The sequence below is a fragment of the Fundulus heteroclitus genome, chromosome 1, assembly GCF_011125445.2.
Source record: "Fundulus heteroclitus isolate FHET01 chromosome 1, MU-UCD_Fhet_4.1, whole genome shotgun sequence".
NCBI lineage: Eukaryota > Metazoa > Chordata > Actinopteri > Cyprinodontiformes > Fundulidae > Fundulus > Fundulus heteroclitus.
In genome coordinates, this window is record NC_046361.1 from 7,666,791 (window position 1) to 7,780,542 (window position 113,752).

Below are 113,752 nucleotides of genomic sequence, written 5' to 3' on the forward strand. Positions count from 1 at the left end.
TGCCATTTTTTTTAACAGAAAAATAGATCTTTGAGTTTCTGGCCGGCCTGTCATCACTTACTGTATGGTCAGTCTCTAATAATAATAATAATATAGGCTGTGAGTTTGTCCCACAGCCTTATTATCAAAGGCCTTGTCGAGACACTAAGCATCTGGGACCCCACAATTATTGCAATGACCCCAAGTTGCTGTCTAGGATTCCTGTTGGCAGAGCTGCTGCGTGGATTCCCATCTCCAGACTAGCTATGTTGATTCCCATCTCCCAAGCTCCTGTGTAGGTTTACATCTTCAGAGCTGCTGCATAGGCTGCTACGTAGATTCCTGAATGCTGGTCACCCCAGACGACAAGCTGCTCCGTCATAGATGGTCTCCAAAAATCCTGCTCCACCGATGATGGCCTCCAGAGCGCTTGGAGTGGGATTCAAGCATGAGGAAACCTGAGACACAAGAGACAGGTAATTAGTGCAGATTACACAAGAGCTGTACGGAGACAGTGGCCAACTGAGGTGTACCACTCAAGGTTAACACTCTGGCATCCTCCAGCTGTCAGCTCACTGCCTAAATACTCCCGCACAGCACTGCTGAACGAGCCACAGGTGTGTGTGCCACACCCACTTGCCAACTACAGTCACCTGTGGAGAAAGGAGAGAGGGAAAAAAAGGCGGGCTGGCAGAATGCTGCTCAGCGCTGTCCGCTGAGTCCTGACAAAAGGGGCAAGAGTTCAATTAAAAGCTCTCTTAGAAAGGTGGGTTTTAAGGCCACGTTTAAAAGCATCCACAGTATTTGGGGTCCTTAGGTGGTCAGGGAGAGCATTTCACAGCCTGGGATCAGCTGAGCAGAAAGCACAATCTCCCATTGTACAGAGCTTTGTCATTGGTCATTGGTTTCAGCAGATATGTTGAGGTAGATCGGAGGGTGCGTGTTAAGGTCTGTGGGGTGAGAAGTTTCTTGAGGAATGGTGGGGCATCACCATGGATGATAGTGTACTCAATCCTGAGTGGGACAGGAAGCCAGTGAAATGATTTATTTGAGTATGGGGGTGATATGGTCATGTTTGCGCACCCTCATCAGGGTCCGAGCAGCGCTGTCTTGTATGTACTGCAGCTTCTGAAGGCTTTGCTCAGGGATCCTGATGAGGAGCGCATTGCAGTAGTCCAGCATGGAGGAAACAAAAGCGTGGACAAGCTTTTCCGCATCTGGAGGAGTGAGTGTGGGACGAAGTTTGGCAATGTTTCTGAGGTGGAAGAAGAAGGTCTTGCAGAGGTGTTTGATGTGAGCCTCAAAGGTCAGATGAGAGTCCATTTTAACACCCAGGTTAGTGGTGGATGTTGAGAGTGGAAGACTTTGTCTGGAGAAGGTGATGCTGGTGATGCAGCAGCTGTGCATGACCCTCTTTAATCCACAGTACTGGAACATGATTGCCTGAGCCATTTATGGTTCGGAAGTGGTTGAAGTGGGAGCAGTACAAGATTAATTCTCGTGTGTTTGTGAACGCACAAATAATGGGATAATCCATCTTGCAGGCAAGGTTACAAGCTATGCATAGCTCCTGGATTATGTCTGCCTATCACTGAACATCCATGCATGGCCCATGACTGTCCCCTGGACCCTGATCAAGCCTCAGCCATCCTGCCTAACACCTCTACAATGAGTAAACCAGCTTTCATCACTGACAGGTCTCTAGCTTGCTCCAGAGAGGTTCCTTGCCTGCATCGAAGTTACTTATATTTTAAACGTAACTCTGCTTGTGCTTGACTTAATTTTGGGTCCTCAGTCTGATTTCTGACAACACGACCTCGGTGTGACCATTGTCTTTGTAAGTACATCCTTTTTCATTTTACATTCTGCTACATGTGAATGATTATCTCTGTAGGTCAGGAAATTATCCTGAAACATTAAAAGATCTAATAATAACACCTTTTACTGCTACTGAAAAATGCTTTGGATCTACTTAATTTAATAGTGGACATTGGTTGCACACCAACCTTTTGCTTTCACAGCAGTCTATAATGTTGTGTTAATTCAAGATGATTTGGTCACTTCGACACAACTCAATCAAAAACTATTTGATCAATTAAAACTGAGGGGCAAGGTTTTAAGTAAATCACACTGATTTGGATTCTGCCACCTGTAAATTACTAAACCTGTTTCATCATATTCATTGTGATTAGTTCTTAAACACCTTTTTGATGTTTGACACAATGATGTTTTTTTTTTTTTTTTTGTTAGTCTTAATTGTATCTATACAATATTATTACGTTCTCTTTAAGACATGAAACAATAGTGTTGAAGTAACTAAATATGCTTAAATAGAACCAGCAGATGCCAGATTTCTTTTTTTTAGTGATGGACTGAAAATTTCTAACATGTTTTTTACATTGTTTAACTGCACAATAATTCTATTAAATGAATTGTTATGACATACCTGGATGAAACATACACATTCATGAGGTGAATATGCAAATGAAGCATAGGAAGCCCCCAACTGAGATTTGAACCCATGTCATTTGTGTTTGTCAAGATTCCTATCCCTTCCATCTGGACTCACTTCAGTAAAAATGACTAAAATTTGGAAAAATAATTGAACATATGCAGTGTAAATATTAACACACACTTCCCACTTCCATTTGACTGGACATGCAAATAAGCAATAAAAATCTTGTTAGAGGCACAAGCAACGTGTTTTTTTCTCCTTCCAATTCCTCGTGCCATCCCCCTGACACAGTGGTGCCATGGGCAACGAGCCATAACCCCCCCCCCCCCCCCCCATAAAAAAGCCAGCTTTGTTTTCTGCCCACTCTTTAATATTATTGTTAGACATTAGCCACTTTAACCCATTTATGCGTGGAATCCCTAACCCACCATGCAGGGTAATTTCTATAAAATAGTATAATTAATGTCCCTATAAATCATAATGCTGTTTTACTATCATGTCTCACCTACATTTTAGATGTCTTCTCCCCTCTGGGAATTTTGCAGTTTCCTCACTCCATTGAAACCTCTAAAAATTGTAATGAAACTGTATAAATGTAAACTCCTTGTACATAGCAGCTCACCATAATGTTAAACATTTGTACATAAACAGCCTAAATCACTCATTACCGAGTGGATAGTTTGGTTTGTGTTTGTCGTGTATGTGACCATAATTATTTTACACAATCCTGTTTCTCATGGTCAAGACTTATATTAGTTATGAATCATCTTTACTGTCTATTCAAAGTTGTGCTTTAGTGGACAGTAGTTTTTACAAATGGAAAGATGTAGAGGACACTAATAGCAATAACGCACGGTGCTTTCATGTAAGGTAGCCCATAAGGTCACTGTTATCCAGCAGTTATCTGTTCTCAAGCACAATCAAAAATCTCAGTTGCACTGAATGTACTGCTGCTGCAGCTGACCTTCAAAACAATCTCCCAGATTTGGCCTTTTCCAAACCTAATCAAATCCACATCCACCAGTAGCTTCATTTTGCATTCACTTTCTTTTCATTTATATAAAGGCCAATGATGCAAATACATTTCATTTATTGTGGAATGTAAAACCTATTCATTGGGCTGGGAATGTTAAGTACAAACAGATTTCTCCATCTCGCTCACTCTCATGAGCCTTTGCTCACAGTGCAAGTCTGTCTGTGGGAGTTTTCCTCAGTGCAGTCTGTGGGTTTTATCAGAGGTGTCCCACCTGGAGGGGGTCTGGGAGTAAAAACAGCTTCAGACAGATTTAGAGGTCTTCCTGCTCCACAGGAATGAATGAACAGGGTTTGTGTTGCGCAGTGTTTGGTCAGACGGCCTTTTTTTGGAGCAAATTTCACATAAGAGGCTATCGGGTTAAGTGGATGCATTTTTCAAAAGGACCAAAAGCACAAAAACTTGCAAAACAATTAAATGTTAACATTCAAAAAAACCATGACAAACAACTGCAAAATATATTTTTCCAAAATAATGCATGCTAATTAGTTGGTTTACCATTTCAAAATATTCAAATTTCCCAACTTTAGGACATGTCCTGTAAAATACAGGCAGCATATTTTAGTCACATTAGTCTATACTGTCTGGGATTTATGGTCTGCTTTCTTTTCACAAACATAATTCTTTCCAGAAGGTACATGGTATTTTGAAGATTTTAGATGTAGGTTTCCTAAAACTTAAAGCTAAAAAAAGTGCATTTCATATTCCATAACTTAAGGATACTTTCTGGAATTTAAAACATGCGTTTAGTAACTGGGTACATTCTGGAACTTAGAGGCTATCTTCACTTACTTTGTCCTTCCTGGACCAGTCCCCAGAAACACCCAGTAAGTTCCAGCATGTAATTTGTATTGTCTCAAGTAGAGTAAGATTTAAGTTCAAATGCGGTAAGTACCTGATTACAAATGACCTTATAATACAGCCCAGTTCAAGAAAGAACACCTTGAATCATAACAAATAACCTGTATGTCCTATACATTTGATTGTATATGACAGAAACTACTATTTTCTAGCTAATCTTGTCATCCAGTTCCTGAAAGTAACCTTCAAGTTTTGTAAATACACAAGGGACTTGTAAAAAGTAGCCTGTTACTTCCAGAAAGTATCCGGTTACAAGCCACATTATAATTCAGTACGGTCTCCAAATTATTTCCAGTGATTTGCAGAAAGTAACCTGTAAGTTTGCAAATCACTCAATAATACAGCTTGGTTCTTGGTTTTCTGGATTCAGAAAATAACCTGTAGCTGATGGAAAGTAGCCTGTGAGTTCCAGAAAGGACCAGGTTACAAGTCAACTCCTAATACAGCCTTGCCTATGAAAGAACATTATAAGTTTTAGAAATTGTTCTGTAACTTTGAGGAAAATAATCTGTGTATTATTTCAAAAGCAACATGGAAGTTTTAGAAATGTAAAGTATAAGTGCCAGTAAGAACAAGACTCAATAATAAGGCCATGTCCATAAGAGTACCCTGCATGTTCCTCAAAGCGACTTGTAACTACCAGAAGATGACCTTTAAGTTTCAGAATGTAAGTCATAAGTGTAGCCTTAGGTCTAGAACGCACCATGCTACAAGTCAGCTCACAAATCCTACCAGAGTGATCACCAAAAGCATGCTGTATATTCCAGAAAGTAAGTTCCAAGATAGCGTCCGGTAGCTTTGAATGAAGCTAATCAGTATTAATGGAACGGATAGCTTGAAGTCAGTTTTTTTCCTTGTACAAGTTCTCTTTTTGATAGATTTTGTTTTCTGTTAAAAATGTGCTGAATGTTGGGGCCAATTCGGGAATGACAGATGCACATGTATAAAAATTTATTGATGTATAAGAATATAAAGCATGAAAACACTTTAAAAATGAGCTGCTGGCGATTACGGCATTGCTTTTCTGTTGAACACACCACAAAGCCATGTGTTCACCATCTGTCTCTGTTGAGAACTTTGTGTCGTTTTAAAACATAGTTGTTTCCAAGAATAGGTCTGTTCCCGGTCCTGGTATGTGACACAAATTAAATTTAGTTGGGCTAAAAAAGACTCAGACCTAACTTAAAATGGGTAGCACGCAGTGGCAGGCAATCAGTTCTATAAGCTTTTCTTTCATGGTTAAAATTCAGTGTTTATTTGTGGAATGAACAACACCCAGCGATTGCATGATGTTACATGCTCACTGTGTTTCGAGCCTGACATATGACTTAGATTACAACAACAGTTTGCCTAATTTGGAGTAATTACAGATGGTTGCAATTTTCTTCCATTAAGTGCAACACTTACGGGACCCAATAAAAATACTTGTTCTGGTACACTTTGAAAACCCCTGCTTCACTCTGGCATCGGGCAGTGCCTGTCTGTCACTATTAAATAAGCTGTGTTAATTAGATAAGCTGCGTCAATCTACAGAAATCAAGTGGTTTGATAACATTATCGATGGAGGTGGGACTACGCCTTAGGCTCTTCAAGGTTCCCTGGAGACCTAGGGTTCTTGGGCAGGTTCCTGTGTTGCCCCCATTAGTAGTTTCCTTTTGGGGAAGATTTAGGGGAGGAAATAACAACTAATATCTCTAACCTGATCGTTTGTACTTCTGAACACAGAAGGTGTATTACTGCAGAAGTGCACTGCTGCACAACAAAGTGAAGCCTGCAGGATCAGGTAAAAATTATACCCATTACACCCAGACCACATCTAAAAGACGCAAAGTCAAAGTCATGGACGAGCATGGAGCGGGCCAGTCCAATAACAATTTTATAGGCCGATTCAGAGAAGGGGGTTGCCAGGGGTTTCCAGCTGCAGTCAGAGATGTGTTGGGCAGAAATGCTTTGCAGGTGGGAAATAATAGGTGGAAATAGGTTGAAATTCTGTGAAGTGTTTCAACTCTGAGTCCTGGATAAAGGGGCAGTGGAAAGCTGCACTGATCATTGTTTTCCTCTGTGGTACCTGGAAATAAAGCAGTTACAAGACTATCATCATATATGCATTAAGGCATATGGTCCTAACCTAGATCAGATTTTTAACAACCTTGAAAAAGTACATCAACTGAATAGGAAAATAAATGTATTTTCAGCATTCAACCTGCTAAACGGATCAGAATTTATCAAGGGAAACATTTGCTATTCCATGTGGCATGTTCTTGGTGTATTTCTACTTGGAAAAAAAGTTAACTATGCAAAAAAAGATGATACAGCTTTATACCAGCTTTAAGATATAACACTAAATATGTAAGCAATATGGTTATGATGTCATGTATTACTGTGGTTTAGGACCCAGAATGCATCAGGAGTGTGTCATACTCTAAGGTTTAGGTGCAGGTCTGGTTTCTTCCTCTCTCTCCCCAGCGGAGCGTGACGGGCTGGTGCACCACGTCATCGCTAACTGCTCTCTTCATAAGGAGCTGGAACCAGGAGGAGGGTTGTTAGCAGTTTGTTAGCGCTTCTGCGGGGTACAGACTGACTCACTTCCTTGCCTTGTCTCCTCGTGAACCTGAACCTAACTCCTAGTCTTTGTTTCTTCCTTCCTAGAACCCTGGACCCAAGTCGGAGACACACCTCGCCAAACCTACATAACTCTGGATCCTCGTCTGAGACGCTCCTAGCCAACCCATCAAGAATCTGTGAAAGCCTCGGATTGTTTCTCTGTTTAGCCCTCCTGCCTGAGCTCACCTGCCTGTCCACCCTCCAACGTCACCATCTGGAGAGAACCAACCTGACCTGTACCTTCAGCCTAGACCTCTGGACACCACCCTCCCACACTGCAAAAACATAACTTAAAATAAGTAAAATGTTCTTAAAATATGTGTATTTGTCCTTGATTTGAGCAGGTAAATAAGATGGTTTGCCAATGGAACAAGATTTTTGACCTTAAAATAGGAACAACTCATCTCCATCATCTTATTTCAAGTGCAGAATGTCTACATATCTTATATTAGGGGTCAAAATACTCATTCCATTGGCAAATAATCTTATTTACCTGCTCAAATCAAGGACAAATACACTAACTTTAAGAACATTTTACTTATTTTTAGATCTGTTTTTGCAGTGCAAGACCAAACCAAGCCTCCCTCTCAGTGAGTTCCAACGCTCCTCACAGTTCTCATCAGCACCTTCCTGTTATTCACCAGTCCCCTCATCAAATCCCAACCAGCCAGCACTGTTCCAGTTCAGACCGCAGCCTGTCAATAAACTCTTTAACTAACTGCCTGTCTCCGTAGTTGCTCTCATTCAGATTCTCTCTTCTTAAAATATGACAGAGTGACGCAGAGCCATTATGAATAAGCTTCTTTAAATGAATAAATGAAACTCACAGAAAACGGGATACAGTGATGGGTGACAAACAGAAGAATCCAGCAAAGAACCAAGGACCAGCGGGAGCTTTAAAGGTTGTAGCTACAACTTTTTCATCAAAACGACAAGTTTTTCAAAAATAATACAGCCACAGAATGTCTAAAGTGGTGCAGAATAAAAGTATTAATTTTACTGGAAAAAATATTCAGTATATATATATTATAAATATTGTTTATATATTTATAAAATTTGCCGGGTCCAAAATATTTAAATATTTACTTTTGGTTATGATGTATACGTTGACACGAAAGGACACAGCACCAATAGGAATAGTTGTTGTCAGATCGTAGTGGTTCCATGATGGTACTGAGAAAGGAAGTTGGACAGGTACGTTTTTAATGTTTGCTGATGCTAACTGTAACGTGCATACAGCGTAACGCAGTATTGGCTGTACAACTATGAGTTATTGTATGCACACAAAGTTCTAGATTCTAAGGATGAGTTAGGATGGAACATCTCATCAGTAAATTTAACTAAAGCTGATATTTATTTAACAAGAATTTTAATTAACACTTTTTAAAGTTCCCTTTTTACCTTTGGTTTACCCTTCAGTAGCTTAGTCCTTTTGGATCCCCCCACTTGGCTTATCTGGTGTTGATGAAGTCCTGGTCCACCAAGAAGTCTTCTATTCAGAGGTAGTTCTTCCAGAAAGTCCTTCCAAATCCAAGGTCAACTTAAAACCAACAACCTTAGGCAGCATCTGTAGCTGGTTGGGAGGACAAGTTATTAGCAAAATCTTCCCTGATCAAAACACTTCCTGTACAGGACCTCATTGGTTAGAACTAACTGGTTCATTGCTCTTATCAGTAGCTGTACATCATGATTTTCCCATCGTCTCTGTCTACATGAAAGTCTCTTGCCCACTCTAACAGTGTCAGTTACTCTGCTTATGATTGGATCTTGTCTTTGTTCTTGTGCTCAATCTTAAAGAGACATTTTTGGCAACGTATAGGACCCAAGCTTTGTTACATGATCCGGTTGGCAAACTACATAAGGTAAAGCAGATGCTTCAATGGCTAAGCATTCGACTGGCACCAAAGGGTGTAAATGTCCCGACTCTGCATTAGGCCTTGAGGGTCAACAAATGCCTTTGACACACCACTTTTACAGCTTCAGATGGGACATCTGAAGCTGACAATTCTTTGTCACTGTGCAAAAACTGAGCACTAAACATTTTGATCCTGTCATCCTCAACTTGAGAACTGGTATCAAGTGTGTCATTATCCTGGGGGTGTTGGCGCCTTTAAAGTCCATCAGCGTCTTGGTCGTTTTTGCCAGCTCTGAGGAAAATGGATGGATGGATGTAATGAATGTTAAAATCAAAACTACAACCAGCGGTGCCCTGCTGCATCAACATTAACATATACGTCAGTGGGTTATTATCTGTCACCACTGTAAATGTTGGCCCATATAGATAGTCAGAAAACATTTCCGTTGTTGCCCATTTGAGGGACGAGAAGTCTAGTTTATGAGCAGGATATTTCCGCTCGCAGTGTAAGATTCATCTGCTTGCATTGGCTATGACTCTTACATGGCCTTCCTGTTCCTGATATAGTGGCACACCGAGTCCTTGCAGGCTGGCATCTGTGTGAACTACACAGGGTTTTTTTCTGATCTGCAAATCCAAGAATAGGAGCTGTTGTCAGTTTCTGAATAAGGGTTTTAAAGGCATCCTCACATGTTGTTGTCCATTTTTCATTGAAAGATTTTTTTAAAGTCTGCACTAGTGTAGGATATTGTAGGGTAGGAGCCTGTTTGATCACAGTTCCTTCTGACTGAAGCTCAACTAAAGCTTTAACCCCAGAACTCTGCCCTGTTTGTCTTACCCTCAACACTTGGTTTGCAGGCACAAAGTCTGAACTAAACATAGCTATTTGTTGGTCTGTGTCAGATGTTGCTATGCCTTCAACATACACACTCTTCATCATGTCAGTTCTGTAGTCTCTTTCAAGATCCATATTTGGGTACAATTTGCAGTCTTGTTTGAAAAATAATGACACTTGCTATTTGAGAAAAAAAACAACAACAATAAAACTGACCAATAACTAGCAGAAAGAATCATAGCGTTTTTCTACTCATCCTGGGCTGGCTTGCCACAAATTTTATGATCAAGGGGAAAAGCCTGGGAAATTATTAGCCTAGTGCCTCCGACAATTACAAAATGAGAAAAATATCACCTAAGTTGAAAATGGTGAGGGACAGACAGACTATTGTTGACCCTTTAGAAATCAATAAAACTTTTCAGGCCATTTTTGAAAACTTGTACAGTATAACACAAGGGGAACAAGAGCAAAACATTTTCTCAGATACCCTCCAAATGACAAAAATTTCAGAAGTACTGAGTGCAGATCTTGGCGCAGCTATAACTTAGGAGGAAATATTTATAGCAATAGATCATTTGAAAACATGTAAAGCCCCAGGCCCAGACGGGCTGCCGACAGAATTTTATAAAAAATGTAAAGACAAACTGCTTCTCCTTCTTTTTGACATGTACTCGGACTCACTTAAAAGAAGAATCCTTTTTAGGTGAGTCCTCTTAATCCTGCTTCATTAAGAGGAGCCCTAATAACTTGATTTCCCAAATCTGGTAAACCTTGTAATAAATGTGAAGATCTAAGACCAACAAGCCTCCTTAATGTGAATTTAAAGATACTTTGCAAAATCTTGGCTCCAAGACTGGATAGTACCCGACATAATTGCTTGTGACCAGAATGGATTTAATCATAGGTAGACAGAGATTTCATACTGTGAAACGAGTGATGGATATTCTTTACAATTTGGAATGAAAACGAGACACTGCTTTGATATCACTGGATGCCAAAAAGGCTTTTGATAGAGTTGAGTGGCCCTGCTTATTTGAGATAATAAAGAGATTTAGCTGTGGGAATAATTTCTGCCAGTGGGTTAAACCTTTCTATAATGAACCGTATGCTGAAATAATAACAAATAGGGTTATATATAAACCATTTAAAATTAATTTGGGTTGCAATCAAGGGTGTCCCTTGTCTCCCTTACTATTTATTGTAGCAGTTGAACCATTTGCCCTTACAGTGTGATCTCCTAAAAATATAATTGGTCTGACAATAGGCCAACAGGAACACAAAATTGTTTTATTTGCTGATTATGTCATTTTCTTCTTGGGAAAATAGGAAAACTCTATCCCAGCCTTGTCAGACCTAATAAACACATTTTGGAACATAATAGGATATAAAGTAAATAAAAACAAATCCTCAGTAATGTAATGCCAAAACTACTGTATTTGTTTCAGAACATCCCATTCCTCTGCTCCTGCCAATTTATTTTCATTCCTAAAGAACATTTTCATATGCTTTTTGTGGAATAATAGAAGGCTAAGGCTGCCTTTAACACACTTGTATCTACCATATGATACAGGAGGTCTTAGATGCCCCAGTCCACTCTGGTACTATTGGGCAGCATAATTGAGGACTATGATGTATTTCTGGAGGGAGATCAAACAAGCTTTAGAGACTATTCTACGTATAAAATGAGCTCTTGATCCTAAACTGTTCATTCTAGGGCTATAGCCTAATCAACATCATATATCCAGGAAAATAATCACAGTCATGGATTCATGCTTACTTTGGAGGAGCACTACTGAACCAAAGTTGATGATTTGGATTAAAGAAATGTCCTTAGCTTTACCTACACTGCAAAAACAGAACTTAAAATAAGTAAAATGTTCTTAAAATTACTGTATTTGTCCTTGATTTGAGCAGGTAAATAAGATTATTTGCCAATGGAATAAGATTTTTGCACTTAAAATAGGAACAACTCATCTCCATCACCTTATTTCAAGTGCAGGATGTCTAATTATCTTATTTTGGGGGTCAAAATACTCATTCCATTGGCAAATAATCTTTTCTACCTGCTCAAATCAAGGACAAATACACTAACTTTAAGAACATTTTATTTATTTTTAGACCCGTTTTTGCAGTGTATGGAAAAGATTACTTACATTATAAAGGGTAAACTATCACTATTTTGAGGCATTTGGGGTCCTTTCATGGATTATATAGAGTGTAGATCTCGGAAATGGGGCTGGTTGGGCAGATGAAGCATTGTTACCAGCGACCCTCTACAGTATCTTAAAATTATTCTGTGTTTTCCTTTGGTTGATTGACTTCCTTACTTCCTTATTCTGTGAGAATTGAATATTCAAATCAGTACTTTTCTTGTGAACCATGCACAGCAGTGAAATTATTTGGGCTTGGCCTTGCAAAAACAGAAAATCCATGTTGATTTTTTTTTCCGGGGGGGGGGGGTGGCTTTGTTTCCTTTTTCTTTCTTCCCTTATATACTCTGTACTTTCAAACAAGTACTGTTACAGGACTTCTTCCAAATATATGATTTGTAGGAAAAGACATATTGATTGGCGGACAGTAACTATTGTCATTGACATGTCCATTGGCATCGAGAGCACTGTTATTTTTTAGAAGCATTTTTTATTCTATTTTTTGAAAATCCAATAAAGATAATGTTGGAAAAAGTAGGCTAAACAAAACAGCACCGCAATTGTTAGAGAAACTATGTTGGTGGTGTCTGTGGCTTAAATAACAGGTAAGCTGACTGAAGATGAGGATGTCAGTAAAGCTTTGGCTTGCTTTCCATTGCTGCTGTCTTCTTCTTAGAAGTCAGTCAGGGTTACCCTCAGCAGGGTCCTGTAGGTGTGAAGCAGGGACCCTCGAGGACCTGATCAGACATGACAGAGGAGCAGTGAAGGAGCCACGCATGCCAACTAGAGTAGAAGGAAAAGACAATAGGGACAAAAGGCAGTCACAGCCCAGGGGCAAACACAAGAATGTGTCATTGTTTATATGTCTGCTTTACTAAAGATTACTGATGGCATAAAACAAAGCAAGAAGGGACAAAACCGTGCAACTCACTGGCTGCACGTAGCAACGGGAACACATCTGGAAGACATAATTAGTAAGAGAGAAAGGGTTCAAAATAAGATCAAGAGAGATTATATGTCCAAGGTGTGAGGACAGCAGGTGTCAAAGGGTGCTAATCTGAAGCTGAGTGGACTACTTATATGATCCCCCAGTTACCTGGCTGGTTGAAGTCAGGTTGCTGGGTCCATTGAGAGCATGTGATGTGATAAACATGGACAGAGACCAGCATATAGCAAAAAGACTTTAGTTACAAACAGCTGAAAACAAGAAGTGTTGTCCAGATGAACAACAATAAGTTACATACAATACATTTATTTATTTTGGCTTCGTTTAACTAACAATTACAATGCCTTCAGGTTAGCTGCTATTATAGTTTCATCTTTGTTCCTTGTGGCAGAAAATACAGTTTTATTCTGATTTTTTTTATTTGTTTTAGTCTGCCCGTACAATCATGCTTAAACAATATATAATTTTAAAACTGTTTATTATTTGGTGATTAGCTTTTGCCCTCATCTTTTATTTTGAATTCAGATTCTGCTTTTTGTTTTCGCTCCAGTTAACTTCATGTAATGTTAAAATGTGTTTGCTGACATGAAACAAATTAGGTAAAAAAAAGAGAATTCTTTAAGGGGGCATTTAGTTTGTCATGGTACTGAGAAATGTTACTCTCCCATGCACTATTCAGTTTGCCATCCACAAATGTGGGCAAAACCATCCTTCAAACACCCTTGGTTGGAGTGGAAGTCCAGTCTGAACCCTCCTTTACCTCATCATTAATGGAATTACGTGGGCCCTGTGTTCCCAACTGTGAGAGGAGGAAAAAGAAATGTTAAGGTTATGATATTTTATTAAAGCAGGTTTTATTTTATGTAATCCTGTTGTTGCCTATCTTTTCATAGTAAGTTTTAAAAAAAAAAATCCTAACTATCGCTGATAAAGATAAGTTGACAACTGATGAAGAGGAGAAAAATATTATTCAGAGCTGTCCATGTGTGACTCATTGGACACTATGCCTGCATTTCCTCTTTCCTGCAGCGCCTGCACTACCAGCAGCACTAATGTCTCACAGCTACCATCAGACATTCCCAGTCTTTATACATGTAATCTTCCCAGGAATGAGGCTTTGTGCGTGTAAAAAGTCTGCATTAAAAACATCAGGGGATATCATAAAGCACACCTGGGTGCTGAGATGGGGGGGGTGAGGAGAGAATCTCTCCGGGCTGTAATGTAACTTCAGATGAGGGCCGTATTTTTTGATGCATCGAGTACATCTCGCTCATCGTTCTCTATATGCAGGGTCAGCTTCCAACGTGCTCTGCTCAGCTCTGCCTCTTTCTTTCATTTCTAAGTGACTTATTTAAAAACCACGGAAACTTGAGAGGTCCAGGTGCTCCTGAGGTCAGTTCAAATGCCATCCCAACGGGCGACTGGCAGAAAAACAGACTTTGCAATCCCACGATTTTAACACTACTGACTACTCAGTCACTCAACGATTTCTATTTAAATTTGATTTTAATTATACCATTTCAAGCACGGTTTCAATAAAGCTGGAGACTGAAAACACTTTAAAGGCCAACTAAACAATTCAAAGCTTTCAGTGTGTTCAGGGTCCAGTTTCACCACCAAAATAAACTCTTCGGCCCATAACAAACATTATAAGGTGTGAACTCTGGACCTGTCCCCCATAATTCTCATTCCTGTGAAACCAAACCCAACAAACCCCATTTAGAACAGCTCCAACCTGGCAGGACTAGGATCAAACCTTGTGACCAACTTAACTTATGCAGGAACATCTTGACAATGCAACTTTGTTCTAATTGTTTAAGTCTTTCGATTTCCCTGGGTCAGCAAGCCTAAAGATATCACTAAAGGTGGTATGTATAAAAAAAAGGGGAGAGAGGCTAAACTAAAAGGAGCTCTGTGGTCCTCTAAGCTTTCAGAAATAGGTTAAGATAGATTATCGTATTTGTTAAATTCTCAAGTGTTAAACCAATTCAGCTGCAAAAACAACGACTGATTGGATATCATTCAGTAAAGGATGATTTTTGGTACAGAAACTAGCATTTCGATGAAGTGTCAAGACTACACTTCTGCAGATCAAAAAGCAAAAATGGCAGGTCACTTTTAGGTCTAAGCTAGAGAGGATTTAGCTTACACTTTGACATATATATTTCTTCACTGTTCTCTATATGTTCCCCTTGATCCATTTTCTTTACCTGCTCAGTTCTGCAAGGTCAGACGGTGCATGTCTCTGAAGGCCAATCGGCGGCAAGTGGGGTAAAGGCTAAACAGGTCGTCCGTCAATCACAGGGCAACTTAAGAGACACATGGGACAACTGTGAATGCACACACTCACAATGAATGACAATTTAGACCAGGGGTCACCGACATGGCGCCCAGGGTCACCAGGTAGCCCCCACGGACTATATGTGGAGGCCACAAGGCTGTTCTAAAAAATAGCACAACCCTCCAGTGAGTTGCATTTAAAATGCTATTTTATTCAGCTGCTCCTTCCTTTTTAATCATACTTGTATTTACATAGATTTAAAAATGACAAAAGCATTTAAAACACATTCATATTACGTAAAGTTAAGGTGAGGTCGGACTCTTGTAGTTCAAAGGTCCGTACTGTTAGCCCTTAATATGACATGGTATCAATGAAGTAGCTCTCAGTTTCAAAAAGGTTGGTGATACCCGATTTAGAGTAACCAGTTTAGAAAATGCGCATTTTTGGTATGAGGGAGGAAACCAGAGTACCAGGAGAAAGCACAGTCATCCACAGGGTATGGGACTGCACAATAGGGCCAATGGTTCATATGATATGTAACACACACACAAACACACTACTACTACTACTACTACTACTACTACTACTACTAGTAGTAGTAGTACTACTACTACTGCTACTACAACATCCCCTAACCCAACAACAACAACAACTACTATTCCATCATAGAACCTATTGACACAGTGTGGGAGAACACATAACGGCCAATGAAACATTAGACTTGGGATCTCAAACTCAACTTACCAGGGGGCCGCTGGAGATAGAGTCTGGCTGAGGTTGGGCTGCATCAAGTATTCCAAAAAAGTATAACTGATCCAGTGTTCTCAATCTTTTCTAATAACAATTCAGAACATGCTGAACATGAACGGTTGTTTAGAACATGGGCTTCTCTTACTCCCTCTTACTCCTTGCTGCCAGAGACTTGGCAGTGCTTCCCCTTACACAGCTGAGCCACATTTGGTCTGAAGGAGGAAGAAGCTGAGATCCTCAGTATGGCTTGAAGATGCTAATCTGTGAGTTTGGACCCAAACTTAAAGTTCATTGTGGAAAGGAGCTTTTCACACAGATAGGAGCTGCAAAAAATGCATATAATCTGCTTGACTTTGTTGGAAAGCTTCGGAAAGGTGTGTGTGTGTGTGTGGGGGGGGGGGGGGCATCTTCCACATCGAAGGAGAAGGGGTCAGGAATCATGGAAAAAGTGGCTCTGACTGTCTTGAAGTCTTCAAACCTGGAATCAAATTCTTCCTGTAGCTTCACAATGGTATCGGAATACTTTTCACCACTAAATGGTGTGCCCGAATCCATAAGTGGCTTGCATGCTGGGAAATGGCAGAGGTTTGTCTGGGGAAGCTGGGCTTTCCATAACACAAGTTTTGTGGTGAATGCTCTGACATTATCATATGCAACACTGACAAGCTCGCGCTGGTCTTGTGAGTTCTTGTTCAGTACATCTAACTCCCGTGTGATATTAACAAGAAATGCTAAGTTCATTAGCCATTTGGGATCACTTATGTAATACAGTACCGGTCATCACATCTTTCTCCAAGAAGGCTTTCACTTCTGCTCTCAACTCAGAAAACTTCTTCAATACGTTCCTCTGCTAGCTTACCTCAGTGAAGTACAGCACATCCTCATTTGGTGACTCCAAAAAAAAAAAAAAAATTTGGTGACTCCAAAAAAAAAAAAAAAAAGGCGGGAAACTGCCGGTGCTTTAAACACCTGGATCTGATATGGTTGATGCATTTCCCAACATCAGACATCACACTGTAAAACGTCAGGCATTTGCTGCAAAGGATGATAGATAATGCAGAGCAGAGTAATGGCCTCTTCCACACCGGTTTTCTTTGAACAAGTGCCACCAGTCCATTTCTCCTCACTGTCACTGATGGTGCTCCGTCGGTTGTTATTCCAGCAAAACCCTTCCATTGTAAGCCGGCATCCACAATGGTAATCACACAGTTGATGGAATATTTCCTGACTGAATCATTGTGAGCAACTCCTCCATGACTTCAAAATTGTTATCAACAGTGAGTATGAATGAAAATGTTTAGCTTCCTCACACAGTTGATCGTAGATGTTACCTCACATGGTAAATAGTAAATGGCTTGTACTTGTATAGCGCTTTAAATAGTCCGACAACCCCAAAGCACTTTACACTACAAGCAGTCATTCACCCATTCAAACACACGTTCCCACCTTGATGGTGGTGAGCTATGGCAAGGCAAGGCAAGGCAAGGCAAGGCAAGGCAAGGCAAGGCAAATTTATTTGTATAGCACAATTCAGTACAGAGACAATGCAAAGTGCTTTACATGATTAAAAGATAGGAAAAATACGAAAGAATAAGAGCAAGTAGGAGTAAAATGTAGAAACAAAAATAGAACATGAAAAACAGTTGGACTAAAAAAGTTGAACTAGTGATGTTTCAGTAGAACTGTTTAACTAGAACAGTCGAAGGCAATCCTAAACAAATGTGTTTTTAGTCTTGATTTAAAGGAACTCAGGCTTTCAGCACTTTTACAGTTTCAGGTAAGTGGAGCATGGGAACTAAATTCTGCTTCTCCATGTTTGGTTCTGGTTCTAGGTATGCAGAGCAGGCTGAGGCCAGAAGACCTTAGTGGTCTGGATGGTCGATACATTGATAACAAGTCTGTGATGTATTTAGGTGCTAAGCCATTCAGAGATTTATAAACTAACAGAAGGATTTTAAAGTCTATTCTCTGAGATCCAGGGAGCCAGTGTAAGGACTGGTCTATGGTCTCCTCCTGTTTCTTCCTCTACCTCCTGCTCGTCCTCCACAGATTCTCCCTCTCCCCCTCACTCTTCTTCCTCTGACTTCTTCCATTTAGGTTGGAAGCAGGTGAACTCAAAGGAATTGTAAGGAAGAGACAGTATAATATACTTCAGTGTCTAACGTTGACAAGTGTGTTTAGTGTTTTGCAAACCCCTGTGTGTATTGTTCTGCAGAAAGTGTGAGGCTGACGTTTATAGTGGTGAGAATCAGGTCCAACGTTTTGTTCCTTGTGTGTAAGGTGTTGATAATTAGTTAATTATTTTGTTTTTAGTGTTTATACTGTTGGTTTGGCAACCCGCTCCTCTCGCTCATCTCCCTGGTATTTTTCATACTCCTCAGCATGTTTATTTGAGTAATGACGTCCAACGTTGTATTCCTTGTGCACTGCAACTTTATCTGTGCAGATTAGACATGTCGTGATGACCCTCTGCTCAACAAATAAATTTGTCCTCTCCCACTTCTCCTGAAATGGTCTGTGCTCATCACCAACCTTTCTCTTCACAGCAGGTTTCAAGACACGACTGTGGCTGGGTGACAAAAAAAAAATGTAGGCTATTTGTGCTGGGTGACAGGATGTATTTTACCTCCACTTGGTGACAGTCCCGAAACACATGTCAAGTGACCAAGGTCGCACGAGCCTGTAGTTCATGTAGTTGTCACGAGCCTGTACTATGGAAGTGTCGAGTATGGAGAGAAAATTCAGATAGAAGAAAGAGAGAAGGAAAGAGAGTGAATACCCTAAATTTCATTATTGTCAGCCTGAAGTTCAGGGGGTGCCTTGATACATACATAAGAGCTGCTCCTGTTGATAGCTTGAGAGGATAGTAAAGCACAGGAGCAGGGGGGTCCATATTTATCCAGATAAGATTATATTTGAAATTTGAGCTGAACAGTAAGTGTAAAAATATAAAAGAATACAATTTGTAAAATGTGATCTGCAAAGAAAGAAAAATTAAATTTGACAAAATCAAATCTAAAAACAAAAGAGTTAACTGCAAAGATGTTGGTTTAACTTTTACATTCACACTGTAAATTACTACCAAAACCTTTTGTTTGAGTAATTTTTCAAAAGTCCATTTTTTTTAAACTTCCAATAGAATTGTAACAAATTTCTCTCTGCACTAACCACAAGCTATGATATCAGATGTGGGGCCACAAAATACGTTCCGCAGGCCGCGACTTTGAGACCCCTGCATTTGACCGATGTTTATGACCAGTGGCTGGAAGAGCAGCCTTTCAAAAACATATGCCATGTTTGGTTGGATAAGACGCTCATTATAGACTACTGTTTAAGGTTTAAAATAAATGTAACATAATGTAACCACGTACTTTGTGAAATCATCGGCATTTAATGCAACAGTTGTTATTCAACTAATATGAACTTAGAAAACAGCAACACAAAAATGCTTTCTCACTCTGATGAGCAATTTAACTGCTTTAAATCGTGTTGTTATTGAAAAGTGCTTTATAAATAAACATGCCTTTTTTGCCTTGCCCTGCCTTACCTAATAACTAAACTTATTTGTTCTTTGATTAATACAGTAAAATTAAAGTTTATTTGAACTGTTGTCAGTGCAGAATGTCTTCTTTTGAAAACGTATGATAATCTCCTTAGTGCTTTCTTAGCTGCACAGCATTAACGTGCTGTATATGACTCCTTCACAATCTCCATTGGTCTTTCTGCTCCTCTTGATTACAAGTCAAACTGTAGCTTTCATAAAACCGGAGCTACCTTGATATTGACAACTAATGACTACTCCTTGATCATGCACTGTTTTCCTTTGCAAAAAAGTCGGAAAAACTCTTGCTGTCAGATCTGGCAGGTGAGGCTCCGCAGATGCAGCTCATTAGGGACCAATCAGGAGGAACGTAAAAGAGAAACAGACACCACAAGACAGATGCCAGATTGTTTGCCCATTGTGGTAATCCAAACTACCTTCTTTGTTTTCCCCTTACTCTTAAATTCTGTTCTATTTAATCAGTTTTGTCCTCCTAAATGAGTTTATGCTCTTTTCAAGTTTCCGTGCTCCAGTGCTCTGCTTCTACACTCCTTTGACTTATGGAGAAATCCTTTCAAGATCCCATCCCTTGATCCTCTCACTGTTCCTCTGACTGCCCTTTTGCCACCCATCACCACAATAAGGATTCATCTTAATCTTTCCTTTTGTCTCACAATCATCTTTCTAAAGTCAAGATAATAACCTCTTAATGCTCTTCTTCAGTGTTCCTACTGATTACACAACAAGCCAACATTTAGCCAGACAATTACCCTGCTGAATATCTGGGAACCCTCAGATTGGTGATCCGTCTCCATGTGGTCTTACCTGTACTGTCAGCATCATGGAAATGCAGGAGCATTATTATCAATTATTTGAGGAAGTCTTCACAGAGGTTTCAAAACCACTAACACATATATCTTATAGCAACGTTTATTCAGTTCAGTTCATTTACCAGTAAAATGACAATAGCTAGGGTAATACAAAAGGTAAAGAAAGCGGAAATGAAGACCAATGTACCAAGTACAGACCTGCTTCTCTGCTGCCACAAATTTTAGAGATGGTAGATAATAATAAGTTAGAATATGTTTTTAGATAAACATAATTTAAGCAGCAAAAGCCACAGTCTTTGATCAAAACAGTCAACAAGACTGGCCATACTAGTAGCTACTGAGGGAATGCCAACTACACTTGATAATAAAAAAAAATGTTTGACATGTGAAGGCTTTTGATACAATGATACACGATTCTCTGATTAAAAAACTTGAACTGTATGATGTTAGGGGGGGTTGTTCTACACTGGGTTGTTGTGCCATTACTCATGTTTTTAAGTTATTTAATGTTTATTATAACTCTCAGTCCGTTTGGTATTGTCTGGTGAATATTGGCTCAATCAGCTGATATTATGACAATAGTTGACAGAGTGATACGAGCGCTGGCACACTTGTTGACCACTGCTGGGATGTCCTGTCAATTCTTCGATTCTGGGAGTACCTTTAGCGGTAAAAACCAAAAGTCAAAAATGACTAAATGCAGGAGAGTAACAATAAAGTAACAATATTATTTCAGTTTTGAAAACGTTATTTAAATAAGACAGAAAATGCAAATAACCATATGCCCAACAAAGTGGACATCATTCAGTGATAACAGTGGCATGATAAGTTAAGTGGGGCACAACATTTCAACACTTATAGAAAGTAGTTGCTAATCAATAATGTGAACATTTCCAAAGTAATGACCTATTTAAAGAGTTTCAGTCAGGCTTCAGAGCTCATCATAGCACTGAAACAGCTCAGGTGAAGGTCACTAATGATATTCTCATGGCCTCAGAGAATGGACTTGTGTCTGTACTTGTCCTGTTAGATTTCAGTGCTGCATTCAATACAGTTGATCACAATATTCTCCTAGAAAGACTTGAACATACTGTAAATATTAAGGGGAAAGCATTGGGCTGGTTTAAGTCTTATCTGTCGGACAGATTCCATTTTGTTCATGTTAATAATAATTCTTCTTCAAACTCTAGGGTCACTTGTGGAGTACCACAGGGTTCAGTCCTTGGACCAATTCTCTTTACTATATATATGCTTCCGATTGGCAAAATTATCAGACAGCATGGGATTAATTGATCACTGTTATGCTGATGACACTCAGCTATATTTATCCATAAATCCTGATAAATCCAATCAATTACTTCAACTACAGGCGTGTGTTGATGACATCAAAACCTGGATGACTTTATATTTCCTGCTTTTAAATTCTGACAAGACAGAAGTTGTCATCTTTGGACCACAGTCCTCAAAAAATAAACTTCTTAATGAATCACATAATCTGGATGGTATTAAACTGGCCTCTGGTAATATAGTAAAGAATCATAGCTTTTTTCTTTTCTTACTTTATTTTTACCAAGACGTGTCATTTAAATCCCATATTAAAAAGGTTTCCAGGCTTTCCTTTTTTCACCTCCAGAATGTTGACAAAATTAGAAATATTCTGTCCAGGAGTGATGCTGAAAAACTAGTCCATGCATTTGTTACTTCAAGGCTAGACTATTGTAATTCTTTAGTATCAGGAAGTCCACAAAATTCTGTTCAAAGCCTTCAGCTGATCCAAAATGCTTCAGCAAGAGTTCTGATGAAAATCAACAAGAGGGATCATATTCCTCCAATTTTAGCTTCCCTTCATTGGTTTCCTGTTAAATCAAGAATACAATTCAAAATTCTCCTTCTCACATATAAAGCCCTTTATAATCAAGCTCCATCATATATCAGAGCTCTGATTACCCGATTGTTTGTTGTTATTTCAACTTTGAACTTTTTGACCTCTGACAATTTTTCCTTCATAGTAGGTACCTGGTCTGGCTGTGACACCATCCAGGGCAGGCAGATAATCTGCTATTACCATATAACATAGAAAGGATTCCTGGATCAATGTAAGCTTCTGCGCTTTTTGTATCTCTGCTCTGTCTTCTCAGTCGAGGTCAAAGGTCATTCCCACTGAGCCTGGTTCTGCTGGAGGTTTTCCTCCATGTTAAAGGGGAGTTTTCCTCTCCACTGTCGCTTCAGGCTTGCTCAGTATGAGGGATTGCTGCAAAGCCATCAACAATGCAGAAGACTGTCTACTGTGGCTCTACGTTCTTTCAGGAGGAGTGAATGCTGCTTGTCAAGACTTGATGCAATCTATTGTTTTTCCTTAGATAGGAAACTTTTTGACCAGTCTGTATGATTTGATTGAATTTGATTTGGTAAAGCGCCTTAAGATATCATGTGTTGTGAATTGGTGCTGTAAAAATAAAATTGAATTGAATTAAACATCATGACTTGTTGGGGTTTATATTACTCTGATGCCATTCTCCTTCACCTCACCTTTTATACAGTCTGCATGCTACAGAATTTTCTGCTTAAGCAGGGGAAGGTGGTGAGGAATATGTTCAGGAGCTGGAAGCTCAGGTTCTCCGTGCCTAATGGTTTCTATGAAAAATTATACTCAATAGTACCCATATTTTAATTTTTCACATCGCACATTGAAGAAAGTGTGATGTATAGAATATATTTGATATATAGCACCCTTTTTATGTGGGGAAACAAAACTATCCCACAGGCAGGTCCAGCTGGGATTCAAACCCAGGATCACTAAATAATCTCATATTACTCATTACATAAAGGCCTAGCTCACTTACAACAATAAAGCTAACGCAACTTATAGCTATTCTTTTGGAAGCTTGGCTCTGTATAGGTGGTGATATTCAAACTAGGCAGCCTTATTCCTACATTCAATGGTGGATTTATATTTATACTGCAAAAAATCTAATAGAATTTTGAAAGTGGAATGAAAAGGACAGTTAGTAGCCTATTATTTGTCAAATGTGCACAGTGATGACTCACTTAATACATTTAACGAGCCTTTTAAGAGTTTGGTCTTCATCTTCCATTTCTCCTTTGAGTACAGCTGTAGAGGCAGGTGGAGTTAAATTGACCCATTATCCTAACAATCCCGTCCAGAGACTTGCCGTTCCTTATTAAATGTTCCGTCTTTAAATTTCTTGTTCAAGTAAACACATTTTGTCAGAAGAATCATGTCATGCTTCACTTGTTGTTTCTTAAACCTAAGGAATAAAGATTGAAATGCAGACATGCTACATTTTGCAACTACAAGGCTTGAGGAGGCTGTCAACACGGGTTGTGTTTTTGAAAAACGTTGCCGATTCTTGCAGGGGAGCGTTGTGAGGGCAGGTACCAAAACTGGACAAAATAAATCCATTTTAAAACTCATAGACAATATGAGACAAATATACAGTTTGTCTGTGTGTTAAATGCCAGACAAATGATAAAAATAATTTTCTAGATATTTATTAAACTTTCATCAAACCCAGTAATGTACATACATTTCCTTACGTTTTGGAAGAATTGCCTTTCTAAATGGTAGGACTTGGGTCACACATTTACAAACCCTCCAAACGCTTCACACAATAATTTTCTGGAATCCTGGCCCGTTCTTCCTGACAGAACTGATGTAAATGTCAGGGTTTGAAGCTTTCTTGCTCACACACACTTTCACAGCTATGCCCATAACTTTTCTAAGATAATAAGGTCAGGGGTTAGTGGTGGTCTTTTTAAAACACTGTTGTCCTCAAGCAAGCTGCTCTGTAACAAAACTGGCAACATATTTAGGGTAACTTACCATTTTCAAGGTCTGGTTGAAAACAAGTTTTAACTTCCTGGCTGGTGTCTTGGGATGTTGCTTCGGAATCACCACAGAAAAGCTTTCCATGGATTTTGTGTAGCGCACCTGTCCTCTGTGCAACCAAACAGCTGGGATGGTGTTCTCTGCTTTTCCAGCTTCCCGTTTTTTTTTTCATTCCAATGTAACAATAGTCAAACAGCTAAATTGAGTTACATGACACCACAGGACATGTTTTAAAAATAAAGGCCTGTGGCATTTGAATCCATTTACAGACTGTAATCTTGCTTTGTATGTTGCTTCTGGGTTAACGACCTCTTCGCCACTTGAGTAGCTCTTCAGCCCAGGTATGTACAGCACTTGTTTCCCTGTGTATAACGGTGCTCCCTTACCAGCTTCTGCCAGCATCTCCACAAGGTCTTTCTCCGTTGTTCAACCCAAAACATCGCCGGAGACACAGAACCCATCTCCTTCCTGAACAGAATGGTAGCTGGATGTTCCCATAATGTTTACTGTTGTGCGTAATCATTGGAACAGAAACAGGTGGACGCCGTCAGGCATGTGGAAATTGTGCCCAAGGGTGAAGTAGACTTGTGGAGATACACAGTTCTCTTGCTGATATCTTATTTGATTTCTCCAGATTGTTTTCATAAAGTGACATGAGTAAGCAGTGTGTTTGAGGCGTGCCTCTATTTAACTCAAATGTTGTGAAGCTGACAAAGCCATGACATCATAAAATGTGCTTTCCCAGTTTGTTTTATTAGCATGATAGGTTTAAGGTACATAAACGGCTGAATTTAACAAATGTACTTCAAACAATCTCTATCTCTATGTATTTATTTATTTTAGCAAGACAGTAATATTGGTAATCCTAGAGGACTTTGAAAAAGCAAAAGTTATGTTTACGTTTGCAGCAATGTCAGAAAGTGAGGAAAAAAGCTAATGTGTGTGTGTGTGTGTGTGTGTGTGTGTGTGTGTGTGTGTGTGTGTGTGTGTGTGTGTGTGTGTGTGTGTGTGTGTGTGTGTGTGTGTGTGTGTGTGTGTGTGTGTTTACACAGTAAATCCAATGACATATAATTGGCTATGTTTTTGTTTTGAAAAATGATATAGTTTTTCCATTGGCAGGAAGAATGAAATAGAAAAGTCAACCAATCCCAATATCTCTGAGCGTAAAAGACCTATTTCTAGTAAAGCACGATTTGGGTAACATGCAGTAATTACAATCATCTTCTCAAAGTCCAGCACCTTATTGATTTTCCTCTTAGCTTTGTAAATATGAGTACATGCATATCCCCATATACCCTGTCCGTCTTCCTAATTATCTGTGTATGTGTTGCACCGTCGGGTCAGGTGGGAGTTGTCTCCTCACGTGTTGGGGATTGTGATGACACGGATGAGTGTGGGCGCTTTAAGCTGTTAGCACAGGCTAAGCTGTGGGACATTAGGTTAATGTATCCTTGCAACGCCTCTGAGTTAAACAATGGCTGAATGGAGCTGCAGAGGACAGGCTCACAACCAGAGGAGCCGTGATTATCCACTGGAGCATTAAGAATCACACTTTTTGGAATGTACCACAGAAAAGAGAGTCGATATTTAGCTTTACTTTATTAGATACTGTATGTGTTGCAATATTTGCGAGGGTAGTGACATTCAGGTAGTGTACAAGGAAGTACTTGTTAACTTAGAGTGTACTTTTTAAGGTTGATGCCTCAGGAAATAATAATAAAAAATCATCTAGTCTCGATCAGGTTCTAAAATTAAATCTAAAGTTTAAAAAACACTTAATAATAGCTTTCACACTGTCATTATTTATTATACAATGACTAAGCCAAATGACATATCTATGTTTGCAAAAAAAACAAAAAAAACAAACAAAAAACTGTATTTCACAGGATTTAAGAGGAAAATAATTGCAGGGAGGTGCTATTTACTAAAGCACTCAATTAAAACATCAACAAAAGTGTTCACCTCTATAAAAAGAAAAAACTGTTGGCTGTTTGCTCCTCTTGAACACAATGCCTAGCAGGAAAGACAACAGCAATAACCTTAGAGAAGTTGTTATTGCTGCTCATCAGTCTGGGGAGAATTGTAAGATAGTTTGCAAATGATTTGAAGTCCATAATTCTACTGTGAGAAAGGTCAATTAAGAGTGAGATGCATGAGACCAGAGCCTTACCGCTCAGGAGTGGACGTCCCACTAAATTCATCGGAAGGTCAGATTGCAATTAAAAACACTGAACAAGAATGGTACAATTGACAGAATAAAGCCCTGCCACTCTAAAAAGAATGTTGCAGCATAACTTGGGTTTGCAAAGTCACATCTAAATAAATTAAAAGTCTTCTGGAACACTGTCCTTGGGACAGTTGAGGTCAAAGCAGAGATGTCTAGATACACGAACCACGAACACCTAGTAGCAACTGTCAAGGTTCCTCTGGGGGAAAGGAAGTGTCACTCCCTGTTCTGGCTTGTCATGATTAATTTTCCAGAGTCACTTCTGGCAAAGACAGACCTTCACAATGCACCGTACCTGTGTGCATGAACCCAGTTAGGTCCATAATTCTACTGAACAGGTTATTCACAAAGGGAAAATATTCCTTTCAAGGAGTTTGTCCAAACACATACTCCCCAAAGTCGTACTATATCTCAGACTCTACATGGTTGCACGACTTTGCTTTGCAAAGTTGGAAACACAGCAAATTGAACCACACAGTTCCAGCCAATAGCCAAAAGTGGCAGTGGAGGACTGGAGAGTTGGGTTCAATTTACAGCAGGATGGCCTGAGCGCCCTGCAGTTATTGAGTCGACCATACACATCTCTACATATCACAGCATTCCAGAATCAAATATGTAATGCAATCTGTCCAACATGCAAAACTTACCTGAGATTGGGTCATTGACAGATCAAAGGCTCCAGACACAGCAGCAAATCTTCAACAGAATGGCAGCATGCAGTGGACCAGGCAAAGTCCCGAGCTCATCTTGCTTGAAATGCATTGGTGCCACCTTAAGTCAATGAACTGAAGGAATATTATGATTCATTTATCTGTATAAAAATGTATCTGTATAAAAAAAGATGATTGCTAAGAGTTATTGCTGCTAAAGGAACCTCTACAAGACAGAGCACCCTCTGTCTTTAAACACTTGTTTTTATTAGCATTTAATAAAGCTTATCCATTTTGGACCTATGTTTGTTTAATGAATAATGACTATGTGGAGTCTGTTAGAATAAAACTATTTTAGAACCTGACAGGAAACAGATTACTGTCATCACTTCCTAGGCCATAAAACGTTCATTTTCATCTTTCTGTAGCTTTCCTACATGCTGTGCACGTTGCTCAGATAGACAGATGTAACATGTTCATTAGCACAAAAAGTCTTATTTACAGCTCACTAGATACTGGAACAGCCTTAATTTAACTACATTAGATTCAGAGTCATGCTTTGAGGGCCAGTAGTTGGATCTGTCATTTAATTTAAAGCACACTAAAACACAGCCTCTGCTGCCCCCATGAGGCACACAGTGTAACTACATATAAACAAGCAGCGTCACGCCCACTACAAAATGGTGACAAGCGACACGTTAAAATTGGCATTTATCTGCAATACACTGCTGAAGGTATCTCTTAAGTAACCTATGGGAACTTATTTTCTCTTTCTGTTAACCTACATCTCGTTTTCGTTGTTCAGCTGAAACCGTGGGACAGCGGTGCCCTACCGTTGAAATAAGCCTCGTAAACACTTCTTCTATTCATATTTTTAATTAACTGGGGCTTGAATGTTGCTGGAGTCTATACTCTAGGCGCATTTAGTCTCTGAATCATGAGTACACGAAGCAGATGCAGGAGGAGTTTCATTCTCGGTACCGAGAAGTCTTAGCGAAACCTGCTACGGCAGCGGAACTGCTTTAAGAACGCGGCGTGATGTGACGTCTGCTGTCAAGGTTACAACCGTGTAGCGTAAAGCTGTTATAAACGAGCGTATCGCATCTATATTTCAAGCTATATCACACAAAGTTATATCACACAACCACACACCAACAGTGTGACATCACTGTATATAAGTTTAAAACTCGGTCACGTTCGTATCATCCGGTCCCATGGTGTAATGGTTAGCACTCTGGACTTTGAATCCAGCGATCCGAGTTCAAATCTCGGTGGGACCTCGTCCTTTTTTGCATTGCCTCGAAATTCCATTTTTATGTTTAAAGTGACTCAATTTAGCTTGAATATTTTCTATCATTGTTTTTGGGCATTCAAAAACAAACATTCCCTTTTTTACCGCAAGATTAACACAGACAAAATAAATAGCCGTACTATTGTCATTTAATGCTCATCATTCAAATAGAATAAGGAAGGATGATCAAACTTTAGACAAATGCTAATGGAGGATAAAATGTCGAGAACTTGATTATGCAAATTAATAAGTTAGAGCCAATTAGTGATAGATGCGTTTGTTGGCACCCTTGATAGAAATTTGTGATATGCTTTATAAAAAACTCGCCTTTTTCATTAGCATAATATTCAAATAATTTTTTTTGAAGAAAAAAAACAGCCTCTAATATATGAGTAAATTCAATCTGTGGTGAAATAAACTCCACATTGACAAATGTTTGCTTTTAACTTTTAAATATACTAACAACTGAACAATGGCTCAGTTGTTAGTATATTCAGCCCTGGAGCATACTCTATACATTTTTAACTTCTCAGTACGGGGGCCCTATCTCTTCTAACTGGGAATATTGAGGACCCATATTTATCTCGTCACCATGCTCATTGACCGAGTTAGTTAGGGATGGAAATAATACACCCCAAAAGGGTCTTTGATGCTGTCCTATATCTCATCCAAAAGCCCTGCTAACATTTTGGCACATGTATCATTAAATATTTATATCATAATATATTATAATATTATATAATACCAAGACATTCTAAATAAAATGTAGTTGGCCTTTTCCAGAACGCTGAAAATGGGTAATCACGGGGCCTTTCAACATTATAGTGATCAAACACATTCTGCAAGTTGTACTACCAGTGATTTATTGTAAAAAAAAAAAAAATATATATATATATATATATATATATATATATATATATATATATATATATATATATATATATATAATTTTTGATTTAGGATTTTATTCCCCCCGCTGAATACATTTTCTCAAATTAAAGATTGGACATTTCTAAAACTTTCAGAGTCCTATTTCTGCTACTGCCATAAAAAGACATTTATTTCTACTTGTTTCACATCTTCGCCAGGGGTAACAACAAATGTTTCCATTTCTGCAGAAAGTAAATGCGATAGCAATGACTTGTTTTCTGTTATCAATAACCAAGATGTTGATGCGCCTATCACCTGGTGATTGCCGGGATAGAAATGTGCAAATCTTTTTCCAATGCTACGGGAGAAAATGACATGGAGATTAGAGCATTAAAAGCCAGCACCAGATCACCTGAATAAGTTATTATTATTATTTTTTTTCCCTGGCTTGTAACGTCACTGCTGGCTCCATCTAACAGACAGAGATGGTACGAACAGATCATAACAGAAGCATGAACACAAAATCCTTCAGCCCTATGTATCAAGAACTTTATTTCCACACAGTAATGACATTTTTAAAGTATAAACAGCAGCAATATGGCACTGATATTTCTTTGGCTGTTTGGTTATTTTCTTGGAATGTTTCTCATATTTGTTTCTCTGCTATACAGCTCTGACCAGAGGTGACCTGATACACTGTGACACACAGCCCTGTCATTCCCAGCTGCCGTGGTATCCCATAGCTGTCTTTCATTTGCCACACAGCTGTATCTACCCTGGAAAGTTTGTATTTGATGCTATTTTGTTATGTGTGTGTCTTGCAACATTAGTAAAGTTCCTTCAGTTTTACAACAAAGTCTGAAAATGGGCTGGTACTGCAGCCTGCCAACGTATTTACAGCAACGGCACATGGGAAAATACACAGCCACAGGTGACACAAACATTTTTTGGAGGGGATTTGTACAAATACATTTTTCAGAAAAGATAAAAACTACTAGAAATGATAAAATAGTAACAACATTCAAAGGCCTCCGAAACAGTATAACGAAAACTAACGATAATTCCTATGAACGAACCTTGCAGCGCTGATAAGTGAAATAAAAAAACAATGAAACCTTTTCACACCGTTGTTCTGCAGAAGTTATATTTGAACAAAAAAAACCCGAACATTTGTAAAGCACGTCATAACTGTTTACTTTTAAGGGAAGTGTCTCTGCAGAATAAAGATCTTCCTAAAATTAAGGTTTAGGACAGTTTAACAATGAAAATGTGCTTTGGTTTTGCAGTCAAAGCTACAACTTTCAGATAAATATCTAATGTAGAAAGAAGCAGATTTGAGAACAGCTGCATTAAACCTTTTGACCAGAAGTCCAGGGAGCGGTACCTTTACGATGACATCAGTGACCAGAATCAGACAATTTCCAGCTTGCTAGACGCTGACAGATCAGATTTGTTTTCTTTTTAATCTGGGGACACACCGTACTCGGCCCAACACTCTGCGATGTGGACTTGAGGTTCGCTATTTTCAGTATTAGTGGGGTGCTTAAAATGGAGTCAAAGGAAAACAAAGATGCAAGGCGATAAGACAGAAACTGAGGTAGGTCCAACAGTTCATTCAGGCTGAGAGAGAGAGAGAGAGAGAGGAAGGACTCCTTAGAATATACACATGGAGCCTATGGTTTTTAGCAGTGCTAGCCACACTAATTGCCAAAATAAAAACCAGTGAAGTAATAGTTAATCTCCTATTTACAGTTCTCTCATACAGCAGTGTGATGGTGCCTCTGCTCCTAATAGAACTAATTGATGACGGCTTCTGGCAGCAAGGTCAGGCCGTTCTTCAGTCTTAATATATTACAGGTTGTAAATGAAAAATGGGCGTGGGCGGGTCAAAATGTTCCGAAAACAAACTAGGAACCAGCCATCAATCTGCACATGTGGGGTTTCTTTGACAGACCTTCGTTTTATCAGCGTGTCTTCTGAACTACATCTGGCTTCCTTCTCAGGGTCAGCGTACGGTGAGCCCCTTTGGTCACCCAGGGAAATATTCTAGAGCAGTTTCCCCCAAAGCGCTCGCAGGCATTACAACCATTGTAGGAAGATTTTGTGTTGCAATGGTTAGTTGTGTCAAGCGGAACATGCTTTGGAGTGAAATGACTTTTATAGTGCATTGCAAAAGTATTCCTACCTCTTCGACTTTTTCATAGTATTTTTCATGATACAACAGCAAAGCTTTATGGAGTCTAGATACAATTACACATTGCTTTGTGTTACACGTTACATTGTTTTGGGTGTAACGTACGGAAATGGGACAAAGTTCAGCAGTCGGAAGACAACTGCCGGGCTCTGTAAAAGCTCCATAAGGCCACAAATGTTTTGTACATTAAAAGTACAGCAAATACAATATAAAAGAAACTCCTGGTAAAAAGAAAAGGAAAAAGAAACACGCGAGCCTATTTAATTGGACAAAAAAAAAAGAAAGAAAAAAAGCACAGTGCTAAAATGGCCCAATATGTACATACCGAGCAAACACTTTCCATTTACTTTGTAAGTGAATTTTAAGTTTTTTTTTTCCTTTTTTTCGCAGATGTTAAGTGCTGTAGTTGGTGTGCGCGCTCGACGCCACCACCAGGATCTCTGCTGCCGATCCACTCAGAGCTCAGCGCTCTCGGTTTGTGCGTCCTCATCCGGTGGTGTCCTGCCCGTTGGCCTTGCTCTGCACCGCAGTCATGAGGTGACAGTTTTCTGGTAGTGGTGGAGACGACGCGGCGGCGGGCCCCTCCACGCCGCCGGTGGAGCGGCTGGTTTCCACCATGGTGGAGTTGCTGTGGCAGCTGAGGTGGTGGCTGACGAAAGGTGTTTCTCCCCAGCCGGTTTTCCCCCAGGCGATCTTCCACTGAGCCCACTTCCTGCGCAGTGCTGTTTGGGCCTGCACACCGACAACACAACGCCATTAGCGGTGCACCGAGTCTTGTCACAGTCCCCCAGGCCTAAATAACCTCTGACCCCTAAGTAACTAACCATCTACAACATTAATGAACTAGTGTTTGTATAAACCTTTATGACATTTTTTTTCCACCTCTACCCACCATTTAGTTTCAACCTTCCAAAAGGTGCTAATGATATGTGTACAAAGTGAAAAAACAGCAACATTGCTGTGAAAAAGTATTTTGTTGTTTAAAAACTTCGGCTCCGTCTTTCTTTTGTCACAGTAAAGAGCCTCACATCACCGAAACAAGTTTTAATACCTGAGAAAGATAAGCTTAAAAAAGGAAAATGGGGTTTTCAAATTATGATTTCATTTATCAAGTGAAAAAAGTAAGCAAAAAAAAAAAAAAAACCCGGCTCTGTCTGAAAAAGTAGTCTCCCACCTTTGTATTAAAGGATGGAATGAATAAACTGAGGTTAAACCGATTGTTTTTAGTTGTATTTCAATAGTGACGGTCTTAAATGACCTTAACAGAAACAGTTGGACAACGCGAAGAAGCAAAACCTCATCACCCAGTCACAAAAGAAACCTGACTCGCCCCAGTTAAGGTCAGTTGGGTTTCATATTTACATTTTGACTACTTCTTTACAATTATGTTTTCTAGGCCACGTTTTCTTTAGTTATTTCCCCGATGCTTATTGTAAGGTGTTGAATTTTTGGATTTATGTTTCTGTTTTCTTACCATTTATGTTTCGTAATTGCTCCCAGTTTAGCTTATACGTTTGTGCATTATGTTCTTAGTTTATTCTATGTACATTTTGTAATATTTTATGTTAGATTCCTTGCCTGTGTTCCCCTTCAGTTCCTGTTCATTGCCCTCTAAAACCATTACTTGAAAACTGGATTTTGCAGTAAGCCAGGTAACCTTTATCTGGTAGTACTAAACTGTGTAATGTGACGATTTTGATGATATGAGACATTTTGGAGGGACAAATAAATGTAAAAACAGAATAAATGTGTAAAGGAGGAAATACCTTTTCATATCACTGTATCAACGGCTGATAAGTTATTGTTCTTAACTTCTTATTGGTGCATCAGTTTAAAAAGAGTTAGCTATCCCTTTATGACATATTGTAGCCTACAGTATAGAAGACATTATAGTTAAAGCGCACCTTGCCTTTAGTTCTTGTGTGTTTTGGTTGCCGTCCAGAAAACTCTGAGAGGCAATAGGTTGGTTCAAAACCCCTCTTTGGCAAGTCCTGTGGGCCTGTAATTTACCTAAGTGATATATGACTACCTTTTCTTTTTTTTTCTTCTTTTTTTTTTTTTTTGCTCCAGACATTCGTTTATTTGGTTCAGACACCTAGTAGAGAAAAAACACTGGAGAGAGATCTTACTGACTATATTTCCTAATTTTATCTTGGTAAATAATATTCTTAGATGAGGACCTTTAAGCTCTCAAAAAAAAAGTGTTGCTCTTTACTTCACAGGAGCCGTCCGTCATTGTTGTCGCATGAATTGGGGGAAAACTCCAAACTGAGGGTAGTACCGACCCTGTTCCTCAGTTCTGCTCAAGACTTGTCTCATAGCCACTTGGCAAGAGGCGTTTTGAACATAGAGACATCGTTTTTGGTGGGTAAGAAGTTTGCTGTTCTAATTTTAATAATCTTATCCTGGACAACGGGATTTTCGGGGGAAAGCAAGAGGGCTATCTCCATTTTAATGAGACCCTGTAAGCAGCTCTGTTCTACATATCTCTACTAGAAATATCTTGAAGACGAGCTTTCACATACCTTCATTGTAGCAGGATTATTTTATTAAACACCTGTCTACTTTGAAAAACTTTGGAAGTGCTGACCAGAATCCTTTGTTGTAAATACTTGTGCTTTTCTGTTTGTCTGACAAGGATATGCAGAAATAAAAACTCTAACAAGCTGAAACTACAATGGTCCATTCCAGTAAGATGGTAAAACTTATTGCCACTACTAAAACGCATTATTATTTAAGTGTGTTTGTAATATTGAAAACATGTAGCCATACAGAAATATACATTAAAAATACAAGTAAATTAAATAAGGATAAACATAGGTCATTTATTCATTAATGCTCTAATTATTATTTTTTTTTTGTATTTAATTTATTTTTCAGCAAATCAGATAGGGTTAAAATACTGGAGTTCCACATACCTCTGCATTGCAGAAACAGAGAATAACTGCCACAAGGAGCCCCTACAAAATAAGAGACAGTTTATGGTATAATACAAGAGATGCAAATGCATATGCATATGATTATCAGGTAAATGCAAAGTAATAATAATAATAATAATAATAATAATAATAATAATAATAATAATAATAATAATAATAATAATAAAATTAAGCAATTCCTTTATTAAAGTGGACATCACAAGATTTGGAAAATATGAACTCTAGTAGACAAGAAAACAAGAAAACCATGTTATGGATTGGGATACTGCCAAATCATCCGCACTGAAAAACACAGACACCAGCGTTGCATTATGGGTGTGGTGGAGCTCAGGGAACGAGCCCACACAACCATGAACCAGGATGAGGGGGCTTTCATAACTTTCCTGCACCTGTGTCCAAGGGCCCGTTTTATTTGACGGAGAATTAAAGCCGTATTTTCACACTTCACTCGTTCAACACAAGGGGGCGCACGTTGATTACGTGTCTAGGTGCAACCAGAAAGGTATTGAAAGGACGTGGCACCAAATCATGATGAAGTTTGAAAATACAATTTAATCATGTAAGGTTAAGTTCTAAGTTATTCTTATGTTTAGCCGTACTTGACTGTAGCATTAATTAGCCATAAGCAATATTTGCAATTAATGATGAGATGGTGTGAGTTTTTGTTAAATCGTTTTATTTATTTTTTTTGCCAGAATTTGGTTTCACTCACCCTTCTAAAAACTAATTGGCACGGATTTTATTGTAGTATAATTTGTGCCAACCTCGCTTTATATTAAGCGGCAAATCGTTGTGTTAGAAAACAAAGTCGCGGGCTGAGAATATTGAGATAAATCATTGACAGCGGCGGAAAACGGTAAAACTTGAAAATATATTCGTACAGTAATGATAAGACATTTAATCATGGTCTGATCCGCCTCTCCCGACAGAGATTTCTGTGGAGTATTTTGCACTCCAGCTTACATACTCCTCAAGAGATCTCAGCAAAAAAAGGAAGAAAAACTCAGTTAGCCCTAACAAATCAGATCGGTAGCAGGGTTGTTTCACGGAGTGATTCCTTGTCATAATTTGACTCAGGGTTAAGGCTTTCTGAAACAGAAAAGCCAGACCATTCAAGAATTTACCCCCAGAAATTACTCTGAATATCCACTGACCCAACTTTCTGAAAAGAGGTCCTGGTGTGGGAATGTAAGACAGACATGCTTCAGCAACAAGCCGCCAGCAGAGGGCGATGTTGGCATGTCAACATAACCATATGGACTGGCGCTGCCTACTGGAGCTTGGCGTTTCAGCGCGGCCGCCATTTTGGATGGGTCTCCAATGCAACCCCAGTACATTTATTTGTACTGAGGAAGCTGTTTGCCCAACCAAAATAAATAATAACTCTCTGGATTTTTACCCAAATTTCACAGAGTTTGGTTTGTTACAAACGGCAGAGATGTGGTTATGATACAAGATGTTTAAACAACGTATTTCATAAATGTATGTTCTTTAACAAACAGATATTAGGAATATTAATATATAAATATGTGATTTCATACCAAAATACTTATGAGAACAGAAATAAAGGACATAATATGAAAGAAAAAGATGGTGATGTGGCAAAAGCAATGGGAGGAAGACACTAAAGGTTTTAAATATCCAATGGAAAATAAGCATGTGTGTATGTCAGGGAGAAAATCATGGGCAATTTACATCAGGGTGAGCTTAAAAAAGCTCTATGCCAACTTACTACTAACCCTAGTAAAAGTAACTATGGCTTGTTTAAACATAATGCTTGTTTTTGGTTTCGCTCCTCCGTCATCCGATAGTGCTAAGAGCATTAGTACGGCATCAAAAGGGAACATCAATATCTATTTTGTGTAATTTAAGATTAAGTCATCTAGTTAACGGCCACGGATGTGCCATGGCACATCATTTACGGTCGATCGTCCGCTTACAGCACCTTCTAGCTTCCTAAGTTACCAATTTGAGTCGTAATTATTTCAAGGAGAAATAATTGCATTACTAAAATCAAGTGTCCTAAATGTTATTGATTTTTATTCAGCATATCATTCTTTAAAATTTAATTTTCATCAAACACTGTTTTATATTGCTCAGAGTTGCATTGTGAATGGGTTAAATGCCAAATGTTGCTCTAAATTACTTAGGGTAATTTTAACCTCATTCCATATTCTTTAGGATGAACTCTGTTTCTCTAACTTAGTCTGCAGTGAACCCGAGCTTCACAGAATCATTGTTATGATGGTTTTCCACTATTATTATTTGTCCTTTTGTGCCTACATAGTTCCTTAGTTTCTTTAATCTTTATTTTGCTTAGTAGTTTAGTTAAGTGTCAATAGCCTAGTAGAGGGGATTTGTTGATTCGGTTGGGTTAGGGTTAAGGATTTAATGTCAAATATCAGCTGATTGAGCTAATATTCACCAGACAATACCTATTAGACTGAGAGTTATTAAATTCACATTAAATAACTTAAAAACATGCGTGATGGCACAGCATTGTGCAGACCTATTTTAAAAACCATGGACAATTCTCCTAGCACTTCCCAATTATGCTTTACTTTGCTTTGATCAGTCACATAAAATCCCTCGCAATTACAACATGACAAAATATGAACAAGTTAATGAGAACTTGAGTTTTTTTTGCAAGGCACTGCAGCTATCGAAAGCAGTTTAAAATCAAATGTATGTACCTGGAAGTGGGTAAATACAGCTACCATGTAATAGACGGCATGGGGGAAATATCCGTCTGGAATGTAGGGGAAAAAGATGTACTGGACTCCCAGCAGAGGGACCAGGATAAGGGTGGCTCTCACTGCCTTCATGTAGGTTGTAGACTCAGCGCAGTGTGTTTCCTTCAGCTTGGTGATTAGGACCCGGATGACGTTCAGGAGAAAGAAAAGGTTTACCTGAGTGGGTGGACAGAAAGTTAAAGAGAATAATATGAAAGAAGCAACCATAAGAAAGTGGAAATGCAATAATTCGTGGCTGAAATAAAAAACTGCTTGTAGCTCTGTTTTCAGAAATAGCACTGGTGGTTTTGTTGACTCAGCACTGGATTGACAAATTCTCATACAAAGTGTTTTTAACTTCATCGACAGTGAACTTTCCCAGAGCTTAGTACATGACCCTGGGCTTATAAAATTATTACGGTATGTTAATGGAGTTCTCCTCCTTAATGCTGGGTGCTCTTTCCACCAGGGGCTTGACCATTGGCCATTGGGATGGCTGGGTTACAGGCTTGACCTGTACTGGGGGGGTAACGGTGTGGCTGGGTTAGGGGATTTGGTGCCCTACATCTCTCTTTGTGGCTCTTTGACCTGGGGCTGCTGCTCCTGGGCTTTGCTGCTGACCTACCTCTGTGTCAGGCTATTCTGCGGGGGTGCTCGGCCAACCAGTGGCCTTCAGGAGCTCAAGTCACCTGACCTTTGCCTGAGCACGTGATTGGTCAACATGTCAACAGCACGTTGTTGTCGAGCCATATTGACAGTTTTTCTGATGCAGGTGTTTCCACCACAGCTCTTAAACTTTGTTGCAATGAATTCTTTAAGTTGAAGAGAAAAAAAAAAAAGACCATCACATGGCATCTACTGAAACGGCCAGTTTAATTTCCAAAAATTTTGAAACAAAAAGTCCAAAGGAAAAACAAACTTTAATAGCTACTCACAACGAGTGCAACATGGATGGGCCCGTGAATGATGTAGAGAAGGTTGGAATGTGAACTCATCCAACACCTAAAGAAAATAGATAGATTTTAGACAAATATTTCAGGCTTTGACATGTTTAGTGAAGGGGGTCCCAATCGATGTCAGCTCAGCTGATGCTTGTAGGACCCAATTAAGGTACTGCTTACAGTTTGGGACAGCTCTTACATGTGTGCGTCTCACTTTTATACTTCTCATTTCTTGGTTATTTAAACACACAGGCAGTGTTTTTCAGTTCGGCCTGGTTCAGTTCAGGTTTAACCTAACCTAAACAATGAATCACGCAGTATTTACTTTGCCTCAAAACAGAGAACGATAAAAACTCTTTCAGATTTAGTTTGAGGATGAACTTTGTTGTATCCGTCGAGTTAATTTTTAGAAAGGACATAGTTAATGCCAGATCATTCCTTTGTATGACAAGTATTCTTTACATTTGTTCAGGTAGTTTGAAACCCTAATTTGAAAATAAGTCCACCATAATTTTATGTATTTGTAATACTACCTTAAAACTATAGTTATAAAAACAGCAGTTGTTTTCTACTTAACTAATGTTATTAAAATGGACACTTTCGTTTGACTAAATGTAAGTATTTGAACAATAAAAAGGACATTTCATACAGAGAAAACCAATGCAACTACAAGCATTCCAACGTGCCATATTTTCTGTCTAAATAACCTAAAAATCAAAATTAGAACTATGTCTGTGAAAACTATAAGTGGAATTTAGTTTTAAGAAAACAAGCGAGTTCGCTAGCCTCGTGAGACCATCCTGATCTCGCGAGCTTTCAAGGTTTCACTCGCAGATCAGTCTGGCTACTCTCCGTTAAAGAAAATTTGGAGCAGTTCACCAAACGAACGTCCAATCAGCGTTGGCTTTGAGGCGGGTTGAGATGTGACGCAACGAGAAGCGCGACAGTTCAGTCTAAAGAACATGGCGGCTTCAGCCGATGAAACTAGCGTTAGCGTGGCTATCGAGCAAGTTTTATCGGAATTACAGAGTATTTCTTTGCTGAGCTAACGAGCCTTTACCTGCAGCAGCAAGAGTAGCTTGGCTTGTGGTTGTGTTTTCGTCGTCGCTCGTAACAGAGTGACGACGAATCTGATTGGTTTATTTGGCCCGTCTATCACCAACATAGGCCAATCAGCTAACCAGTATTTTTGCCCCTTCCCAAAATTACTTCAACGGAAGGTTTCAGATGGATATGCGGAGCAAATCTATCTGGCGGAGTCAGGTAACGAGTTCGCCTAGGACTGTCTAAAAACAACAAGGGGGATAAATCATGGATAGTCTTAACTGAATTAACACCTCTTTTTACAAAATTCCCATGAAGCAGACACAAGGCCAAAGTGCATATGTAAACCTTACATGTCGTTATAGTAGAATCCACGAGCAGCAGCATATGTAAGGGCAGGAACGATGGGGAACACTATGAAAACAGACAAAACACAAATTTAAGGATTGTATCATCCCTGTAAGATAGCCTGTTAGCTTTGTGTACAACAAAAAGAGAAAAGAGGGAAAGAGGACACTGTGTAAAACATTGAGCCTTTCAGGAACAGGTTGCATTACACTCACCTGATAGATCTGTATAGTAGTTTTTCATCTTTTATTTTCTTAACCACGCAAACGAGAAACAGAATTGTTCATGCTGAGCTATACCGGCCTTCCACTCAACTAAAACAGCGAAATGAAGATGATTTCAACACGCATTTCCAGACTGATTAAAAAGGGAAAACGTTTGGCTCTAAAGCTAGGAAACTGGTCATACTTTGTTAGCTACAAAGACATTACAGCCTTTGATAGATTTTACAAGTTTCAATGAACTAAAGGCGGATAAATGTGGGTCCATGGAAAGCTTGGATGAGCGCCTCCTCTGAAAAGCCCACTTACAAACGGAGAGGCCCACTTAACCGTCATGGCTACATCTTTGTGCTGAATTATGTTCAAAATGTATGCTTTCAGTGCACCAAGGGTAGTCCAGATCTTCATAGGATCAGGTAATTTCAATGTAGCGCTTCCCCACAACACCAGGTTTGAGAGGTATAAAACATTTACATGTTCTATGTTACTTGTTATGCATACGAGATCCTAAAAAGGGTTATACCAACTTCATACCTGCTGCTACTTTATCATCTAACCGCCATCAATCAGGCAGGCCAAACAATTCAACCCCCTTACATATGGGGCACAATTTGCAAATGTAAATGTTTAATTGATTTAACTTTTAGGTTCTCTCTCTAAAGGTTCTTCATATCATCCTGCAGTGTCGGAGGGTGAATGCTAACTTTTTGCCTAATTTTCAGCTTAGCTAAATTATATAGTCAAGCCCTTACAAGCTAAAAAATTAACATCTGATTTGTAGCTTTTGAACAGTTTAAATACAATTTAGCTTGTTAAACCGGGGAGTAGAAAGCTCTGAGTCAGATGCAAACTTCAAGGCTTGCTTTTTCCATCAGAAACAGTTGTGAGCTGATGTTTAAAAAAACAAATAAGAGTATTTAGACGTGTTTTCCTTTGTGACACGCAAGTAGAACAGCTGCCTGTGTGGAAACAGGGTCCAGGGCAGTTCCCAGAACAGGCGTAGCATTCTTTTCTAGTTTGCTTATCTTTTTTAGTCACTGGCTCTGATTCTGGAGTTGATAGCAGAAGAGACTGCATGTTCCACGGAGTAATAAAAGATCAAGAGGCTTCACTGGTGCAGCTCCAGCCCAGTCTGCTGTACAGGTGAACACCAAAGTTTTTATACTCCACCATCACCCAAACTTCTTCTTCTTCCATGATGGAAATAATGTTTGGCACATTCCTGTTTCTCCTGAAATAGTTTCTGAGCTTGCCTTATATCCCTGTAGGGACCTCAGGAAAACTTCTACTTAAACATTTGGATGAGCGACGTAACGCGTGGCCATACGAAATGTGTGTACAGTCCTGCACATGGAGGACTTTGCACTGCCGAAGAGGTTTTCACTTGTTTCCATTGTATTGTATTTCAACGGGGGCAGCGATTGAAATACACTGAGCTTATAATTATGTCGGCCACACCCCCACTGAGCCATATGGCTGCATTTAAAGCTAGCGGTTTAAAGTTATGCAGGTTGCATAACTTTGAGTAACTTGATGTAATCCCTGGTGCTTTGATAACAGAGTGAGGTGTTTAATTATAGGGATTGTGTTAGTTTGACTAATTCCAATGACTGACCGGCTAAAACATGGTTGGGGCTCCACCCCACCCTCTTAGCCAATCAACCCCTCCCTTCTCATTTTGAAGAAACACTTGCTCATTCAAGAAAATGTGGTGAAATGCCTCACTCTGTCAATAAAGAGATTATATTAATTAACCCGTTGCTTCTTTCTAATTTAGCTCAGTGTTACTGTGGGAGATAATACCTAAATGCAGTCATTCTGATCCAACATAAGGCAGGCCATGACATCCCTACTTTAAGCACAGTGTGAACGAAAGACAACTGGGTCAACATTCAACACAGCAAAAGGGGAACTAACAGGAAGTAGAATGTTCTCGAACATGCCCTTGATTTGAGCAGGAAAATAAGATGAGCTGCCAATGAAGATTGTTGCCCTTAAACAGGAACAACTCATCTCCATCTTATACATCTCCATCTTATATATATATATGCATCTACACAGCAATGATGAAACCAATTTTTATTTATACTTTTCATTTCTAAAATAGCGCAAAATAAATATAACAATATTGATATTATTGATGTTACAACAACAAGTAACCAAAAAATGTCATGATTAATTGCATGTTTGTTAAAGAGTCTGGTGACAGAGGGGAAAAGGACGTCCGGAAACGCTCACACTGTGTTCCAGGCTTCTAGCAGTGTTGCCACATCCGCTTACTATCAGCAACTTTGGCCTTGTTCATTTATACTGTTTATAAGGTAGAGCTAACGGAGCTGGTTGCTTGTTTCTCTCGTAAGAACTGGCAACACTGGCTTCCAACCCACACTCACGCAGTTTTTTTTCTTTTCTAAAATGCATCTGCCTGGGCACCGATGGATAGAATCAGTGCCCTTTTAAAAATAAATTATAAAACTCTGGATAGTATATATTTTTTTCAAATGCTTTCACATCTGTGTAAAAGTTAAAATTGAAGTAATTTATCCTGAACTAAAACAGCTAACCCCTCAAACATGCCACCCTGCACACGTTCGTCATACGCCGTGTGTGTGTGCAGCAACTTTCGTCTGAAGATGTGTGACTCAGACTGAGTGACAGCTGTTGGTGCTAGGTGCTAACGGCTAGTTTTAGCTTGCTCAAATTTCCTTATTTATCTTTGGTTTAATGGCAGTGAAGCTAATATTTTGCGCATGCAGGCTATGAGTTTGTGAAGCTAACTGTGCCCACCACAGCAAATGGATGCATTGTTACACGCCTCGCTGTGCTGAAGAGCGTTAATTTCCTTCTACTCTTTCTCCTCACATCAAATCGCTTGAAAGAAAGGGTTTTTCTTTGGCCACCCTGATGCATTTTGTTTTAAACTACAGCCTGAAAAACAGAGTACTGTTTTTGGTCTCCCAGCAACCAGCATAGCCAAGTCTGATATGCAAATGACAAATAGGACTGCAAATATGAAATGTATACTAAATTGTCGGTGGCATCTTGCATTCTAATGATGCAAAAAAAATGTATCTGAAGCAGCCATATATAATCAGAACTTCCAGACCTACCCCATCCGAGGATGTAGTACCAAAAGAGCTGCTGTTCCCCAACAAAGACAGCCACTATGATGAGCGTATGCAGATAGATGCCCTCACACAACATCCAGAAGTAGATGGAAGTAGATGTATATTGAACTAACGTAGCCAGAATCTTGCAGATGACCTGGAGATATCAAATATAAATGTTTTTCATCAGTAGAAGACACAAACTCCTAAAATAAAATCTAGCTTACATAATGCAACTTTGACTTTTTCAAACAAGTCAAATTCTTAGCTGTAATGAAATAGAATTTGTCTGCTTACAGGGTTGATGGCACTTATGGTCTCGGTACCCTTCATACTCATTGAAAGCCACCCCATGATAAAAACAGAGTTCAAGATGAAGGAGGTGAACATGTTTTTGTGGAGCGAGATCCTCTGACAGCTGAGACTACTGAAAGGGAGAGCAAAAGAATGCAGTCAAATTAGTTATATTTACAAAAACATAACTGTTACACGCATGAGATATATCAAGTTCAGTTGTGTTGCTTTGTTTGAAAATTGACTGAATTTATTTATTTTATGTGCATTTATTGACTATATTCAAAGCCATTTCAACAAAAATATCCAACATATGCAAGTTAATTTGAACAGACAAAGGAAAGCTTTCTTGAGACTCACTTTAAATAGGAGAAGATGACCAAACTGACGATTAAGGAGACGATCGATATACCATGACCGGCCATAGCCACGTAATAGAGGCTGAGTGCAAGCTGCAGGACAAAAAGGTTTGGTTACTGTTATAATAAATAGCTGCACAACATAAGAGCTAAACTAGCAACTAGCAAAGAAAAGCAGGAGGGTAGTGTGTGCAGAGTGGGGAGGGTGAGTGGGTGGGGGGGTTGTTTGCATAGTACATAGTAATATGTAAAAAGGACAGCACAGTATATAAACCCGGGAAGAAAAGTATAAAGAAAAGTATAAAGTAAAAAATAAGTATAAAGCATCTCTTTGGTAGCCATAGATGTGAGGAATATATCATTTTACTCTCATTTATAAAAACTTCTTATGTCAGAGCAACACACAATATCACACAAATCACAAAATATGTGTTAATTACATAATTGGGGGCCATTATGCTTTTAGCACTAACTTTGTATTTTATGGCACCTTTTTCAGAAATAGATTTAGCATCTGCTGGGATCTGATCCTCCACTAGTTCTGAGCGGTTCTCAAGAGCAGCCAGCTGGCTGGTTATAGCTCAGCTTTTGCAAGCACAAGTCAAATAAACAAGACTGTCGTTGGCACCCAGGTCCTTTAGTTCCTTTAGTTCAGCTGCTCAGGTACGAGCAAATTTAGAGTATTAACGATTAAAGCTGCGCATTGAAACTGTGTCGAGTACCTTGAGGTTGTCTTTATTGTGGGCTGTACACAGTGTGTAGTTACTCCAGACTCTTTTACTCTCCGGATGATGGAACCACTGGCCATCGGGATTACAAACTTTGGTGACTGTTTCTGTTGGAAGAAATAATAGGAAATCCCATGCAGTATGGTGTCCATATAGTATATACAAAATCAAGATAAAATACATGGAAATAAGCCTATGCGCATGCGTGTAAAGCTTGTGGCGCCCTTACCACTAGGGTCAAAGTCGTTAAAATATGAAGGACACATCTGCATGGCAGTCCCAGGCGGTGAGTCGCCCCAACACATCCATCCGTCCCATGTACGGTTACAGTAAGGGTCTGCAGAAAACATGGCATTGACAACTGAAGCTGTGCTTGTGTCTGTGCAACAGCAGTAAGAAGCAATAACAGCCAGAATACGCATGCGTACACTAGTATGCATGCGTGCCTGGTGTCAAGGCATGCACAGGCGGAAAGAAAAGAAAAGGGTCGCTGTAATATCTGAGAACATACTCTTTTGAGAGCCAGCGCAATACCAACAAGTCGCTCACTGAAATCATTGGTTTATTTTGTTGGTTTTAAAACAACAAAGTACAGTTGATAGCACGGCTTTATCATAGGTGTAAGGTCTGTGGTTCATTCGGGGGTTCTGTTAAGAGTTTCTGTGTTCTCACCATTCAGAATATGCTAAACGTAATAGGATGTGCAGCTTCCTGTCAAAGTTCAAAAAAATGTCTTAGGTGAGATTTTAAGTTGACCTGGACTCTATGTAAGTGTGTATAGCTATTTTTCCTCTTTGTTAGCCCTCAGATTGGCTTGGAAGGACATAGGCAAGGCAAGGCAAATTTATTTATATAGCACAATTCAGTACAAGACAATACAAAGTGCTTTACATGATTAAGATATACCAAAATAATAAAATGTAGATAGAAAATAGAATAAAAGCAAGTAGGGATAGAATGTAGTAACAAAAAAGAACATTAAAAACAGTAAAACTGTTTAACTAGAACAGTCAAAGGCAATTTTAAACAGATGTGTTTTTAATCTTGATTTAAAAGAACTCAGGCTTTCCACACTTTTACAGTTTTCTGGAAGTTTGTTCCAGATAAGTGGAGCATAGGAACTAAATGCTGCTTCTCCTTGTTTAGTTCTGGATCTGGGTATGCAGAGAAGGCTGGAGCCAGAAGACCTTAGTGGTCTGGATGGTTGATACACTGATAACAAGTCTGTGATGTATTTAGGTGCTAAGCCATTTAAGGATTTATAGATTAACAGAAGTATTTTAAAGTCTATTCTCTGAGATACAGGGAGCCAGTGTAAGGACTTTAGAACTGGGGTGATGTGCTCTACTTTCTTAGTCTTAGTGAGGACTCGGGCAGCAGCGTTCTGGATCAGCTGCACCTGTCTGACCCACTTTTTAGGAAGTCCTGTGAAAACACCGTTGCAGTAATCAATTCTACTAAATATAAACGCATCGATTAGTTTTTACAGATCCTGCTGAGACATCAGTCCTTTAATCCTAGAAATGTTCTTCAGGTGATAGAAAGCTGACCTTGTAATTGTCTTTAGATGCTTTTGAAGGTTCAGGTCTGAGTCCATCACTACTCCCAGATTTCGGGCCTGATTGGTGGTTTTTAGCTGAAGCGACTGAAGCGACTGAAGCGACTGAAGCGACTGAAGCGACTGAAGCGACTGAAGCGACTGAAGCTGTGTGCTAACTTTTGATCTTTCCTCTATTGGTCCAAATATTATTACTTCAGTTTTGTTTTTATTCAATTGGAGAAAATTTTGGCACATCCATGCATTGATTTCTTCTAGGCATTTACTTAGTTCCTGAATTGGTTCATACTGAGATCAAAGATGAGCAAATTTTCCCTAAATAGAGAAAATATGGAAGGCAACAGTGGCTTGCAAATAAAAAAGGGTTTTGGTTAAATTAACAAACGGCTATGCCAGAAAGGCAGTCATTATTAATAAAATTGAACAGGAAAAGAAATATAAATAAACTCCTTAACAATGGTCTGTAACATTTAAATAATATGCGTCTCACCAAAACCTTGCCCACACAAAGCTCGTCAACAATGGACGGAAACTTTTCAGTCACACAGATGCCCGTTTGGAAAAGCTGCACAACATAACATTTCAAAGGCAATGAATGGAAGTAATGGGCGCAGGGAAAAAAGACAAAAGGCAAGTTTCCTTTCCTTCAGGGCAGACTTCCCTGCAGCCACTGTTTCCTTGTCTCTTCAGTTTAACTTTACACTGTAAAAAGTTAGCAGGATGACAAGTAATGTATGCATATCTGCATCTAACTCTCTAGTACACATAAATATATGTATGTGTAGATGCAGCGATGGCTGAATGATGGTTCTGATGGTGACCATTGTTGTCTCACAGGCAGAAGGTTATCCAATGTTTGATTCCTGGTCTGTGGTGTTTACTGACTTCATGGAGCTTAACCACACCCCTCCCTGCTACCATTGTCTGTACCTTTTGGCTGCAATTTTTTGGTTAGTACTGGTTGTGTTACACATGTGACAACAGTCCCATGCATACTCTGCATGTCTGGACTAAGAAGTTGGGTTGAAAGGCAGAAACATTTTCTTCCAAATAAAATATCCAAGCCTGGCTAAAATCTTTCAAAATCTTATAGAATAATATCCTAAACTCTGATGAAACCATACTCAGATCTTTAGTCCCCATTTGTGGCACCAAAACAACTCCAAACATCACCAAAAGAACAGCATGCCTACAGTAGGATATGGTAGTTGATTCATGGTTTGGAGTTACTTCTCCTCACATGTAAACTAAATTATTTGTAAAGGTGGATTAAATCATGCTTGCTCAGCATGAGGGATTGCTGCAAAGCCATCAACAAGGCAGACGACTGTCCACTGTGGCTCTACGCTCTTTCAGGAGTCAATGCTGCTTGTCAAGACTTGATGCAATCTACTGGGTTTCCTTAGATAGAAAACATTTTGACCAATCTGTATAATCTGATTGAATTTGACTTCGGAAAGTGCCTTGAGATGACATGTTTCATGAATTGGCACTAAATGAATACAATTGAGTTGAATTAAAGCTGCCAAATGTAAAAAGACAAACCAAAAGCTGCTACCAGAAACGCAACAGAGGGCTGCTGTTGTTGCTTGTCCCTGCTGTCAACTACAGCACAAGGCAAATTATAATGAGGTTCCACAAAAGACGAAGCCCAGCTGACAACCAAAACCCCATCAGATTTTCCCAAACCTGACGGCACACAATGGAAGTCACAGCACGGCAAATTTACCACAGCTGGAATCAGACATGGCCCTTGTTCAGATTCACATTAAATTCAATTTAAAAATACTTTATTAATCCCGAAGGGAAATTAAATATTGTTGTAACTCATTTTATACAGGTTTCTTAAAAGAGTTGGATAATCTCAAGAAGCCTCTGACTGAAGGTACTCTACTGTTGTATTGCTGACTGATGAAGAGGATAGTCAGGGTTGTCATGTTATGAAGAATCCTTCTTTGCAAAGTCATCTCCTGGGGTTCTAGGTGAGTCTCCAGAACATACCTTCAATATTAGCTAGTTGAGCTTCTTTAAATCACTGCTACTACCCAAACATATGATGGCAGAAGAGACTGCACTCTCTACAACAGACCTTTAGAACTATCTTACAGGTCGACCACAGTATTTCAAGGTGGGATGCTGTGTCTCTGACATGTAATCAGTGATACTGGAGCACCCCAGGGTCCTGTATTGGTGCCATTCCTTATCACCCTCTACACATCTGGCTTCCACTTCAACTCCGGTTCCTGTCACCTTCAGAGGTTTTCTGATGACTCCTCCATAGTTGGATGTATCGCAGAGGACAATGAGGAGTACAGAAGTCTTATTGAAGACTTTGTGGAATGGTGCTGTAGAAACTCAAAATCTGAAGCTCAACACCAGTATGACCAAGGGGCTTGTATTGGACTTTCAGAAGAACAGAAGACCCCGTGTTCCTGTTTTCATTCAGGGTGAGGAAATGGAGAGGATGGACAGCCACAAGTACTTTGGGCGGCACATTATCAACCAGTCGGATTGGTTGCAAAACACTGACACCCTCTACAGGAGAGTACAAAGCTGGCTGTTATTTCTGAGAAGGTTGCTGTATTTCACTGTGTGTAAGAAACCGCTGAAGATTTTCTACCAGTCTGTGGCAACCAGTCTCCTCTTTTTTGCTGTGGTGAGCCAGGGAAGTGCGATCAAGACTTGAAAGCAAGACAGTAAAAAATATGGTAAGGAAACCCAGCTCTTTGTTGGGTCTGCAACTCAACAGTGAGTGTGAGTGTGTGAGAAGAGGATAGAGGACAAAATAGAAGCGATCCTGATTAAAACCACCCTCACTCTCTTTCTGAGGAACTGTGGCAGCACTTTCATCCAGCGGCTCATACCACCAAACAACTGGAATGAGCGCTTCAGATGCTCATTTTTACCTTTTGCTATTAGACTCTACAACAACAGGCAATCATATTTATGGAATATTTTATATATATATATGTGTATATATATATATATATATATGTATATATATATATATATATATATATATATATATATATATATATATATATATATATATATATGTGTGTGTATATATATATATATATATATATATATATATATATATATATATATATATATATATATATATATATATATAATGCAATACTACAACTGCTATTGTTAATATTGCTACTAATATTATTACTACTATTATTACTACTATTGTTACTGCTATTATAAATACAACTGTTATTCTTTTTCTCGTTAGCGCTGTTTTGTGTGTTGAGCTATTTAATTACTACAGTTTTCTGAAATGTACAATCATCTCATTTGTTTCAATCACATTCATGATGATTGCTTGTTACGATTGTTTCCACACCGTACCACAAACCACCGTCTGTAGCAGGAAGTCAGCCAATTTTAATGATCTATACAAGTTTCTACAAGAAGAGGGATCAGATATCCTGCCAGAAGCTTGTAGCTTTCAAGTGGTTTAACAGCAACATGCTACGAGATATTGAATCTAACAATTAAGTGGCAATTTATGTAGTACACTGTGTTCTAGAGACTGCATATCGTAAGCCCTGTCACTGGAGTGCCGGTGGCTTAGTATGTAGAGCAGAATCTCCATTTGTGCCCATGCTGTTTGTCTTCACTATAGCTCTCCTGGCTTCGACGGCCGACCATTTGCTGCTTGTCCCTGCTTCCTGTTAACTTACTGCACAAGAAAGGCCACTACTATAGTAGAAAAACATTGATGTGACGTCATGGCGATAATGAATGGATGCCAACCTCTGACTGGAATCATACATCTGACAGGTAGTTGCATCCATGCCATGTTATTCTACTGCCTCACTCTGTATGAGGCCAATGGCATGAGATCACTGGGTTTATTATTTCTAGTGCGGGAAGTGAACGTCAGACTATTTGTCATGATTATTTGTTTTTATTACTGTTCTGTTTTCATTTTGAGTCTGTCTGCTTTATTCAGTCGGTTTCACTTTCTGCTCCCTGTACACGTCAATACGGTTTCCTTATTGCTTGCTTTGCCTTTAGGTAATCATTACTCCCTCAGTTTAGAATTTCTTCAGATTTCCAAATGACAAGAAGATCCTGGTTCTAGTTTAACATTAAACACCCACAGATATGACATGCTGTGGATTATCTGATAGATTTTGCAACAGTTCCTCTTGTCTTTCTGTCATCTTAGATCATCAAAATAACGAAGATGGAATCTGAGTGAAATTTAAAAGCAAAAATCATATAATCCATCTGTTTGTGGAGCCTTGCTTGAGTTTGGGTTCTTTACCTACCAACCTACATCCCTCCCTTGGACTGTGAGGGGAATTTAATTTAAACAAACACAACATTTTCCATAATTTAAACATCAAACTGAGATTTTTCTAAACCTAATGATCAGGAAAAACAATTTTCTTCCAAGGCCTTTGTCCTACAGGAAAGTGTCATAAGATCACACAACATAAATTCCTTTTGGGAGCTCACAGCAAATGACGTGAAACTAAAAACAGATGGTGTTTTTTTATACCTTAAATTTTCATATGTTCAACTTCTATATCTCTCTTACCACATCCAATCATATATTTCACATTTGCATATACTTTGTCATCCACACAATCTTTATACTATATGTTATGTCCCCACAATAAAAGGGATGTTCATGGACTTTACAGTGGGAATATGTTAAAAGGTTATAAGCCGCCGTATAACTCTCTTGGTGTCTTTATTTCGTACCAAACCAGATTAGCTGATCTCGGGGACATCATGAAGGTTTAGATAACTAGTTCATTGATTTTATACAACCGTACTTTTCTATAAAGGTGTTACTTTGGCTCAAACAGATCTACATGTTCTGATCCCAGACGTGTTTCACACAGGAAGACAACTAGTGGTGGTGCACCACCTGCTACATCCACTTCCTGTGAAAATAATCACCAGTCTATTAAAACCCAATTGTTTTAAAACGGCCGAGGTCCGCATTGGTCTTGACTCGTCTTAGACTAGCAATTAGCTTCAGTCTTTGAGTCCCAGTTAACCAGATTTGAACTTAAATCAGAAAAACCTAAGTTCCAGGATTTTTGCAGACATCTGCTCCCTCTGGCAAAAAAAAAAAGTTTAAATGATACCAGCATTATGCCACTGTGACCGCACAGGTCTTTTGTTTAGAGGCATAACGTCTTCTGAGTTAATAAAGCTAGAAATATTAAAGTTAGCCTGTCTTCTCTCACTAATGCGTCGATTACGGTGGAGACCCAACAAAGTAGCAGGTGAAACAGAGCATACAGCACCTCACATCCACGTGCATGCCTACAGGATTCGGTCCGAATCCGTCTCTCGTGAACTGACTAATGGAGCTTATAGAGGCAACTGCGGCAAATAGAGGATTGCTCATTTTACATGTCAGGCAATTGTAAGGGCAAATATGGGAAAGAAAATCAAAAATATGTTATTTCAAAATTTGCACTATGCACCTTTTAATAAAGGAAAGACATTAGTTGAGAACCCTTTAGCAGTACCTAGCTATCAGTTTCAATACAAAAAGTCTATATAATGTTTTGTATTAAGTGCATCTTTAAATGTAGACACCTAGAACTACACCTCAATTAATGTAGTTAATATTTTTCCTTTGTTTTTCTCTCTTATCAAGCTGGACATCAACGGGGCAACAAGTAGATTGTTCTGTCAGGTATTATTCATAAATTTCCCTTCCACAAAAGAAAATAATAATTGTGCCTAGTTTGTGTCGGTTTAATCCGTTCCTCACCTTCATCTGTTCTGATTGGCTCATGAATAATCTTCAGGTAGCACTCAAACTGGGCGGCCAAGATCTGAACTCTCGAATTTCTATACAGGGAATCCATGTCACCGTGGGTTCCATTTTTCCGCAAGTCCTCGTCTAGCATTTCAGCTGTATCCAGTGAGTCAACATCCACAGGGAAGGAAACCTGGGTGGTGTAGTAAAAACATAAAACACACCCGTTAAGCCCTATGTCCCGGCATAAAGCGTTAAATTAAGCTGCACTCACCTCTGCGCCCAGCGCCAAGGCAGCCACGAGTGAGAGTGTGAGGCTCATCCACATTTTCTCTACAGGGAGAAACAAACAGACACAGCACTAAATATTAAGAATGAAGTCATCAAATTGAGCAGTGTTTTTTTTTTGATTGCAAAAAGAAGAAACATTTTTACTCCAGCAGTAAAAGAACGACACATACAATTGCATTGAGCTTATTAGCTGTTGAGTAATCCTTGGGCATGATATTGTGTTGTTATACATCCTGCTTCTGGCTTAAAGATAACATTGCAGTTTCTGTATTTACGTTATATGCGTTTTCTCATCTATTAGGACAGGAAGTTCATGCTCCCGCAGCCAATCCTCTCCGCTGTGCCCTCAGGGTCACAGAAACAGACGTGTGTTTATTATTATTACTAGGCAAAAGAGCAGCAAATTCCCTTAAAGAGGTTCAGCGTTAACGAATTAGCCCACCGCTCAGCACAACCTACGTGCAACTTGAAGCGTTCAGTCAGTATAAACAGGATTTCCCAGACACTGCCCTATGACTTAGATTTACACCAGTTATAATATTGTGATTTTTTTAATTTTACTGTCTGGTCTGTTACAAATGTTGTTGAAATATGAAAAATGGCTTAATCTATTTCATATAGTGTTTGAGATTAAAGTAAAGCTGCTATACCACTTTAATCCATCTTTTTGTTGAACTTCTTAGAAACCTCCATTATTCCTCTAATTCTGTTAAACAAAATAAATATTGCAAAGTTTTATATATTGATACAAAAATTATTGATTAAGTAGTAGAGATACATCTAAAAAGTATGGTTATTATTATTATCATTATTATCATTATCCATCTATTTTCTAACAGGTTTATCCCCATTATTGTCGCGAGGGGTGCTAGTGCCTATCTCCAGGTGTCAATGGGCGAAAGGCGGGGTACACCATGGACAGGTCGCCAGTCTATCGCAGGACTATTATTATTATTATTATTACTATTAGCAGGTATATAAAGTGAAGAAATAATAGAATAAAAATGTAGAGCAGAGAAAATGTAGAAACAACTTCTGTAGTGATGAGCTAGTCCTGAACCTATAGGATGTCATGCATGTCCAGTATAAGGGATTTGGCAGCATGGAGAGGTGGTAAAGTCAAAAAGCTGCTGCTGTGTCTGTGTTGACAAGAGGGTTTGCCACAAAGCCTCGTCAGTAAGTAGGTATGAATGTTTCTAAGCCAGTACGACAAAAACCCCTATAAGCTCAGTCCATTTATCATTTGAGGTCTGTAATGTAAAGAAAGCAAATACCAAATCCTGAGATTCTACCACTAAGATCTACATAGGTTTTAGGAAAGTACCTGGTAAGATCCAGGAAAGTAACAACTGTCACTAAATTACCAGGCTAGTTTCAGAAAGTAACTAGTTACTGGCCATAACCTGGCCAGCCAGATTGATAATGTGCAGCACTCTAGTTCTGCACATTATCAATCTGGAACTGCTTCTATTAAATGCGTTTGGGGAAAGGAGGGACAATAAGTAGAACTCTCCAAGGTGATTGGGTGAGTCGACACCTAGTGCCCACCTACCAAAGATTGGTTTTAGCCAATCATGGTATCAAATGAAATCTTAAGCAGCAGATGTCATGAGAAACCACAAGAAGGTAAGCTAGTCAAGGCACATATTGTTGTTTTGTTTTCAAATATGAAATTGTGGTTTGTTACTAAACAGAAATGCTCTGTTTGCAATTAAAATCCGGGGGACTGGATCTTTGGGGTGAACCCGTCTTTGTGGTCATGTGGGACATCATGTTTAGAAAGTAAACATCTCAGATTCTCTGAATCTCCCACCACATAGGGGATGACTGCTGGTCTAGGTTCCACCTTTTCTCCCAATGGTTGGCTGGAGTCCTGTTTGGGTTTCTTGTCTGCTTTGAGGAAGACCCAGTTGGGATAAGCACATTGCTCTAGGGCCTGTCTAGTGGGTCTCCTTCTTCCTGGCTCCTGAATTAGTGGGGACGGTTTCTGCTGTGATACAGAGTCCTGATGACTCCTCCTAACTTGTGTTCCAGTAGGCGATGAGAGTCAAACCGCAGGTACCGGTCAGTGTGGGGGGGGGGGGGGGTTTGGTACACCTCAGTTTCTTACGGTCCTCCATCCAAGACATCACAGTCCAGGAAGGCCCCACTTTTACATTCCATAAAAGTATCCTCTGCCTATTTCTTTTTAAAGGAAAATGTATTTCCTTTCATTCAGTTTCGTAATCGGAATCAAATCAAAAAAGTTCCCCCTCTTCTATGGCAACACAACAACGACTCACATCCCCTGACAAAGACATGAGGCTAAACTGGATGCCATTATAAAAAATACAAATAATAATATTTGCATCAAACATGCACTCAAATCCAATGTACTTGAACTTTTAAGTACAAGCTAAAATGATTTGCATACGCCTGGAATATTTCATCGATGTGTTAGTTTACTGTAAAAAGTTGTCGGCGAGGATCCACTCATTAAACAAGCTGTAAATGGTTGTTTTTAGCACCCTGCTTATCCTCTGAGGGCTACAACACAAACAACAAGCAACAAAATGGATTAACAGCCAGCCAGTAAGTACTTCTGGCTCAGGGAGCGTGTCAGAAGGAGATTGTGCTACTTCCAGACACACATATTTACTCTGTTGTGTTTTGGTTAAAACATGTCAATAGACAGATTTTCATATTTATTTAATAAAATGGTAATCACTTTTCAATTAATTAGTGGCTTTTCGGGCAAAAAAGAAGAATGTTTAAACTAAATAAAATATAATTAAGAGGAAATAAAGCTGCATTAGGAAATAGTGAGCCAGCTTTCTCGGGGTCCTATGTGTTGCTATCAGGCCAGATCAGAACCACAAGCCAAAGAATATCGGTAACAAGTGCCAACCCATTTAACACGAGATTCAATGTTTTTAGGAGGAGGCCTTGCATTAAAAATTGTACAATGATATGTTTTCCCCCTGAACTGAATTCAACTCTCTTTCTCTGTGACTGCAACACGCACCGTTACAAAAACATTATGATTAACGGTTCCATTCATACAGGACCAAACAATGAGCGCCCTTCAACGTTACGTAAACGGTGACATCTACCAATTGTTAAGACATTATAAACTAAAGCACCAACACTGTAACATATTGTTACGATTTGGCAGCTTTCACTCTGAACGAATGTCACCAAGAAACACTGCATGCAATCAATCTGTAAACCGAGGCCAAGTAATTTGGGTTATCATCACTGGATCATTTCAGGAGCATTTGCTTTATGCTGTGGTTTGTTTTGCTTTGTCCCTTCAAAAAAGTTCTTAAAATGTGATCAAAAGCAAAAATATTGAGCGTTAACCTGATGAAGATGCAGAGATAACACCAGACTCTGTCCAGGCTCTGTCCCCAAATAAAATCCTCTGTCTGGAATGATTAAAATTTTTTTATTTCCGTCATAATTTTATCTGGACGAAAATGGTAAAAACAATAAGATGGACTGGTTGTTTTTATGCTGTGTTGCTTCACAGCACAGTCAAGCTCCATCATTAATCTAACCACGTGTTTATTTTCTATCAATCTTCTTTTGTGTTTTTCTTTACAGAGTCAGCTCCTCAAAGAACTCTTTCACTTCAGGTACAGTACCATCAAAAAGTATTTGTACCCTTTGGGTTGCTGGGGAGGAATTATGACTGACTCTTCTTTGCAGGATCATTTTCATTTAGCCACGCTGGAGGCTTTTTTCTAGCATGAAAGGCCTGTTTGAGGATCAAACCATGAGGATCCCAGACCATCACACTACCTTTACAGCAAAAGTAATGACACTCACACCTTCCAAAAAGCTTGTAATTTGTTTTGACAGTCAATGAAGAGTCTTAAGATTAAGATTTCATTTTTGCCAGGTTTCAGACAAAGGCTGCACAGACTGCTTATTAAATTTAATCTGGTTGTCTTGATCAGATCTTAAACACTGAAATGTGAAACAGCTGTTGATAAAGTTGATGTTTGTCTTTCCTTCTTCGTGACTTCACATGCTTGCTTGATTATGTAAGTTTGCGTATCGCCTTTTTGAAATTAGCTTATAAAAAATGTGTTCTTTGCTGCCACTTCAGTTTTTGAGAGTAGTCTTTTAATATAAGTTTAGCCACCACAGCGTCACCTGTGCACACATCCTGAGCGATGCATTAATGCCATAGTTGGTAATCCTGTTCAGAAACAATTTTTGTTATACGGGGTAAAATCGTCCTTCCATTCTGAAAGTAGTTCATACATTATGTATTCCTAAAAAGAGGTTAAAACATTGTTCTTGGGAGCTGAAGGCCTGTAAAAACTTTAACTATTCTCTGCCGTTCGGTCCAAAACAAAGAAACTCAGAAACAGCGTCTTTCCAAAAGCTGTGAGAGCTATCGCCCACTAAAGGGGGCCTGCAGTCCAACACTTTAAAAAAATCACCCCACTGTCACTGCTGCAGTTTCTCAACAGAGGGCAACAGACCCCTGCTGAGAGGTTGTCCGTCACATGTTTTAAGCCCATCATATGTTACAACCACTTTAATGTTATTGCCTATTTACACACTATTATCTCAGAATATCTAAATGCTCATTTCTGTAAATAAAGCCTCAAATATTTGCACAAAAGCACCTTATTACCTCATTACCTCATTATCTGTGACTGATGAAGGACAACTAGTTCATGTAACATGGCTCTACCACTCTCAAAGGGACTAATACCAAAGCCCTCGGACTCTGATAAAAACTTTTGAATCTTCTTTTTTTTATTTTTTAATCTTTTGCACGCTATAATGTGAAAAAACTGTAACCTTTGTTCATTGCCTGTTTGTCTGTTATGTGAATACTTAGCCGGAGTGGCCAAAAAGAAATTTGACGCAGTGACGATAAAGAATCTTTGAATCAAAGGGCATAGATTTTGGTCCTGCCCTCATTCCCCTCTGTCCATCAAGTTCGGGGGAATCATCCTATCTATTGGTTATTCCACATGCCAATCATTCTGACGCGTTCACGTAACGCCAGTGTCCGTGCTCGTTCCTTCTGAGTTTCCGCTTGCTGAATACGCCTGCAAACTTTTTGTATTTATGTATTCGGTTAGGTTAGCGGCTAGGTTAGCGGCTAGGTTAGCGGTTAGCTTAGACATTAGCCGTTCATTGTAGCTCCACTGCTCCCATTGTACACTTAGAACATGAGAGAGTAGCGAGAAGTGAACCGTGTTCATGTTTATGAGAGGAAGAGGAAGGCCTCAGTAGAAAGAAATACGACCAGAGTGGATTTGGGAGATTTTTGTCATGCGAACCCTCTGAAGAGCAGAAGAGCAAGGTAAGACATTCTTGCTCATGCGCAGTTATTCAAGAGACTTGGGGAAACTGCTTGAAAAATCGCAGACTCTAGCTTTAAACAGTACACATTTTCATCTTCCAAACAAAGCCTCACTTACTGTTTGGGTAATTTTACACATTCTGTAATTACAAGCAAACATACCGTCTGCTGAATTATTAATAGCAACAAAGCACATGATTTGCAAATGCCATGGCTGGTGACCATGTTGCTGAGTTCTCCAAAATGGAACATTTTCCTTTAAAGGAGTTTTGATTTCTTCCTCTGAAGTGATGTTTAGATGGTCTGGAGGCAGTTGCTGTCAAACTGGAATGCAAAACTGGAACTGGAACTGCGACTGGAGACAAAATCCTGCTTCAAGTTTGCCACAAAGACGGGATTCACACACAGAGAATAAGACATCGTAATGGCAGAAAAGCATCAGCAACATGCAACTTATTATTTAAAATTTCCAAGAATGAACACTGAAAAGATTCAACTCAGATTTTGCATTAATATGCTTCTTTGCTTTTCCTAGGTGCATTCATTTGTGGTCTGCGTGGGGGAGACAGTAGACACACAAACATACACTTCTTCTGCTGATCAGGCCAAAGCAACACATTGTAAGGACTGTATCTCAAGGAAAAAGTTTTTAAAACATAATTAAGAAATTCTCTGTGTATTAAATAAAAAACAAGGGAAAGGGGGTTTATACTCTTTATGTCACTACATTTCTGTGGTTGTAACTGGAGGACAAAACACCAGCGCAAAACCATAATTGTGAGTTTTTAAACTTGTGTTAAAATGCATCCCAAACCTCAGCAAAGGTAGTTTAAGGCCAAAATCTGGAGAAACGGTCTAGATAACTTTCCTAATACTGTTAGATCTTAGTTGCAGCTTGCAGAGTTAAAAAAGTTAACTTTTTGCCAACATTTGCAAAAATTAGTTTTAAGAGTGCTAACTCTCTAGTTAAGGCACATCATAATACAGTGCCATGGTGGTCTGTTTTTCTTGTTTTGTATTGTAAGAAGCATCCAACTGACGTGGTGTCATGCCAGAGTTATGCCTGCAATGACATTTTATCACACTTTCTCCTCAAATCCAATAGGTAGTCCTCTAACTAATAAAGCTGTATTACTTCCAAAAGGAGGGTGCCTGAGGTTTTGGTTGTTGTGAAGGGTAATTATGTGTGGAAACAAATCACAATGATCAAAACAGATTTACTTTCACAAGTGGAGCATTACAGCTTTCGCTATAGTGCCCCACCTGATACTCATGAAAATTCTTTGAAAACATTTTTGGATATTATTTTGGGATATTTCAAATTCAATAAACACAGAAGTGAAAAGGTAAAAGAGAAAGAAAGGACGAGGCAAATGTTAGACAACATGTCAAAAGGAAGAAAAGGTGAGAAAATAGAGTAGAGCAAAAATAAAAAAATACAAGATAACATCCTTGGAGTCTGCTTCTGCACCTGCAGAAAGAGAGATAGAGGGATAAACAAAAGCAACAGGAGAAGGGCTCTGCTGAAGAGCACACTACCCCTCAGCAGACCCCTGACAGAACCAGGGGAACCAGGCCCCATGAAGCAGCCACCAGGAGTAAGCCAGCACATACCCAAGAACCCAGCCGTGGACACAGACAAACACCAACGCACCAGCGGGTCAAGACGTAGACGTAGGACTGCAAACCACAACCAACATCCCAACCATCACAGGACCACCCAACCCCCAAACCCCGCAGCCCTGTAGCAGAGCCCACAGATCTAGGGCAAGATCCCACCGAGAAGCCAAGAACACTCCCCACCAAAACAACTCCAGTCAGCCAGCCTGCCTGAAAGGAGCTGGAGCCAGACACGGAACCAGCCAAGGCTGTAAACTTTCTACAAACTAAAATCTGCAAACTCCAAGGAAGGATATTCATCAGAATTTTGTTAGAATAATCAAAAGGGTTCATATGTTGTTTTAAGCAAACATGCAATTCTCACCAAGTGTACATACACACAGCTATATTGAATAAATTTGAATGTGTGTTCCAATGAGGCTTGTTTGTCATATTAAAAGTACCTTTTGAAAATAACAATCTTTAAGCAGGTATTAAACGTACTTTTCATTAAGCCCTAATTGCACATTAAAATATTTTTTTAATTACTATTATTGATTTGATGTAATATTCTAATATTAACTGTTGTTTTCATTAGCTGCAAGCAGAAAATCATCATAATTAACAGAAATAAAGGCTTGAAAACATCAGTTTGTGTCATTAACCTATATGTGTTTCACCAAATAATTTGAGTTACTAAAATAATTTAACTTTTCAATAGTATTGAAATGTGTTGAATGTGTCTGTACATACACACATATACATACATACTATAAACATACGTAGTTTTTACTACAAGCTCAGCTGAAGGCTTAGTTTGAAGATTGAGCAAGCCCTGCAAACCTTTTATTTGGTTTAGCATTAAAGCCAATGAACCAGACCAAAAACCACTGAAAACCTTTCAGACACATGCACAAACAAACACACACGCACACACACACACAACACGCAACACACATACACACACACACACACACACACACAAAGACAAAGGAGGTCAAAGAACCATTACACGAGTCACGCTCTTCATGACAAAAACAGCTTCCTCCCTTCAGGATATACATATAAGTCTCTGGAATTCAAAATAAGCCGGGTCAAATTTAATCTCCACCTCCATCTGTCTTTAGAACTACTGGACGGAATCTGGCAAGGAAACGAGTCAGTCTGATATCTTGACCCCTAAAACTGAAATAATAACATAACAATTACAATTTGAATTTCATTAAACTATAGCTTTCTGAGTTTAAACCAAGTTTAATCAGTCATTCAGAATTACATTGGTATATTTGGTTGAGTTGAAAGAAACTTAAAAAACCCAGAAAAAAATGTATTTTGTTTAAATCAAAATCAAGCTGCCCCTAATCCAAAATCAAAAATGATCTTCAACATTTCCCAGAATGCTGCTTGGATGTCTTCCAAATAACGGTCATTTGATTGAAACAGTATAGGCAGCGTTTGGGCGGGGGCACACACCAATGATTTAATCAACAAAACGTTTAATAGGACTGCTAAGTGGGGGAGAAGACAGCCAAGCATAGCCTCATTGCATTCCCCTCTTTTGAGGTAATGCTTGCTAAACTGGCCTCTGTGTATCCATATTTTAGGAGTAGTCAGTCAGTCAATTGTTGTTTTTTTCATTTGTAATCTAGTAAAATGTTCCCTTTCATTCCATTAGTATCAGCCAAAAAAAGGTAGCAGTTTATGTCCCCACTTAATAATAAGATGGAAATGATGATTAAAATATGCAAGTAATTTCTATACCCATTTGACTTGTAATCCCAAATAACCAGTTAATGGCAGGTTAACAACAACACTTATTCTCTAGTAATACATGGCATAATTTACTCTTCCCGTTGAGGTAATTAGAGACCGTAAGTACGGTTTAAAATCTGTTTAGCGACTTACTAGAGACTTATTGACTACTACTATTGCTGCTAAAATGGGTTTACCAACAATATAATTCACTGGTGTACATGAATTAACAGTACAAATAATAATCTTAATGATGTTCTGCAGAGTGATTGTCATCCATAGGAGAAGAGGTATATCTTGGATGGAGCCTCAATCCATCAGAAGGCAATCACCAATAAGAATAACCAATTAAAAACACACACTTCTTTTTGACCTGCAGAAAAAAAAGCTGTGCCGGGGGAAAACCTTGCACTTGCAAAAACATTGCATTGTAAAACCCATGCCACTGCATAATCAGCAGGACACGATCTGGACTGCATCACAACCGTAATCTTTGCCAAGCCCTAGAACCCTGTCAGCAATCACGGCACGAATCTTGCACCTGGGCTTCATCTTTAAAGTCAAACAAAACCCTGAATATTTAGTTTTTTCCTTCATCATATAGTGGCAAACTTGAAGTATTGTTACTAGTAATTTTGTACCAACACATGCCTATATAGAGAGTATATAAGAGTAACAAAAAAATGTTTTCATCCTTTCCGTGTTTTTCATGGGGGATGCCATATCGGCATCCGAATTATAAGTGTTCACTCAAATTACACAAGAACGTTTGTAATTGTGAAGTACCATCTGCATCAGGTCCCAGAATACAAACAGGCTACTTTACTTGTACAAGTCTAACAGTCAACAGATCTGTCCTAAATATCAGCTCAACAGAAGGTAACAAAACACTGCTGTGTTGGAATCTATCAGAGTGATGTGGCCATATGAAGGGAGTTTTTTCATTTATCTTCCTAAACCTGGAAGGAAGGCAGAGAAATTCCATTATTGGACATGAGCTTGTAAGCGAGAGGATTTCATTATGGTCCAAACCTGTACCAGTACACACCTTGCATGAACCCTAACCTAAACCTAATTGTCATCTTAGTGCTAAACCTAACCCCTAGCCCAGAGAAAAAGTATGGACCAAAAAAAAAAATGTTTTTTCACTTTACATCACAGTTGTCCCTTTATTGGTAAAATGAGCAAAACGTGTTTTTGCTCAGCTGCAAGTACAAGAACACACTGAGAAGCATAGGCAATGGATGGATGGATAGATTAGAGTAATACAACGCTCTGTTTGATAACCCTGAAGGATGAAAGGGACAATTAAAAAGCTGATTGTTCATTTAACTTGTTTGCTCAATAGCTAAAAACCCTCCAACTGAAAAGATCCTGTTGGGGTGAACAAACGTTTTCTTCAAAATCTAACTGTGAAGTGTGAGGTGAGTTATTTCTATTGGTAATTAACAAAGATTTAGTCAATTTGTCAGACAAAGCATCTATTTTCTTTGAGGCAGACAATCAGGAAGTAAACGCCTAACTTTGCTCTCTCACTTTTAAAATTGTTGCAACTGCTCCACTTGCTCTACTGTTCTGGAGCCTATGTTGTAGTGTCCCTCGTTTTCTGTAGGTCCCAATTGTGTGATTGGTTGTGTATAAAGAAATAGCCTAATGTTTTCCCATGTCTATGTCTAATGACCATAATGGGTCATAATGGGTCATTAGTTGGAGTGATGAGAAACCCAAATATTGTAATGCTGCCGCTCCAGAATTAGCTTTGCTGTCCCTTGTGCCCTGCAAAATTGACTGCAGATGCTTGCTTCTGAGACTTAAAGTCCTGGGAAAAAGAGAGTACAGCCTCTTCCAAGTCTAGAGTTTTATGTATCCAAGCATAATAAAAAAAGATCCAGTCAACCTCAGCTGTACCAAAACACACAACCAATTCCTGACAGTTGTTATGTATTAAAAACACAATGAAGGATATATTGAAAAGTTGTGTGAGGCATAACAAAGTAAATCCCATGATTAAAAAGTTTATACAACCACCGTTAGCAGCATTAACTTCAATTTATCAATTTCAGTCTGACTTATCGCTGGACATTAAGTGGGTCTTTGCAACTCCTTGATTATTTTCTTTCGTAAACATTTAGTTATAAGTTTGCTTCTCTGTTTTTGATTAGTGAGCCAAGGACTAAATTTCAGCATCTACGTGAAACAGATTACCTTAAAAACCCTTACCTGGGAAACTGTTGTACTGATGACTTCATGATTGAATCAATGATTGCAAAGTGCTGGCATACTCTACAGTAGCTGCAACAAAAAAAGTATCACTAGCCTTCACCGCCATGCTTGATAGCTGGTATGAGTATTTATCGGAAATTCTGTTTTCTCAAAACACAAGTGATGTCCAAATCATGGACAACACCTTTCACCCCCTGCACCATACTGTAGAGGAGCTGAGCAGCTCCTTTAGTGACACACTTAGACACTTTGTCTGTAAAAAGCAGCGCTACCGCAGGTCATTCATCCCTGCTGCTATCAGAATTAACAATGCTGCACTATAACTGTAACTGTAACTATAACTGTAATAACTAATGTGCAATAACTACTGTGCAATTCTATTTAACACACTGTGCAATAACGCTGTTAAATAATCCTGTTTAATAAGTATTATTACTTGTACTTGTAACACTTGTGACAAGTAAATTTCTCCAATGTGAGATCAATAAAGCCCTATCTATCTATCTATCTATCTATCTATCTATCTATCTATCTATCTATCTATCTATCTATCTATCTATCTATCTATCTATCTATCTATCTATCTATCTATCTATCTATCTATCTATCTATCTATCTATCTATCTATCTATCTATCTATCTATCTATCTATCTAAAGTGGCCAAGCAGCTCTACTTTGGAAACTGATGAAAAGGTCTTGTGGTTCAGATCCAGCTAAAGTGATGTTTTCTCCAGCTACACATTTTTATTTTGTTTATTCTGTTCGATGAAAGAGGCTCACAGTGGGCAGGGGTGCTCTGAATTTCTAACAAAGCACTATACAAATTTTGCCCATTTACAATTGAACAACTACTTCTCTAAGGTCATTGATGAGGTCTTTCCACCTTGACATTGTGTTAACTCGCACCTGTATGGTCCCTGGTGACAAAACCCTAGACTTTACGGAGGGCAGCAGCAGGTTAAGATATGGTTGATTTAAGTTTTTGCTACAGCTGGAATGAAGTCATTGCACCCTATTTGAGAAAAACTCAAAGACAGAACATGTTTAACCGAGGGACGAAACAAAACAGAAGCCATAACTAAAAGCTACCAGGCTTCGTTGCTGTCTAGAATACTTCTTCTGTTGCTGTCAACTAGGGGAGAGACAGACAGACAGACAGACAGACAGACAGAGAGAGAAAGAGAGAGAGATAGAGACAGAGAGGGAGACTGTGTGATAAAAGTATGTTCTTTTTAAGATAAGTAAAACAAACACTTCTCAGCAGAACAATTACAGAATGGTGTTCCGCAGATGGGAGTGTTTGACAGAGATAAGATAAAAACCCAGGAACAAAATGGAAAACGGCAGGGAGCAACAGCACTGCAGATTAAACTGAGACCCAAGACAGAGAAACTGTGCTGCTGTCTGTCATTTCAATGGCCGGTCGATACTGCTGCTTGTTGATTTCATCTTTTAAGAATTTCTTCTTTTAGGAAAACAAAATGAATGCCTGACGTCGTAATAAAATCTATTGGTTCCACCCTCCACCCACATCTTCCGTCTCTCTGCACACATACAGGTACACACAAGGATTTACAGTTGAGTCCAGTATTATTTATACCCCTGTCAAATTTAAATTTAAAGTGATCTTTTAATCTTGTAAACGTGATTCTTTAATGTTTTGAATTGACGATTTAAATCCAATAAATAATCCGGGGAGGGAGCTAAGGATTAGGATTAGGGCTGCCTCTCATTTCCCGTCAGAGACAAACTTGTGGGTTGCATGAAATTAGTTTGAATCTAAATGCAAATCTGCAAGCAGCTTTGGCCTGGCCCTTATAGACATACATGTGAAACAAATAAGGACAGATATTTTTATGACATTTCCTACTTGATTGAGCGTGGGTGCAACAGACACATGTAGCCCAAATAAATCAATCAATTCCCTTTTGGGGAATTGATTGATTTACCACCAAAAGTGAGGACTATGATGTGTAGTGAGGAGCTTTTTTTGACCTCACTGTTTAGGCTAGATGAGAATTAGGTTTAGATTTTGGGTTAGGGTCAAGGTTAGGCCATAGAAAGGGTTGAAAGTGAATGGAAGTCAAGGCATGGTTCTCAGTAAGTTTCTAAAACAAGGAAGTGTGTGCGTGCGCACACACCTTGTGGCACTGATATGCATTTTATTGTCATTTGGTCAACATCAGAATATCAACACACACCATGCGATTGTGAGAGGAAAGGCAGAGGAAGGACGAAGGTTGAGAAGAACACTATCAACTCCTCTTGCAAACCACTTCCTGCCTTTTCTCAGCTCTCCACTTCTAAAGCATCCAGCCAGTTAAAAATAAGCCATTGTTACATACTCACAAAGGAACAATGAAAAAAAAAAACTCAAGCTGGAAAGATGGAGCCAACATGGAGATCTGACATTGAAAGAAAAAGCATACTGGCGACAGGGATCGTGGAAGCCTGCCCGCGCTGTGTTTGTCAGGCTAGAAAGTAAATGATAACAGCACTAATACTCAGTTGAAGATGTTACACCAGATTTATATCAGATAGTTGTTTTTACTAAGTGCAATGTGAGAGCACGAAAAAAAAAGAATCACAGTATGTTCACACACATTAGAATCTCTGTGTTATTAAAATATATTGCAGATACATAACAAATATACTTAAAGTCAAACAAAAGTATACAACCAATTTTATGTAACGTGCCGTATTCTTAGTATGACACACATTCTAACCACCTGACCCCCCCCAAAACATCTGTGATAGCAGACTATAAGCGATCCTTGAGCACACCCATTATGTTCGTACGAGCTGCACCAAGGAGAGTGTAAACACACCTTTCCATCATACTGCAAGCTGTCAGTCAGTTGGCATGCCATGCTGCTGCTTGTTCTAGCACTCTCGCATCTTTCGATGGGTCTGTAATTTTTAAAAAGGACTTCCCTTTGCATACAGGTGGTTTATTTTTGCAACTGCATGCCTAGCATTCCGTCATGTAGATCTATTGCATGTTCGTAATCTGGGGCCTGGAGCAGTTGGTACGCTACGATTACAAATATTCTGGCATGATTTGATGCCAAAATGGCAGCACCGGTGAAAAGCACAGAAAGGATAAAAAAATAAATAAAATTTTCTCTATATAGGTGCGTATATTGACTTTAAATTGTTTCTTTATTTTTTTTTCTTGCCACCTCCTCATCATTGGGGGTTTCCATCAACTTTTAATCTTCAATGTGGCCTGCAAAGCAATTATTGTACTGCTTTTGATTTTTTTGGCTCTTTTTAAAGCACACATCCTGGTTTTTGTATTAGTCCGCCTCCGGCCTGTTCACTCCGTATGGATTTTCACCTCTCTACAAATCAAAACAATTACATCCTAACTCCACAAACCCATATTGTAGACATTGACATAAAAGTACTTTGGCCTTTCTTCTGTCACAACATTGATCAATACCAGCGGACATGGTCCATCATCTAAAATCACCGAGGCTCGAGCTCCATTTTTCTGTCCAATTCATACTGTCAGCACCGCCTCAGTGTCTCATTCACAAAACAAACAGTGACAGTAAAGACGTGGTCATCATACAGATGCAAGTAATCCCCCCCACCACCTTTTTGCTTCAGGTCATAGTTGCTTTCGGTTCTTAATCTAAATATGACTTTAAGTGACAAGAACTACAGTTACAACAGCCAAGGAGAGACAAATAGGGTTCCTAACAGCAAGCAGGACACACCTTTCAAACTATTATATTGCTTAGGGCTAATACTATTGCTACTACTACTAATGATAATAATATTAATAATAATAATAATAATAATAATAATAATAATAATAATAATAATAATAATAATAATAATAAAGTTGATGATAATCATTTTAATAGTACTACATGTTAAATATTGTTTTCCTTTTCACTCACTTATAAAAAAACCTTTGTTAGAATTGAAATCCATTAGATTGCATACTTAGTTGAAGCAGTGGATACAGATAGGCAATGTGCTATTTTCTCATACACAGTACAATTTTACATTTTCACCGTGAGAAAAAGGATGTGTTTTCTTGACCATTGCAGCCTGTTGTTTTTAGAATAAACAGTCCTCGGTTTAGTTACTCCTTGTCAAAGGAGCCTCTGCTGTTCTCTCTGCTGGTTTAGGTCCGGTCCAGGCTACTAAATTCTGTTAACTAAAATATAATCCTTCTCTCACTATGCTCTTGTCCTCCTCATCTCTGCATTTGGGTTCCCAACAACACCAAAACATGACAAATGTATACATAATTAGTCATTGAAATGTGGGCAAATGTGTTTGGCAGTGTAAACCGAGGAAATCTCTCTTTAATGGGTTTTGTGATTTAGACGTAGGATGAACTCTGGTTGTCTCTCGTTTTGCAGGACCTAAAACTAGGGCTTCCTGTCGCAATTTAGATGCAAAAGGTGTAATACCTGATACAAATAGATGCACTCATCTATCTGAAAGGATGCAAGTATGCCAAGATTGGGAGACAGTGTTTACATATTGATAAACGGACTCGATAAATATGGCTTTTGGAAATGCAAGTCTGCTAAGAGAACAGTGTGTGGAACCAAGTAGTTAAGTGTCATTGCCCATTTATTGTAATAATCCCACAGTATGCTTGGACATAAAGCAAGGTGAACTTTCTCTTTTGGCTACCTACTCAAGCAATGAGGATAATTGTAGGGTTGTTTGGATTTGATTAAAGATTTGGATCTACTATTTTACAGAATAGCTGTGCCTCCGTTCTTGCTGAACAGTAGCCCACAGGTAAATTATGTGAAGGAAAAGAGAAAAGCTTTTGGACAGAGCGCTCTAAAATGACTCTCACCCTCGTGGGATGCATCAAGAGGACAAATCATATTGCATACATTATCCTGCATGGTATCAATGATATAAACTCTGCAAAGTATTTGTTTTTGTAAACATCTTGTTCAAGTGCATTAGATGGTCTTTTTCCAGCATGAAATACATAACATTAATGGCCTAGTCTGCTAAAGCTTTATCTTATAGTCATGCAAAAAAAACAAAAACAAAACATTTGCTTAGGATTTGCATGCGTAAAGTCTTCTGTGGCTGAGCTGAACAACATAAGGCCAAGGAAGGTAGATTAGCCAGAGGTATTTTCCCTAAAACAATCCGCCTGTTCTTGTTAAACACTAGAAAACATTTCCGTTTTCTGTATCTTTGTCATAATAACCAATTTGCATTATTTTACAGATATTTGTACTTATTTTACATCCTGTAATCTGTTGGGGGAGGGGGCTCCTTCAACATTAACAAAGACATCTACAGTTTGTGTCTCAAAGTGAAATAATGCTCTTATACAATGACCACAAGCAGGCCCATAATATGTTGAAAGAACTGTGGGTTTCATTTGTGCTTCCTTTGTCCAAATGCATTGAATGCATTGTGCAAGTTAAATTAAATCCTCTAGCATAGAATATAGAATGACGTCTCTTGTAGGCTGTGCATTTAGTTTATGGCCAAAAACACCCAAAAAGCTACACAGAACAATTTTGTTTTACAAAAGTTGAACTTTTCTGCTTTGCCTAATGTACCTCAAAAAGATTAAATGATGAAAAGCAAATGTAGAAAAAAACAAAGAAAGCACTTCGCTCTCAGACTGCAGGTCTGCTGGTGGTTCCTAGAGTCTCTAAAAGTAGAATGGGAGGCAGATCCTTTAGCTATCAGGCTCCTCTCCTGTGGAACCAACTCCCAGTTTTGGTCCGTGAGGCAGACACCCTGTCTACTTTTAAGACTAATCTTAAAACTTTCCGTTTTGACAAAGCTTATAGTTAGAGTGGCTCATGTTACTCTGAGCTACCTCTATAGTTATGCTGTGATAGGCTTAGGGTACTGGAGGACATCAGGGTCTATTTTTCTCACTCTGCTGAGTTTTCCAATTTGCATTGCTGTTATTTCAACTTTCAACGTTTTGTCTTTTTTCTCTACATAGTAGTTATACCTGGTCTGGCGTTCTGTTAGCTGTGACACCATGCAGATGGCAGATCATCTGCCATTACCATATAACATAGAAAGGATTCCTGGACCAATGTGTGCTTCTGCGCTGTTTGTGTCTCTGCTCTGTCTTCTCTAACCCCAAATCCGTCGAGCCAGATGAGCGTTCACACTGAGCCTGGTTCTGCTGGAGGTTTTCCTCCATGTTAATGGGGAGTTTTCCTCTCCACTGTCGCTTCATGCATGCTCAGTATAAGGGGTTTACTGCAAAGCCATGGACAATGCAGACGACTCTCCCTGTAGCTCTACGCTCTTTCTGGAGGAGTGAATGCTGCTTGTCAAGACTTGATGCAATCTGCTTGGTTTTCTTTAGATGGTAAATTTTTTTTACCAATCTGTATGATCTGACTAAATTTGACTTTATAAAGTGCCTTGAGATGACATGTGTTGTGAATTTAAATAAAATTTAAATGAATTGAATTACATGGCATTTTAGAATGGATAGAGGAGCAAATGCTGTTTTGTATTCTGTTTTAACCAATATGTTAGATATTATAGGGGATTACAGGTACCGGACCTGCTGAAAGCAGGTACTGGGGAAGAATAGATAACCCTGAGGACGTTACAGATGTGGCATACATAAACAAATGGATAGTTATCTCGGGGCAGCATGTACATGTGGATATACCTTGGAGTCTATGCTATTTCACAGTCTGACAGTGACATGTCTCCTACAGATAACGTGAGAGATGGACCGCTCCTTCAGGGGTGTGTCCTTGCTGCTCTGTAAGAGGCTGATGTAACCAACATGTGAGGCTCTTATCAGTTTTACCTTTTTCCTGTATCATGATCAACATAAGAGCTCAGCACGTAGCTGTACCATTTCTCTGGCTTGTTAGATTAAATGTGTTAAAGTGTAGTTTCTGTCTCAAGAGTCATTTCTTACAAAAGAAGTCCTTAATAAAAGAAAACCTCTTCACCAGGGTAAAGGATCGAGAGGACAACCGAATCTTCAATTACAATTTTTAAGTCAATATACATACATTGCTCTGTTTAAGCAAACGCCTGCTGTTAAAGGTGTGCTTGTAGACCTTTAGGCCTTCTCTACTGTCTGCTAAACCATGCAGACTGTGTGATCGCCAAACCATATCTCCTAAAAACAACACTGTTTTTTCTTGATTGGATGACAGGGGAATTCATCCTGAATATCCACTGGCCAAAAAGATGATGCTGGAACATTAGTTTGATGTCATCTTACATGTTTAAGGATTACTGCCCAAAAGAATAAATACACCAGTTTCCAATGTCATTGATGACATGGAGCTGCATGTCTGGAACCATAGGAACCATGACCTCAGTAGAAAATGCATTTTCCAAAATACATTTGGTGACGACTTGCACTCAGTAAAGACCTTTTATCCAGGACAAGCCAATTCAATTACAGGCCAGCTAACAGTCTAGATTTCAACTGATCTGAAAATATATGAATAAAATAACTAATTGGTGAATGACAAGGAGTATGATGAATACCTGAGTCAACATCTCCAAGAATTAAAGTTGTTTTGCAATTAAAAAAAAAGTGTTTTAATGATCCCAGATTGGAGTGGCAGTCTGTCCAGGGTTGAAAGTATGTGCCCGTAAAGCAAGAATATCAGCTGTCTGGTTTTTGCACTTTCCACATTTAAACCGCGTCTTTTCTCCAGAGTGCATAATGGCACATCTTCTGCCCCTGATGTATATTTCCCACCACTTCTGGTCTTAAGCTGTGCCGAAAGTGCTCTCTCATCACTCTCTGATCCTGTAGATCACCTAAGAGAGCAAGCACTCAGCAAAACTGAGATTTATGGCAACTGAGCTGTCCCTGTATGACTAATTGCCATTTCGTGTTTATATTTTTCGTTTTTAAAGAGCTCGGCAAGTGTAGAAACACAAATAAAGGACCTACTATTGGACTGGAACCTAAACTAAAGCCCTTAGAAAGCCCAGGAGGAACAGGGCACAGCAGAAAAAAAAGAACTCTATTACAACGTTTAACGTTGCTGCCTTTAGCGGCGTCTACCATGTGAAGCAGCGGGTGCAAGCAAACCCAGATACAAATCACAAATTTGCTCCACCTCCACACCATCATGATTACAATTGATTACTCTGATTCTGTGCTTCCTCTGTCTCATTGAGGTCTTCCTATGGTTTCTCGTAAAAACATAAGCTCTCTCTTTCACTATCAAACTCTCTTGACTTAAACCACAAATATAAACCACACTAATTTGTCTTTTAACATATTCTAAATAGTAGGCAAGTTTGATATTCGCAGTCCTGTATGCGACAATGTTTGCATCCTGATTTCAGCTGTTGGAAAGAAGTCATTATCCTGTCATGTTCAATTAACCAAGGTGAGTTTTCACATCAAGCTACAACGCATGCACCCCTGCAACTATTATCTGCAGGCAGAATGCAACCCCACATGCCAGCTATCTGCCACCGAGGCTAAAATAAGCTAAGGTTCTCTCACAAACCCTGAGGGGGAGGGGAGGTTTTTGCTTGTGTTATGAAAACTAGACAGCAAAGGGGGGGTTGGAACCAATGCCGTGGCCAAAACACCTATTAATACACTGATAGCTTCCTGGCAAGAGCAGGCTGTTCCAGTCATAGGGACACTCGTTGGGTTAGGGGTGAGGGGGTGGAAGTTTCCCACGAGCATACGCGGATTCAGACCGTGGCATCCAGGAAACACTGGGAGGTGTTTAAAAGTCAAGCTGCTCTGAGATCAATGTCTCGAGTGTGAAAATTAAACAGGAAACGGCTCCTGGTGGCGGTAGAGAAAAAAAAGCTGCTTTGAAGGTTGATTGGTTGGTATTAAAGAACTAAATTGGGAAGAGTCTATTTAAAATAAATGAGTCAAACATTGTCCTATTTCCTTGAAGGCATCAAACAGACCCTCCTGTAAGATCAGCTTACCAAAGTAGCCTATTTGGACCTTTCCACGTTGTTTCATGGTACGACACAAACCTGAAAGTAGTTTCTTGAGCCTTTCCACGATAGATCAATCTTTACATATTAAAGTGGAAGGAAAAGGTGACATGGTTTTAATCTAATTTTTTATTCTAATTTATGTGTGTGTTTCCATTCAAATTACTCCTTTTGGAGTGAGCCGCAAAGAGTTTGAGCTCTATGAATGCCGCATGGACTTCTGGGAAACCTGGAAGTGAAACACATGGAAACAGTTTTTTTTTGTATTGTTTTTTTTTTAAGACCAGGGTAGACTGGGATGGCCAGATTTTGTTAAAAAGAATCTTGTGCAATTGTTTCAAGTCAAATGGTCTGGTTGATACGTTCTATTAACGTGTGTTTACTAGAATTTATCTGCCTGTAGAGGAGCCTATATCGTCGGCTTCATCCCTTCAACAACTAAAAAAAAGTAAAGAGAAGAAAGAAAAGTCCCCTCTCTTGGCAGTTAGATGGAGAAAAGTTGCATGGATTAAAATAGTAGCAGTTCAAACCGCATGCAGTGCCACTTTACGCCACTGGCTCAAGCACACGAGGGTGACCTCCTTGCAACTTGAGCGCATGAGGCTCTGTGTTGAAATCTGTCAGAAGTCGACCATTCCACCATGTTAACCAGAAATGTTCCCATGATTTTTTTTTATTTATTTTTTTTACAAAAAACAATTCAATGATTATGGGGGGAAATATACAATCAAAGCAAATCCTCCTGAATGATGTGTTTATGAACCAAATTTTTTTTTATGCCTTTAATGGATAGGAAAAACAATCCGATTTTCCAGTATTTGACCTGTCGACCACTGATTTGGCTGGTCTCTGGGTAACTCACGCCAGGAGAGAAACTCAATTCCCAGGCCTCTTGAGATGTCATCAACCCCAATACACACAAAGCAGATGAGTTTTTTTTCCTCCAGTCCAATTTAAAAAAAAAAAATTGATTTTAAGAAATCCCACAAGGGAAATTCGCACTTGAGAACTACTCTGTGTTTTTTTTTTACCGTCGGTGTACATTCCAAAGTGACAAGACAATACACCAGGCGGAGATTATCTTTAAAACTCAGAGTGCAACAACCAGTCTGCAAGAGGTGGTGTTGTGATTGCCAATGTGCAGGAAAATAACCTGAGAGAAATGCAAATTCTTTGGGAGGGAGAGGAGCATTTGCAAGCTCATCCAGGCTGCTGGGGAGCAATTGAAATGGTTCTAGGTTGGCTGTATCTGGCTGTAATCCCTTTGAGCTGTGAGCAGATTAAATGTGAAACGAGATAACCTTGTTCGATTGCAATGATGTTTTGATCCCCTGCATCTAAAAAAGTCAGATATAGAGTTGCCTGAAAAGGTATTCACAGCTATACATAGTATATAGCTACTATATACATTGCTTTTTGTCACATGAACTTTAGAAATCGGCAAATTTTAATGGTTGACAAAATGAATGTGATCACAACAAATCAGGATTCCATTCGAGGGGAAGATTATCGAGTAAGTAAGTGAAGTTTATATATGTAGAACCTTTCACAGATAGAAATCCCACAAAGAGAGATACAACATTAAAGCACTGTTAAATTTAAAGACAAAGAGCCAATTAAACTATGCAAATTATATAAAAAAAACAATAATACTTAAAACAGTTGTAAGGAAAAGCACATTTGAATAAGAACACCTGGAGCTGCTTTTTAAACGTGTGAAGATTCTGAATACAACGTAAGGAACAAGGGAAGCTTATTCGAAGTGCATCGTTCTGGAAAAAGCAATCCCCTCCACTTTTATAGCCGCTCTGTGGGGCTTTAACCTGATTTGGGTCTGCAAACCTGAAGGCATAAGTTAGAGTATGTGGCTTCTATAATGTGGCTTTTACAAGTCATTAATATAAGAAGGATCTTGACGATGCAGGACCCTGAACACTGAAGTCAGGATTTTAAAATGAAATTTTAAAATAAATAGGTAAGTAGTTACAAATACATTGAAACTGGAGTGATGTGAGCCCCTCTGTTTGTTTTGGACCAACTTAGGGTGATCAAGGTTAAAAGTGTGACTTGATAGTAAAGACGAGAGGAAACAAAAGCATCAGTGACTATCTCCAGTTCCCGTTTTGACACAACCTGTTCCCAGACCAACCGGGCCCTGTGCGAAAACGCCACTGGACCCAAACAACTAGCTGAATGACATGCTACAGTTAAAGCAATCATGAATTCCTCTCTGTGCCTGAAATTTGTGATGCAGAATGTCCGGGAGTTCATTACGTGGACCAAGGTCATGCTGCAGCATTAAAAGATATATAAAAGAAACTATGGACACCAGTAAGTCTTCTGAATCTCAAATGCTGTCTCCTAGACAAAGTCCATCCTTGAATTCGACAGAGATGCTCATGCATGACCTTAACGGACAATGGGGCGGTTTGTTCAATCCCCCGCTTTGATACTTGTCAGTTATTGTGTCCTTGGGCAAGACACTTCCCTCACTTTGCCTGCTGGTGGTTCTCAGCGGCCCCAGTGGCGCTGGTGCATGGCGTCACTACTTCTGTTAGTCTGCCCCAGGGCAGCTGTGGCTGCAATACAGCTCACCATAGTCAGGGTGTGAATGTGTGGGTGAATGTAGTGTAAAGCACTTCGGAGTTGTCCGAATTGATAAAATGCTATACAAGTACAGGCCATTTACCATTTAAACATGTCCTATCCTTCAATGGGGCTGAATTACAACAATTCTGCAAAGTAAAGTGGATCAACATTCATTGACAGCGACGTAAAGACTTGTTGGCAGTTATTGCAAGAGCTTGATGTCAGTTATTGCCACCAAGTTTGGCACAACCAGTTATTAAGACTGACAGACAAATATGTGAAATCTCACTAAAAACCTGCACTGTTTGCAGTGACTTCAAAGAAAATGCATCTGACTAGGCTTTAAAGCAATGTCATAGCATTTTGTACATGTTTGTAGTAGAAGAATGAGGCTATTTAAATGGAAGGATTCAACCCACCTGTGTATGTGTGAATCTGTGTGAATTCTGAGCTGGTGTCTCACCAAAATACCATATAATGACAATAAAGACTCTTGATTCTTGAAAGTATGTTGTGAAATCAATTAATGGCCTTCCTTGTGTAGTTGGTACTTTTGAACACTAACTTTGAACTTTTAATCACTAACATTTAATATTTCTTAAACACATTTATTTAGATACCGGCACCTCTGCACTTCATTTCATGTAATATTGATTTTTCTTTGCTTTATGTCCATCTGGAGGATTTCTTCAAACGTAAACTAGACGTGAAGCGTGCCGTAGGTCCAATATATTGATTGATGGGTTTATTGATCCATGAAAGGTTGAACGCATATAAGTTGACAACGCTGGAGTCGTTGACACAACACAAATGGGAGAGAGAATCAGGTGAACAAACCTTAGAGGCGTTGTGGCAAAAATACTATTGACAGAATTCATACATCCTCTGTTTGTCTCAGACACATCGAGGTCCGGTTAAAAATAGAACATTGTCTCCACTGGACAAAAGGAAGACTCTGTAACAGGGCCGGTCCTACGCTGGGGCGAGAGGGGGCATTGATCCCCCCCCCCCCCCCCAAAAAAAAAAAAACACAAACAAATTCCTTGCCCCCTCAATCAATTCTGCTGAAAAAAGCATCTTTGTCATCTCTGTGTCCTCTCTGTTCACAGTTAGCAGCAGAGAGCCTTATTGTTGTCAATAAAAGAATTGACATTTTTTTCATTGTTGTGTAAATTTGAGATATAATATTGCTTAATGGACAGCCATAAGATATATTTTATGCAGTTGGTTGTTAAAACTTAGATGAAGGATATTTATTTCTTATTTATTCATTATTTATTATCATTTTTTGTTTGGGCAGGGATTGGGGTAGAAGTCTAATCCATCTCTTGGACGTTGGACATAGCTTAATCTATTTCCATGAAGAAAACACAAATCACCAACTACATAAATTTGCTGGAGCATAATGTGATCGCATAACGACGCCCCCTTAACATCTCTGTCTCCCCCCTCACATCTATGTGCCTAGAACCGGCCCTGCTCTGTAATATCGATAAAGATACTAACCCAATATGGGAGAACTGTCGGCAAAATCTGGCCACCTGTAAACATGTTTTGAACATGTCCTAAACCCAGTCTTTTTTGGGAAGCAATATAATAGCATTTCGTACTTGTTTATCAAGAAAAATGAAGCTATTTAAATGGAAAGATTCTCATTCACTTATATATGGACAGTGGGTGAAGGAACTAATGTGTTTCGATCAAGTGGAAAAGATTCAATTCACTGTTAATGGGCACACTCTATCATTTGCAGATGCTGCCTTTTTAAAGTTATTTTGAAACTATAAATCTGTTAATTTATATCTTATCTGTTATATTTATGCATTTGTAAAGTCGATTGTATTGTTGTGTAAATATAATAAATGTCATTTGTTATATTTAATGTTTCAATTCCTCTTTTTCTTTACTTTCTTCTTCGTTAAGTTATCTGGCTATTGATTGATTTGTTGTTGTTTTTTGGGAGGGAAGGGTTAGTGGGAGATAATGGGTGGAAAAAACAAGAGCTTTTCTTTCTCCTTTCCTAGATACAGATTCCTAGTTTCTTTTTTTTTCTATTTCGACTCACAATAAAAACGACTGGAAACGACAAAAACCATTAGAGTAACTACACATCAAGTCAGGCTGGTTTTGTCATATTTTCCATTAAAAAAATCCTAATTTGAAACTACATTTTGTATTTGCTCAGGTTACTTGTGTCTGTTTCTAAAATTAGTTTGATGGCCTAAAATATTTAACTGTAACGGAAAATCAAAAACAGAAGAACTCTATTGGGTGCAGATACTTTTCTATTACTGGTTTCAGATAAGCCTAAATGAAGAACCTTACAGACAACCCAGAGCATCTCCTGTCAGACGACTGAAGACAACCAGTGACTGTCTTTAGTCAGACGTTTTTTTCAGATGGGCTGTAACACAGCCCACTACGGGACATTCTTCTTCATATACTGCACAGCATAACAACTTGGATATGAGTTCTAACATAATTTACCTGCACTTTAGGGTTAGTAAAGTAATTAAGTCATTTTTTTAACTGAATTGAACTGAACTGATTTTCGAGCCCTTGCTTTAAAAAGCTGCCGGTGGAGGATCACGTGGCTTTAACTTAGTAATGAGAGGAAACACTATCAACTTCTATCAAATCACTGCCATCCTTGCTGTCAAATGTGACGTCAAGATGCCTTACTCTGGGCTCGCTGCTGCTGCTGCTGACCGAGGACTCATCCTTCATCTGCCATGTTTCACATTAATGGAGATCATAATAACGGCCACTCTATTCTGATCATTGCCTACTTAGAAAAGCTTCAACGGAACCAGGCGTGAAGCCAGGATGGAGCATTGCATCAACCCTAACGCCTCCTTTCTATTAAAACACACCAGAGAAATCAAACCCAACAATAATGAATGTGACTGTACCTGCAACACCTGGCTTTTATACATCATACAGAAACTTAGAATGTGCAGGCTATTATCAGTTTGATCCTTAAAAGCTACTTCAATTGCACAGCACAATAGCTACATAATGCATTTGACCGAATAATACAACTATTCAGTCTCTTGGTAAATGATGCCCTGTTTAAAAATACATAAAACAAGCATTCCACTTTCAGCTGGACAGGAGCATTAATTCTTTTTAACAACGCTACTGTACTTTCACCTGATGCCTCATTCGTCCACAAAAACAAGCCATGCTTGATTGATCAATACGTAATCCTATCTAAAGTAAGGATTCGGGACTTACCCTTTATTTGAGTGAGATGTCAAACTTTGGGTTCCTCCTATATGCTCGAATGACCCGAGCTGGAAAGCGTCTCACGCCCTCTCTCTCTCTCTCTCTCTCTCTCTCTCTCTCTCTCAACTCTGCACCTTTTCCTGTCGGTACTTTCAAAATAAAGTGAACGGAAATCCATTTCTTCCCCTAATATAACCAGTACTGTAAACACCTGATAATTAATTATTTTAGTAGATAAATATTGAGCGCAGTGTAGATGATTGACAAAACAAAATTAACAATGGAACACACACAAAGGAAGAGTATTTCCTAGGGGGGATCACTTAGTTGTGGCCGGTCTCCACACCTCTATTAAAAGGACAACGACCGTTCATTTCTGTTGTGTTGCCCTGCAGCATCGTGTTCAACAAAACAGCGCCATCTGCTGGTTAGAACTAAGTTCCCCAATCCTTTTCGGCCAGATGGGGGATGACCCGGTCAAAAGTGATGACATAGCGGAGCCGGAGGGGGGTTTCCTCTGAAACTTGACCCGTCAGAGATTTATTTATTTATTTATTTGTTCTTACAGATGAAGTCTCCTTAAAACTAATCTTTCTTAGATCGTTTTAAGCCTAGTTATACAGATGGGGAAAAAAATAACACACCAACTGTTTCAAATTTCCTTGTTTTTTGAATGATTTAAAGTGTTTTTTCTTTACCTTTTGCCAGAAAGATGCAAATTAATTTATGCGCTTGTGCTGTTTTGCTGGAAGTTCCTAACTTTATTTAAATGGTGGAATCAGTGTATGTTTGTTTGTCTGCTCCGTGTTTTTTTTTTTTTTTTTTTTTTTTTACTTTATGACTTTGGCTTATTTTATTACCAGTACTCTTAATTGTGTAAAGATCAGCAAAGTTTGGAGGGAAAAAAGACCTGTCAGAGGGATTATTTTTATGGCATTAACCACAAATGAGAAATAACCAAATCTAAACTAACAGGTATTTATTTTGTATCCATTAGTCTAAATCTAAAACATTGCCTCATCGTGCATCTGTCTTGATCAAGTTGCAATTTGGGTCCACAACAACCTCAAACCATGACACTTTGCACTCAAAACAACTATGTCATGTTTGCATTAAAGCCAAAATTGATCATAATGATGTCATATTTAGGTTTAAATAAATTTTTCAATTTCAGCTATATGTCTCTCCAAGTGTTTGCAGTCAGATCCAGCTCAGATCCTGCGAGAGGAGCATTACACTGATGTGTGGACTGGAAGATACACAAACTCTGGAGCATCCAAGGAGCAGAGAGGCACACCTCTCTGCTCCTTGGATGACAAATAGTGTACACCCATGGACGTACTGATAGGAATAACTTATATATATATATATATATATATATATATATATATATATATATATATATATATATATATATGTATGTATGTATGTCTTTATTTGTTGTATGATAAAGAACATTTGAAGTATCACAATAATATTTGGATGATTTGCTATCTGTGCTATCTGGTATTTTCCCCCTTTCACCATTTACAAAATGGTCGTTTTGGCCCATCTCTTTAGGGGGTAAAAAATTAAGCCTTGGACCTTTTGTTTGGTACAACGTTAATCTGTTTCTAGCTTTGAGATATTTCAATAGCTGCTTCCTGGGGTTGGGTCCACTGGTTAAGTTGTGAGACTGGCACTCCAGAGGTTGCAGGATCAAAACCTGGTGTGGCAGGTTAAATATATTACATTTTGGGGGAGTGCTGGCCTAGTGGTTAGAGCAGTGTACTTGCACTCAGCGAATGATGCAAGTACCCGGTTCAATCCCCAGTGCTTAACCTCAGAATGCTTCCCGGGCACTGCACAGTGGCAGCCCACTGCTCCCCAAAGGGATGGGTTAAAAGCAGAGATACCACATTTTGTTACTTGTGACAGTGCAATGACAATTAAATTTAATTCTATTCTATGACTATGGGCCAATTTGAACTGTTTCATACCCACATACTTAAACCTATTTTCTTTTTTTCATTGTTTTCAAGGTTTGCATTATAAACATAAATAGTCCTAAGAATTAGTTTTTTTTTCATTAAAAGCACTTTTCTAAAAGCTTGTTTTCACAATAGGCTATTGTGTATAAATATATTTGTTATTCTGACTCCCATTTGGAGCAATTATTTCCTAAAATATGAGAGATCATGACCCCTGATCAAATCAAAATGCCTGCATATCCAGCATTCTTTGCACTTTGCTCATTGCATTATTGTATTATTCTCTCAAACTGCTTGTTTTATTCAATTCAATTCAGTTTTATTTATATAGCAGCAACTCACAGCAAATGTCATCTCAAGGCTCTTTACAAAGTTTAATTATATCAAATCATCTAGACAGATTGGTCAAAAAGTTTCCTATCTAAGGAAATCCAGCAGATTGCTTCAAGTATTAACAAGCAGCATTCACTCCTCCTGAAGAAACGTAGAGCCACAGTGGACAGTTGTTTGAATTGCCGATGGCTTTGCTGCAATCCCTCATACAGAGCATGCATGAAGCAACAGTGGACAGGAAAACTCCCCTTTAACAGGAAGGAAAACCTCCAGCAGAACCAGGCTCAGTGTGAACGGACATCCGCCTCTACAGGCTGGATGTTTGAGAAGACAAAGCAGAGACACATAAAAGCACAGAAGCACACATTGATCCAGGAATTATTTTGATGTTATATGGTAATAGCAGATGATCTGCCTCCTTTGGATGATGTCACAGCCAAAAGAACACCAGGCCAGGTGTACCTACTATGAAGAGAGAAAAATAAAACAGAGAACAAAAAGTAAAAAATTTAAATAACAACAAACAATGCAAATTGGAGAACAGTAGGAGAACTCAACAGAGTAAGAAAAATAGTCCCTGATGTCCTCCGGTAGCCTAAGCCTATAGCAGCATAACTATAGAGGTAGCTCAGGGTAACATGAGCCACTCTAACTATAAGCTTTGTCAAAAAGGAAAGTTTTAAGCCTAGTCTTAAAAGTAGACAGGGTGTCTGCCTCAAGGACCAAAATTGGGAGTTGGTCCCACAGGAGAGGAGCCTGATAACTAAAGGATCTGCCTCCCATTCTACTTTTAGAGACTCTAGGAACCACCAGCAGACCTGCAGTCTGAGAGAGAAGTGCTTAGGAACATATGGGGTAATCAGAGCTCTGATATATGATGGAGCTTGATTGGCTTTGTATGTGAGAAGGAGAGTTTTAAACGATATTCTTGATTTAACAGGAAGCCAATGAAGGGAAGCTAAAATGGGAGAAATATGATCCCTCTTGTTGATTTTCATCAGAACTCTTTGAACTGCATTTTGTGAACTTCCTGATAGTAAGGAATTACAATAGTCCAGCCTTGAAGTAATAAATGCATGGACTAGTTTTTCAGCATCACTCCTGAACAAAATATTTCTAATTTTGGCTATTTTACAGAGGTGAAAAAAAAGGAAACACTGGAAACCTGTTTAATATGGGATTTAAAAGACGTATTGGTCAAAAATAAAACAAAAGCTTTTACTTTATTACCAGAGGCCAATTTAATGGCATCATGATTAAGTGATTTACTTGATTTACTTTTTTTTTGAGGATTCTGGTCCAAAGATTACAATGTCTGTCTTGATTTTTATTCCTATTATTTTACCATTGTACGAGCATTTTAGGACCCCTAGCTAGTCCTTATTGCTCAAAATACAAAACAAAAAATAAAATAAAGCTATGCCCTATGGGGTTTAGGGATGGTAACAGGTTCTAAATAGAAGTAGGGAAAGGACGAGTCAACTAGGAGTCGCAAACATCACTGGACTGACCGTAAACGCATCAGCATGTTTACTGGTCGCTCATTGGTCCAACCAGTCTGCAATGTGATCCAATCGCAGAGCGAAGGGGGGGCTGAGCAGCATGCGCCCCACCTTGTTTCGATCACGTGACGCGAGCTTTGGAAGATGGTGGAAGTTTCTTCTTCCTCTGAGTGAGACACCCCAACAGAAACCCAAACATCCCGACGGACCGGGGCTGGGAGGCCGTTCCAGCGTCGCAGAACACCCTCTACAAGCCTCCATTCGGACCTCGGTGAGAATGAATCGGCTGTTTCTCTTAGCGCGGCGGCTTGTTGTAGAGACGCCGTACTTTGGTGCTTCCACCCTGCCGTAACGAGACAGGCCAGCAGGCTCTCGGCTAGCCTGCTGAGAGGGCATCAGGTTGTCAGACCCGGACACCAGCTGACGTACAACGCGGCGACCCCGGCGGCCCCGGTAGACTCCGCTGCCCGCCGTGACAGCTCCCCCCTGGCCTCTGTGCGAGCAGGCACCGCTCTGCCCGGTGCTACATTAGTTAGCAACCCCCCCAGTCCGAGCAAATTATGTAATGTTGGTCATGTTTATCAGGACATATACGGCTGCTGGAGCCTCGGTTAGCTGTTCGGAGCAAAGAAGGAGAGAGGTGCTATTCCCTTCCTGATCTGAAATCGGAAACCTTCCACTAGTCGAGTGTTGTTTTTTTTAACTTTTATACGCAAGGACAAATAAAGCCTTTGTGTTCGCGTACACTCGCTGTCAGTGCCATCTTTTTCAGATATAAGGAAAGTCTCGACCACACCTGTCGCTGCGTCATTTCTTTCACTTCGTAGCGTGTATACACCTGGTTCAGCGGCCAAATGCCAGGGAAAGGGATTCCTCATGTTCCAACTTTTTGTTTCCTACTTTTTACTTTACACCCACAACCCGAATGTTCAGTTTTGCTTTACAAATAAAATTCTGATAAGTGCGGCGTGCGTTTGTAGTCAGATTTTCGCAGTTGCACCAGCTTTGCGCACGTAGAGACTGACATTTTTAGCCATTCACCTTTTGCGGAGAACCTTGAGTTGGATGGAGAGCATCTGTGAGCAGCGGTGTGGATCCGTTTCCACAGACTCTTAAATGGGTTTTGGTCTGGACTTTGACTGGGCCATTCGAACGCTTCCTGTTCTAAACCGTTCCGTCTCATCGTCTCAGAGTTGTCGTTTAGCCCTGTTCATTTCCCCATCCACACTGTCCAGCTTCCTGTCCCAGCTGAAGAATAGCAGAGCACTCGCTTGGCTAGCTGCACACAGGACTTATGATTAATATTATTTTTCAATAACGGTTTTCTTATTGCCATTCTCCCATTTGAGCTGAGTTTGAATTTATTGTTTGAGTTTTTTATTTTTTTTTATCTAAAAATAGATCATTAAGCAACAGCATAAAATGGCCAAGGCTGCACTTAAAATACATGTTTAGAGTTTTTGGATAATTATCGATATTGATCCTTATGATTTCTATTTTATCGCTGTTCTGTTGTTTTTTTTCCATATCGTCCAGCCCCACATCAGAGTAAAGACCTGTGAAAGCAAATGCACGCTACACTTTTCATATTTCAATCGGCTTAAAATATCCGAGAAGGCCGTGATTCATGTTCCTATCACTCCACCATCCTGCGCTTTATTTAAAAATCCCAGTAAAACACATAGGAAGTGTCTGGTGATGATAACATGCAGGTGATTTTTCCTTTTGGAGCATCATTACAGATGAACCTGTTTGTCCCCGTCTGACACAGATCGCCTAAAATATAAGCTTTTCCTGATATTTGGTGCAAATAGTCTCTCCCCCTGAGCTGACTGGGTGAATAACGGGTTATCAGTGAAACAATGTGACTAAAATATCATGTTGGACAGGATTACTTTAGTAGATAAAATTCCTGACTCATAAGGAAACTAGAATGCCGAGCTCGCCAGGTCGCTAAAAGAGGATTTATTTGATATTTCTTAATGTTGGTTGTGGTTTCATTTCTGTGGTTTAAAAAAAAAAAAAGGCTAGTCAAGTGGTCCTTGATGTGATGCTTGTGTCTTTTCGCAGACTGAGTTAGTGTGAGCAGGCAGGAGCTGTTCTGCTCCGGCTGTGGGTGTACAGGTGCCTGCAGAGACGGCAGCGAGGTACCAGGGATTCTCTCTGCAGCTCTCACCCACCATGCGCTTCAATTTATTTATGTTCGTCCTCTGCTCTGCTGTTTGCCAACCAGACAGAGAGGCAGCGAGGAAGCTCCTGGTGGTGCCTGTGTAAAATGTAGCTACAGCTTAGGGGTGGGCAATAACTCAATATCAACCTATGTCACAATATAACTTTAGTCAATAAAGGTGATATGACATTTCCTACATTTTATTATACATCACAGTCTATGATTACAGCATTTGTCACTGACTGATGTTCTGGGTTTTATGTATTTTTATGTGTTTTATGTTTTTAAAGTAAAGGTTTCTAAAATGTTGGAGGGGTTTTATAAACATGGCAAAATATCTGTCATACGTTTTTTACAGGCAGCTGTTGTGGGCTTTCCTGGCAGTCTTTCTGAGGCTTTTATTTTGTTTATATCGATATCGTTATTATGTTGCATCGACTGAAATTAAGAAGCATATTGTGATGTTTTGGCAGTGACGTCCAGCCCCACTACAGCTGGAGGCATTTGGTAATTTTGAAGTAACAGGACTTTTTTTGGCTTACTTTCTTTATGATTGACCATTCTGAAGTTATTAATTATCATCTAACTAGTCTTGTTCCTGTTAAGGGCATTTTTTCCCCTCTGAGAATCATTGTAATTGGATGCTATTACAAAAACCATCTGCCGGTTGTTTTTTTAGGCTCTGTTTATAGATAATACATTTTTTGAGTTTAAGTCTGTATGCTTAGGTGATTTAATAAAAAAAGTTTTTATTTTATTTTAATCTATATTCTACAAGATTTTTATTTTTTATTTTATTTTAAAGCAATAGTTTAATGCTAGTCCCGTAATTGTTGCCCCAAACTTGTATACAGTGACTTAAATATGAAAGAAAAACTGAACAATATAAAATAAATAAATGCAACACACTTTGAGCTATATTCAAAACTAGATGCTTTTGCTTACTTTTTGTTTTACAAAGTCTTTAAAGAGTCCAGTTAAGTTGATGATCTAAAATGTGTGCTAAAAACATAACTTCATACACCCTGAAACTCGAAACATCACCATGTACCTTTTTGCGGTTCTCCATTTCACCTCAAAACGATCTGTTATCACCGGAGTGCTTCTTGTACCGGCCCGTTACGCTGAAAGTTGTCAAAATTACACCTAAAGTAGACCGTGAGCGTACCGGTGCTACGTGCTAAGCTAACAGTATGACACGGATGTTTGAGAGCAACATAAAGCTCAGGTTCATCAGCAAAGTTGTAAAACGCCCAGACGGCAAACCTGTAAGCTAGCGCTAGCTGTCATTAGCGTCACAGACAGCCCAATAACAGGTTCTGCCTCGGTCTGGGCCCTCCGAGCAGCACCACACAACGCTCCCCTGTGTGAATGCAGACTGAAACAGTGAAACAACATACAACCATGTGTTTAGTCTTTGTTGTCTATAAGTTAATGTTTCAATACATTTTAAGTGGTACAGGAGCAGGATAGTTTTCACAATGCTAGCGAGCCCTTATGTGGCCATAGACGGTAATGTTTACTCCTTGTTTTTTTACTGGTCAAAATGAATTACCATTTAAATTTGATTTATAAGTCCCACCTGAATATAAGTCGCATGATCGACCAAAGTATGAAAAAAAGTGACTTATAGTCCAAAATATGGTAGATGGAAATAAACCTCGATTGTTAATAGTATCCCAGTTTTACTTATTGGACCGATACAAATATGTTAAAAAAACATTGTTTATAAAAAAATGTTAATGCCGATATATCATAGTTCCCTAATTTATAGTATTGATTGCGTTTCTTAGAATCTAAAACTGACTCCACTTCTTGTTGTGCACTAGAGAAAATGACGGAAGCAACGACACAGGTCTATGATTATCAAAACGAGGGTTCTCTCCAAAAATAGAGCGAAATGACTTTGCCACATAAATCTGTTTTTGTTTTTTTCTGCACACAGACCGTGTGATTTAGGAGTAGGAATAGCTGCTGCTTTCCTGTTTCAAGTCAAAGCAATTAGATCATGACTGTAAAAAAAACAAAACAATCCTGCCGTTTTTTTACGCAGGGTTATCCTACAGCGAAAGCCTCCCACTCTCCCGTGTTTAGTTGCGGGCCGGATGGTTTTGCTTTCACTCGGCTGCTAACCACGCTCCCCGTCAGCCGGCCTAATGACATGGTTGCTGCTGAAACCAGGAGAGCGCCGTAAACAGCAATCGACTCGGCCAACCCTAAGTAGCAGGAGCTCCAGAGGCAGGACTGTGCGAAATGCCGAGCTGACGTGCAATTAGGACCGTCGTGACGTAGTTGTTTTTGATCTCGGCGTGAGTCAGTGGAACGTGGAGCGGTGCAAACATGTCGGGCCTTTTTGGACCTGTTCTCCGGTTCAGGACTTGTCAAAGCAATAAAAGCATTTAAAAGCAGGCGGACGGTGCTCTTTCATACATGCAGGCCACAGGTATCATGGCTAAGAGTTTAAAACAGGCCGGCACGTCAGCGTTGGCTGCAGAAGTTATTGAAAACATCAGAGGAGAGGTCCTTTAGCTGTTCCCCTGATCGTTTCAGGACGCAGCCTTGGATCCCGTCTGGTTGAGCAGCCTTTTTGACGGTCGATGCTAGAGAGAAGCCTCTTTGTCCTATCTGTCGTGTTTTGTAGCAGCTGGTTGCAGGACATGGGAGCAATTGGAACAGTCCTTTTAAGGTGCGGTAAATGAAGTTGTTTAGGAAAGGGGGGGGGGGGAAATCCAGTTCAGACACGTCATTGTGAAGTTTAATATTCAACAAACACCCTATCGGGCTGAGCAAAGTTGGCCTCCTTCTGGAGCTTCAATGTCAGCTGTTGCAATGAATTATTGACTGAGATCAAAGCCACAGTCGGAGTGAAAGTTTAGCCAGGAGCTCCTCGGCTATCCCCAGCTCTGCCCTGTGCATTCCTGACGAGCTGGAGCAGGGAACATGCATAATTCAGAGACTCTGAGGTAATAAACCAGATTCAAGGACAGATTGCAGGATCTGGTTCCTGTGCATGCCTGTCCTGATTCCATTGGGTTCGTTCTTTATTAACAAACCCGTTAAAGTTGCAGTTTTTTTTCTGCTCTGGGAGTTGCATCATTCATGATACGGTCAACCAAACACTTGTCATATCATGTGTCACAGTTGAGAAGATGCTATTGAAGGACTTGAGCTGTTTCTTGACTTCTAATATTGTTTTAATGTGATATTTCTCAGAATCTTTATGTAAAAAATGGCTGCCTGCTATGGGCCACATGGCAAACACTGTGTTATGCTGCTGACCACTTTGAGAGCTACAGAGCACATGGATATCAGAACGTTAAATTAAAGTATTTCTGATTATCTATATTTAATAAAGATTCACTAAAACATCGGCCAGAGATCACAACTGGCCAATGTTCCTAGATCGGCCCGGATCAGTGGGTCAAATACAGGAAACTTCTTTACTATTTTCCCTGGTAGATTAAATGCATTAAAATGTAGTATTTTTAGTCCATATCTGCATTAACCATCTGTATGTGCTTTAAATTATTATTTTTTTTTTGAGTTTGATAAAGCAACAGGTAAATGCTGGGTAGCCTGGCCAGCCAGACACAAGTCAGTCTGGTAAGGCTCCATACACCGACCTAAAACAGACCAGACCAATCACAGCGCGGTAGGCGCTACTTGTGTCACTCTGTGCCAGAGTTACCCATAATGCAACAGTGCTTCTCTGTAAACAAAACAGTCAAGATCCCTTCGGAGATCTGTGTTGCTTGGTGCCTTGGAAAATTAAGACCGTGCATGTGATTACACCATGTATACTCAGATTTTTTTAAACAAAAACGTCAAAAATTGTTCACTGGAGAGTTTGCTCGATAACACGACATGTTTCGCAGACCACAAATTACAAAAACAGCGTGTTGCTTGGCTAGCTCTCTGATTGGTTGTAACCTGTTGACGCTGACCCCGTTAATCCCGCCTTTGAAATCGGGCTCTGTCAGCTCCTTACCAGACTGATAAACAGCGTATCAGTCTGGCCAGGCAAAATTTTGTGGACATGTGCTTTTTCAGGGAAATCTTTTAATTTAACTACTACAATAGGTCACAGTTGGTCAGACCTAAGGGTTAAAGGACAATCTGTACCAGGCAGGAAATGCCGGCATTTCTACAGTTAGACATCTTTATATAACATTTTCTTTTTCAACTTGGATACCAATAGTTTGTGACGTTTCAGACTAAGTTGCTCTAAAACACAGTTTATGAGTTTGACCCTTAAAGAGGGTGTCGGTTGGCCTTTGCCCTTTTGTTTGCCCTGTTGTCATCTCCCACGCTGGTAAAACCTCTGCACAATTCACCCCAGGGCCTGATGGGAAACCCTTAAAACCTTTGGACTTTAAAATTTACCCTTTGTGTTTCTAGTTTTTACTTTTGTTTTGCACGAGGTAAATATCTCTTAATATCGTTAGAGATGAAATATTCTGGGAGGAATAACAATAATGCTCAATATTGTAATGCTGTTGTAATACCCAAACTTCTGTCTCCACACATACGGCGCATGCATTTAGGAGGAGAATTGTTTATTTCCTGTAACTGAGCGTGCGGCGCAGGCAGCACCACAGCTGCGTAGATCTGGGTCAGTCCTATTTAGACTGACTTTTTGCTGCGGCTTGCCTGTGAGGATGTGAAAATGAACATTAAAACATGCTTCAAAAGGTCATTCAGAGACGTTTAAAAAGGGGATTGCAATAAACCTCTTAACGCTGATGGGACATATTGGAGAAGTGGTGGGTGTAAGAAAAAGGAGTCTTGACATTTAGGTTATTGGCACAGGCTCGACATTTACTGTGTTTAATGTCAAAGACTTTCATGTTATGTGTAAACCGCATTAAATCCAAGGGATCTTGTCTCAGCATTGCAACAAGCGCAACTATAGCAAACTAGTTATGGTCATTGCAGCCCTGGTTAGGTTTTTAGGTCCTTGTTTTGCAGTTTTATTAGTTTTTTTATCCAACTTTCCAAGTCTAGAACGAAGCTGCCTGCCACGGGTCGTTTTGTAGCGACCACGCATCAGTTTTTACCCGCCTCGTAGACATTTTGTGCCTGATTTGACGACTGTTGATGTAAAATGTTTCCTATTATCTTCTCATAGTCTGTTGACAATATGATTGTCTAGCCCAGGGGCCAGCAACCTTTACACTCTAAAGAGCATTTGCCTACGTCCTGATTTAAACTGTCGACCGCAAATGTTTATGTTCGACATTTTTTGGAAAAGTGAGGAGAGCTTAAGTTTTCAGATTAAATAAGAGTTGACGGGCCCAAACGGGGATCAGAACCACAGTTGATGGAGCTCCAGAAGTTTTTAAGTGGTTTTGTCTGATGAAATGAAATTATTTATTTATTTATTTATTTTTTTTTTCATAAAAAGGTAAATACTCTGCAAGGCTGCACAGATACAAGCTGCTGATTGTCCTTCCTATTACAGCTTTATGGAAGGGATAATTCATACAGTCATCACCCACAAGTGAGCCTTAACCGAGAATTGTCTACCCTCAGAAAATTATCAGCCCATAGACAGTAACCGCCACAATACCTCAACCAGTAAAAGACTGTATAGAGGAGCAGATAAGATGATGGAAAATTATATGCTTTCCAAGTTATCTGTAGCTGAAAAATTATGTTTTTTTTCTATTTCTGATCATATTTCATGATAAATGTGTAAATGCAACTAAAATGCAATGGTCAGATGTAAAATGGAAAGTAGTGGTGCAAAACGTGAGTTGGCAAAGGGATGAATTGATGTAAAGTTGTAGGAAACTGCTCGGTTTCCCCCTAACGATTTGTTTTCTGCTCCTCAGCCCCCCCTCCCCAGCCCTATGTCATGGCCAGTGGAGTCACCAAGTCAAGCACCTCCAACGGACACCCCCTGAAGGCACAGCTGCAGATCACTGGTAACTTTTAACTTTCTGTTTTTGTGGTATTTGGCACAGCAAGATAAACAGAACTATTTAGTTAATACAGTTTCAGGATTTATGCCACAGTGGGCCCAAGGGTCAGAGACGCATGAAGCTGCAGCAAGGCTTTAGTGTGACTGTTCCTCACAGATAGCGAGGCTGAGCCGCCCACTCACTCTGGACCAAAGCTGTTTCACAGGAGATGTGTCTCAGGGAGTCAATAAAGCCCACTTGTTGTTTGCCGAAGGACGGCGGACTCCACTACTTCTACATGTCTATATGGTGGAAGAAGGTGTTTGAGTAAAGCCGCCTCCACACTTGTTGGTACTGGTGTATGAAAAGCGTTGTGCAGGACGACGTTTGGTCCCAGTTCAGTTATTTTTGTCACAGTTCCCCTTTTTACTGTCGAATTCCTGTTCTGACTTCTGATTTATAGACAGATTTGAAGGAGAAGCAATTTCTTAGCCGTATACCGATTTAATTTTTAAAGATCAACACCGATCTTTTTTTTTTTTAAATGTTCACTTGTGTTTTCTACTTTGAAGAGTGGCTAATTGCAACGGACCTCTTTGTCATGTTATAATTGCAGCACAAATGTTATGGCTTACTAATTAAAAGATATCTCTCTTCCCCGGATGACTGAGTGTGTTTAGATCAGAGGCAGGACTTTTCACTGTCGGGGTTACAATAAAAGGAGAGGCCAGTAAGCAGGAAATGTGGTTGAATTAGACTTTACATTGGCTTTAAGCCTAACAGTCTGTGTTAAACTTGTTGGAAAACCTGCCTCAGACAATGCAAACAAATGAAAATCAGGGATGCTGCGCTCATGTTTTATGCTGCTGATTCCAGCACTGATGACAGGGATTGGCTGTAAATTTTAGAAGTGCTGCTGGCTGAATGATCTGGAACAAAAGGAACTATAAAATCACCTTAATTTAGACATAAAAACATGTTTTATATCGCTGCATAATTTATTGGTTTCAGTCTTATAATCTGTTTCTTTTTTCCGTAGTTTGAGTTTTTCATATTATTAGTCAAAGGTTACTAGCTTAGTTTAGAGTTTGTTGACTAAAGTAATTTAGGTATTGCGTTAATATGTTTTTGTATTTTTTGAAAGAAGTGGCGTTTATTCTATAGGTGAGTGGTTCTTGCTGTTTGAGGAGACCAGAGCGTGAATTCACTCCGTCCATCATAAAAACACACACAGCGCCAGGCAGGGAGCTCGGACAGAACCACGTCTGTGAAACATTTCCGCTTCGGACCCGTAGAGGTCCAAGCGCAGTCGGCCGAACGCGGGGTCTTTCCCATCTGAGAAGAGCTGCTCATCTAACCCGATGAATGCAGAGATTTTTCAGGTCATTTGCCTCGATGTGATACCCTTCTGGCCGCCACGCTCTCACGTAGAGTGTTGGCTGCGTTTACTACCGTCTGACATCCCCGGGTCTCTACTTTTCGTTCTCTACTGTGAGCCTCACAAACCTCACCATACTCTGCCCTGGGCTTGCTCTTTAAATGTCCTATTAAATTTGTTTAGTTGAAGCATTTTGACGTGCAACCCCGGCGAGGTATCGTTCCGTTGCACGTGTTGCCGGACCCGAACCTTACACAGCTCTCACAGACAGTAAGTGGCACTCGACGGACGTGTTGGTTTAGGGCCTCGGGGCCTCTGCAGGCCACGAAGCATGAGGTACAGGTGAGACATCGGTCGGCATATACCGCTCACGTACTTTTTCACGCAAATATAGTGTATGGCGATAGCTCTCATAAGTTAGTTTTCCTCTTTTACGTTGTGCCCTTTTTCACATTGCTGTTTCCTTCTAGCAGAATGATGGTCGATCCTGGTTGTTTTTTAGTTTTCTTTCGTTCTCGTTCCTGCCTGTTACTGTCTGCTCTAAAGCCTCTTCTATCTGTTTCAGTGCTATCAGCAAAACTGCGAGAAAACAAGAAGAACTGGTTTGGCCCCAGTCCTTATGTGGAAGTGACAGTCGAAGGCCATTCCAAGAAGACGGAGAAATGCAACAACACGCACAGCCCCAAATGGAAGCAGCCACTCACTGTGTAAGGCAGAATCACTGAAGATTGGCGTGACATTGGATCACAGCTATTACCACAATCATGTTTTACTGACTTATACGGAGAGATTTTTTTTTTTTTTCTCAATACAAGTGGATTATTCACTGGATACGCTCAGCTTCGGTAGACCGTGCAGCATGCCTTACGCGTTACTCACCTCAAGGTCGTGAATCTGACCAATCTGGTGTTTCAGGGAGCTGAAAACCAGTCTGTCATTACTGCAAACATGTATTAAACTCTTACCAACTTTGACTTCAGCACCAGTTTTCTGCGTGTTAGTTTTCAAAACTGGGCTATGAGCTCAGAGAGGTTTATGGAAATCTTAGTGCTGGGTTTAGAAGTTGTGCCTTTGATGGTAATATTGCCTTTCTGATGGCTTTATTTTGAAAAACATAGTAGCACTTTGCTCATCCGTTCCTCATAAATTAACCTTGCAAAAGCAGATTGCATTAAAAAAATCCTAAAGTCCTCAGAGGATTTGCTGTCTAAAGCTGTTAAATTGCCCACAATTTGAATAAGTTTTGTAAAAACGTTCAAATACGGCTGTGGCAGAAAGTGTCGGTGACTGAGGAGCTTTAAATAGTTGTATTAGCAAACAAAAATACCTTTTGTTTTACCTGTGGTTCTACAGGGTTTCTCAAGACTTTGACGGCTTTATTCTTTCTTAGTTTCCTTTTTTATGTCTTTTTTCCTTTTTAGCTTTGCTTAGCGGCGGTATAAACATACGGGAATGCTTTTACGCACTTTATCCTAAAGAGGGTGACTCGATACATAGGGTTTGTTCAGGTTCTTATAAAGTACGAAAAACATTCAACGAAACAAACTCCGTTTCAGTATTTCCAGATTTTCCTGAACAGCTCGTTTAAATTTGTTCACTCTACCCTCAACAATTTTAATTGTTTTTGTTGTTGTGACAGAACAGCAAGGCCCTGGCATTTACGTTTCTTTGCCTGCGAGCCTTCCCGCGCTCTTTAAAGCTTTAGTTTGTGGATTAACGTCCAAATGTTCTTGAGTTGAATTTTGCGTACAGGTATGTACTTAAAAAAAAAAAAATCTGAATTTATGTACCGTATGTATTGAAGGGGCAACCGTGGCACAGTGGGTGGTCATCTTAAAATCTAAAGGTTGTGGGTTCGATTCCAGCTTTCCCTCGTCACATGCTGACGTGCCCCTGGGAATGGCACTTATGGCACAATTACCTACCAATCTGCTTATCAGTGTATGGATGGGAGTGTGAAGTGCTGCAAATGGTCGGTATGACTACAAAAGTCAATTTACCTTTTATATTTAAATCTTATTGCTCTTAAAAAGGTCTGAAAAAGACTGAAATTCAACTTGGTGAGATTAGCTAAACACTGTGTAATGTCCTTCATGTCTGTCCATCCTTTCTCACTTAGCTCCTTTCTCTTCCTTGTGTCATTAACTCACAGAAAGGAGAACTTTTCTTTCTTCTTTCCGTCCTTGTGTCCTACCTCCCTTCTTCCTGCCTTTCCTTCCTTGCTTATAGTTTCCTACCCTCATTGCTCTCTTGTAATCCTCCTAGTATCCTTCCTCTCTTCCTTCCTTGTGTGCTTTTTTTGTTTTGTTGCTCCCTCCCTTGTGTATTCCATCTCTCCCTTCCTTATTTCCCTGTTTGTCTGGTACATTCATGCAAATTGCAAAGTTTTTTTTTCATCGCTCTGTGAATCGACTGCCGCTTCTCTTTTTTTCTTTTTAACTTAAACATCTCATTATCTGAATCTGAATATGCCGTGTTACCTGTTAATAACTGCACCGTATGTTGGCCATTCTGATAAGTATTTTTCCTCTGTTGTACAGCTTAACCTTAAATGTAGTTTTTTTGTTCTTTTGCATTTCCGAGGGTCTTCTCTATGTTTGTGATTTGTGTCTGTGTTATGTCTCACCAAAATGTCATTATGGCTGCATAATGACAATAAAGATTCTTGATTCCTTGTATCCTCCCTCCCATAATTACATCCTGCCCACTGTTGTAGTACATGCCATAAATTCATAGTGAACTTCATTCTTTAATGTTTTAAAATGAACCTAAAGAACCAAGAATGGGATTTAAACATTAAAATATGAGTCGAAAGCTTGTGTTACAGGTTTTTTTGCATATCCATCTGATAGATTTAAACAGCAGAGCAGAATGGCAAACAGGTCTCAGTTTATTTGTTACAATTTAACCTTGTTTCTAATCTTAATGAAAGAGTTATTCTGTGGTTTCCTTTAGAGCCCTGACACCATTATGTGACATTTATTTACTAAGGGGGGTAATTGAATCCATAAATTCACACGTTTTTTTCCCGGTGCTAGTAAAACAGCTGCTGTGGTGTTGGTTATAGACACCCTCCGTCCTTGAATGACCATTAGTCAGAGGAACAAAACAGTGGAAACAAAATCGTGTTTAAATATACAGCAAATGCAGAAGGCTGAAACTTAATTTCAGCTAAATAGTCACCTGTAATGTATTCTAACTGTGGCTTGCTGTGTCAATGTTATCTTGTAATAATATTATTATGGATATATTTGAGTAGACTAAGGCTTTTCCAAATATCATTGATCCCACAAAATGTATATTTCTAAAAAAAGAAAATGAAGTAAGGCCCATGAGGGCCTTCACGTTTCAGACTGTCAAAAGCAGAGGTGTGGCTTCTGTATTTCTGTGCACCTCTGGATTTATTAAAACCCTTTGTCTCAACAGGATCGCGACTCCATTCAGCAAACTAGTGTTTCGTGTATGGAGCCACCAGACCTTGAAGTCAGACGTGCTCTTAGGCATGGCCGTGGTGGACATCAGCGAAACTCTCAAGTCCAACGACATGAAAAGTGAGTAGCTGGACTGCGAGCAACTGAAACGTCAGCATCACAGTTATGTGAATATCAAACCATCACATCACTTATGGCTGCCAGTTGTTGTTGAGAGGAGTGCCAGGCTTGTTTGTAAGGAGATTTAAACAAAAAGACTGGTGCCTTTCACAAATAAGTCAAATAAATTCACAGTGTCTTGCAAAATACTTGAGCTAGAGGTTTGCCTTTCAGCAGGACACCGCCCTCCTCATTTAGCCACAGCTGCAGTGGTAAAGGGACTGAACATCCTTACTTGATGTTCGCACATCATTTCCACCCCAAGTGACTGAGCTTAAGCTATTTTGCAAAGAAGAGTGGGCAAAAAAGATTCAAAGCTGGTAAAAACATACTACAAAAAGATCTGAAGCTGTTTGGGCTGTGAACGGCGGTTCCATAAGGAGCTGACCCATGGATCAGAATACAGATGCAGGTCAGGATTTTCACATTTTTGTAAAAAATTTCTAATATTGAGTCGTTTTTTTCACACTTATGGTCTACTTGGTGTTGGTCCATGAAAGAAATCCTATTTAAATACATCAGTTTTTGAGTTGTTGCATGACAAAATGTGTCAATGCACCAAATACAGGTGTTTTCCTGCTAAGACCTGCTAGGTTTTTGGAGCTTTGGGGTTTGCATGAATGGAAAACGTTTGGACTCGGCTCACAGCTGGAGTAGTATGTGTAACCGAGCTGTATATTGCATAAGGAATGTGAAAGAGTTGTGCCAGCTCTTGTGAAATAGTGAATTTTTTTTGGGCTGTGTTCTTGGTCCTGAAGCTAGAGCCTTTGCCTGTGCTTGTTGCAACTGCCTCACTTCCTGTCAAGTAGAGTTGTTTGGCAGTCGGTTAGCTGGAGGAGTTTGAACTAAACCAGAAGTGGGAACACATGCAATAAAATGGCTTAGATCAAACTGAAGGCTTACAGATGTGAGGCTTTTGCTGCTTTCCACGTTGCTTTTTCCGTTATTAATCTCTGGGTTGATTTGCTTTGGGTTGTTGCTCATTGAGACGTCTGCCTGGTCGTTGCATCACTACACCCATTCCAGCAGTGCTAGTGAAGTGGAACTAGGGATACAAATTATACGCTGACTGATGTTCCATGTTGAAGCAAAAGACTTGTCAAAATAGTGTTTTAGTCCAGATGACGCGTCAATCTGAGCTTCTTTGTGTACTTTACAAATGAGCTCCTGATTGTACTTGCAATAATAACGTTCAGCCTGAGCTGGAGCAGCTCAGTAATCAGTGACTTCCTCATCCTCTCATTTATTCGGGTAATTGCTTGTAATTCACTGGAATGGCTCATCTGAGCCAACTAGAGGCTAGTGTGCAGTTATCTCTAAGTCGTCCAGGTAGAATGAAGATTCTTGTGTCTTTTGCTTATCCCTGTTGACCATGTTGTGTTTGTAGTTTCTGATGTGGAGGAGACGCTGCAGCTGTACGCCGACAGAGAGCAGTCCGACGTGGTGGGAGACCTTTGTGTCTGTCTGGACGGCATGACGGTGGACCCTGAAATGTTCGCCTCTGCAGAAGCCGACCATTACAGTGAGTAACAGAGGAGTTTGCATTTATAACCGGCCGGTCTTTTCATTTGTCCGATAATGGAGTCGTCGGTCGAACCTCCTAAAATTAAAGTACTTGGATTTGTTTTGGCCTCTTCATAGTAACAGGGTTTATTTTATTTATTTATTTTTAGGTGCATCTAATGGAGAATCATCTCAGCATAATGGGAATCATTCAATAAGGTAGAATTCATATTTTCAGTAACGGTCCGTTAGTGTCAGATTTCCTAGATTTCTCTTGTCCGACACTGGTTCTCTACCGTTTGTGTTTTCCTGAACAGGTCAAGCCGAGACAACTCCCCAGCCGTGGACAGCACTGACTCCAGATCCTCTCCCGCCACCCGGAGGACGGCGAACAGCAAAGGGTCTCCATCAATGGGAGGAAAGCCCATCCGACCACCGAGACCTTCCAGGCCTCCTCCCCCAACTCCCCGCAGACCAACTTCTTCACCAGGTGAGACACGAGACCACTGTAGTTCCACTGCGATCAATTAACCAGGTCATGATGTGCGTTTACGTGCACCAGGCTTTTTTCAGAATAAAAGCACTCTGACATTCACAGAGTAGTCACATTTCCCGTTACTAATATCACAGAATAAGAAGTTGTAGTTCCATGGTGAAAAAAACAAAAGTGTGTTCATTCTGTCTTCTGAGCGGCTTTAATGGACCAGCACCAGCTTCTAAGAACAGTAGAGACGTTGCAGCTCTCCCTAATTAAGCTACAGGCTGAGCAACACATGCTGGAGGCTGCCTGCTTTACAGAACGAGACATGCGCAGTCAGTGAAGTTTGCCCCAATCCGAATGGCGTGATCAGATGTCCAGATTACGGATGGGCATAAACCACCCATCTCACTGGGAATACAGCTCTGATTGAGCTCAGCCCAATCCCAATATTCTGATCGCTGCTTTTAGGTAACAATATTCTGATCGCTGCGTAAGGTAACAAAGTAAAAATACTTTGTTACCTTACGTAAGTAGACATTTTGGTTATTTATACTCTTTTTACTTCTACTCCTTACATTTAAATGCAATTGGCCCAATGTTTGGATGTTGTCTGGTAGCCAAAAAAAAGAACATACCCATAATGCACCTGACTTATGCACTCTCCAACTGACTTATTGTGTAGCGTCCCATGATCAGTTCCGTTTTTATTTTATCATTTATTGCACCAGTCTATGATCATTTCTTGGCAAGCTGCAGGTGATGGTTAAATTGAGGCAGTGTTCACTCTATATTATCAATGGGTCAAAATAGGAAAATTAAAAATGAGAACAAATAAAAGCTTAAAATAACATTATTTTGATCGTAATCTAAAAATGTTGAGTTGTTTTAGAAGCATTCAGACCAAAAGTTGCAAATATATTACACCAAACATGGATGCAATCCTTTTGCAGGTTATCCCTACCTCCTCAGTGCTTCCTAAACCAGCCGGGTTGTTGTGTGTCGCCCTCAACTCATTATCTGCATCAGCGACATCCTGCTGTTTTGCTTCCTACTGTTTCACGTCACACTCGTTCTGTAATCCAAGCTGAGCTTTTGTCTTCACACGCTTTACAGCTGTGTGACGACCTCCTGAGCCGATTTAAGGAGGAAATGGTGGGGTGTGAACTGTGTGACCCTTTCAGGTGATCGTGTACAGAACGCATTTAGACGACGCTGTGAAAGTATGATCTGAAAAGGGCTTTTAAATATAAAAAAGGCCTTTCTTTGGTAGCTTGCATTAGACACGTTTTAAAAGAACAAAGTTCAACTGTTTGTCTTTCCACTCAATATAACCTCCTATCGATGTCAAACATTTACCATGAGGGTAACCTGGGAGTTGGGCCAAAGCGCAGCAGTGCTTTTTATCAGCTTAAACCATACCTACCCTCTGAAACATGAAACGTACACCATCACGCATAAAATTATGACCCTGACAGGTCTGGAGCTGGGCGACCCCACACACAACAAACTGTGATGCACTGAGATATCATTTAGGAACAGCGTGGACTTCCTCAGCAACGTAAATTATCGTAGCTGATCCACTGGATTGGACCAAACCAACCCGCATTCGCTGTTTTGTTTACCTGTTTGTGTGAAAATACTGATCAGTCTCCCGGACTTTTTGGCCGTTGTAAATAAAGCTACGTTCACACTGCAGGTCTTAATGCTCAATTCTGATTTTTTTGTGAAATCGGATTTTGTTGCGTGGTCGTTCACATTTCCAAATATATGCAACTTGTATGTGATCTCCTGTGTGACCTGAATGCGTTCAACCTAAGTGTCCCGCATGCGCAGTAGAGGACGCGATGACGTCACACGTAGCAAGCGTCCTCATTGTTTGCGGAAGTAAACATGGATTATAATGCTGGCGTGCATTTTGCAGTCTTTAATTTATTTTCTAACCGGAGCTTTCCCTCCATTGAATGCTCTTTTCATTGTAGTCCGCTATGGATGTCTTCTTTCTTCCCGTTTATGCATAGCAGAACGCAGAATAGTGACGTTTGTCGAGTATCAGTGACCTACAGGTCAGATAAATGCGACCGATACGTATTGAAAAGATCAGATACGTATTGGATTCAGGACCACATATCCAAGTGGCCTGGGTGCATTTGAAAAAATCCGATCTTTTTTAGACTGTCATAAAAAGATCAGATACAGGTCACATATGGGCAAAAAAAATCAGAATTGGGTCACTTCAGGCTGTAGTGTGAACGTAGCCTAAGATCCTCTGTGCATCGATAACAGAGCCACGTGCGCCCCCCCCCCCCCCGTAGCCCACATACATGATGGTTCAGTGTTATTTATGTCACCTCTCTGTGGTCCTAATGTTACACCTGTTGAAAGAAAAGATGTTTAGCAGCAGGTTGTCTTTACGTGATGTATGATGACAGCGACTCCCCTTGTCTGAATTTTCCCTCAGCACCTTCCAGCAACGGCTCCGCGCCCACAGAGGTCAGCGAGGGCCCGCCGGCGGCTGATGCACCGGCACGGACCTCGGGACCCTCATCTGCGCCGGACTCGAGTCCGTCGACGTCCTCGAGCAGGACCTCCGCACCCGGAACGGCATCCACCAGGCAGCCCACCGGCAACGCAACACCTTCTCTCCCTCCCAGAGTACCATCCGTCAACCCTGCACCACTACCCCCTGGGTTGGCTCTCTTTTTTTTTTTTTTTTATCCTCTCTGCAGAGCCGAGCGTTATTAAGTCTCACCCTGAAGGCTTGAAAAGCTTCATCAGCAGAAAATACAGGAAGAGAGAAGCTAATGTGTCACAGTGTTAGGAAGTGGTGTCAGGGTTTTTCACCCAAACAAGAACAATAATGGTAACTGGCTTGGGAAATGTAGCCATTTATTGTAAATTCCTTTAGGATCTACATTATTCATTTCTGACGCCATATTCAAGCATTAAAGGCTTTCACCAGGATGTTGTAGCACAGGAGAACCGTGTACTGACGTGCAACATCGACGGGTTACTTCTTTGCTTAAAGAAAAAAAAAAAACACGTTTGCCTAAGGAACAACTTTCAGCTGCAGTTTGTTACACATTAGAATCGAATATATGCCTTTTTTAAATGTACATTAGGTTGTACATTAGGTTTTTCCTAAAGCTGTGGTTGTGTTACCTAGATGGGAGCAGAGGGTGGATCAGAACGGCCGGCTGTATTATGTGGATCACGTTGAAAAGAGAACGACGTGGGAACGTCCTGAACCACTGCCTGCTGGGTAAAGCTTCTTCTCCTCATGATTATTGATAAAGCTTTCATTATGGGTAGAGCAATATTAAAGAACCCCTTGCAATCTTTTCAGTCTTAAACTTTAATGTGGGATCTCTGCAGAGTCGGCTTGCATAGGTTCAGTTGAAGTGAGATGTTCCTCTTTATTTATTGGGTTTGGGATTTTTGTGCAGACTACCCATTGTGTAAAACATGCTGGATCAGCAACCGTCTCTCTGAGACTAGACATCCGTTTTAGTCCATATGACTAATTGTTGGAAGTTTTCCAATTTCACTGTAATTGGAAGCGTGATTCAGGATTAAACTTGTGTAACGGCAGGTTTGACAGGGATTCAAAGAGCACCACGGTGCAAAAAGGGAACTAAAAGTAAGTATCATTTTCTTGAAATGAGTATTTGTCCTTGATTTCAGCCGGTAGATGAGATGATCTGCCAATGGAATTAGTATTTTACCCCTAAACTAAGATAATTAGATATACAGCACTTGAAATAAGATGATGGAGATGAGTTGTTGCTATTTTAAGTGTAAAAATCTTATTCCATTGGCAGATCATGTTATTTACCTGCTCAGTTCAAGGGCAAATACTCATTCTACCGATTTTACTTACTTTTAGTTCCCTTTCTGCAGTGCATAGCTACAAATCTGTCGCCAGCTGTCCTAAAGATGTGGAAAAAGCCTCGAAACAACCTTTTTTCTTTTTTTCTTTTTTTTTTTTTAGTACATTCAGTTGAAAAAAAATTCAAAGCAAAGAAATAATTATTCTTAATAAACTCACTGGTGGTGCATTCAACCTATTAATGGTACACAAGTTGAAGGTTGTACATGTTTCTGCCTAGGGTTCAAAATCTGCTTTCAGGTTTGATTTTAGGTCTAAATTGGTTAAAAGTGTTTAGAGCTTTTACCTGTCTTCCTCGTTGCAGTGTTTCATAAATGAATGTTTTCCCTGTTGTGTGTTTAAAGCTGGGAGCGCCGCGTTGACCAGATGGGCCGCGTCTACTTTGTTGACCACATCACGCGAACCACCACATGGCAGCGGCCCACTATGGAGACAGTGCGTAACTATGAGCAGTGGCAGCACCAGCAGAGCCAGCTGCAGGGCGCCATGCAGCAGTTCAACCAGAGGTTTATATATGGGGTAAGACGGCCTGCCTAACATCTGATGCAGAGCGGCAATATGGCAGGATCTGGAGGAATGTTTTGATCCAGTGCTTAACATTTAAGTCAAACTAAACCCTGTTAAACAGTTGTATTTCATTAGAAATTTCAGTCTAGTAGTAAATTTCAGTTTTTGTTTTATTTTTTTCAATTTACATCTTTGTAGATCCAAGACCAGGCGTCAGCTGCTCAGAATAAGGAGTTTGATCCTCTCGGCTCGCTGCCTCACGGATGGGGTAAGTTAGTGTTGGTGTTTTATTTTTATATTAGTGCACAGGCCTGCGCTGGATTAGGCATCAGAACATTGACCTGTCATAACAGGTGGTAATGTGTAATTCAGTATACAGCCCAGTTCCTTTTAGGCATGGCCAGGCAAGATAGGTTTTATTTGCATAGCGTCGTTCATACACAGGGTAGTTCAACGTGCTTCACAGGAAAACGAAAGAAAAGAGATTAAAAGGCCCTGTCATTATATGGGGAATGTGGTCAGCACCACCTTTCATTAACTTTGGTACTTACCTTACCTATACTGTTGTCAATTTGGTTATTTTATTTTGTCCAGATATTTATTTTAATCAAATTCTTTCCTGTGTTTTGGTTGCTTGTTTCTTCCAACTCTTTAACTCAACAGGATCCTTTCTGCATTCATTTATTTCTATAAAGTACAGAGATATACATGTAAAAACTTGGATTATACAGAAATATGTTAATTTACAGAGAAATATAGCTTAAATAGCTGAACACTTTGTCATTTTTACAGTCTATATCTAAATTAGTGTATTTTATTAATGGATGTTTATTAAATGTTTCGTTTTTTGATTAACATTACATTTTAAACAGCTGTATTTGTGTTTAGTTTAAGCTGCAGAAGTGCATGAATGCATGCAAATGTGGATAGAGATAACCAGCCTGGCTTATTCTGTCTGTCCAGAAAAGAGGACGGACGCCAATGGAAGAGTTTACTTTGTACACCACCCAACACGCTCCACCCAGTGGGAGGACCCTCGAACCCAGGGGTGAGTGTGTGTGAATCCAGCCCTGACCACCATCCACCGGGGTCCTCATATAACTCAAGTGTTTTCTGTGCCCTGCTTTTTTTGTTTTGCTTTCCTCAAAACATCTTTAAAACTTCCCAATTCTTATTTTTAGGTTACTGAACGAGAAGCCGCTCCCAGAAGGCTGGGAGATGAGATTCACCGTGGAGGGCATTCCTTATTTTGTTGACCACAACAGGAGAACCACCACCTACATCGACCCTCGCTCAGGAAAATCCTCACTGTATGTTAACCCCCCCCCCCATTAAAAAAAACAACTAGAAAGGAATTATTAGTAATAATTAGTAGAGAAATACTGTACTACCAACATTGCCTCAGAGGTCAAAACTGGTTCAGTGTATCTGAATTCACACTTTATTAGTTTAATCCTCCCTCGAAAATAAAACTGTGGATTGGATGATTTAATAAACGATGAATTCTGAAATATTGGCAGGAAAAACTGAAATAAACACCAAATAAACCCATTTCCTTAAAGCAAGTATAGTTGCTTTACATATCACTTAATTTTGATGATACATTTTAGCCTATGTTAAGCTTGTGAAGTAATGCTTTACTTTAAGCAATGAATAGTTTGTTTTGTTTCCACCTCCTTCCAGGATTTAGATTGGATCTGGCTCTGGCTAAATCTTAACAGACTCAGATGTTTTTAGAGCATGTCATGTTTTATTCTGAAAGGACTTCTAAGGTCTCTGATGCAGTGAAATTATAAGTGCATGATAGGATTTTACAGTATTTATAGTGATATTTGATAAAAAAAAAAATAATGTTAAAAAGTATTTAAATAGCCAGTGCAGTTTTTTTTATTTTCTTTCTTTAGGGATTTTTTGCGGCTCTAGTGGCTCGCTTTTTCTGAAAGTAGGCTGACAGGAAGGAGAGGGGAAGAGACATGTGGCAAAGGACCGCGGGTCGGATTCGAACCCGGGTCGACCGCGTCGAGGACTAAGGCCTCCGTATATGGGTCGCGCCACAAGTGCGCCCATAGCCGGTGCAGTTTTAATGGGAATGGATTTTGTGGCTGACTTGTCACCTTACTGCACTCAAAGCTGGCCAAACACAAATAATGTTCACAAACCCTCAGAAATCAACAAGGAAAGATTATTGAATTTTTCAGGACACCAGGTGCATTCACTAGTGCAGTTTTATGACTAAGAAAAACATAAACTAAATTTCTTTTTATTTTATGTTTACGTAAATTCATAAGAACTATGAACTGTGTAATTGTCCATCTCTACTCCAGTGTTTGTTTGCCTTTTTTTTTCTTCCCGTCGCACTCGTGAGCCGGATCTGGGCATCATTATCACTGCTGTGCGTTTCCCGCGGTGGCCAAACAGGTTTGGTAAAGGAACAGGAAGATTACATGAGCTGACAAGAACTGTTCTCCTCCTGACCCAGAAATCCCCTTTTCAGTGACTTCTGTAAAGCAATTTTCTACACCGGAAATAAAAATCAGTTTTTAACGCTGCCGTATAAGCAGCAAGCCTTTTCTGATAAGTTAACAGATTTTTGTTGTTTTCTTTTATACACACTCACATGTAACATAATTTCTCTGTATTTATTATATTCCACAGTGAAAATGGACCCCAGATCACTTATGTTCGAGACTTCAAAGCCAAAGTTCAGTACTTCAGATTCTGGTGCCAGGTAAGAGTCGGACTGACACGTTTAAGGAATTTTACTGTTATTTACTGTAAACATACAGGAGAGTACAGCTGTGTGGAATATTACCAGTTATAGGTGATAGCTTTATCATCTAAATAACTGCAGTATTAACCCTGGAGATGATAAGATTTCATTCTACTGAAAAAGTTAGAAAATAAACCTGTAAATAAGATGCAGTCTGAGTGCAGCTTTCACCTCTATTTAACCCTGGTTACAACACCATCATACGATCCATGAACAGAATCTTCCTGATTGGTTCCTCGAATTCACAGCTGGACATTAGGGTTTAGGAGGCTTAAAAGGCTGGAAAAGCATGAAAAATGCTTTAAACATTTTCCACGTTTGGATAAATATGAGGATAAATAAAAGCTGAGTTAAGCAGACTTAAATAAGAGGCAACCGGACTTTTGCTCAGTTCTTTCTAAAAACATTTTGACAACTATCCAGGAGTCTTTGTCAATTGCTGTTACGATGACCGGGATAACAGAATTTGCATGGGCAAAAACCATGTAGGGAAAGAATGTCCTCAATTCATACCAGAATTTATTTAAAAAAAGAAATTTTACATTTTATAGTTGGGGGAAACTGTTCAGTTTTTGTCACACTTGTTGATGGTTTGATTTTTGTATTAATTTCAGAGAGCCCACAGCTGATGCACATTCAATGACAGTAAAGAAACCCCAGATCACTAACTGTCTCCAACATTCTGCTTTTAATGTAGGATAATTCATAGTTTTTCAGAATTAGTGGAACATGTGGATAATAAAACCAATAAGATTTACAATTCAGTCTCCAGAACGTTCAAAATGAGTAAAGACATTTTTAGTCAGGGTGAAGGAAATACGTACAAACAGAAAAGTCCTTTGAAATTCATGGAGGTTCAAGGAATGGTTTTTCATGACGTTTAATTTAGTGTTATAAGTTTTAGAAAATATGTTTGTCTGAAGCTACCGCTAAGTGGGTCAACCTTACCCAGGCTGTAGTTTGAGCTTAAGAGGGCCTACGCCTTTCACGCATTCAGCCACTCTGTCAGCAGATTCTCTATACATTCCCTGAATCACATGCAGCAGGTGTAACATTATTATTAATATTATTGTATTGCCTCTTGGTGTTATATCACAGCTTAAGATGTATTTTCTTTTTTAATTTTTCCCAGCAACTGGCATTGCCTCAGCACGTTAAGATCACAGTAACAAGGAAAACCCTCTTTGAGGACTCTTTCCAGCAGGTATGGAAATGACCGCAGTCTGAAGTGTTTTAACATATGGTAGTGGATTTACCACTGCTACCACAGTCACTGTTACTATTTTGCAGCAATAACATATAATCACTATAACTGCCCTCAGACATTTGTCAGAGAACAAAAGAAATTGTAATTTTCCAAGAAGTTATTCCTTACCATAAGTCTGCCCTGGTGTCCGTTTTAGATCATGAGCATCAATCCTCAGGATCTAAGAAGAAGGCTGTGGATCATCTTCCCAGGAGAGGAAGGCCTTGACTACGGAGGCGTTGCCAGGTAAGTCAGAATCCATTCAGAACTTCACCGTCGCCTCAACCCCTCCTTTTATTTCGTTTATCTTTGGAGGACATCTTGGGCTAAAGTCCTCTGTTAACAGTCTCAGAAGCTTTAAGGAGCTCATCAGCTTTGACGTTTTGTCTCAGATTTCAAACTCATTTCATTGCACCAAGGTTTGGATGCTGTCCCAATTAAAGCCCTTATCTCAGTGTTCTGTTTTTGTCCTCTCTTACAGGGAGTGGTTCTTCCTGCTGTCCCATGAGGTTTTAAACCCCATGTACTGCCTGTTTGAATATGCTGGGAAAGATAACTACTGTCTTCAAATTAACCCTGCTTCCTACATCAACCCTGACCACCTCAAGTATTTCAGGTTCATTGGACGATTCATTGCAATGGTTAGTTTTCGTTTTTTCATCACGGCAGTGCTTTAATAACGAGGGTTCTGTTCTGAAAATAATCTAATGGTCCATTCCTTTTATCCCTCAGGCTCTTTTCCATGGCAAGTTCATCGACACCGGGTTCTCACTGCCATTTTACAAACGCATGCTCAACAAACCGTTGGCAGTCAACGATCTGGAGTCAATAGATCCTGAGTTCTACAATTCCCTCATGTGGATCAAGTGAGTACAACCATTTTTAACAATTAAGAGTAGGTGGCTTTTAACATAAATCTTTCTGTATTTAATCTGTTCTAGGGTTTCCCCCACATACACATTTTTCATACACCAGTAACAGAGATACCAAAGATGGTATCTAGTGGAGTTGTTAAAATGATTGATGCCTCGATGTAATTGATTCTAAAAAATTAATTCTTTAAATTTACAGATTTGAGTCAGTCTCTATAAACTGACCCATTCACATCTGTCCAAATAGTCGCATTTCTTCTGCCCCCAGTGCACAGACACTCAGCCCGTCTCCTGCCTGCAGCTGTTCACCAGACCCTAATAAAGAGCTGCTGCAGGAACATCTTTTAACATCTTCATAGACAAAAAAAAACACAAAAGCGGACAGGCGAGAAAAACGAAATGCTGAACGGTCTTACATGTTAAGCTAACAGTTCTATGCGAATGTTTGCGAGCAAAACACCAGTAAAGCTCCTGTATCTGCAATGGTATCGTAGTAAGCCTCCAACATAGGCTATTGCTACCTGTTAATGGCTTGCTGAGATGTGCAGTGCGGCACCACACAACGCTCCATTCTGCTGCAGTATGGATCATTACAGGAGATAAAAGGACAAAGCCACAGAGAGCACGCAGAAGCAATGGTTCAGAAGTACCGTATTTTTTGGACTATAAGTCACTCTTTTTTTCATAGTTTGGCCTGCAACTTGTATATCAGTTTTAAATTGTAAAACATACTGACCAACATGAATCAAGAACTACAGATTACCATCTAGAGCCACAAGAGGGCATTCTAGGCTTGTGAAAACTGGATGCTGCTCTTGTACCACTTAAAAATGCATTGAAACATTAACTTATAGATAACAAAGACTGAACACATGTTTGTATGTTGTTTCGCTGTTTCAGTCTGCATTCACACAGGGGAGCGTTGCGGCGCAGCTCGGAGGGCCCAGACCGAGACAGAACCTGTTATTGGGCTGTCTGTGAAGCTAATGACAGCTAGCGCTAGCTTACAGGTTTGCTGTTTGGGCGTTTCACAACTTTGTTGATGCTGCACGTGAGCTTTACATTGCTCCTAAACATCCGTGTCATACTGTTAGCTTAGCACGTAGCGCCGTTACGTTCACTGTCTAATTTCAGTAACGGGCCGTTACGCTGAAATGCGCGGACGAGAAATTTCCAGGTTGGTGGCTTGTTATGCTAATTTACCCCATTCATCCATCCAGGTATGTTTTCATATTATTCAGCTAATTTAGAGGCTGTAGTGACTCCATCAGTCGCTTTACCCATACAAAATCACTCAGCAAGGAGCACTTTCTATGAGAAGGAAAAACAAAGGTAACCCAACAATTGCCCAATCGTTGGGCCCATCCATGAAACACACACACAGAACAATCTTTCCCTTTACTCTATTTAGTAAAGTAAGGGGAAACCTGTTCTACACACCCTCACCCAAACATGTAGGTGTACGTTCAACTGAGTGTGCCCCGACTAGCGGAGAGATGGCGCCTAACAGAGAGTATATGTCTGTCAGCCATCAGAAACGCAGACAAATAGATCTGCTTTTTAAAACGCTGCCACGGTGGCAAAGATGGTAACACTCACTCTCCTGCGAGCAGCCTGTGCTTCTCAAGCTAATTACACAGAAGAGCCTAGACACCGCACACCCTACTTCTGACCAGCCCCATAAACCCAGTCACACTGAGTGATGGGCTGTGGCCCGGTTCATCTGTCAGAGAGCAAATACTAACACCTGTGGTTAGAGTTTTCTTTTGAATATGCTGATCAGTCAGTATGTCCTCAAGCCAAATTGAACCTCTAAAAATAATTTCACTGCGGTTAAAACTGATTTGAGCTGTTAACATATTCTCGTCAATCCTGCTGCGACTGAGGCTAAAACTCTCATAAAGCTGTGAATTATAAGTCTCCCCACTTCTGACACTTCTGTCTCTCTCGCTCAAACACGCACACCTCACTGTTGATGTGTGATCCACACATCAACTTATATTTATCCTGGTGGATTAAGTGTTTATTGTTACTTTTTTTAACTTCCCACACAATGGGAATTTAAATTTGTCCTGTTCAACAATTCGTCCTTCCTTTGTCTGAGGTTAGTTTTTGATAGCGTTCAAAATGGGTAATGGTACAGTGGCCATTGTAACCAATGTCTCATTTCAGGGATAACGACATCGAGGAGTGTGGTTTGGAGATGTTCTTCTCAGTTGATAAGGAGATCCTTGGAGAAATCTCCACCCAAGAGCTTAAACCAGGGGGAGGAGACATCCAGGTCACCGAGGAAAACAAGGAGGAGTACATTAAGTGGGTTGTTAGATTTTTTTTCTTTTTTAATGATTCGTCCCAAAGGTTTTGTGTGTTTCTGAATTAATGTGCGTGTTTACCTCTTCACTGCCCCCTGCAGGTTGGTAGCCGAGTGGCGTCTCTCCAGAGGAGTGGAAGAACAGACGCAGGCGTTCTTTGAAGGCTTTAATGAGGTCCTCCCTCAGCAGTACCTGCAGTATTTTGATGCTAAAGAGCTAGAGGTATGGCTGAAGCAGAACCTTCTAGTGCGTTATGGATGTTTTGAAAAGCACAAAAAGCCCAGGTTTTATACATAATTCTTGTTTTTTTTTGTTTTTTTTACAGGTGATGCTGTGTGGAATGCAGGAAATCGATCTCGGGGACTGGCAGAAGCACACCATCTACAGACACTACACTCGAAACAGCAAACAGATCAGCTGGTTCTGGCAGGTCAGTGAGGAGCAGCGGGATCAACATAGTTATTTTAAATTAGTTTTCACTACAATAAAAGTTTTCCATACATATTACAAAACTCTACAGAACCAATTCATGTTAGGTTTAACAGGTTACTTGTGCTGTGAAACAGTTGATTTGATTACAAATAACTTATCAATAAGGCCCAAAGGTAATTATTAACAGAGTTGGACATTTTAATGAAAATGATCCAGTCCTGATTATCAGTCAGTTATTGTTTTCTCAGTACTTGCCAGGAAGAAGTGTGCTATTATATAAAAGCAGATGAAGGAGGTAGCTGTGCATTATAATGGGTTAACACTGTGCATTCTGGGATTCAGAGTTTTCACCAGTCTCTCTTGTTCTGTGTGTGTAGTCCTGTTTTAGGTTCAACCCTTGTTTGTCTGGAAGTACAGTATATTTGGGACCATCTGCAGGTCCTGAGTTTCCAGAGGCGTGAATTTCATTCCTTCACTCTTGAATTTAAAGAAAGAAATGCCTGATCTTCTTTACAAAACTTCCACTTGATGATACAGATTCTATTTCTAAATTTAACTTTATTAACTATAATAAAAGAAGATATAAAAACAGGAATAACAATAGTTTTTCTAGCCTTCCTACGGAAAGTAATCAGTTAGCTGTTGACAGAGAACAGCTGCTGCAGTTTGCTCATTTAAAAGTGAGACAGTCATGAAAGAATGGCCATTTTAAACTATGAGCACTGCTGCATTTTCCCCTGCAGTTGATGAAGGAGATGGACAACGAGAAGAGGATGAGGCTGCTGCAGTTTGTCACCGGCACTTGTCGCCTGCCCGTAGGAGGCTTTGCCGATCTCATGGGTAATATTCCTCTCATTTAGTCGAACATTTAGTTCAACAATTATTTCATTTTTTTTCACATATTATTGGTGTGTAGTATTTTTTTTTTATCTGAATAACAGCTACTGGTGTTGTTTTTTCCCCTAACTGGTTTCATTGCTAAATTCTGTTGCAACGCTCTGAGTAAAAGCAACAGATAAAACAGAAACATTGTAAATTTTAAGTATTTGTCAGGAATGTTGCTGCAAACCAAAGAAAAAAAAATTATATGCATAGAAAAGTAACCCTGGAAAGGCTGATTTCAGAATCTGCTACAGTCATTTTTTCATGAAAGCCTCGGGCAGCTCTTTGGATCTTACCAGGGCGTTCGCTCTGACCCAAACAGTCAGGAGAACCAAAATGAGTGCCTGAGGGTTAAACAGAGGAACACCTGCTCCTGCTTTATCTCTAACCAGAACTACTATTAGTATTACTTTGTACATAAATGTTTAATAGGGTTATGTACTTCAGTTTTTCCTGCTTATATTAGTGGAATTCTCTGAAGTGTTTAAATTGATAATACATGTCGATATGTAAAATGTGTCAGAGAAACACAGGCTGTTGCAGGATGTCCTAATTATTGCTAATTTTAGCTCTACAAGTAATGAAAATACATATGGATAATCATATGCAACAATTAAGAAAAAAGATGGAGAAGAGACTAATTGGCGTTGCAAAAGGTTGGGGCACTGACGAGTAATTCCTCTTTATAGGAAGCAACGGTCCTCAGAAGTTCTGCATTGAGAAGGTGGGGAAGGAGAACTGGCTTCCCAGAAGTCACACATGGTGAGTCCGACCCATGAGTACACTGCTGCTGTGCCGTCTCAGGTAGCTGCTGTTCAGAAAGCTCCAACTTTAACGCGTCTACCTTTTGCATTTGCAGCTTTAACAGGCTGGACTTGCCGCCCTACAGGAGCTACGAACAACTGAAAGAGAAGTTGATGTTCGCCATCGAGGAGACGGAAGGGTTTGGACAGGAGTGAAGGGTGGAGGCGTTTTTGCTGCGACGTGGACAAAGCGACAGCGTTTAAATCAGGGAGCGCCTGCATAAACGGCAGGCGTTTGGGAGAGCTTACGGCCATCTGTGCATGCTCCGGTTAGGTACCTTTATGGGAGCATTGATGAGGTCGCTACCAGCATGTACAGTACTTTGGATTGGAGAATATCTTCTCTGCTTCCAGAGCTCACAGCAGCCTACTCCCTCCCCCCCCTTCCCCCGCCTCGTTTCAAAACCAAAATCTGAAGGCTTTACCGACTCACTTTTGATGTTCTGCAGCAGTTTCGGCCTCCCAAACATGTGGTCATCACTTCAGCGCCAGTTAAAGGTCAGATGATCACAACGAATAATCACAGATTTAGAAGGTGTCTTTGTTTTCAACATAGCTCTGTTGCCCCAAAAAGGAAAAAAAAAAAAATCTGTTGCATTTGATCAGGAGGGGCTCTTTAACGTCTCTGAACTAATGATTAAAATCAATCTTCCTCTATAGGTTAACACTAACGTGACTTTTAAAAGCTCAGCGCTCTGAATTAACTCTTCAATAACAGACAATCTTGGTGCCTCAGAGATTTGGGATTCCTGCTTGTTTTGTGCTCTGGATTATATCGTGTTTGAGTCTGTGAATCGATTCATGATTGTCGACAGTGTTGTGACCATTATCTTTAGTGGTGGCGGCAAATGTTAAAAAAAAAAAACATTCAACTGACCCTAGTTTTATAGGGCCAGAGTCGGCACACTGTGATGTGTAACGGGACAATATGGGTTAGAGTATTCTGGAAGAATCTTCATGATCTTAAAAGCTTTACTCACGTTATTTTTGTCTTTTAATGTACTGAAGATGTCCTCATTAAAACTATCACTTCGAAATCCCAAGAAGACTGGGGGAAAAAAAGGCCAACATTACAACAACCAGCAGTTCTTAACCAACTTGCTTGTCTCTTTAAACACATGTAGCATTTAAATTGGAATAACTGTTTTCTTGCCTTATTTTGACTTCTCCATCCTCAGAAAGGAAGGAAGGAAAACTTCAGTGTTTTCCAGAATAAGCAATACCTGGAAAAAAAGAGGATGTGCAGGCTTTAAATCCCGCCTCACTTTTTACACAACACATTTTCTTTTCATGGTTCATTTGCACGAGAATTAAACCTCCTCCGTCATTTAGCGTGTGTTGGGCTGTCCAAAATTATGAGAAACGGAGTGAAAAAATATATTTTAACATGCCTCCACATTAATGGGCACCATTTGGTGAAGATGTGTAAAGCAGAATTAAAATAAATGATTCTTCTCCAATAAGATTGCCACCCCTGATATCAATACTTTGCACAATCCCCTGTTTGCCCACTGCTCTGCAAAGAAAAAAACAGACCCACAGCATCACCATACTTAACGGCAAGCATGAAGCCATACATTCATTCATTTCTCACCAAACCCACCTGAAATGTTTTATTTTTATCTGACCGAAGCAAACGAGTCCAGTTAAATTCCCAACAGAGTTTGACATGTTTAGGTTTAAGTTTGTGATGGTTGATCAGAAGAGGCTAATTTCTTTCTTGGCATCACTCCTATGGCGACTTGGTGACCTGAAGAGGCAGCTCTTTGCTGCAGCTCCCGACTTAGGCCTCCCTACCATCCTGCTCCGTGTGCGTGGGAGAAAGATGCTGCCTGGGCAGCGGTTACAAGAAAGAGTTCTCACATATTTATACACAAAAGAAACACATATATATTTAAGCAAAGTATGCATTTTAACATGCTTTTTAAACAGATTTTTAAGGTTGTCAATTGTGATTTTGTTAGTTGTATTTAAATCAATGCACATAGATTAAAGGCTTTATTTGTCAGATTTGAATGATCTTCCACCGTAGAGAAAGATTAATTTATTTTGAGGCTTTTTACACATTTCTTTTTACCAGAGGGATGCCAATAAATGTGGACGGTGCTGTAAGCCACCAGATAAAGATCATCAGGGCTCTCCATAAGTCGCGTTTGGTTAATCGCTGTCCAGAAAAGACACTCCTCCGTCAACGAGAAGCTGACGTAGTTAATCTTTAAATGAAATAAAACATTGTGTTGTGAAGACTGTCCAGTTTGAACCATGTAGTCGCACACTGAAACGGAAACTGATGAGCCTTGGGTTCAGGGTGAATTATTAACTCTCCTGCAGCAGAGATGGTTGCCCAGGTGGTTAAAAATACCGGTCAGGCAATTTTAATCCTCCAGTGGAGAAACGAAAATGATCAGAAATGTCCAGGATACACTTGCAGTAGAAAAGCTACCAAGCTCGATCGGTTAATTTCAGCAAACAGAAAAAAACTGCTATATGGTAAAATAATGAATGTATCAGGGTGAAAGGTCAAGTTGTTTATAGTTTGGCTTCGACTTTTCACCTCCTGTTACCATTTTTTGAGTTGATACCACATGTAAAACCCCTGGAACGTTGCAAATGAGCAGATATAGAAATGTCAATAGGAATCCAGATTATTATTTTTTTCTATTTTCCAGAATCCTGCTCATCCAACTGAACCACTGTCACCCCTGTACAGGACGAGAAGCTGTAAATGGTGTTCATAACAAAGTTTCTTTTGTAAAAGATTTTAAATAAGATGTCTAAGGCGATGCTCTATTTTCCTTTCTCTCTTTAACTGCTTATGTGTAACATAGAAATTGTCACATTAATAAATGAACTTAAAAACTTTGGTCTTTTTGTGTCACGGTTGAAGTAAAGATCGTGTCGTTTACTGTCTGCAGCGTTAATGTCCGATTTTCTGATGACTAACTTCCCTGAAGGACTCGGGTTGAGAGTCAAAAACCCCTGTTTATGATGCAGAAGCTTAAATTCGAATGGCAAAATCCTCGAAGCTTTGACTATTTAAAAATAATTCCTATCAGAATTGCTTCATTGCAATTTAAGGCAGTTCACAGCCCTCCTTCCTAATCCAAGCTGGCAAGTCTCGCTCCTAAAACCCCTTCCTGCCAATCGGCGGAGGGAGATTCGTGATTGTCGGCTGCACTGTTCCTACCCTAACCCTAACCTCATTCCTTACCTAAACCTAACCTTTCCCCCAACCCCCCCTCCCATCCCCTACCCTAAGTATAATTAATTATAAACCCCTAATTGGGAATAGAAAAAAACATAAATAATGAAAGGAAAGGAATGTAATGGGGGTGCCTTAACTAAATTAAAAGGAAAGGGGGTAACAAAACTAAACACGAAGGAAGGAAAGAAAAGCAGGGGGTGCCAAAACTAAAGGAAAAAGGAGGAAGTAAACAAAAGGAACGGAGGTAAACAAAAGAAATGGCCTGAAGAAGACAAAATAAAGTCGAAACACGTAGCTATACAGTGGAAAACAGAACCTAAAGAAAGAAAAAGACAAAAGGTCAAACAGCAAAAAAAAAAAAAACCTAAAGGAAAGGAACTCAAGGAAAGGAAAAATAATTTTTAGAAAGTAAGGGAAAGATGGAAAGCAAACTAATAAAACTATTTAATAAAATAACAAGGCTAACAGAGTATAAAAGGCCGAGGCCCTGTGAGGAAAGGAATTTGGCTTAGGAGGACGGGATGTGTGCTTTCTGGGAGAATGCGTGGCGTAAAAGTGCGAGTGCCAATGGGGTGAAGGCCTTCAGGCCCAAACCCCAATCCTAAAGCGTTAGACGCCATCCTGTTCTCGTCTGCCCAGGCTGACCTGATTGATGACTGCTGCTCCGCTCACCAATATTCAGTGGCATTCAGACATTTTATCTTATTCTTTTCAGACAAAATTGTCAAATTGGGTTCCTTTCTTGAAATAAATTTCAGATCTGGTTTGAGTCTCTGCTTATCTTAATCACAGGTTCAGAGGGAAATCCAGCTGAGCAGCAGGTCTGTTCTGCCTTATCCGGGCAGGGACAGCGGGGTTGGTGC

The 113,752-nt window shown here is 39.7% G+C and overlaps 2 protein-coding genes and 1 non-coding gene across 4 annotated transcripts; 2 read left to right on the forward strand and 1 right to left on the reverse strand.

The window, feature by feature from the left end:
- The first annotated feature begins 28,055 nt into the window (after window positions 1-28,055).
- On the forward strand, window positions 28,056-28,127 carry trnaq-uug. Its single transcript has one exon. It is a non-coding gene; the product is annotated as a tRNA-Gln (tRNA).
- Window positions 28,128-31,580: 3,453 nt separating this feature from the next.
- On the reverse strand, window positions 31,581-77,240 carry LOC105925913 (calcitonin gene-related peptide type 1 receptor). Of its 2 annotated transcripts, none has more exons than XM_012862018.3 (13): window positions 77,154-77,240; window positions 51,494-51,552; window positions 51,232-51,412; window positions 44,145-44,252; window positions 43,910-44,022; window positions 43,189-43,280; window positions 42,832-42,958; window positions 42,538-42,691; window positions 39,212-39,272; window positions 37,809-37,875; window positions 36,835-37,050; window positions 34,121-34,162; window positions 31,581-31,934 (listed from the first exon to the last, which is right to left on the reverse strand). In XM_012862018.3, the coding sequence occupies exons 2-13, from the start codon at window positions 51,545-51,547 to the stop codon at window positions 31,689-31,691; spliced, it is 1,461 nt and encodes a 486-aa protein (XP_012717472.2). In that variant the 5' UTR covers window positions 51,548-51,552; window positions 77,154-77,240; the 3' UTR covers window positions 31,581-31,688. The 2 variants fall into 2 exon arrangements, with proteins under 2 accessions (XP_012717472.2, XP_012717471.2); XM_012862017.3 differs by having other exon boundaries at window positions 42,832-42,961.
- Window positions 77,241-81,061: 3,821 nt separating this feature from the next.
- itchb (itchy E3 ubiquitin protein ligase b) lies at window positions 81,062-112,548 on the forward strand. Its single transcript, XM_021316085.2, has 24 exons — window positions 81,062-81,220; window positions 88,954-89,046; window positions 90,966-91,107; window positions 93,827-93,951; window positions 95,378-95,512; window positions 95,664-95,712; window positions 95,811-95,983; window positions 98,433-98,661; window positions 99,138-99,233; window positions 100,205-100,379; window positions 100,566-100,635; window positions 101,331-101,415; window positions 101,549-101,677; window positions 103,023-103,095; window positions 104,270-104,341; window positions 104,541-104,629; window positions 104,865-105,024; window positions 105,116-105,249; window positions 107,428-107,568; window positions 107,669-107,789; window positions 107,893-107,997; window positions 108,743-108,839; window positions 109,571-109,643; window positions 109,741-112,548. The coding sequence occupies exons 2-24, from the start codon at window positions 88,977-88,979 to the stop codon at window positions 109,838-109,840; spliced, it is 2,643 nt and encodes an 880-aa protein (XP_021171760.2). The 5' UTR covers window positions 81,062-81,220; window positions 88,954-88,976; the 3' UTR covers window positions 109,841-112,548.
- Window positions 112,549-113,752: the final 1,204 nt, after the last annotated feature.

Coding starts and splice junctions, on each gene's coding strand:
- LOC105925913 (XM_012862017.3), bottom strand. CDS start 51,547: ATGTGGATGAGCCTCACACTCTCACTCGTGGCTGCCTTGGCGCTGGGC. Junction 51,413..51,493: donor CCTTGGCGCTGGGCGCAGAG/GTGAGTGCAGCT, acceptor TACACCACCCAG/GTTTCCTTCCCTGTGGATGT. Junction 44,253..51,231: donor GCCAATCAGAACAGATGAAG/GTGAGGAACGGA, acceptor TGTTTTCTGCAG/ACCCTTACTGTAACCGTACA.
- itchb (XM_021316085.2), top strand. CDS start 88,977: ATGGCCAGTGGAGTCACCAAGTCAAGCACCTCCAACGGACACCCCCTG. Junction 104,342..104,540: donor TTGAGGACTCTTTCCAGCAG/GTATGGAAATGA, acceptor TGTCCGTTTTAG/ATCATGAGCATCAATCCTCA. Junction 105,250..107,427: donor AATTCCCTCATGTGGATCAA/GTGAGTACAACC, acceptor GTCTCATTTCAG/GGATAACGACATCGAGGAGT.